Genomic DNA, 108649 nt, shown 5'->3' on the forward strand with positions numbered 1-108649 from the left:
AATAATTATGGCAAAATGAAAACATATTTTGACTTTCACCCATTTACTCACTATATAGCCTTGGATGGGTATAAAGTCACTTTAAGGAAAAGTCTTTAGAATGTTTCGAATTCTTATAACGCCAAAAGGGTTTATACTAAGAATGTTATGTAAAAGAAATTGCAAAAGGAGTGCGTAATTATTTTTGATTCCTGTAACATGGGCAATTCCGTTAATGGAAAAATTTCCTCTGGGATACTTATATTTGTAAAACTAGATTTAGGCATTTTAGGATAAAATGAGCGGGAAAATGTTATTAGAAAGTTAAAAGGCCTTACGGTAAAACGGCTTTTATTTCTACTTTTGTGAATTGAAGTTGATACATAACAAAATGAAATAATGAGCTTATAAAATATTTTCATTATATAGTCTAAAAGCCAAATGAAATTTTTGTTAACGTTTAAAACAAAATTACCCTCAGAAAAAAATGTATACAAAGTATTCCACTATAGAAAAGGCAATACTGTCTTTAATAATGTTTAAAAAGGCATTTAGAGCATACCGAATTCTTGAAACGTGTATCAGACGTTGAATGCAAAAATAAGTTACCTGTTGTGGTGAACAAGATGGTTTAATTTTTTTTGCCAAGATAAACTGTTTGATTCAAAAAATGAAGTAAAATAGAGAAAATAAGAACCCCTAAAGAAAGCCCAACACGGCAAAATTGAAAATGTTGCAGACTCGGTTTGATTGAGCCTGTTCATGGACAGTATTGTCAAGTGCAAATTACTGGCAAATACCCATAGCACCGGCTTAAGCCAAATTCAGCATTAATATGAACCGGTTCAATTTGGAATTCAGAAACATCCGCACATGTGTTCATATGGTGGTTTGTCATGAACCGTCAATGTGACACGTAAGTGCCAATCCATGAGAAGCGGCGTGTGGTCCCCAAAGTAAAAAAAGGCGTGTGCCCTAAACGAGGGCACACACAGAACTAATAGAAGTTTGTAATGTAAATTATTCCATTATTGTCAGTATGTGCTGCCATGATATCTTTCCCGGAGTTATTTTGATAAATTTATGCATATTAACATATGTTAAAGTTCATTTACAATTTATCGTCATTTATTTGTTACTGAATAATTATTTATCCTTTACGTCTAAATAAGTGTAAGCAAAAAGAAGATCATTTTCACAAAATAAACTACTTGAAATATTGTTAAAATGCAAGCATCTATCCTTGCAGGTGTACGTTATCTTATTTTTTATTGTTTAAAACACTTTGGTGTGTGGTTGTTTCAAATAATTAATTTTTGAATCCTTTAAACTCCTTCTTACGAAAACGTTTTACACCCCATTATCAATATTAACAAAAATATTTTTATGGCAATTAGGGAAAAACTTATTTAAGGGTTGGGTTTACGTTGCACTGACACAGAATATGTCATATGGCGACTTTCCAGCTTTACTGGTGGATGAAAACCTCAGGTGCACCTTTATTTCAGTCACAGACTCTAGGCTATCATCAAATCACGTTGTTAATTATTATTTGATAAAGAGGCCCTGGTTTATCTTGTATTGTTAATAAATTTACCTGAAAGTTTTGCAGTTCATTCAAAGACGATCATTTGATAAAGAGCCTACCATTCTGACTGTTGAAAGTACTCTGTACGGCTCCAAACAGAAACTTGGCAAATTGTGTACAAATGATCTTTATCTTTTCGTCGTGTCATGTAGTTATGTAGAAGGCACATCAGATATTCATAAATAACTTCTTCTAAAAACAGATGCATACAATATTCACATAAAACTATAAAATTATAACTATTTTCTGCCTCTTACAAGTCTATTTGAGAACATTGCTTGGTAATTATTAACCAAACCAACAAGTTTTACAATTTAAGACATTTAATTTTTGCTATTAATCTTTTCCCAATCATACTATGATGGATTCAAAGTTTTTGTTCATTTGTTTCAGTGATATATGCCATTATTTGCTGATTAAACCGTTCTCTGTGTATAAAAAATATGTTATGTATTTTCTTCGTTCAATTAAGAGAAAGATTCGTCAATCACTTTTCATGTTGATGTTACTTGATTTTAATTGGCAGATTGTGTATTTATGCTATTATCATCATTAAAATGAAATAAATTTGTAGGGACTGCGTAGTTGTACAAAGGAAACCATAGGAATAAAAATTAATAATAGTATGAAAATAATAATAATAATAATAATAATAATAATAATAATAATAATAATATAGAAATTTGAAGAAAAAAATAGCTTGCTGAGGATATGAATTTGCAACATCGCGATTGCTATTCTATTATACTTTCCACATTTAAGGGGCGTATTTTTCAGGAAAAGTATCGAGACATTTCTTATCATTTACAATCTATAAGTATATCGTAATAAATTACGGAAACTAACGATAAAGCTTCCGTCTCAGGTCCATATTGCAAAACAATAATATAGGACTACAAAAATAAACCTAGGAGAGCGATCTTCGCGAAATTGTAAATGTTACGTTTTCTGCAAATGAGTGATAAAAGTTTCTGAAGGTGAAGGGGTTTAAACATTTATTCTAACACTTCAAGTCAGTCATTGGAAGAAATACTGCCAGTATATATCGCATGTTACTAACACTGTAATGGTGCAATTAACTGATATCTTTATTATTTGGAACACATATTAAGGTCTGTTTCTTTCTTTATTATTATACATTACCCATTCGAGACATCGAGGTGCTGTTCAGTTATGTAATGAATGTATGCTGCCAAACTAACATTGGCTCTTAAGCATGAAAATAGTTTTATGTTGTGTGACGTTATGCCCATCAGAATGTTAAACAATGAATGTACTTATAAAAGTCAAAAATAACTGTACATTTTCCATTAATCACAAAATGTTTACAATTTAATTTTTCTACTTCGAATTTGAAATTGGAAGCACACCTAATTTTATACTATCGATAACGCGTCTAGCAGGTTTTAGTCATTTTGAATTGATCTGTTACTTCTGATCGTCAATCACCAATGAAATAGACAAACAATTTGAACTATCTAGCCAATTAAGCTCAAATTAATAAAATGAAATGTGTTTCTATTTCTTTTAATAAGGGCAATTGCAAAATTTTCGTCCTTGTTCAGTATTACATCTGACTAATCTTTTTTTTCCATAAATACCTACGCATACCAAAATCTGTCTGTCAGCACATTTTTCTTATCTGTTCATGATCCGCAACTTTCCCTATGTAGTCAGTATTATTATGAAAAGTGTTCTAAAATGATAGATGGACAAGTCTAAGATATGTAGCAGGGAAAGAGTACATTAAACTTTACTTAAGTGTTGTTATATTTTTTGTTTCTTCGGGATCATTGATTCCAACATATTTAAGTACTGAAAAAGAGTACGGTTCAAGCCGGATTCTAGGGGGATTGAGAGATGTTGTAAGTAGGGGGCGTGAGAGATGTTGCAATTCATCATTTTCCCTTTTGTACAGGCTCAATCAAACCAATTCTGTTGTGATTAATGTTTTCGAGGGATCACATTGTATACCTAATTGTTATTAATATCAGCGTTGCAGTTATTTACATAGTCCAAATATAAGTCAGAAATACAAAGAAGTAATAACTTCCATTCATTATTCATCGTCTAAGTCATTACTTTACGAAGATTAACTATGATACTACCACCAACGCACAACGTCACTGCATTCATCTTCAAAAAGAAGGGGAGTATCATTATATGGTACATATTGCCTACATACAATATTGAATTTCAATAACTCAACTCACGAGGGAAAACAATACAACGACTGATGAGGAAAAAAGAGAAAGTTAACATGAAAAAAAAATTCATTACAGATTTAAACTTAAGCCATTTCATCTAAAACAAAATGGGAAACATAGCACAAAACAAATAAAATGAATAAAAATCCTGTAACACATTTTTTTCATGGTTTTATTTCATAAATATGATGCTCAAATTAAGATTTGTCAATATTGTTCCAATAACCATTATATATAAAGATATCACCGAATTTAACATTTCATGTAAATAAAGGGAGGTAATTAGAAATTTATTTTCTATAAATTCTATGTCAAATTTTCTAATTAGAATTAAATGCATATAATTTATTGATTAAATATAATGTGCACAAATATTTGCAGTACACATTTTCTATATTCTTCGATGTTTGAAAATTGTTTTAATTGCATAATTATATACATAATATATATTTTTTGCAAGTGTTGTATACACACAGTTACAATATCAAAAAGAAAATATTACTATTTAAATCACTCTATTTTCACAAGACCTACTTTATACTATTATCTTTTAATTATTAAGTAACAATATACCCTATTAAATATATAATTTTTAAGTACACTTTCAAGTTTGCTAAAACCGTTTAATGGAAAACTTTCCTAAATACATCTTCACCAAACACCAAATACAATTGCCTCAAAAAGGCTAGTTTATAACATAAAAATGATGATACCTTAAACACTTCTTATTCAGGTCAAACCTACATCTCTAGGCATAAAATCATTTGACTATACATTATTATAATAATTGTAAAAAATTTTTGAACTGAAATATGAAAATCATTGTTCATCAGCGAGTCAAATGAAATGTTTTCTCACAAATTGTATCAAAGTGTGTCACAAGTGTCATTAACTGACATTTGTGGGATACAGATTTGTATTTAGGTTAAGTTGTACCTACGTTAAGTTTTATATCAATTTCAATTGGCCTGAGTCGAGCTTTCTTTGTATTTTATTTCAGAAAATCCGAAGATGACAGGTGCGATACATCATCAGACTCACTTATGGAAACATTTTCTTACCATTTCAAATGTTGTATTATTTCAATCTATCTTATGTAACTATTATGGACAAAGAAAATTTACTCAAGATACTGAAATCTCTCTCTGTTTTCCTTTCATTTGTGAGGCATACTTAAATAGAATAATGATGCCCTTGATATGAATTGGAGAAGAAAAATTGTTCATAGTTTTCAGCAAATGATTTAGAATTCGTTCATAATTCCAGATATCTAATGCCGGTAATTTATCAAGTTCATACAGTACTGCATAGTTTTGGATAAAAGTTTTACACCTAGAATATCTTTTTAAAATCTGATATGTAATTTGCAGATATCTGTAAAATTGTACTCCCCAAATCTCTTAGTCATATAAAAGAATTGGCATTACTTTTGTATAAAAATAGTGCTTTACTTTAATTTAAGATATCACTTATATCAAATCAATAATTCCTACTCAAACAGAAGTCAATATATATAATTTTAAAGTTAAGTTTTATGCGTTACATTCTTTTTATGTAGAAAATCTTGTTTTCAACATAATTCTCTACATAATTGTTTGCACTTGTGTCATTAATATCATCTTGCCATGCATTCTTCTCATACGATATAATCATATTGTTACATTATTATGCGTAAACGGAAATGACACGAGAAAAACGTGCAATAATCATTGCACAAAATAGTGCATCAGAAGATAAAGTGTTGTTTTTAGTTTCGTGTAATTTCCATGTATTTCATGTCAATGTAAATTATCAGGGTCGTTAAGGTACCGTTATTTGAGAGTTTCCTATTAATACAGGTTTTATTATTCATTGCAGTAGAGCATGACTTTAATCACTTCTTTATCTTCAATTACAAAATGCGCAATACATTTTCTTTGTAAGTAATTGAAAAAACGGATAATGTATTGTTATTATATATGAATGTGTAACTTTTCTTAAAAGATCACCTAACAATTTTATATGTAATTACAAGTATTTTTATGAGACATACTCGTATTTTAACTGCAATGTTTATTACGGAATTCATTACATTCAGGTACCCTGCTCAAGGCTGCAGAATATAACGCTTTTAATAGTGCATAGGTAATTAATAAAATGAATGATAGAATAAGAATAACATAATGTCTTTTTGCTGATTTAAGGGTAGTTTAAATTATGTTATTCAAATAAGGCGATTTGTTACGTATCATTTATGGTTTAGCGATTAAAACATATAATTTGAATTTCTTACAAGTACAATTTAATCTTATAGAACATTATACAATGTATTGAAATTTTGATTAGGATTTTGATGTTATAAGAGATTCGAACGTATGTTAAAACTGTCCGACTACAGTTCAAAAGCCTAAAAACATTTTTAGAAAAAAGAATTAGATATAACGTAGAGCAAATGCAGCGCTTAGCGTAAATGATAAGTCACTTGCGGCCTTAAAGACCGTTTATCAACTTGTATGTCTACACAATTTTTGACTATTAACTTAGAACTAATAATCCCCCCCCCCCTCGCCCCGTTTTATCACAGTTTCAAAATTCTATAATTCTATGAGAAAATTTTTTTAAAATATTTATTTTCTTTTAATCCGCAATTTTAAACTTAAAATATATCATTGGTACGTAACATAGCCTAAGAGGAATCCATTTCTTGAACCTTATTTATAAAACTTTTTAAAACATTTTTAGAAAACCTGTCAATAAATACATTTGCACAAACACATTAATTGAATATTTTGCTGAAAGTCATCTCCAAACCAAAACTAATGACAGTGCTCAGAAGAAAGGAATGGTAAATTACGTATTGCCTTAAACTACATTGTATAATCTAAAACTGTAAATGATATCCAGTGTCAATTAGTGAAAATGCTGTTATAAGACAATTAAACTTATATCTGTAATCTGTTGTGACGCAAACAAACATGACGCCTTATTATCAGTGCATTTTATAGTCCTTGTTTTATGCTAAATTAGCACATCTCAAATTCCATAGCCTGTTTTTATGATATTATATTTAATCATTTTATATCCCCATTTATGTTTAGTTTAGTTTAAACATATTTATTTAAGCTCGATTACGAAACAAGTTCTTACATCTTATAATAATCTTTATCGAGTCCGCTTCCTAGAACCAAACAGTACTGGTGTCATATTATGAAGAAACATGGTCATGACCGAAGTAGGGATCGAACCCATGCTGGGTTCAGAGGCAAACATATTAACTATTAGGCTACCAGTCATTTCATGAGCGTGGGTAGGTGCATATAGATTTGCTGTTGTAGTCCGGCATCCTTCTTTTATGGATAGATTTTTCGTTGTTTTATGAATATATTGTTAACTGTGTTATTTGACCTCTTTTCAAATTCAAATATAACATTTAACTCGTCAATGAGTATTTAAAAAGAGAAATAATAATTGCTTATTTCTAGTTAATAAGTTTTTATTTTCTTCTTTACAGTGTATTATAGATGCATACAAAAGAAAGAAATTCTGTTTAAGATTATTTATACTTGCTCCCAGTTGTCTTTTCAAATCAACATAAACCTATTGCCATATTTTATATTTAACATTATGGCGAAGTTCCATCTGTATTTCAGGAGAAGTTTCATTTGTAACAAAAATATTCAACCGTCGGGACATTTTGTTTGTCTTAATATAAATATTTGAATTGTTCTTTAGGCAATTTTCTAGAAAATTTGATGTCAGCAACAGGGAAGTGAAATATGATACTGCCTAAAGAAGACAAGATGAAACTATTGCATGTTGGTACAGTTGCTTTGATTGTATGATTTTCTTTTTTCAATTTAATGGACTTGTTAATGAATAAAAGCGTTTTAAAACGTGCTGCAATATCAAAATAATATTCTTACAGGTATAAATGATTTTTGTTATGTGAAGAAAGGGATATTTTCATTTTATTTATGTCTTTTTAAAGCATTCATAAGGTCAAAATAACTTCCTTGCTAAAACAAATACAATATGACAACACAAAATGTATCACGCAAAAAGAAATTCAATACGAAATAAAATCGTAAAAGACATCTGCCTAAAATGTAAAATAACATATCCTTTAAAAATAAAGAAATGGCATAGATGAAATATGCAACGCCAATTTGATCTTTTACGTCAATGGCAATGGTTCCAAAACTCGGTGTAAATACAAAACTTTAAATAAACAAAAGGTTCTAATAAACTCATGTGTTAAAACTCTTTATATCAGTAATCAAATATATTATTACTTTGCCTAATGCGATTGATAAGCATTTCTTACATTAATAAGTGTAATCCCTACATCATGTTAAAACCATAACATATCATTTAGGACATATCATACGTGACAATAAAGCAAAATTGATCATTAAACGTTCATACGTAATCACTAAGAACTCTACATACAATATTTTGAAAGAAACATTTTTTCTATAATCATATGATCTGAATATAGCTGCAATCTCATTGGTCTAAACAATAGTCAACAGCAATATATATAAAATCATATTCACTGGGTGAAGAATCATATTCACTGGCTGAATTGGATTTTCCCAATCTAAAAATAGAATGAGACTCAGGTTCATTGACCATACATCGTAGACTGTTAATTACGCGTGCGAATAAAAATCATAAGTGTTGCGTTTTGTTCTTTATGTCATATTTCTCTATTAAAATAGCATTACTTTACTATTATAGTTAAAGGCTGCAACGCAATGATGTGTATAAACTTGAAATACTTTTGTTTGCGCAACGTTCGCGTAGTCGTTGAACGCCTGACGTCATCTTGTTACGATTTTGCACTTATCTGAATGCACAGGTTGCAATCACACCGAATATGCAATGGTTACAAATATTTATTCATGTTTCCTTACTCTCGTGGGATATACTTTCTGTTCTTGAATATTTAACGTTATATTTTTCTTATATTCAGCAATATTTACACTTTACGTCTGCTGTCTCTTAAAACAAACAATTTGGTGGAACAAACTTCACATATCTCTAATAGTATTTTATACTTTCATCTGCAAACAGCCAGGATTAGATTCAATTATTCATCACCCCTTGATATTTCTGGGGCAATATTCATGAAACTTTTGGGACATAAAAAACATTTCAATGTGCTATTTGATAACACTTATGTCGTTAAAAAATAATTTGAATTCAACGTCAAATTGTATGGTAAAAATTATGCCGTTAAACAAACGATGCCAAGGTATAATAATATATATAATCTAGAACATTTCAAAAACTAAATCGCAAAGACATTGTAATACGTAATTTATTACTCATATTATGGTAAAGCATCATCCAATGGATAAGAGATTCAAAATTGAATATAAAATCAAGATAATAGTGAATAAAAGGTGGTTGAGTGAAAGCAAGTAAAATATCGTTCCTTCTTAGCTCACATTATGTGTACTATTTCCGATGGTTGTATTTGTTATGACTAATCCTTTTTTGGATGCGCCAGAATAACAATTGTTACCTTTTTAACAAGTTCATATGCACTTGTTGGTTATAACAATGAAACAGCATTAAAGTAGAAAAAAATATATTAAGGAATACTATTTTTAACTTATTTTTTTATTAAGAATTTGCCTGTAAATCTTATTTTTATAGAGATAGCTACTTGGGTAGACTTCAGATCCACTTATTTTCTTGAATTATGTAGACATTTTGTATGTACATACTTTTTAGTAGAATTACCACTAATTGGATCAATCCAAAGTCATTGTTAACAAGATAATTTTGTGAAAATGCCATCTGCGCCTACAGACATCAAATACATTTAAAACTAATTTGAAAAGCCACACTAAACAATAAAATTTTTTATGATCAAATTTTTTATTTAATTTTCTCACATCCCTTTTTCGTATTTAAAGTTCTGTACCGAAGCAAAATTAAAGTAAAAAACAATTAGTTTACAAAAGCATTTTCCCCTATGTTAAAAGCAAATAACCCTAAAACCAACGTGCATTTTTTGAAATGATTTATTGGCATTTTCCGCGTGAATGCAACGTTGTAATTTTCTTATTTGTTGCAAGCTTTACATACAATGCTTTCGAAAATACACTAAAATTAGAACGATATTTAGGAGGAATATTAATCTGGTTTCCTTTGTTTGTTTTTTTCAAACTTAAATAACATGATAACAAACATGTTTCTGACTTGTAAGCAGTATATTGTTTATTGCAACGGTATGTAAATAGCAACGGGATGAAAGAACTTAACAGAATATTAATGGTCCGTTAGGAAAGAGACATGATAAAATTTATTATATTGTTTCTTTTTTCTTTTTATTTTATTTTATTTTTTTTAGGCCTAAAGGCAATTACCTTTTAAGAACACTTGTATGTTCTGTTCAGATTATAGTTGTTGTCTACGATAAGACACAGATATTGCTGAAAAGCCTTTCCTTTGAAAACCAGTAACTAATTGGACCCCTGTTGTACGACACAAACATGTAGTATATAGAAAAGGAAAGGAACTTTTATTTTGGTCATTATTTATTATTGTGGTACTTTTATACAGAGAATAGTTCTTCGTGTCCATTGCGTAAAAAATATTCTCATTCAAGTAATAACATTTCAATTATAGTTTTAATGCTTGAATGAAACTAGAAACTCTTCTATTGATGTTGATGATGTTCATCAATTACAAAAAGGCTTTTATTTATTATGAAAAAATATTAACATGCCCTCCTTTGGAATTTTCCTTATCATTCAATAGAATTGTTTATGAGCAAAAAAGTGTTATCATTATCAATAAAAGTAGCACTCATTTTATAGTGATAATAAGACATAAAACTTAATAGTTTTCTTATATTATTTTAAAAGCATGTGGGATGTCTATCGTGTGAAATAATTCGCGATCAAGCAAACTGTTATCAAATTTGTCTTTCATTTTGATTCCGATAAAAAATACCGAACCACTATCAGAGAACTTATTGACAAAACGCTTTAGAATCCAAAGACGGTTCAGTAATTTGGCCTGAATGAGTAATGTTTGGAAACTAAAATAGCAAAACAACAATATAAGACCCTTGATAGATGTTTGGTCTTCAGACCCTCTAGTCGCCTGCTTATGTGGATGTAGGAACGTCGCCTTACCTTATTCTCAATGTTTGCATAATGTAAATAAGGTAATTCACTAGGCAAAATCTTTAGTACAAAAAAATGGCATCAATTACTTTTGTTTTTATACATGTATAAATATTCAACACATTTCATTTGTTTGAATTTAGACAATGACGTAGAAACACAGTCAAACGTTTTCAATGTATTTTTCGCTGTACTCAATACAAGGTCGCTTCATTTTTTCTTTCTTTTTCTTTACACTGTTTGCTAAATGCGTTCTCAGTTGATCGTCTTGGAAACTTTAACAAAATTTAAATTCTAACCGCATTTTAAAAAACATGAATAATATCTATAAATTAAAAAAATAACGACACTGACTTATAAGTATTGTATGGCTTGATTTATTGTGATCATCATTTAGGTTGAGATGTTTGGAACGTCCTTGGCCGAGTGGTATAGGCCGTTGACTTCCAACCAATTGCCCTACACCACTGTTAGTTCGAATCTCGACAGAGACTTTGGACTCTTTCATGTGAGGATGCTTTCCATCTAGCTTACGGAACGTCGGTGGTCCTACTCAGGTGCCCGTTCGTGCCTGGAATAATTCATGGAAGGGCACCTGAGGTCTTCCTCCACCAGTAAAGCTGGAACGTCGCCGTATGACCTATACTGTGTCGGTATGAAGTAAAACTTAATCAAAAAAAATATAGAGGTGTATGCAATTGGAATAACAAAGAGTGTCTAGCTACCTGCCATCTATGTTGCTTTCAAAGTAAAAAAATCAGAAAATAAAATAGATAATGCAAAATTTTATTAGCATATAGATTTTTTATTTTATGAACAAATTTTAAAATGACTATCTTAAACAGTTTTGTTTTTGTCAATTATTGGGTTTCAAAAAATGGTGTTTTTTGCCAAAATAGTGCAAAGGGCCCCAAAACCAAAAAAATCTTTCCCGGGTATTTCCCGGGGTGGGTGGTCATTGCTACGATTTTGTCTCTGTGGTTGTGACCGGAAAGAAAGTGTTTCCTTGTGCCTTTAACGTCAGAAACCCAATATTTGCATACTTTAACAATGATAGTTTTTTATGTAAAATGTATGTTATTAATATAAGTGCTCCTCCATTACTGTTGATTTATTTCTATAAATTAGAAAACGAACGGTTCAAATAACGTAAAACAAATAAAAGCCAAACGATTATTTACATCAGCGCTAGGGAATTCTTCATTTCTTTTATAACTGTATATGGTATATTAATTAAATAATATTTGAAAATGAAAATTGCCATTAATTGTATCTAATTCTAGAAAATTCTTGCTTCATTATTATTAAGGGTGATCCCTCGGAAGCATTAATCGCAACAAATAACATGAAAATTCGGTTTGATTGAGGGTGTATATTAGGGACGCTTATAAAGTACAACATCCCTCACACCCACTAGCACCGGCTTAAGCGGTACACAATTTTCAATTTTATTGTGAGTTTCACCATGACCTCAAACTATGACAGGTAAATCTTTTTTATGACGTACTGTGGATAGAAAAGGAGAAATGTTTGGACCCGAAGCTGACAACGCTGCTTTTCATCATATCGTAGAACCTAAAACATGTACCACTTGAAAAGAAAACGACGTATAGTTGCATACTCATTTAAACATCAGTTTACTAAAATCAGAAAAGATATGCAAATAATATATGATCGGTCCTTTTTTGATCGGTCCAAAGTAAAAGCTTCTTTGTATACTAAACACTTCGTCTGTTCTCAATATATTTGACTCATTACAATATGTAGAGAAAATACTGCACCGATAGAAGTTTACTAACTAGTTATTCTTGAAATATATTAAACAGCCCTACCTTACCGAAGAAAATAATTTGAGTAATAGTTCTAAAACAAAGTCTAAATTTCAGCAACAAAAGGCCTTAATTCTAACATGACACGGTGACAAAAGGTTTTGTAAACGACTATGAGCTGAAAAAAGTTTTCTTTGGGATATTTAAAGTGGGATGATATTTCACGAAAGAAATATTTCAGCGTTATTTAACAAATAAAACAATACCTTGAGGGCAATATGCAAGTTTACGGACTGGTTTGTCAGTTGTATACTATTATTTGCTTTCAAATAATAATTTTACTTGTTCTTCTTATAATTTTCAATTTTTTAAATCAAATTAAATATTTAATTTTACAAGGCTTTAAGAATTTCTAAAACTATATAGATAAAATTTATAATTAAATTAAAGACAAATCCTTACTTTTTATCAACATGTAATCAATTTATGTCTCTGATAAAGAGGCGAATCGCCTATCCATTTTGGCTTATCGTCTGTTTGTGTCGTCATGAAATTCGCACGTCATGAAAGTTACTTTTAAACGGTCTTCATAAGAATTATGGACCGCCCCCGGTCTGTATGCGGTTAATGGACCGGATGACGTCATATTAAATATAGAAGAGCGTATGCAAATGAGGTATAATATGAGGACATTAATTGCGATAATCAGTTTTAAGCGACATTTGTTCAAATTTGATTCTTCATTTCAAATAAAATTAAATTCTATTTCTTCTGTCCAATTTTAGCACATTCGCTTTCAAGGTGTAATTTTGTGATAAATGTCAACAAAATTTTTAATTTATTTTGATATTACACGAAAGTGTGCTAAAATGGTTTACTCGAAGGGTGCAATTAAAGTCGGCAGTAAAAGTGAATAATACGCACCAAAAGCACAGTCGTATCAGTGTTTGGACACTTAACCACACCCTGCCCCATGCTACCACCCTTACATTTTAAAGGGAATCCACTGAGTTTTTGTTGTTGTTTTTTTTGGGGGGTGCCATGACATAGAATAAATTTTCGACATAACTTTTCAATTTGATCTATGACAATAACTTTCAAAAAAAAATTTGAAAATCTGAAATCACTCCCTTTTTCCAGAATAATTATTCTTTTGTGAAAAATGATTCAAAATTGAAAAGCGTTTCAGCGCTTTTCTCTCAAATTGAGCTAAGAATAACACAAAACTATTATTTTCAATCTATTTCTCAGTATATTTCTTAATTATCTTTTGCATATTTCTATATTAAGAACACCGGGTGATCTATGTATGAAATTTAAATTTTGTGTTTTATGCATTCCTCAGCAGAGTGCCTTTAACTGTTGTTATACTCTAAAATTTTATAAGCTATTTCAAAATCTATTTCCTGCTTAAGAAGCATTTTGAAACAACCAAGCAAAAACATGTTCCGTAGGTGGTTACTGGTAATACTAGTATTTATAATATTACTCACGATTGTATCTTTATTATGGTATTGTAAACAATGGAGTGTTTGTGCCAAGAACAAAACACTTGTGTATATAATTACTAAAATAGTCGGGAGTTCCTAAAGACGCCAAGACAAAACTGTAAGATGATTACTTGCACAAGATCAAATAATGTCTGGTTAAATTTAAACTAGTTTCATTTTATTAATTCTTTGCGAAGATTTAATTTCAATGCAAACTTAGAAGAAAACATATTACTACCTTAGTTTGCTTGTGGTCGTGTGTCTGGTAAGAGTCAATTACTATATATAATACATAACACACACAGTAAGATCAGTGTCTCAGAATCTGAGACAGAAACTGTTGTTCATGTTTACAATATCACAGACAACTTTGATTGTTTTGTGCACTTAATGACTTACAGTGTCTGATAAACTCCTGCCTGTTCGTGTTTCAATTCAAAAATGCCTTATCAGAAAATTATAGTATCTACTTTACGCCTTTTTACCTTTGTATAGTAAGATTATTTGATATATCAAAATGAATTGAATTGAAAGTACATAAAATTTGAATTTCTTCCATTGATAAACTTTAGAACTTAAACGGCAAGATATGCAACAAAGGTAAAAAAATGTACTCCGAAATATATTGAAAATCGTATTTTGTGATATTTAAGCCCAATTTGAGTGAAAAGGCATTGCAATGCTTTTCAATGTTATCACATTCACATTTGGATTAATTATTCTAGAAAAAACGGATCGAGCTAATTGTCACACAAAACCAAAAAAAAAAATGGCAATTTAATTTTGAACAATTATTTCCAGTCCCTTCATGTCAAACATGCTCAATTGAGCCCATGTAAGGCTTTAATCCAAATTCACGATTTATTTTTAAATTAGAAAATTAATTTGTCAGCAGACCTTTCTGATACTACCTTGCTTTTGCAAAACATACACAATACATTATATATTGTCTAATTTCTAGTTATCTAATAATTTATAGCAAACAATATTGAAAATAATTCTAAATATTTATTTTTTATTTTTTTTTTTTTCATCTGCTACATAAAAGTTAATTCTTACTATATATGGTTCACCTAATTTGTAGATGAAATACGTCGCAGTTATTACATACAGACGCTCCCTTAAGGTTTTTCACTAGAAAGCCAAAGACCAATTGGGCCCTCTGGTTCTTTGGACCCTCTAGGTGTAACAATAAAACCTCTTTCAATTCTATTATAGCTGAATGATAATTTGGGCGTTGTTAAAGTCCTTGTAATATGGTAGTTACGTATAGAAACTGTCTCCTCGTGATGCTTTTTAAAGTCAATTAAAAATGTTTTACATCGCAATAAATAAGATTACAGTTATAGATTTCATTCTGAAAGCAACAACGGTTATGATTTAGTGTCTATTAATGTTTATTTATGTCGATCAATTAGAATACAGAATTTTCCCTTAATTATGCAAATATATTTACATGTACGCCTTCGGATTGTCCTTTTTAGTTTAATTATAGGAATCTGCCGTAAACAAATTGGCATTATTTGAAATGGTATTTTTCATTTGATTTCATATAACATTTTCATAAAGGGACACTTTCAGATGAAAATAATTGTCACCAATATGAAAGTTAGCTTATTCATGTATATTCTGAAACAAATATCCAATGGATATGCATCAGGCATTTATAACATTGCCGATTGAGATATAATAATATTGTAATGGTTTAATTCTTTAAAAAGTCTTGCAATATTTTACTAAGTGTTCTTAGTCTTTTTAATATGTTCTTCTTTCTTTACTTTCCTTCTACCTATGTTTAAAAAATCGTTAATTGCAATGTTTTAAATAGCCTACATTTTATTGTAGATCTGCTAACAATTTTTACTTCAGTGTAGGAAAAACATGCATACACTAAGCCTTTGTTTAAAGTTATCGAGTGCCAGATACAAACGTGTCTCATTTGTAGAGAATAATTATAGGGAACAGCTTTGAATTTAGAGCTATCCATTTTAATATCCTGTATGTAGTAATTGTGTTTGTATACAACACTTAAATTAAATTATATATATGTATATAATTATGGTTATTAATTTTCGAAGAATATGTAAAACATGTACTACCAATATTTGAACATATAATATGTAATCAATGAAATATATGCATTCATTTTTTATTGAAAAATTTGACTTAGTCTTTATAGAAACTTTTTTTTCCTTTATCTGCATGAAATATTAAATTCGGTAATCTCTCTATAAATAATGCTTTTTGAAACTTACAAAATTGATCAATCTTAAGTTAAGCAACATATTTATGATATAAAACAATTATAGTTACAGGATTTTTAAAATTTCACAAAAGTTTTAAAAAACCTCCATAATTATATTTACTATTTTTTCGAAATCTTTGTATAATTTTTTAAATCCTAAGTGTACTCATAAGCTTTATATTTCAGAATTATTCTACTTTTTGACAGTAAGTTAAGATTTTGTGATTTAAAATTGTGTACGCAATAGCACATATGACTTTGTTTACGCAAGATAACTTAGTTCACATTCAACATGTTCAACGCATTTAAACAAAATATTCATAAAACATATATTTGCCTTTTCAGTAAAGAAAAAGCCATGTTAGTTTAAGTAAAGTTTTCAACGACTATAACAAAAACAATGACAAAAAAACAGACTAGATACAAGCAGTGAAAGATAAACGTTTTGTTTTGGACGAAGGTGTTTTCACATTTTTTCTTTTTTATTTTTAAAACGATATTTCCAAAATGAACAACTTAATTTAATGTGGAGACTGAATAAGATAATCAATTTAAAGCAACATCTATTTCAGCGGTTCCTGTTTTATTGCTCGTTACCAAACAAAGTGTGTACAACGTTTACAAATTTCGGTCTCTTTATATAATTATTTGAATGGTGTCAATTTAATTTGATATCAAATGACAGACAATGACTTTTGTTAAGAAGCAGAGTGTAAATCTAAAAACCGAAAACAGCATTTCTGTCAGGTAAAACTGATTACAGTCTTAGCTTATGGTGGCTGTTTTGTGCCATTTCGTGTTTTCACCTAACAACCCCGCCAAGTGAAAAGTCGAGAATTAACATCTAAAAAAATGGCGGGGGCGCGGATTGAAAACACGGATGGCACAAATCAGCCACCATAAAGTCTCCCAAGAGAGGTCAAGACGGCCTAAATGTAAAAAAATGCATCAAGTAACTAATTCAATCTATTTCATTTGTCAAAAATGTCTTTTATAAAAAATCATTTTAAACTTCTCTCCGTGAGCTATTTTTACTGTAATTCCTTTTCAACCACGTTAACTGTCCATGTTAAAAAGAAGAAAAAAACATTAGGATTAGTACTACATGTATTATCATTTTTATCATCCGCATCCTGGAACCAACCAGTGTTGGTGTCACAGCAGTTCAAATTTGATTCTTCATTTCAAATGAAATTAAATTCTATTTCTTCTGTCCATTTTTAGCACATTTGCTTTGTGTGTAATTATTGGATTAATGTTGAACAAATTTTCAATTTATTTTGATATTACACGAAAATGTGCGTTAATTGACGAAAAGGGTGCAATTAAAGTCGGCAGTAGAAGTGAATGATACGCGCCAAAAAAGTCCACAAGAAAAGAACTACGCAAAACATGTTAAAAAAGTAAATTCTGATAAATGCCTTGCATATCGAAGCTTATGATATACATAATTATGCACTGTTTTAAGCCATATACCTCGGTTATATTCTTTTTTATGACGTACTGTGAATATAAAATAAGAAATGTTTGGACCTGAAGCAGACATCCTTGCTTTTCATCATATCGTAGAACCTAAAGAATGTAGCACGTGAAATGAAAACGACGTACAAGTGCATACTCATTTAAACATCAGTTCACTAAAATCAGAAAGGATATGCAAAATCATATGATATCATCCTTTTTGATCGGTCCAAAGTAAACGCTTATTTGTATACTAAACACTTCGTCTTTACTTAATATATTTGACTCATTACAATATGTAGGGAAAACACTGCATCGATTGAAGTTTACTAACTAGTTATTCTTGAAATATATTAAAACAGCCCTACCTTACTTAAGAAAATAATTTGAGTAATAGTTCTAACAAAAAGTCTAAATTATTAGAAACAAAAGGCCATAATTCTACCACGACTGTGTGACAATAAATGTTTGCTTTGGGATATTTTAAGTGGAATGATATTTCACGAAAGAAATTATTCAGCGTTTTGAGGACATTAATTGCGATAAGCAGATTAAAGCTACATTTGTTCAAGTAGTTCAAATTTGATTCTTCATTTCAAATGAAATTAACTTCTATTGCTTCTGTCCAATTTTACCACATTCTCTTTCTGGAAGTAATTGTTTGATAAATGTCAGCCAAAATTTCAATTTATTTTGATATAACATGAAAGTTTGCACTGATTAATTACGAAAAGGGTGAAATTAAAGTCGGTAGTAGAAGTGAATTAGACGCGCCAAAAGAACAGGTGGCAGTATCAGTGTTTGGACACCCCAACACACCGTGTCCATGGACCCCTGCTACCACTCTTAAAAAAATAATTCACTACTAAGGCATACTGTAAGATACTAAATACGAAACCACCGATAAATTATATAAAAAAATGTTTCCACTATCAAAATTATAGTAAAAGAAAGGTGGAAAGCCTTATATATGTTTATATGCGGCATTTTGCTGCATCATTCATCATGCATTGTATACCCGATCTGATTGGACGTCCAGTTTGGCTCGTCCAATCAGACCGCATATTAAAACGCAGGTATCTGAATCCAAAATAGCTATGACAAGTAAAAAATCCCTTGAAACAGAAAACTAATCGATAGAAAAATGGTGTAAGTCGGCCTTGAATTAGGCAAGCTGTGGAAATTTAGTTCTTTTTATTGGTGTTAATGAATGATGCAGCTAAATGCCGCTGAAATGCGCCTCAGTCGACGAAACGACTATTGCCCGTGTTCCACATTGTTTGGCAAATAGAAATATGTCGGCATCAACATTTCTACAACTATGATTTTGTTAGTAAAATAAAAATTAGAGAGTCAGTGCAAAAACACCATTTTAACATCAGGTTTCAAAATTTCTCATGTCTACCGGAGGACACCCCTCACACACCCAACCCGTTGATTTACATCTATTCTTCACTTCAATTTCACCAATGTGCATACACCTACAAACATATGCAAATAGTAGTGCATGTATAAACAATATATAAGAAATACATTCTCAAGACTTTAACCTCTTTCTTAAACAGAAAATAAACTATCTGACATTGCATCGCTACATGAGTAGAAAAAGACTATTTCAGTTATGGAAAGGTATAGCAAAGACGGACACGGAAGCATTTTAAAAATTACATTTAACTACTGAGAGTGAGATTATGTTAAAAGGGTTGAAATAGAAAATTGTAAAGTATTTGCTTTTTTTTATTAAATTTATAGACTAAATTGCATTACAAATTGACCCAACCTCGTATAATGCTTTCCTTATTAAAAAAAAATTTTTGATATAGATTACCTATTTAATCAATTGTGTTAAACGTGTCCGAAAAGTGAGCAAATTTGAAAATCGTTTTATTTTGATGTACATCGTATTCATTTATGAATATACGCAGAGTAGAATTTATATTGCGACTTTTCAGCCTTACTGTTGGAGAAAGACCTAAAATGTTTCGTTACCTGTCTGGACCAAAAACTAAGTTCACATTTTTAAGTGACTACACTGAGGATTTTGATGATAGTATCTACTTTACACCTTTTACCTTTCTATAGCAAAATTCAGATTCTTTGATATATCAAAATGAATTGAATTGAAAAGAACTCCACTAATGTCAAAAAACTTAAAAACGTATAATTTGAATTTCTTACATAGATAAACGTTAGAATTTTAAATGGAAAGATATGCCATAGACAGTAAATAAATTAGCCCGATATGAGTGAAATGCGTTGCAATGCTATTTAGTGTCGGGTCACATTTCACAGTTGGATTAATTATTCTTGACAAAAAGAGTGAGCTCATTGTCTGAATTTTTGCACATGAGGCATTGGTCTAGACCCACATCAAATTGCAATTTAATCTTGAACAATTATTTCAAGTCCCGTCATTTCAAATATTCTCAATTACTCCATGTAAGGTTTCAATTCAAATTCAAGATTTATTTTTAAATTAAAAATAAGAAAGAAAAAATAAGAAATTGGTAGAGGAAGACATAAGGTGCCTGTCCGCGTGCATTATTTCAGACAGTTTGGATGAATCTTAAAATATTTATATTCGATTGGATAAAAACAGGAAATAATATGTTAAAAGGTTAACACTTGAAGAACCTTGGCATAACTTGGATGTTAATTATTGGTAGATTGATGAGTCATTTAGATATAAGATTTGTCCAAAACTAACCTCTTTTCAATAAGCATTAAAATGATACAGAATGTTTTACAATTTGTCAGCTGACCTTTCTGATACTAACTGGCTTTTGCAAAACATGTACAATCATCGTCTAACAATTTATATCAAAAACATTTTGAAAATAAATCTAAATATGTCTTTTCTATTTTTATTTTATCTGCTTTATCAAACTTATTCCTTACTCCATATGATTCACCTTATTTGTAGATGAAATACGTCGCAATTATTACATACATACGCTACTTAGAGGTTTTTCGTTAGAAAGCCAAAGACTAATTGGGCCCTGTAGATGTAACAATAAAATTTTTATCAATAATAAAAACAAACTAGATAACTTGGGCGTTGTCTTTTGAGTTGAAATCCGTAGCAACTAACACATACAGACGCTTCTTAGAAACTTTTCACTGGAGAGCCAAAGACTAATTGGACCCTGTGGGTGTCTTTCAATTCTATTATAGCTGAATGATAATTTGGGCGTTGTTAAAATCCCTGTAATATGGTAGTTACGTATAGAAACTGTCTCCTCGTGATGTATTTTAATGTCAATTAAGGAATGTTTACATCGCAATAAATAAGATTACAGTTATAGATTTCATTCTGAAAGCAACGATGGTTATGATTTATAGTCTATTAATGTTTATTTATGTCGATCAATTAGAATACAGAACGTTTCCTTAATCATACAAATATATTTACATGTACGTCTTCGGATTTTCTTTAATAATAATAGTGATCTGACGTAGACATTTTGTCATTATTTGATATTGCATTTTTCATTTGACAGCATACAAAAAATTTCATAAAGGGACACATTCAGAAAAATAAAAAAGGAAAATAAGATAATGGTCGCAAATATGAAAGTTAAGCTTATTATATCCTGAAAACAAATATTCATATTAATATGCATCAGGCATTTATGGTGGAAATAAAATAATATTTTAACGGATTAATTCTTTCATAGATCTTGCCATATTTTACTTAGTTTTTTCATATCTCCGTTCTTAGACTTTTTATATGTTCTTCTGCTTTCTTTACTTTTCTTCTACCTATGTTTCAAAAATCGTTAATGACAATGTTTTTACCCTATATTTGATTGTAGATCTGCTAACAATTCTTACTTACGCTTTTGTCGCTAATATTCAACTGCTCAGTGTAGAAAAAGCATGAATACAGTGAGTCTGTGAGTCTGTGTTGAAAGTTATCATGTGTGGAATACAAACGTGTCACATTTGTAGAGAATATAGAGATCAGCTTTGAATTTTGAGCAGTCAATTTAAAGTTTAAAAAATCACAAAGTTTTGTTGGTCTGTTGAACTGGACTTTAGGCTCAATAAAACCCCATAATTATATTGACTCTTTTAATTTTCGAAAGCTTTTTATAATTTTTAAGTCCTAACTGTACTCATAACCTTTATATTTCAGAATTATTCTACGTTTTGACCATAAGTAAAGGTTTAGTGATTTACAATTGTATATAAAATATCACACATGACTTTGTTTACGTTAGATAACTTAGTTCACATTCAACACTGATTTCTTCACGTGTCATACATTTAAACATTATATTTATAAAACATATATTTGCCTTTTCGTTATAGAAAACATCGTGTTCTTTTAAATAACTCCTTAACGACTATAACAAAAACAATGATATAAACAAACGAGATACAATCATTTTCTAGAGCAGTGAAAGATGAACTTTTTTGTTTTGGACGGATGTGTTTTCAAAAATTTTCTTTGTATTGTTAAAACGATATTTCCAAAATGAACAACTCAATGTAATGTGGAGACTGAATGAGATAATCAGTTTAAAGAAACATTTATTTCAGCGGTTCCTTTTTTATTGTTCGTTTCCAATCAAATTCTGTACAAATTTTACACATTCGGACTCTTAACATAATTGTTTGAATGGTGTCAATTTCAATTAAATTTGATATCAAATGACAGTCAAATACTTTTGTTATGAAGCAGAGAGTGTACATATAAATAAAATCCTACGACAGCATTTTTTGTCAGGCTAAACTGATTTACATCCATTGAGCACAATCTTATGGTGGCTGATTTGTGACATTTCGTGTTTTCGCCCTACGACTCCGCCTAGCGAAACGTCGAGAACTGTTTAAAGTGCCCCAGCTCATTTATGTGTTATGTTTTTAGGCTTTTAAACCTCAGTGGAGTCCCTTTAATTTGAATATGCGTTAAATATTATGTCAAACACAATATTACAGGTTTTAAAATAGACCTTTCTCATTCTCATAATATATAAGTGTACAGTATATAGTAGCGGTTATAGTTTTAAGCGTTTTTCTCTATGTGCTTACTTCTTTTCTATTTGATATAAACATGGAAAAAGGGGTTATATGTCCATATCAGCATTTCATCATTATTTATAATGTACTCCAAATTGACTTAAAAGCATTTAGTTCTTTATTGCTATCTAAAATAGTAATATATTGGATCTTGGAAGACAGCGTTGAATTAAAAAGGTGACAAAACATTAAAAGTGCGTTAAAAAATAAGTGCTGATAAGACCGAAGACAGTTATGCTATACATGATACCAGATATCTGACAATTTATTAAGGAGCGTTTATCTATATCTTTTTAAATCGCAGTCTAAAAATATGGACACAATTAGATCCCTATGAAGCATTAATCACCACAAAATTACATGAAAATTTCAGTTTTGGTAGGATTGAGTCTACTAAAAAGTGCAACATCCCTGACGCCCCCAGCACCGCCTTGAACTGTACTCAATATTATCTTTACCTCTGTATAGCACAAAGGGGTAAGAGCTAGTTTTAAAGAGCTGTTGTGTTTTGTTAACATTTAAATATTTTTTTCCGAAATTTTAAACTATTGATTTATGTACTAAAAGGGAGATTAAATTTTTAAGTAAAGAAAATCATTCTTTCAATTGACAACAGTGAATGTTTATTTTGATAGCAAAGCAATTGACTGCTTTAAAATCTTTCTTTAAACTATTAATGCGTCCGTGGTCAGTGAATCATTACATCTGATTAATAATGTAATATAATTGTACGAGTATACGAAAAAAAAACTTGTCCTTCTACTTCCTCTTCGATAAAGTGTTATACCAAAGAATTTATTCCTTAAATATACAAATAATTAAAACACATAAAAACTGATCTAATAATGACGTTCATCTGTAGACACTAAGCTACATAGGTTTGACAACCTCTTAGTTCGAACTCATAAACACACCTCCTCTTGTCTAAGTTCAGAAAAGGATAGGCGTTATATTTTATTTCAATACAATTAAAGTTAAAATATTTTATATTAGTTTGATATAACATTTAATTTATATATTTGAAACACATTTATATGAGTGTTTAATGAGAGATGTTTGGGTAACAATTTGATTATATTTCTTTTTTTTTTTTTTTTTTTTTTTTTTTTTTTTTTCGTTTTTAAAGGATTTAGACAGACTTCTCTCAACATGAGCACATTAAAAGAACAACGCTCGCATATCGCATATTTCGAAAATATATCACTATATGAGCATGTTATGTAAACAGCGTTACATAATGCAAACAGTTTACAGCTCTTCAATCCCAAGCCAGACTATTGCTCTGTTTGAATTATTTTTATTATTTATATAATAGTATATTCATCTTTACAGTACAATTACTTCTAAAACAAAAAAACATTCGTTAAAGCAGCATGCCTCCAGTACCATGATATTTTCTTGAAAATTTTGAAATTTATTTAAAAGCATAATATTCCAAAGTAACCAAAAGGAAGCGATAAACACATTATCAATAGCACTTGCAACCCACGTAAATTACCAAAAAGAGGTTACAATATGCAAAAATAACTCTTCCTGCGTTAGAAACGCAGTATAACTGAGAAAAAAACCTGACAAAATTAGTCAATAAACGGACAAAAAATGTAAATTATTACTTGAATCTTGAATCTTTATACTTTCTTTTCTAAAATATTGGTACATTTTTCTAAAGTTTGATTTTATTGACATACTTTGGCTCATCTGTAGGCATGCTGCTTTCAGTTGACGAATCAATTTTTTACTCTTAGAGTATATTGTTCATAAACACTTTGTGTGTTGATGAATGAGTTATGGATAAAAGAAATTTTCCTTGTCGTCCCTATACGTCCCGCTGTCGTTTCTTCCAACGAATTAAAGTAGCAAAGCTTTGTGTAACAGGTGTGAGAGGTTTAACCATTCCCTTTCAAGTGTCTTGAATTGAAAATAATTTGCCTTAACAATTTCTTATTAACAATATAAGAGTATATTATACCTGTTAATTTTCAGACGTTAGCAAAATTCAGTCAAAATTAGTTATTGCTTATTGTACTGTCAAAATAAAATATTGACCAAGCTTTAATTTGCATGTCATAGTTCGCATTCTAAGAAATTGTTGTAGCTCTGACCGTTAACATTATTAAAGAGATTCCACTGAGGTTTAAAAGCCTAAAAAACATAACATGACAATTTATTACATAAATGAGCTGGGACACTTTAATCAGAAATATATACAAAAAAATTAAGGAACGCTTTTCAATTTGGGTCAATTTTTTACAATTTGAATAAATATTCTGGTAAATCGAAGTGCACATATGATCTGAAATTTTGAACAACGATCAGTGGTCTAAACCTACATCAAATGGAACATTTATCAGGAAAAAATATTTTCAGTCCCAGCATGTCAAAAAACCTGAGTGGAGTCCCTTTAAAACATTAGCAGTGACCTCTAAACTCTCTACGACGAGTAAGCCAAAATTCTCACAACAACTTTATATCCAGCTATCTTACCAAAGCAGGGGAACAGTTATTCTATTTTGGACGAATGGTTTTAACAAATTTGCTTTTCAATGTGTAATTGAATGATATTTCCAGAAAGGACTAAAGTAGGAAGGTTAATTGAGCAACGACTGTTTCTGCAGCGAATTTTTTAGTCTTCATTTCGAATCAAATTTTATTAAATTTCTCCGCTTAAATCATAACACATTCGCTCTATTTCAGTAATTTCAATAAAATTTACGATTCATTCTTGATATCGAAGATAAAATAAATCAAATGAACACAGTCTTCTGGAAAGGTCAAAAGAGTGCTGAAATGTTGAATCGTATGAAATTACAAATTAGATATACATGTATATATTACATTATAAAAATGTGTATTTTTCTACACTCAATAAAAAACAAAACATTTATTCTCTTTTCTATCACCAGCTCAAGAGTAGCGATGATACAAAGGGATCACTTCTCCGTAGTCCGTCCGTCTGTCCCCACGTCACAAAATTTGTCCAGACTACCCAGCAAAATGTATTCCTGCAATTTCATCTAAACTTTACAAGAGTGATCAGTATCATGTACAGTCGGCATTTTCTAATTCAATATTTTTTGTCAGAGTTATGGCCCTTCAATGATTTTTATTTTAAAGGTTTTCAGGACTACATCTCTTGTACCACTAATGTAATTTGAACGAAACTTCACAGGACTGATGGATGCCTCAGTACTTGTGCATTTTACACAAGTTTTCCAGTTGAAAACTTTTTGGCAGAGTTATGGCCCTTGAATGAAAAAAACAACGTTTTTGCCTGTTCATGATTTTATATCGCCCGCTACACAGTAGCTGATACATGTTACAAAGTAGCAATGACTTATAATGAAGGATCACTTCTCCGTCGGCTGTCTGTCTGTCTGTCTGTCTGTCTGTCTGTCTGTCACAAAACTTGTCCGAACTATACACTCCTCAAAATCTGCTGGTGCAATTTTATCCAAACTTTACAGAAATAAACAGTACGAAAGTTTAGTTGTCCCAGTTAAATGATTTTTGTCATAGTTATGGCTCTTTATTATTATTATTTTAAGTTTTGAGTTATCTGCTCTTATACTTTTAATAACTATTGGTCCAACTCTTTTGTATGTACATTGTATTTATGCTTAAGATGGTGCTGTTAAATTGCGTTATACGACTATACCCCAGCAGAGTTATTCAAAAAATGTCTTCTTACGTCTGTAAGACACTTTTAAATAACCGTTACTTTCCTAGTGGGTTTATTACAGTTGAAATGTATGGTGTCCTGTTTGGGCCAGTTAAAGGACTCTTTCTTTCTTTCCTATAGTCTTGCCCCGCCTTTCTGTACCTATAGATAAAGTAGCAAGATTTTACATTCTCGCAAGAAACTTTTCGCGCCATTCGTTGAATTTGTCTCATGCTTATACTTACTCATACTTTAATCCTCGTGCTAATCAAAATGTAAAAACTTGGCGATGATTAACCTTAATTTTTTTTTTTGCCTGAACCTATTTACAGTACCAGTTTCTATAGTGAAAGTTCTTCGAAAGAGAATGTTAAATCTCGCTACTAATCTATTAACAAGAGCCAGTGCGCTGGACTGTTCTCAGTGCTTGATAGTAAAACAAGAGCCTGAATAATATATATTTTTTTAAGTTCAAAGGGGCATAGTTCTGTCAAAATTCATATTTACAATAACTCTTCTACTTTTCGAATAGTTGAGCGTAAACAAGAGATTTAGTCAATCTTAAATCGTAACAGTGATATTTTAACTGCCTCAAACAGGACACCATAGAAACTGATTGAAAGTTGTAGCAATGAATGAAATCAATTGGATGGCCATTTCCAGGAACAAAGTTACTGTTGATTTTAGCAACGACGAAACTAACAATAGTTCGTTGGATGATGATAAAACTCTATCATTTTTGGGGCATATCGTCTGACATTATAAAAAACAACAACATTAACATGACATTTACTGTCCCATCCCAACTCATAAAAAATGATCGGCCATATCCAGCTGAACATTGTGTTAAGCTACGCTTGTAAATAAGAAAACTTACCAAATTTGGGTTCCAAAACGTTATCCATTTATCCATTTAACATTGACACAAAACATGTTCAGAGATCGGTTTCAATTTCGAATGACTTAATTAATCTCACTTATGAAGGCAGGCGGTTTAACATTGTTTATCATGAATAAAAGTGAATTATGTCCGATTGAAATAAGTGCACGAAAATTCCGTGCGAATACAATTTTACCAACACCTTTCACTGCCCTAAACTTTAAGGCAATGCAAATATCTTCTATAGTTTTATATTTTCAACGTGAACATACATTAGTTTCAGTTAGATTTATATATAATTAAATGCGTTTATTAATGATACAGTTACTCTTATTTTCTTAGAAAGTGTCTTTTTACAGACTTCAAGAAGACAGTTCGCTAGGACAAACAACAATTTATTCTCGGCTTTGCCTCGGACAATTTGTTGTTTATACTAGCAAACTGTCTTCTGTAAGAAGACACTTTCGAAGAAAAACTCGTACTATTTTATATATTCATTACTTAATTTATTATGTATAGGATATCGACCGAGTACGAGGTCTTTCTGTTTAGGAAAGACCTGGTCACGAATTTCATGTGACACCGAGAGCGCGTAGCGCTCGAGGTGTTTCATGAAATTTGTGACCAGGTCTTTTCTAAACAGAAAGATCGATGTACGAGGCCGATATCCAACTTACACACCGTCAAGCAATGGCTGATTCGAAGCGCACAAAGATTATTTTTAACACAGCACATATACAAGTAAGCTTTTTTAAATATAATATATATTTTGCATTTAACTCCTTTAAATTCCATTAAAATAATAATCAAAAACTAAATGTGCAATTTGTCAATAATAAAGTCAATGGATCTGTAAGGGAAGATATATAAAATAATGAATTATTATGTTGATAGTATTTCGTATCAGTTATTGCAGATTCTAGGGACATGTGCCCCAAGACAGTTGCCCCCTCGGATATTTGCTCCTTTTTTGTGTGGTGACTTGTCCTTTGTCAGAGGTCATCTTGTATAAATTTTACGTATGCTATTTAACTATGGAAACTTTATATTTCATTTATTTATGGATGCTATTTTGTTTTCACAAATTTGCGTGAGAGTTTTGTGTATTGAAGCACAATGAAATTTCGACAAAAGGCGATGAAGAAAGTGGGGGATGTCCGCCCTTTTCAAATTTATGAGGGGGCATATGTCCGCCACTGCAAACATCCGACGGGCAAAATGTCTGGATACCCAGCAGACCACTTAAGACTTACATATGACTATTTTGGCAAGGTTGCCATACATGATCCGAAATTATATTTTATATAGCAGATTATAAAGTTTCCTAGAATAAAATTTGATCGTTCATCGTATAGATTTTTATACTAAATCACTTATCAACATTTCTTTTTCAAGATTTTTTTTCAATAATACATTTCTATCATTTCTATCGATATTTGAAATACTAATGTGAGATGTGTCCATTGTAGACCAATCCACTTTAAGTACTGTTATATGCATGTCACAATAAGCAAGTTTTTGGAGTATATCAGTACAAAATTCTTTTAACGTTCTTGTGTAGCATTCTTTTAAACTAAGCCGTGGCTTCGACAGTTTTCAGGGGATATCAGTTTGATTTTTCGCCAGTTGAATAGAAAGGAAGGATAAAGCTCAACTCGAAGAATTGGGGGTGGGGGGTAGGCGGTGGTAGCGGGGACAAAGCGTATTCGAATGGACGTTATTTGAATCATAAATGCGTTTGAAACGGACATATTTTTGTTATATTTTTTTCGATATGACTTTTTGGGAACACATTTTATGTACTATGAATTTCCAAGAACGTTTAAGATGTTATGGATTAGGTGATTTAAAATCGTATGATAACTGCTATAGTTTCATAGAAATGAGCTTGAAGCGTCCATTTGTGTTATATTGTGAAAACCGCTTATTACTTTGAAAAGTAAATGCTATATGTGTCCTAACTTTGATATTTTTATTCAAAGATTTAATATAGGGATGTTGGAATAATTGCTAAGTTTGTAAGACAGGAATATTATGACAGTCATTTACATTTTATTTTCATTTTTATTTTATTGCATTTCATGTTTATAAGCAGGTCTATTTTTTGCACGTGTTTTTCATGACCGGGTCTGTCTGACTAGAACAGACCTGTGCACGTGCAAAAGATAGACCTCATAACGGACTTTCTTTTGTTTAAACAGGTCTATCCGAAAAATATAGACCCGTCACAAACAATAGAGGAGGTGTGTAAGTACAAATATACAATAGAATACTACAAAACTAAACTTTTTTTTATCAAATTTTAGTGAACTTTGCAGGATTGATTTGTACTTTATTTTTTTTCATATTTCATGGGTTTTCCTTTTAAATGATTTTAACACAGTTATGGCCCTTGAATAAACTAACCTTACTTGTCCAATAAAAGGGAACGCAGCTTCCCATACATAGTTTATTTATTTTTTATTCAAATTAGACATAGTCTGTAAAATATTCATAGATTTTAGCTTAGTGACTTTGACAATAAAACAAACCACCTACATTGTCCCAGTAGTTCAAGAACAACTTTGCGAATTCACCTCGCCGTTCCCCCAATGGGTTGGGCGGGCCGTTGTTGCAATTGACATGTGCCTAGGCGCATGCGCATTTAAAAGAAATGGTTTTTATTTGTTTGGGTCGTCAGACCAAACAAATAATGGTAGCGAAATTTCAGACTCTAATGCTGTTAATTGCAAATGCCGAAAGTAGTCCACTTTTTTGAAGCGGTTACTTCCCTTTATATGTACACTAACGCCGAAAAATTCAGGGGAGATCACTGCGTAAAGATGGTCAAATGACAGGCGCATTAATTTTCAAGCAAAATAATTTCCGAATGGTCGAAGATTTCTAATATTGTTTTATTCTTTATAGATATACAAGCTTATAGTAAGCTCTATGATTATTTGCATCTGTGTTAAACAACAGTTAGCGTCGTTACAAACCCTAATTTAGAATAATATGGTTTTCTTCAGGCCGTAAAAATAGAAATTCACCGTGGCCGAGGGGTTTGCGCGCTCGCTTAAGAAGCGAGAGGTCTGGAGTTCAAATCCCAGTTTAGGGCGACTCATTTTTTTTCAAATTGTTTACGTCAAATAAACATTGGATTGAATATCAGTGTTGCAATTAGTGTAATAGCCAATTTACTACAATAAAACGCTGGAAAGCATTGGTGGCACTATACAAAAACAAATTGGTTTATAATCTCACAACCTGCACCTTTCTTACATTCTGAGACCAAAACAAATTCAGCGCCTTCTGTGCTTCGATTTTAATAGTGTGCTAGATACAATGTGAAAATGTCACCAACTTTTATTTTCAGAATACATTAGGTCAAGATATTTATATACATGTTCATTATAAAGAAAGGAAAGCAAAACAAATATTAAATGAGAAAAGGTTTATTCACGTGTAATATACATTTATATTAGTAATAGATCATAAAAATGTTGTCATTTATTACTAAACATTGGAAAATAAATCAAAATAATTGTCTTTAAAATTCTATAATTAACATAGAAGTTTGACAAACGTTCTGTAAATGACATTCATATGTCTATAGTTGAAGATTATTTATCAAATTAATAGCCATTCTTGTGAACATAAGTATTAAAAGTACATCCCACCAAAATTTTACTTTCACACAATACATTATCAATTCCATCGTACTTTTCTTAAAGTAATTTCTATCGTCAAACAATTTATATGCACATGTTTTTAAAACAATGCTTTTAATAAAGTGTCTACAGTAAAATAAAAATAAACTCCCCTTATGCCATTCTCGGAACGAGAATCACTTTACACACCCTATTTACACATTACCGTGAAATCACAACACGTTTTATAAATAGAATCACAGTCTCACTTTCAAACATCGCCTCGTTTTCATTTGCAACTGCTTTCCGGAAATCAATGTCAAGGTCAGAATCGTTCTTATACTGATTCAGAAATGTGATCATAACCCATTACAAAATAAGGGTATTCGTGAAAAAAAGAAATTACGCAATCACAAAGCTTTTAGAAAGCAGTGCTTTAGTTTTTGGTCTTTAAAAATTGGAAACATTTTAAAATTGATTTTAAAAGCAATCGGACAAAAATTGATCACTGAATGTTAAGTGCTAAAGAATCTCATTACTTTTTTGGTAAGAAATTTAATAAAAGCCGGCGGCATTATAGTGTCTGTAACATTGGCATATTGAAAGTAAATCTGAGGCTTTGCAATTACTTCCATCAAGGCCAAAAGCAACTTCCGGTCCTGAAATAGATATAAAAATAGCATGGTTTGTTTGTACATGTATGTGACAGTAAAACATAATTCCATTGACACAAATTTTTTAAAACTATACTTTTCGATATACGCATGCATTAAGTTGAAGGGCAAGTTTTGTTTGTGTATGTATGTGACAGTATAACGTAATTCCATTGACACAATTTTTTTAAAACTATACTTTTCGATATACGCATGCATTAAGTTGAAGGGCAAGTTTTGTTTGTGTATGTATGTAAAAGAATAACATATCCCCAATCCCATCAATTGATGCATCTGTTTAAAAATATCCTCATGCATTAAATTGTATCAAGAGTAATGGTTGTTATTTTTAAGAAAGAATATACATTATTACATGGGGTGATCAATCTTTATATAAAACATACAAATATAGTTTCTTATTCAAAGGTATTGGCCTTTATCAAAACAGATGATTTTAAATACCTTTAGAACTGATTGATGTCTATCATACAATCTGCCATCTTCTACAATGCTCTCTATTAATCTCTCATAGTCGGCTAAAAAAACAGATAAAACAGTAAATATTTAATATAAAATGTTATATGACATAAGGTAATGATATATGACATAAAGTGATATAATGTGGTAAACGGTTGATTCAAAAATGACAAAATGTGAAGACGCATAATATACGGTGGTGTAATTTGACAAACTGTGATGTTATATGACATAATGTGATGTTATATGATATAATGTGATGTTATATGACATAAAGTGGTGTTGTATGGCATAAAATGATGTTATATGACATAATGTTATGTTACATGGCATAAAGTTATGTTATGATATCAGGTGATGTTAGATGGCATAAGGTGGTGTAAAATGACTTCGATGACGTAATATGACAATGATTTTATATGACATATGGTAATACTTTAGTTTAAACAATATTTTATTTATAAACATTACATTTACATGATAATTGACAAATAATAAATAGTACGGATTGAGTATGAAGCTTGAAAATCTTTTTTAGAGACTCTTTCCGTAAATATGGTAATACTTTATTACATTCAGTAATATTAAAAGGTGATTCTGTATAACATAAAGTTATGTTATATGACATGAGGTGGTGTAATATAAGATAAGATGATGCAACCTGACCAAGATGATGTTATATGATTATGGCGTTATATGACACAAGATGAAACTATATGACATAAGTTGGTTTTTTATGACATATGGATATGTAATTTGATATAAGTCGATATTATATGACATAACTGTTTTTTTGATTTGAAATTCGTAATCACATGTGCACATGTATAAGTTCTATATGACATTAATACATTAATTAAAATATTGTTTCGATGTCATATCATATAAAATTTAAGGTCATGTGGCATGAATATTGTTGTGATTATTTACGTTTTTCATTTTTTTGGTGATTTTCAGTCATTTAAATGATTATTCTGGAAAGAAATAGATAAGAGGAGGATTGAAATTGTGTAAAAGGGTTATTGGGTTTTTAGACCTTTATAAAAGGTACTATTTTTTTCAAAAAAAATTTTTCTAGACCGTTATGTCAAAACCTAAAGTTGAGCCCCTTTAAAATTTTTTTAAAACCCGTTTGGGAAAACAAAAGCTTACATTTTAAATTTTCATACCCAAAAAATCATTTTTTTTATTTTAGGGACTATATGTTACAAAGGGTATAGAAAAGCCTTTTCCTGTGTTCAGTCCATCAGACTGGAATTGAATCCACATCTTTTTAGATCTTGCCGTAAAAGCAATAGGTCTGTTTTCCTGTTCGCACGTTTCATATGTAACAGTAGAAAATTCATTTTCTGCAAAACAAAATGATGAAAATTAACATGCCATTGTATCCATACAGTTTACACATTTGGTTAGCTAAAGAGACTGAATTAAGCGAACAGGTTTTATAGTACTGCTAGACTTGACCTCAAGGTTATAAAATAGAGAAAATAAAGCTCCCTTAAGAAAGTCCAAAACGGCAAAATTAAAAATGTTGCAGGCTCGGTTTTATTGAGCCTGTTCATGGATGGTACTGTCAAGTGCAAACTACCGTCCATACCACACCCCCCCCCCCCCCCCCCGCCCCACCTACTGCACCGGCTTAAGCAGAATTCAACATTTAAACATTAAATGGTAAAGTTTTGAATTTAGAAACATCCACAGCAGAGGTATGATAAAAAAGATGTTTATAAAACTTATTTGAGTTCTGTCTCAAATCTCAGGATTTTCATTGGTCCCTGAACATTCTGTGGCAGTTTCTTACCAAACAAATACCTGAGGTCTGTGTTTGAGCTTGGAGAAAGTTTTTTATAACCTCAAACCAAGGTTGTTCGCACAACGTCGAAATAAAAGCGACATTTAAAAGTTATAGAAGCCAGAACTATCATTTGGTCCGTTATCGGGTGGTTAGAGTCGCTGACATTGAGGCACCTACCCCTTAGCTAAATCCAAATCCCGTCTGAAACTTTTAAATACTTCATGTGGGGAAACTATCTAGCTATTTTTAGAAAAAAGGTCGGTCGGTTCTATATAGATTCTCGCTCGTAACTAAACTAGCACAGAGAAGAACATGAGTTCTCTTTCTCAACCTTAAGCTTAAAATCGACGACATATGCTTAAGAGCGTCTGTGTACTTTGAAACCTTACCGGCCACAACTAAATTACATATTTTCATATTTTCGGAGGTATTTCCCTCAATAACATTTTTTTTTAAAAATCAACATTTTTTCTAACAATTTACATATCTAATGGCAATATATTTGTTGTTAAATTGCGAGGCAAAAAACAACACCAAAGTAACGATCACTTCGCAACTAAAAAGAGACACCATTTCATGGTCAAACAATCTAATAAAACCATAATATCATACATCGGTGATATATGAATGGCCAATAACTATGCTTTCCTTGACGCCATATATCGAAATAACCTTGCTTAATTTGGTGCCATGGGGCGCACACAGTTTTGATATTAAAATTTCCTCTCGTTATTAGGTTATAACAAACGAAATGATTATTATTGTTAATATTTGTTGTTTATTATGTACCTTTTATTATATACTGTTTGTCATGTACTTTTGTTATAATTACAATCAGTAACAAGTGCTGTTTTTTGTTTTTGTTTTTTTTTTTCAACAAAAATATCAAAACCGTTTTTATTCTTCTTCATTACTATCCTGGTTACTTCGTATTGGTCCTTACCGTCTAATATTGGCCTTGTGTTAAAATATTATAGTTTCAAAGCTGTTTAACATGCAAAGAAAGAAGATACTTAATATTATAGTATTAACTATTTCATAGTTAATTACATATTATCATATTGATATTTACTTGATTTGCGCATCACAAGCTTATCTCCACATTTGTCCGATTTCTGTAAATTGACTTCCGGTATGATAACGAGAATACGGCGTCCATTTGCTGGTCGTATCTTCCATACACACGTGACATTGACAGGATAATCCCCCGGGTAGTTGGGGGATTGAATTATCCCCTTTACGGCCTTTTTACTAAATTTTTCACCACAAACATGGCCTGAAATATGAATTATCATAGATAAAATACGAACATATTTCGGTCTTAATTCTTTATATTATTAATTGTAATTAATTATTTAATTCTTTACAATTATTCTTTGCATTATATGTTTAACTTACTCGGTCTCAAAAGATTTTCATGAAAGCTTATCATCACAATTTAATGATCAAACTATATACACTAAACAGTTTATAACCCTTTTGGGAGATTTTATTGTTTTTAAAAAAGCTAAACCCCTTCAAAAAAATTATTTTTTGACATTTGGGAATTTAAATTTTGTTTTTATACATTTTACGATTTTTTTATAAAAAAGTGACCCTTTTAGGTCCAAGGGGGCCCCGGGGGGGATTTTTTTTGTTCTTTTTAAATTGTTTTTATTTGTTTTTGTTTTTTGTTAAATTTTTATACAAAATGCAAGTCACTATAATATTTTTTTTACTTCTTCTTCTTTACATTCATCAATACATTTCGTATACCTTACATTATAAATTATTCATAATCAAGTTCGATAGATCTTCAATGCCAAGGACTCGAAGCCTCGGCTCCATGGTCCGCAAACCTATCGCTTTACTGACTTAATCTATAATCAAACTCATTGGGCGAGCGTAATAAGAATACTGCAGTACTTGTATTTTACAGAACTTGTTCTGCAGATTCTATATATAGAAACTTTTTTACTAATTTGAAAACTGCACAATTTGCTGATATTGCTTAACAAGTTTGTCCACTTTCATTTAAATCAACTTATACAATTTTTATTATATCATGATGGAAATTTGGATGATGGTTAGCCAACAGCGTAGATTTTGATCAGACTACACTGGCAAGCAGCCAAACATGGCAATATACTGATGGCAAAGGCCTTACAGTTGCACTTTCAATTATTATTCTACATAGCATCTGTTTTAATTAGCCTGTACACTGTTTTTTACTTAAAAACATGTAAAAATGTAGAAAATAAGGAATACTTTTGCACATAGAAAGATCCGTAGATGCCACAGTATCCGTTGTTGTATCTTTTGGACATTTAAGGCAGAAATCTTGTCCCGATTTGGCTTGGTAGAATCCTCTTGCGCATGCTTCACATTTAGATTTAGTGACGTCATAAAAGTAACCAGCGTCACATGTTTCTGTTGAAAAGGTCAAAAGGTCAAAGTTACTGATTACACATAATTATGTTCGCATGTTTATAAAATATAATGCATACAGATAGTCTAAGGGAGATCACTATGTACTGATGTAAAAAAATGGACACACAAACAAAACTAAACAAAAAAAAAATTAAAATAGCGTTGAATGTCAACAAAAACTTATTTTTTACATATTATTTTTCAAAGTCTTAAATTAAAAAAATATATATTATTTATCTTTAATATCATATAAATTATTAATGAAGTAGCAATTAATGAAAATTCAACTGTAAAAAAATTACGGAATTTTGACTATTAATGACTATTTCTTCATAATAAGTAACACATCTGTAAAAAAAAAGAGAATTTATATTAAATACATTATAACAGAATACTTTAAGAAAGACGATAGGATAACTCAGGATGTTTGTACCTCTTGCTTCGCACTGCTTAAAACTTGTGGAGGCGGTTGATTTAGTATCCAAACCTCCGGCGCATTTTTGGCAAGACAGGCGTCCGTACTCGGGTTGATACGAACCTTTAGGGCACGGCTTACAGGGCTTCAAACCATTTTGTGAATAATAACCAGGGTCGCAAAGTACTGTAAAACAAAAATAAGTATCTCAGGGAACAATTGGTGGTGTTTTCTTTTTGTTGTCTGAATTCAATTCCATACGTATATGCGCTGTTTTATTATGCTAAAAACTTTAATAAATTTATAACCATGTGACAATACTGTGTTACATTAAGATTGTTTTCCTACAAGGAAGCATTTTGTGAGAGTGTATAAATGTAATTAGGGGGAGGGGGGTCTTGTTGGCGTGTGTCTGCTAGTGTTTGTTTAAATTGCGTGTGTTCTGTTGTTGTTGTTTTTGTGTTTGACGTTGTTTTTAGTGGTGGTGCCGTTGCTGTTGTTGTTTTCTTTGCTAATATTTTACATGTTGCTGGTAGTGGTGGTATTACTGGTGCTGTTGTTGCCATTGTTGTTTTTTGTTGTTGTTTTATTGGTTGTTTATTGTTGTTGCTTTTGTTGTTGTTTTCATGTACCATATTTATTCCTAATATTTTACATGTTGATGCTGCCGCTGTTGCTTATCAGACCTATAACTTTTGAATTCTTTAATGTTTAAGACAAAGAAATGACAAAAACAATCTGATGTAGAACAGCATACACATTCAGCATAACAGAATGATTTAACATTATCTAAACAAAACATAAAAACATTCAGTACTTTGTACGTAAGCAAATGATTTACCCATGCAGTCAGCTTCACTAATCGCCCCGTGTATACCGACATCTGGAGGGTTCTTCGGGCATTTTTTGCACGTGTTTTGTGCCTCTTCATCTTGATAGTAGCCTGGCAGACATAAACTGCATACTTTCGCTTTCTTGTCATAATACGTGCCTTTGGAACAACCGACTGTTAAAAAAGGAAATAAATTATTTACATCATGCAATGTGTGATTTTTATATATCAGGAAATAAGTTTGTTTATATTGGATATGTAATTTTATTAATACACATGTACATGTATCTCAATGCAGTATTGTATTATTTAACAATATTTGTTTATAATTGCGTACATTTGCTCGGTAGGTATTTCCCTTTTACTCTTGGCTAAAATGAAATAGATTATATATTCTTATTGCCATTTTAGCATACATGAAAATTCGTATTGACATGTTATCATAAACGAAAATTCATATTGATTTTTAGCGTTAAACGAAAATGGTTTTTGACATTTTAGCATAAACGAAAATTCGTATTGACATTTTAGCATAAATGAAAATTCTAATTGACATTTTAGAGTGAAATGGAAATAATATACTAACTACGACGGACAAAACGTCACCGAAACATTACACACACCATGTCGGTCGAAAGAAGTGGGTTGATTTTAAAAAGAATATTTATTTACACATATAAATACAGTCAAACCTTTATTTAAAGATCAACTACATACCACATGTATCTTTCAGTAGCATCCAGTTTTTATTACATGATTTATCGTAGCCTCTCGGAGACTTGAATTTTGTCTTGTCAGCCCTGCACGTGCGTTCAGCATAGCTAAAACATAGACATAAAAATTGTGAGAAAAAAAAAACAAATGCCTGAAACAAAACTTGAAAGAAATAAATAAACGACAACATTTTCAGAATTTGTGATAATATAAAACGAAAAGTTGGAGTTTCCAGACTAATCCTTTTCGTATTGATTGTCAATGTAATGTATGTATAAAAATGTTCTCATGTGACGAAACAAAATATGTTTAAACCAAAATGCGAATAAAATTGTTTCATCTAATTTCTTTGAAATAATGTATCTTTTGAATTAAGTAAACACAAAACTTACCCGAACACAAAATCGTTTTTCTTAATCGTCTTGCCAAGCTTCTTCACTATTTTCTTCAGTCTTTTCTCTATTTTACTCATTTCACAACGCACGTCGCATTTTCTGTTTTTTATAAAAGAAAATGTTTTATTTAAAAGAAATGAAATATATACCCCAACTTTATTGGACCAAAAGGTTAACAAACAACGCAAAATATTTAAAACCGGGAAAGAATTTTTCATATAACTTTAAAAAAAAAGGCATATTTCCCGCAGGGAAAGGTTTTCTTTAAAAAAAAACCAGTCCCCAAAAAAAAGCAAGGAAAGGGTCCTGATAGCCCCAGAAACCCCTCACCCAAAAAAGAAATAAAGAAAAGATCACCAGGTTTTTCTGGGGAAAAAGCTACAAACCCCAAAAAATCTAAAGCTATTGATTGTATACATGTGGAGTCCTAAAAAGGAATTTCCCTATATAACTTTCGATAAACTTAGTGACACACAAATGTGATATTTTTAACATCATTTGTATGATTTAATATATAACCTTGATTTATATAACCCTGATTTATATTACCTTGATTTATGTCACCTTGATTTATGTAACCTTGATTTTTGTAACCTTGATTTATGTAACCTTGATTTATAAAGTCTTGAACAATTTCTGCTCAGGTGAGCTCAGTGGTGAGTAAGAAAGAATGGTTTAACATAAAAAAAGAACGGTTTCTGGTAAAAAGTGCCAATAAAAACAAAAAGGAAGGATTATTTGCATGTACATGTATATAAATATAAAATGAAATTCTCATAAATTAAAAAATAATGGTTACATATTAAAAGAGAATTTTCATATACATACATTTTTTGTATTAACAGCATAACAAATGATATTCATTGTGATAAACATTATTTGGAAAAGTTTCTTATTTCTCGTATTTATAAGATATTAATTTTTTATACTATAAAAGAGTCCCTTATTCATTAAAGGCACATTATGAACCAGAAAGGAATAAAAAATTTACTTCCTTAGAAAAAGGCAACTTGATACATTAGTTGTATAACATTTAAATAATAATATAAGAGCATGTTACATGCTTGTGACCTAAAAAGTAGCACTAAATGTGAAATAATTTGTCACAAAAGTAGCACAATGTATACAAAGTAGTATTTTGACTTCCATACAAAACACTTAATCACTATTTTTGTACTAATTGCCCAAATAAAATGCAACAGAAGAAAAAGATGGTTCGCGTAATTGGTCAATGGGTATCTTTTTGAAAATTATAAAAGTACTCTGAAAATAAAAAGCCGTTTAGAAATATAAAATAAAAGCATTCCTTGGGCATATCGGGCCTTTAACAAGAGCTTATATAATTAATAGGTGGACTTTTGTTCACATATTACAGGAATGAAGGAAATTTGATAATTACATGAAGGACTTTCTTTCGGAATTATTTTATGGCCCTAAAAAGTTTAAGGTTTCACTGAATCTATTGTACTTACTCCTAAGCTGGTCCTTCGCTTTGTAGGTAAGCTCAAAATCTACAGTAATTATGAAGCTTATAAGTGGCATCCGACCACGCCGGGTTCGAAGCCTTTTACAGTCGAGTGTCAGGTCGTCCACCACACAGTTATCTTGACATTTGAACCTCTTTTGACCTGTAATTTAAATAATTGTTTAAAATACCATAACACCGTCTTCCTCACTACTGCAATTTAGACAGCAATCAGAATTGATTGGGGGAAAAAAACAGAAAAAAATGGGAAATTTAAAAACAATATGCGTATAGGAGAACAGAAGAAACGACTACTGTCTATAAAACAGCGTCTTCGACTATTCTAAACGCTTGATGTTATAACAAGGCCTAGATGATGTAGACTTTTGTTAAGTTATAAAGTGCCACAACTCTGTCAAAATCCAAGTTAGAGTTATGAAACTTAGATGGTGGCCACCTATTATGCTTTCTAATAAGGGTGTGAAGTTTCAATCCATTCCCTTTCGTATTTTCGAAAATACCAACTTGCACGCAAAATCTTAACCATCCTCGGTGCCTAAGTGAGTACAATTTCCCCACCTATGCTTTGAATATTCAAGCTAAAAATGGCAGTGGCTTGTTGACTTTTTGTAGAGCTAAGATCATCATCAGACACATTAAAACTTAAGACATCTTTTAAGCCTCTGTTCCAAACAAAATTCTGGACAGCCCAATAAATTCTACTTTAGTTACAACTTTTATGTTGTTTTCATCATATTTACTACGTATATTTTCTTTTAAGATGTTTATGATGCACCCTGAATTAAACTTCTTTCAAAAAATATGTTCTGTTAGGAAAATATTGGATATATTTACTATATCTGTATAAATTCTACTATTACCGAGGGTGTGGGGGTACAAACCTCAAGTACAATGTATAAGTATGCAAAAGAGAACTTACCATTTAATATTCCGGTTATATTCTGTGCCATCTGTGTACGTATGGATTTCTTTTTCTTGCAAATTTTCTCAGAAAAGCTAAATTTCACTTTTTTAGACAAGTTAGGAGCTGCTATGTGTGCTGCAAAGAAACAAGTTTTATAGTTCAAAATATAAAGTTGCATGCCTCCATATCAGCCAAAAATATTTCAAGACAATCAATCCTGAGAAAACTGTCAACAATTCAAGAAAAAAAAAATACATGTTAAATGTAATGAATGATGGATTTTGCAGTATTTATATCACCATATTTGTACTGCATGACTAACGCAGTAAAGGCTATATTTTTTATTATTACAAAATTAATGTATTATTTTTTGCAAATTTCCGTTGATTTTAAGTGCCGTTTGCGTTGTGTAAATTACTTTCTTTGTTCTTTTTATAACATATCTATATCTTTATTGTTTTACTTTTTAATACATTTTAAGAATTTTCATGAAAATTAGAATGAATATGGAGGCATGCTGCTTTAAAACAAAATGACAGAGAAAGTTTTGATAAGTCGTTGGTGGCTAAATATCAAGGCTGTGAACAAAAGGAATGTCGAAAATAAGATATAAGAAGACCATTTGAAAATTTTTTATATAGATAAAGAAACACGTACAGGAACAAGATGGCAGCTCAACTTTCTTAATATCGTGATCCCATCTGTACTGCGTGCCCGGTCCACAATGTGTTCTCATTTCGGATAGATCAGATTCGGATAAAAATCGTTCGCCTTCGCTGCACTTGTGTATACAAAGAGTATCTTCCCTTTGTACTTTACATGAGAAGTTGCTAGCAGGAGGAGCACTCAATTCATTGCAGGTCTTTTCCGCTAGATGAAAAGAAATTGCATATGTCAATATATCAAAATTGAATAATTCTACAGTTGTTGACTTTTGTTTTGTTTGTGTTTGGTTTCTTTCTCACCAAAAGTTTAAAAAAGCTCAAGTTTTCGGTTTTTATTGGACATTAATAGCAAATCAGTCCGTATTTTATTAAGGACCGACAATTAGGCATTAAAACTTTTATTACATGTTACAGACAGCACATTTAAACATACAGGTTTTAACTCATTTTGTGTCGCCATTTTGTTTTCTTCTGTGAATGTGTGCCCCTGAGTATTAACTCGTTCTTCATCAGTAAATAACTGGTGCTAAAAAAGTCTGACATTCGACGTGATTAGTCTTTCAGCAGACAATTATGCAAAAATATAAGTCCGCCATTCGACGTCATTCGTTCTTTTCATTGCGATTCAGTAACTCACGGGAGTTAACTACTCAATTAAAATTACAACAACAATTGTTCAAGATTTTAATATTGCAACAAGTACTTACCTATGCAATCTTTTCCATTTTTATGTAATTTGAAGCCAGAGTTACATAAACATTGGAATCCACCAACAGTATTACTACAGTCTTGCTGGCAACCTCCGTTATTGTCAGAACATTCGTCCCTATCTGCAAGGTTAACAAAAATATGGAAGACTATTTACGTAAAAGTTACACTATGCTTTCGTGTATAATAATTGTGCTTGTGGTTAGCGCAAACGCGTTCTTGTGTGATGACGTCTCCTAGGCCATCTTGATAATGTAAGGTAAGTAAGTTTTTTGTGCAGTGTAATCAGTACTAAAGAGTAATCTCCCTTTTTGATCATGATTTCCACGTTAAGTTTCGTCATATTTTAGGAAAAATATTTATTTTTTCCCAATTATTTAGAAAAACTATCTATAATTTGCTCAATTATTTAGTAATAATAAAAATTATTTAAGAAAATTATCTATTTTGCCCAATTACTTTGTGAAATAGTTATTTTTCATTTAATTATTTCATAACTGCAGTTATGAAATGTAAAAAACATACTGATACAATAGGTACAGTTACCGCAGATAAAAAGATGATAAGGTATACTAAATTACTACGAATAGATTATAACCGTAAAAATACTTAAGAGATGAAAAAGAAACACAGTTTGTAGCAGCGTTTCTTCTTTGCAATAAACTATCTCAAGTCACGTGCTTCAGGTCACGTGCGACACTAAGAAAGCCTATAAAGCCGCGTTATTATTTACAAAAGATGTCTTCCCAGCAGGAGTGATAACGAAGTGTATAAAATTATAAATAGATATATACCAGCACAATGAGATATCCCGTATCTGTCATATCCTGGCATGCACGTGCAGAGGTAACTTCCGGGAGTATTTATACAGATGTGATCACATGTTGTCTTCACGTCACATTCGTCAACATCTATAGAATATATATAAATAATACTTGTTTAAGTAAGTTTGTTTGTTTGTTTCTATAGTTGTTGTTGTTGTTGTTGCTTAACATGCATACTTCTGCACGGAATAACAGAGTTATAAATATTTATAGCTTCCGATCAAAGGGACACAAACAACAAAAGAAGAAACGGTAACAAAATTAATGTATCAAACTTTAAAGTGAGACAACCATCAACGTATCCTGGTATGTTACCTCGGACACAATTTTGAAATATTCAAGTTATTTAGAGTAACCACAAAAATCCATACAGACGTCTTGAAGACATTTAGTTACTTTATGTTTTAGAGAATACTGCAACGTATACATGAGTTTTATTAAATTGTCTCTCAATTGTCTTTAGCTGTTTGCTAAAATGTATTTTTACTGCTCCAGAACGATATATCTCGTTGTGAAACCCCCATTTTTAAAGAGCTTTGTTTAAAAACGCCATTAGATCAACTACAAGGGACTTTGTTGCTTTGTAAATTGTCATTTAAGTTGGGAAAAGCCCTGTCAAAAGAAAACGATTCTGCCGCACTTGGTGAACGTTGAGAAGCTGTAAATCGAACACGGCAGTGTTACAGACGGACGTTACAGAGTAAAAATCAAAGCACTGAATGTACTGATGGGGAGGCTATGAGAGAATGTTTCAGACTTATAGTTTCTTTTCTTTTTGCTTAAAATATGCTACCAAAATAAAAAGATATGCACATTGCGCTATTTATCCTTACTGTTGTGTTCAACCATTCATATATATGGTTAATGAGGTTGACTATTCATTTTGTTAATATTCCAGAACATTTAATTAAGGTCTACATTCGGACTGTTAATCATGCAAATTTTGAAAAACCTAAACTGTCAATAATAAATGACATACCAGCAAGTATGACGACTGTTCATTATCAGATAACAATAACATTTTACAACTGACGGTTCCTTATCAAAATATTCTAGGACTGTTCATCATAAATATTTTATGTCATTTTAATATTATTGAATGATAATAACAACTGCAGTGATGCAACATTTTTATTGAACATAAAAATTATACACGTTTAGATGTACCATAATTGAGATCAATAAGATACTGTCTTGTGATGAGTATTAACATTCATGCTCTACGGACAGAAGGTTGTCTTCTTCAGAAGCAAATCTCGAATAAAATCACGTTTCAGAAAATTAATCCCATTTCATTACTGACGGCGTCGGATAATATTAAAGCTAAATATTTCTTGAAAAAATACATCTCTGCAAAGCTTATTCAAAACTGAATCAACCTAAGTGAAAATTGATCAGGAAGTTATATCTTCTTTTTTTTACCGCCAACACTCAACACTCAACCAACTTATGGTAGTTAATCGATAGATTCTACGTGTATTTTTAAACCTCACTAGCTTGAAATATATACTGCGGAAAATCTGTTGTTAACAGGGTGTGCGGTTATTACGTAGGGTTTTCCCTGTCGACCATTTCCCGCAAATAGATGAGAACATCGAAGCCGTCAGTGCTATGAATGGTGTTATAAATGGCGTGTTTTGGAAGTTTTTGTTGAAACTTCTCCAAATACCTCCAGAAGCGTGCACGTCGCGGAGAAGGCACACGGAAGGTCATAGTCAAGTCATCATAAGTACCAGAGGTGATTGGTTGACCTGTCGTGACTTACTCTGGAGGTTTGGCGCTAATAGATGCCGTTTTTGTTGTCGTCAGTCAGAAAGTTGATGCCTTGACGGTATTGTCGTCTCCTTTACCACCAAAGAACGAAGAATGGGCTTCCAGGAAGAATCTGCTTGAAAAAGACGTCCCAGATGCTATAATCTCGGACATATGGTTATTCCGGCGCCGAGTATAAATAAACTTAAAACACACACACTTTTGTTGAAAACAAAACATTCTAACACGACCCGCATTTTTCCCTATTGAACATAGAAGAGCCGAAAGTGTGTGTTATTATGCTATAAAATCACTGTTTGACGTTCTATATTTAGATATGTGACGTAATCATTATACACGTTACGTAACAACTAAAATGTGACGCGCTGACAATAAGTACGGAAACAAATCAGCCGCAATTAAGCTTATTATAATGCACGGCAGCATTTATTTGTTGATGTCGTGTTAGTCTGTTAGAATCGAAATAATATATCCAAATCGGTGATTTTCTTACTTGATAACATCACTGTTTGTCGTTCGGGTGCGCATCATTATATCACTCGGGCTACGCCCTCGTGATATAATTCCCCGCATCCGAACTCCAAACAGTGATGTTATTGAGCAATAAAATCACAGTTTGGGATATATTATTTCTTAAACATCACATTTTCTGTAGTAATTTTTAGCTCACCTGTCACAAAGTGACAGGGTGAGCTTTTGTGATCGCTTTTCGTCCGGCATCCGTAAACTTTTACTTTAAATGACATCTCCTCATAAACCACTAAGCCAATTTCATCCAAACTTCACAGGAATGTTCCTTTGGTGGTCACCTTTGAAAATTGTTCAAAAATTTAATTCCATCCAGAACTCTGGTTGCCATGGCAACCAAAAGAAAAAACTTTAAATATCTTCTTCTAAAAAACCCAAAGAGCTAAGGCTAAGATATTTGGCATGAAACATCTTCTAGTGAGTGTCTACTAATTTTTTTCAAATAAAAGCCTTGGGGTCAAAATTGGCCCGCCCCAGGGGGTCATTGATTTTCACTATATGCATATAGTAAAAACTTAAAAAAATCTTCTTTTAAAGAACCCAAAGAGCTAGAGCTAAGATATTTAGCATGAAACATGTTCTAAAGGATGTCTACCAAGTTTGTTCAAATAAGAGTCCTGGGGTCAAAATTGGCCCCGCCCGGGGGGTCATTGATTTTCCTTATATGTGTATAATAGCAAAAACTTAAAAAATCTTTTTTGAAAAAAAAAAACCAAATAGCTAGAGTTTAGATACTAAGCATGAAACATCTTCTAGTGAGTGTCTACCAAATTTGTTAAAATAAAAGCCCTGGGGTTTAATTTGGTCCCGCTCCTGGGGCCTATATACAGGTGAGCGACTTCAGGGCCATCTTGGCCCTCTTGTTCAAGTGTTGTAAAATGAATAAGAAATTCCTCTTATGCCGCCCATTATTTTTAGAACACAACCATAAAAGTTCTTTTTTTTTATTTTTCAAATAAACATTTATCACTTCAGCGCGAGCAAATATCGGTTTCAAATTAAAGTTTCGTAAGATATGTTAATGACTTCCCGATGCTCGACTGTAAGTAATTTGTATATGTATGCGGTTTTTTTTGTTTTTGTTTTTTTTGTTTTTGTTTTTTAATTAAAGCTTCTTATTCTTTAATATTTTTTATGTATCTCATAATCTGTATTGAAAATTTGAATTTTATTACAAATGGACTATCAAATTATGATGTATGCCCTAGAATTGAATAAACTTTCTAATTACACAATACGGGGTCATACTGATCTTTGCGTCTTTCTCTGAAATACTTATTTCCTTGTTAAAACATATTTGACCACATATTTCTGTCAATTAACTGTTCACTTTACTTCCGATTTTGTTGTACGGAAACACATGTTTCTATTTGTGTTTTCTAATCAATTCGAATCTATAATCAGTTTAATGGGATCACCACCGGGTAAACGACTACTAGGTACTTTGGTCATGTTTTTTACCACAAATATTTGAATGTTTCTATTGGGATTAAAATGAGCATATTTAACTAAACAACTGTTTGTATAAATTCCTGACCTGTCTAATTCTAATTATGAGATTAGTGAATATATAAGACTTTCACTACAAAATATTCCTAAACAAAAGAGCACATGTTTAAATTTATTCCTATACAAATAAAAGATCAGAGTAGGGATCTGTCAATTACCAAAGATACTTTTATGTTAAAAGTTTGATTAATGAATTATGTAAGATGAAAATATAAGTATTGCTTTTTTTATTTTGCTAATGTAAAATGTAATATTGTGCTGGGATTTTGTCGGAGGTCCTTAGGGGTTTTGTAGTTAAATAGTTTTTTTTCGGCGATAATGGTTAAAGAATAAAATGTTTTTAAACTATATGTTCATCACCATCAGTGAATTTTTAGTTAAATGTATGCAAAATATTTACTAAACAGCTATATGATTTAGCGGTTTATGAGCGTTTTCCGCGTACAGCCTCCTGGGGTGTACAAATAAGTTAGTTTTCCTTAGTTATCACGCAAGCATGATCCATGTCTCTGATGTAAGCGACAGTTAACAATTATTTGTCTTTAAAAAATATTAAGGACTATTAATAGTTTATAACAACAAAAGCACATGCATGATATTGAGAATACGTAGTTGCAACGTTCTAGTTAATGACCCGTCATAAACAGTTGGTCGCTGCGTAGTAATTGGAAAGTTGTTATCAAAAATAATAAAGAATATTTGCCACTGAATTAAAGCATTTACTTATAAATTTTCATTTATGCTTTTTGTTAAAAAAATATGGATACAGTTATTATTTTGAAGGGTTTTCATACCAGAACTATTTAATACAGACGTACGTAATATGCCTAAACCTGATTACCGCGGCAGTATGACGTCACGGAGTAGTGATTTAAACAAAAATCAAGAATTTTTCAGAGAATTATTATCTTTACAAATTGCAGATATGAAATTAAAGAATGAAAATATTTTCATATTGTAAATGTCTGTGATGAGTGATGAGTCAGCTTAGAAAAAATCAAAGTACTATTTTTTGACCTGATTACCGTGGCAGTATGACGTCACGGAGTAGTGATTTAAACAAAAATCAAGAATTTTTCAGAGAATTATTATCTTTACAAATTGCAGATATGAAATTAAAGAATGAAAATATTTTCATATTGTAAATGTCTGTGATGAGTGATGAGTCAGCTTAGAAAAAATCAAGGTACTATTTTTTGACCTGATTACCGCGGCAGTAAGATTTGACAGACAGTTATTAACATTGGGTCGGCATAGCCTCCCCAAAAATGAATATACAAACTATAAGGGAAGGCAATCCCCTAAGGCATATTGGCTTAAACACCTTGTCGAAAAAAATGCAAAAAAAGCAAACTATAATATAAAGGGAAACAACCTACCTTGGCATGTTTTCTGATCTTTCTGTACTTTGTAACCAAGTGGGCAAAGACATTCATAGCCGCCGTCAAAGTTAACACATTCATTACTACATCCACCATTATTTACTGCACACTCATCTATATCTAGTAGGAAAAATAGACATATATATATAGAGTAAAATGCAATAATAATATTAAATAAATAACAAACTCTATATTATCAATATAGCGCTTTTAATGTTTTCTTATCATATCTTTAGCCGATTTTTTAATAAACAATAATCAACTAATTGCGTTTTGTCGCGGAGAACGTTACCGTTTAGCGTTCCCGCATTTTTTTTTCATGACGTTGCGTCATTTGTTTATCATAGTCTGTCCCATTAAAAGATTGAAATGAACTTTTACCTGGTACGAATTAACAAAACCAGGTTAAATAAAAAACAAACTTTTTTGTAAACTAAAAAAAGTCACTCTCGAGATTTTTCGGGATTTTTCTCTTAAATATCTACTTTTCTTATAAAAGCAAAGTTTCATTTCTCTATGGCAAATCTCTGTTGTTTATTTTCCGCAATCTGTTTCGCTGTCTACGTTTACTACAAAAAGTAGCTATAACGTAGTATAAGTGGAAGGAACTCAAGACCATATTTTCCTTAGCCATTGCCGAAGTTCTCATTTACTATTTATTTGAAGATGAACGGGAGAAAGCACGTGTCATGTTTCTAAAATGTACATGAATGATGAAGTTCTCGGGGTCGTTTCATGATTCAATATATGAGCCGCGTCACGACAAAACCAACATAATGGGTTTGCGACCAGCATGGATTCAGACCAGCCTGGATCCATGCTGGTTGCAAACGCATTATTTTGGTTTTGTCGTGACGCGGCTTATATAAAGCAGGACAATATAAGACTGTCAGGGGAGATAAACACAGTCACATTTTGAAATTATATGAAGGACATAAAGACTACCTAAGCAACTTTTCTGATCTTGATGTAATTCAAATCCTTCTGGACAGGAACATACGGGACCGCTACTCTCGTCTTTGCACTTTTTTGCACATCCACCATTATTTACCATACACGTTGCTGCAATTAGAAATGTGCATATTTCATGATGTATTAATTAGCTTCTGCATATTTCGTGAGTGTGTATGAGTAGTGTCATGTGTCAGTAGTGTTCTGTATGTCAGGTTTGTGTTTAATTAGTTCCCTGTGCTTCGAGTGTATGTAGTGTCCTGTATGTCAGGGGAGTGTTTGAGAAGTATCCTGTGTTTCAGTAGTTTCCTGTATGTTAGCCCAGTGATTGAGAAGTACCATGTGCGACCGTAGTGTACTGTGCGTGAATATGAGTAGTGTCAATGTGCCAGTAATGTTCTGTATATCAGTTTGTCATGTGTGTCAGTAAGGGTCTGTGTGTCAGTGTGCCCTGTGTGTCAGTGTGCCAGTAATGTCCTGTATGTCAGTGTGTCAGTAGTGGTCTGTGTGTCAGTAGTGTACTGTATGTCAGTGTGTCAGTAGTATCCTGTATGTCAGTGGTGTACGGTGTGTCAGTAATGGCCTGTGTGTCAGTGTTATGTCTTGTATGTCAGTGTGTGAGTAATGTCCTGTGTGTCAGTGTTAGTGTAGTGTCCTGTGTGTCAGTGTGATAGTAGTGTTAGTGTAGTGTCCTGTGCTGTTTGTCAATGTCAGTTTAGTGTCCTGTATGTTAGTGTGATAGTAGTGTCCTGTATGTCAGTGTGTAAGTAGTGTCCTGTGTACCATTGTATTAGTAGTGTCCTGTGTGTCAGTAGTGCCCTGTATGTCATGTGTGTCAGTAGTGTCCTTTATGTCAGAAGTGCCTGTATGTCAGTAGTGTCCTGTGTGTCAGTAGTGTCCTGTGTGTCAGTGTTAGTGTAGTGTCCTGTATGTCAGTGTTAGTGTAGTGTCCTGTGTGAGTAGTTTTTATTAATTTTTCATTGTTAGTATTTTTATAGGAGTAGCGGGGGATCGAACTCGCGACCCCTAGATTTGTAGTCAGACAGTGTTACCACTGCACCACAGCGCCCGCTCTGATTTATAACTATTTTAAAAGTCCCTATATACATTATCACATTACTATACATGAGATTAGTTATGCAATTGAACTTTCACACCTAGAAAGTAAATAAAGCTGTTAGGTCTTAAGTGTTTTACAATGGCTGACATTCCTGTCCTTGCTCGAGGGGTTACGATAAAATGCTTTTATTTGTTTTCTACGAATATATATCTTCATGTCTTACCTTCTTTAAATAAAGATAGTATTAAGTAAGTAAGCTGAAACCAATAATTATTGTTAAAAAATGGTAAATTTAGACTTGAGGCAAGTCTGTTTAATCTAGTTTCCTTAGTTAAAAATATTTCTGTTGGCGGAAATTAATCATTAATCATGAGCTATGAAAAAAAAGAATGTTAAAGCTGCAAACTTCCAGACTCATAAAATTTTGAAAATGTAATGTAAATTAGAGGTAAAATATCTTCAAGTGAACAAAGAAAGTAATTTACATATTGCAAACAAGACTTTCAATTAATGTAAATCACCAAATAGATGTCAAAACATGCAACAAAAAAAGCCCTGTATTAGTCACGCAAAATACATTTATTTTTATTAAAATCTTAGTAAATTTAATCTTAAGTTTTGTTTTGTTTTGTTTTTTCAGAATAACAGTAACAGATATATGACAAGATAGATGATTTCTACCAAATGGTATCAACCCGCACTCTACGTCCACCAGGGGACTCGGTTGGTTATTCGCGTGAATCCCCAAGTACCAATCAGAAGGAAGTTGGTAATTCGAACTGTGCATTTTTACCCACTAAAAAGTACTTTTCCGGAAATAAATAAAAATAATGAAAAAATAATAAAAATGAATGTCACGGAAATATGAAAAGAAAGATGTGTTCTCCAACATAAAAACACACTGTCTTCTTATATCCACCGGAAGACTGAGTTAGTTATTCGCGCGAATCCCAAACTACCAACCAGAAGGTAGCTGGTAATTCGAACATTGCATGATTTCCACTTGAAACAGAAAGAACTTTTTCGGAATTATGGATAAAGCGGATATAATAATTATAACGAGAAAGATGTGTTTTTTTTTCAACATTGAAACGCCCTGTCTTCTTATGTCCTCCAGGGGACTAAGTTGTTGTGTTGTTGTTTTCTCGCCTATAAATCAAATAATGTTCTGAATTCAGAAATACTTTAGAGAAATACTACATCTCTTAACTGCTGTTTTTATTGTTTTTTTCTTATTTGTTTTTTTTTTTCATTTGTTTGTATATGTTTTGGAGGTGTTGTTGTTGTTGTTTTTTCGGGGTTGGGGGGTGTATAATTTTATAAAAAAAGATAATATGCACTATGATTGGTCAGATATTGTTTGAAAAAGGTAGAAGTATAATGATATGGTTTTATGAGATAAATTGCAAAACATGGCTAAGGGGAAACAACTCCAGACAAACGGGAAAAAAACGGAGGCCCAGGAGTTACTACGATTTTACAAATTTTACAGGTTATTTTTAGCATTTAACATGCTAAATTAATTTCTCAAGGTTTGAATTTGAAACAAGCCATTCGAAATTAGAGGAATTTTATATCGGATAGGGCAAATAGATCAAAATGAACACAATTTTAAATATCAATACATATTTCGCTTTATTAGCTTCATAAAGGAAATGACGTAAACGTATAAAACAGACGTCTACTTTAATAGACGCCACATTTATATCAAAATACTTAATCAGACTACAAGGATGGTTGAAAGAGCTGCTCACTTTCGGACCCCGCAGGTCAATGGTTAAATCAATTGCATTATAAGTTCAATTTACAAAGCTTTTTAAGTCGACAGAACTGATGTCTTTCGATAGTTGGGAAGATTTTATGTTTATCTAATTTACAATTATTACTTCAATCTTTAAAATAAAACATTTTACACCATTTAAACCAACGTTAAAGGAACTCCACTGAAAACATTTAATTTGAAAATCTTAAAGATATTAAGTTAAGCACTTAAAATGAAAACATTTGCCTAGGTTAACAAAATTTTTTTTCAAAAATTATTTGAAAATTGATTTTTTGTCGATTCTTATCGGGGAGTGAGTGATTTTTGGCTCATGTTTGAAAATATATAAGATTTATCTTGAAAAACGGGGTAAAGGAATGAGCTGAAAATTTGCACAAACGTTATTGGTACAGGACTACATCAAATGGTACACAAATCTCGGAAAATATTTCTAGACAAACCTTAGTGGAGTCCCTTTAAGAAATTACTGCGGTATATTTATTTCCATGGGATAAAATGAGTGAAATCTATGTAGTCGTACTGTACACATGTTCTTTATTTCGAAAGAACGAGAAAGAAAATATAGATAAATTGAAACAAAGCTGATATGATCTTTCATAGTAATCATTTCTTTCAACAAACAAAATTTGTCACATATACTTGTATGCATTAATATTCTGTTCTTGATACATTTATGTTTCAACGTTTTACCTGACATATACAATGTATATAAGTAAAAAAGGCATGGACTCAAATATTTGAAGCATTATGTCTTGTTAAATTTACGAAAGAAAAACTAAGCCTTTTGCCAGGAAATGTGTGGCGTTCCTTCCTTGTTAACGTTTTTATACGCAAAAACAAACGTGGTGTTGACGCGGTTATGTTTAACGTTTATAGTCGTATAAACAATTGGGTTATTAAAATGGCTTTAAAACAAATGTGTTAATTTTGCTGACAAATCATGAGCTATCATTTAGCGCTTTAAATGTATTGTTTTTATTTTAATAGTCACAAAAACAGTCTATTTAAAGTGTAAACACATACCTTTTATAACGATTTATAGGTCCATTATGAGGAAAAATAATACAGTAAATGTCCACATCCATTCTAGAGCCTGGCGTTATTTTACCATTTTACGACTTTCTGACAAGCATGTCACGTAAATTACAAATACGTTACATAATTGGGGGCTTTAAACGACAACGGATTCGTAACGTAGATATTTAAAATCACTCAAACAACACTAACTGCTATTAAAGTCAAGGAAGATATTTACAAGTGTGTCACGTTACGGGATATGTTCTAAATTGGTTTAGATTTAAGATGGAATATTATATTTATGAGTTCACACTTTAAATATGTAAATGTACATCCCGTAGGTAAAGTATGTGGCAATGAAAATTATGGTTAAGTTTATCACCGAGGACTTTCATTAAAAAAAAAACTGAATACATAATGTCTTTAAATATACCACGTATCAATATTTATGTTTATTTGATGATGATGATGATGATGGTGATGATGATGATGATGATGATGATGATGATAATGATGGTGATGATGATGATGATGATGATGATGATGATGATGATGATGATGATGATGATGATGATGATGATGTTGATGACGATGATGAAGGTAATGATGATGATGAAGATGAAGATGATGGTGATGATGATGATATTTGTTGTTGTTTGTTGTTGTCGTCGTCACTTTAAAGAAAATACGTTTCATTTACAATAATTTGACAACAAAATGTAAACATTAAAGGTGCTCAAACCTATGCACGAAGATTTGTCCGCTGCTAGAAGGTAGTCGACGGCACAGCCACACTGGACCCCATTAGGTGTGTCCGTACAATTATGTTGACATCCCCCATTTCCAGCCCTACACGTTCCTGAAAGTTACCCATAATGCATTAGTAATATAAAATATAATACAGCTTAACTTTTGCATCGTATTTCAAGCTTGATGTAGAAAAAAAAACTAAAAAAAAAACACACAAAAAAAATGATAAAATTATATTAATTCCAATGCTTTATTTTTTTGTCTCACGTGACTTTCTGCTTATATAAAGCTTTGAACTAGCGTAATACTTGTACCCTTATTATTAAATATGTAATTTAATCATAATTATAACGGCGTTTGTTGTGTGTGCGATAACGTAAAAGATATACTAAAACTTCGGTATCAACCTTACTGTACGTGACGCCAGTGGTTAACGTCTCTCTAAAAATGATGATGACGTCAATTAAATGATAAAATGCTCGCTGTAGCCCGCTTGATATTTCTTAATCAACTGATTCGCAATTTTATGATAAAACGCTGCATACTTGCTTTAAAGAGAATCCCTTAGTTTTGTATTGCTTTATAATCTCATATTCAAAAATATTTAATATGACGTCACTATTCAGCCAATGATACGTACGCAAACAATTTTTGCCATTGGAATGTAGTTTATACCCATCTCTACATGTACACACTATTGTGTTTTGCTGTGTTGTCCGACAGGAATGTTCACAACCTTGGCGCTTTTGGCACCAGCTATCTCCCACTGAAATACACAAATCATAAAGAACTACTTTTTGTCGCGCAATCATTTTTTCTACTTGTTATGAGTCCATGTATATGTCAAAGTAAATGATTAGTCAAATGGCTCCTCACAATCATGAATATATAGAGGATATTTGTTTGTTTCAGTTTAAGATCGAAAAATATTTCACCGAGTGAACACCAGATGCAATATTTTCCACGAGTGGCGTAGCCACGAGTGAAAATATAATAGCTGGGGTTCACGAGTGAAATATTATTTGATCTTACATGTAAAACAAACAAATTTTCTGTTTATTTCATGATTTTTTAACGATTTTTACACCATTTTACTGATTTTTGTCGCGTAACGTCATGCTCTTATCTTCATGACGTCATCAAATAATGACGTCACAATGTTGAAGCAAAATATAATTCCATGATTATTTTTAGATTTTAGATGTTTTTCAGCACAACGTTCGTAAATATTTACGAACTACAGTTATAACGTACATTTTTTATTATGATTGACATCATTTCCGCTGAAAAAAACATTCATTAATGATAAATATTTTATTTTTACGCCAAATATAGTTCGGCTACTGTGAAATTATATTTGGTAATCATTACTGTGAAATTATCGGAATTTAATTAACCGTTATAATTCAGTAATCTACTGCAAAACATGTAATAAACATGTATAATATTGCAAGAGATTGTTCCATATCCTAAAGAGTATTCATACTACATGCCTTTTAAAACTTGGTGAAAACTGCACACAATATACTTAATATTCTCAACATCCGAGCTCGAAAATGATAAAAAGAAGACTTTTTCTGATTTCAATATAATTTAACCGAGAAAAATGTACTTAGACTTTAGGAAAAGTAAAAAGATTCAAGATATAAGTCACAACTTACATGTTATGTGCGATTAATGATTGTTTTTTCGGTATCTATAACCATATTTCTACTGCGTTACTAACGCAGTAAACGCTAGGTTCGAGTTTTTTTACCTGATTTGGTAATTGCGAGTGATGTTTGTATATGTAATGTGTAAATTGATTCCTTTTTGTTATTTCCACCATATTTTACTTTTAAATACATTTTCAACTTTTTCATGAAAATTAGCATGAGCCTGAAGGCTCAGAAACGAAACCAATATTACATTCTTGATACATTTTTAACGATTATACATGTAAAGTCGTATCAGAGAATGCTGGGTGTTTTTCACCTGAAGAAAGTAGCAATGAATTTTAAATTATTTGCCATAAAAGTAGTGAAAGGTAAACACAGAAGTATTTTGATTTATAAACAAAACACTTAATCACTATAACAGTATTAATTTCAAAAAGGCAACAGAAGAAAAAGGCGTTCGAGGTAATTGACCAATTAGTAACATTTTTGAAACTACCGGTATAACATTGGACCAACAATAAAAACCTTTTGGAAAATAAAGCGTTTCAGGGGCATAATGGGCCTTTAAAAATGTAGCAAATATATGACGAATATCGTACTTACATTTACATTTTGTACCGTCCTCTTCCAGGGAATAACCTTGATTGCACCGGCATTCATACCCACCCACTGTATTTACACACTGGTGTTGGCACCCACCTTTATCTTTAAAACATTCATTATTATCTGAAATATGAAAAAAATAATGAAAAAACACATATTCTAACACTATCGGAATTTTTTCTATATAAACAAAGAAGGCCCGAAGCGTGCATTATTCTGCAACAATGCACTCGCCGTTCTTATTATCTCCCTGTGTATTTTCACATTGCGGGTGCCATTTTGTTTGAAAAATGTGATAAATAAAAACAATGTTTTGTCGAATTTTGTTGTGAAAACTATCTAGAATGAAAGAAAATGGTCTAACTAAGAAAATGAATCCGAACACCAATATCTTTAATTCAGTCGTTAACGCTGTACAGACGTTTAAAGTGTTGTTTACGTGACGTCACAATGTAGCGCCAAAGTGCACGTGCAAAACAATTAAAATCAAGTACGCTATTTTAATGTCGCAAGCGAGTTAAGTTTTACATCTATTACCTTTTTAATAATTTGTATTTGCTTGGAAATTTATAGACGGAAATAAAATAAACAAACAAAGTTTTATCAACGTTTTCAAAATTTGTTATTCTCAAAATGTTTCTACACACGGTAGATTTAACGACAGTTTTTTTCAACCACTGGAACAGCCTTTAAAGAACGTTTCTATTGGAAACTCTGAGGCGAAAACAAATTTAACCACCAAACATAAAGTCCAACTGTATAATAATAATTATATTTTTCTTGACGTGTTAGAATGGAAATAGATATTAATTCTTCGTGCATTATTGTATAATAATGCACGTTTTTCGTTCAAATGCTTTGTAATTAATCACTCAGGCCCATCGGCCTTCGTGATTATATTACTACGCATTTGAACTCAAACCGTGCATTATTCTACAACAATGCACTCAGAATTGATATCTATTTCCTAAGCAGAGAAATGTGTGCATCATATTCATGTGAAGAATAACAGTTTTGTTTAAAGCTGCATGTTTCCAGATGAGTCAAACTATTTAGTTTAAACAATATTTTATTTATAAGTATTACATTTACATGATAATTGACAAATAATAAATAGTACGGATTGAGTAGTAAGCTTGAAAGCTTTTTTAAAAACTCTTTCCGTCAAACTATTTCAATAACAAAAATGTACTAAGATGTAATGATAATGTTTAAATTGCTTCCTTTTGGTTACTTCACAATACAAATGTATTACACATTCAAATACATTTTCAAAATTTTCATGAAAATAAGCATGAATATGAAGGCGTACAAGTTTAATGTTTCATCATGAAATATCAAATTATAATCATAGTTAATGTGTAATTATTCTGTAACACTAACCCTACGATACCTTCATTGAACCTTATTTTATCTTATATAATCTTATTATATATGATTAAATATGAAATATGATGGTGCCATAACAAAGTCGAGCAGACCTGCTTTGTTTATAATATAACTGATAAATATAGAATTTTAGGTATGGTATGGTATCGTACGGTACGGTACGGTACGGTATGGTATGGTAATGTATGGTATGCAATTGGTATGGTATGCAATTGGTATGGTATGTTGTGTTGTGATGTGATGTGGTGTGTGGTGTGACAAAGCGTGGCGTGGTTTAGTGTGGTCCTGTGATAAAGAATATAAGATATTTTTAAATCATGTTTTATGTTGAAATATCACATAAGTTTATCAACCAGTATAGCACATTTTGTTGTAATTTAGTAAAGTATGTAATCATATTGAAGACATACCGATTAGATATCATATCGTCTTGTTTCATATCACACATTATCGTTTACCCGGTGAGAAATATACATCTTTATCATTTCATGTTTTATCTTAATATACCACTTAATGTTTCGGTCGTAAATTAATATTTATATAATATATATTATCATATCATATCACATCTAAAAGAAAGATAGGTCGCATTATTTTCTGATATGTATCTAACATTGCAATGATACGGAACGTTTTCAATTTGTCGTGCCAATAAAGTTCGTGTTAAAAGGTCATCACGTGATGAAATATCATATCACGTTACAAGATTTCGTCATTTTCATTGTAAGCCAGATTGGTTATGTTATAAGGCGGAGTAATCCGTAAAAGATACTAAACATTTGATGGTACAAAGGTTGTCTCCCTTGTATATCTTACATTATGGTCTGCATGACTGTTTAGTCCAAGTTGGCATAGGGACAAATTCGTTGAAAGATATACTATGCTCATCTTTGGGTAAAATATTTTTATCTTAGAAATGTATTGAAATCCATGAAATTCTTACTCAATATGTTTAATGTATATATGGGAAGCCGCATTTCCTATTACAAGTCGAGTAAAGCTGTCCTTTTCTTAAAAGAACTGCCAGTTTTTTTTTTTAATGACACTATATATTCATATTGTGATCACCTATAGTGTGTAGAGTTCAAAACATAATATATTTACTTTAAATGAAGTCGAAACATGTTTATTTTATACATAGAAAAATACTGTGTAGCAATTATTAATATTTTGAAAAATTAAATTTGAGCATAGTATATCTTTGAGACATTTGTCGTGGTAAGGGTTAAAATTATCAACCTCTGCAACAGCTTATCTTAAGTTATTGTATATCGAACTGCCATCCCTTGCGAAATCAAAACGGTGGTATACCACCTATTTACCTCACAGTGGCACACCTGCCATTCATCCCTTAGTACAATGTTGGAAGCTATAAACTTATTGAAACGCTCTCGAATCCGTTCCAGGAACCAACCAGTACTAAGCAAAGAATGTAAAGATCCATGCTCTAGGAAACGGCTTGCCCCTGTCGGGGTTTGAACCCACGCGGTCAGCAATCGTTAGATTACTAGTACAATGCGTTTATCACTCGGCCACGCCACCACTCTAAAAGAGTATGTAGAGTTAGTTACAGCCCTGGGCGGACTGATTCAAAATGAGAAAAACCTATCCTCATACGTACCTATACAATCTTTTTGATCCACATCTAACCGGAAACCATTTTTGCACGCGCACGTATAATTACCCTTAAGATTATGGCAAAAATGTACACAGCCACCGTTTTTATACTGACATTCATTCTTATCTGAAAATACAACAAAAATATAGAATAAAAATCAATTAAAACACGAAAAATTGAGCCAAATATCAGCACTGCCAAAACGTCACGCAAGCAAATTATAATTTGCAAATAAAAACAACAAATAGATGGAATAGAAGATTTGAGCCAAAAATTAGAATGCCAAATTATAGAAGGCAAAAATCAAACCCCAGACACAGTAATAATTTAATGTAATATCATTGGAAAATATTTTTTCAAAAAAAAAAATTATGTCTGTTTCAAAATGCCACCCTTGCGTTTAATTGCAAGTATCTTATTTGATTCTATACAGGTTATCTGTAAACCTGCAGGCAGAAGATCTCCCAATATTTCACCTACTTATAAGCCCAGACGCTTCTTCATATTTTCAAATACGATATTTTCTTTTATTGCCAGAGACACTCTGGACTTCTACGATCACTTGAAATCAACTTAGATGAAAATTTTATCCGTATCTTTCAAAACAGAAACAAAATCTATGATAGTTTTACTCAGACATTATTTTAGTAATAGTACGGAAGCCCAGCAGGGCCATTTCAACAATAAAAGAACGGCATTGCAACATATTTGTTTTTGCCGTCTTTTAAAACATGAAATAAATATTATTTTTTGAATGACAATAGTGATGTTAAAGGCACATTATGCCTCAGCAATCCATAAGTTTTTTAAGAAAATGTTTTTCTTTAGAAATGTCAAACATGTGTTTAATTATGTTTTAATTATGGATTTAGATCATGTTAGATGCTTAACAACTGAAGGTAGTGACACTGAACATGCAGTAATTAGTCGAAAAGTTAGCAAAATGTAAACAAAGTAGTATTATGACTTCCATACAAAATACTATATAAACGCTATGTTATACCAATTGTCAACAGAACAACAAAAGCAGAAGATAGTTCATCTATATGGAGAATGAATATTTTTTTGAAACTGTAACAGTGTACCAAAAATAAAACGTTTTTGAGAAATAAAAATCATGACATTTCTAAGGCGTAATGGGCCTTTAACGTTTAAAATCTTGTGTTGTTTAGACAGAAAAATTCTTTATTGAGTCGGGTATCTGTAATGTGCAATTATAACAAGAATTTAAAGATATAATTCAAGAAAAAAATAACCGAACAGTATTGGTTTAAAATTGTGTTTTAGAAGACTTGTGTATATTACGAAAACAAAAAAGGTTCAAACATTTAAAAAAAGCAATAAAATCAATATATTTGCATAAGTTAATGCAGCCCGAATGAAAATATAAAATATATCTCACTCCAAAGTGAGATATATTCAATATCTGTATTATAACGACGTTCTAATAACGAAATTAACCAGACATTACCAAAAAAAAATTAAATGACGCTTATTTGTATCCTATTTTCAAACAGAAAGGGGCAAAATTAGAAAGTCAAAAAAACGCGTAAAATTCATTTTGTGGAGTTCCTTTAAGATTAAGAAAAAGATCAATTAACTGTACTACAACTAAAAGGCACCTACCTACACATTTATGTCCATCCCCATAGAACCCCTTTTTACATTTACACCGAGACGCTCGCACTGAGTCTATACAATCTGCGTCGTGATGGCACTGTAATGTTCCTTTTGCACATTCGTTCCCTGAAATAGACGTTCATAAGTATAAATAATGTGAATAAATAAAAATGTTTCGCATATATATAAATACTATGCATAAATATAAAAAAAATATGCATAAATATAAATATTGTGCATACATGTAATTACTGCGCATAAATATAAATAATGAGCATAATTTTAAATTATGTGCATAATTACAAATAATGTGCATAATTATAAATAATGTGCATAAATGTAAACATTGTACATTATTATAAATACTGCGCATTAATAAAAATAATGTGCATATTATACATAATGTGTATAAATATAAATACTGTGCATAAATATAAACACTGTGCATTAATATAAATAATGTCATAAAATAAATAGTGTGCATAATAAAAATAGTGTGCATAATATGAATACTGTGCATAAATATAAATAATGTAAATAATTATAAATACTTTGCATATTATTAATTCTGTGCATAAATATAAATACTGTGAATAAATATAAATACTGAGCATAAATACAAATACTGTGCATACATATAAATAATGTGCATAAATATAAATAATGTGCATACATAAAAATAATGTGCATAATTATAAAAAATATGCATAAATATAGATACTGTGCATAATCATAAATACTGTGAGTACAATATGAGTTATATTTCACTGAGCCAAGAACATTCTAATACACACATTCTAGATGTCTTTAATAAACATTGTATATGATTAATATTTCACTGAGAAGTGAAATTGTTTTGTTTTTTTTGTTGTTTTTTTCAGTTTTTTTTTTCGTTGACTAAAATTGATATCATTTAATATAGTGTTTTCATTGTTCTTGTCTAGTAAGATTTGCAAATAAACAACTATTTTTCAACACATCGAGTTATGACGTTTTTCAATTATGACGTTTTTAATTAGATATGAATAATATCTGTGAGTTTTAAGAACCTTAAATAGATTCATTCAAACAAACAGAGAAATGTTTTTTGTGGAAACATGTGAGATATCTCGTAGAAAAATGAAATCTTGAGCATTCGTTAACTGAAATAAACATGTTCAAATATAGCAACTTAATTTTTAATGAAATTACATTAATTTTGTTCTTATCGTAAAATGCATTATATCTTATTAATAAATGAAAAGAAAATGTTTATATTACGCATTGAAATAAATAAATATAGATCTACAGGCTACAGCTGTTAGACCTGTTAAAGTTCATTCCGTTGGGTAAAAAGGGAAGATTTTAGCATTTTATCATTCAAGCTCCTTGTCCGGTATATACGGGAATACGGTATTTAGTGTGGTGCTCCAATCCTTTTCTTAGTCTCATTCCTTCAAATGACGCTAATTTATATGACGTTCCCGTGTAGTCATGGACGTCTTATTTGCTATGTCTTTCAATGTATAAACGGGAACCAAAATTATACATTTCATTCAGTTTAAAACAGTATGATAGGATTAATATCTTACTATGGTATTTAACTATCTCACCAAAACATTATATACTGTGAATTCACTTAATTTCGTTGGCTTTTGTCACAATGAACATTTTCGTGGGTTCTTAAATTCGTGGACTGTTTCTTTTTTTTCCAAAAGATAAAAGTAAATAATGGGATGCTAAATAATCTTGCAGCAGACGGAAAAAAAATTCGTTGGATCTTAAATTCGTGGATTGACCTATCCACGAAAACCACGAATACATGTATGAGTTCCCCACGAATGATATATAATGACTCTGCAGTATATAAACATATATAAAAGATAAATACATCAATGAAATTACATGTCTGGGGATATTGTACTTATCAAGTACTTTCGAAAAGTCACATGAGGTCAGGCAGTAAGACAGCCTTTAAAAGTCACAGGTTTTATAACATAACAATTTCCCCTGACCTACCAACGACCTTAAGCAGACGACATAGGCGTTTAATTGTACAAAAATATTACAAATAATAAACCACTTAGCTAACCAACAAATGACCGCGCGAATTATCACCCCTTACTTTGGTTTTGAATTTATGTGTGTATTTTTGTTGCTATTATTGTTGTTGTGGTGGTGGTGGTGGTGGTCATGGTTTTTTTTTTTTCTCGTAACGCGACGGCAATAAGATACCTTATGATCATAGTATGATGTGACGTAATTTCCGTGTGTTTGTCGCGCTGCTTTAGGTTTCACCTGTGTACGGCGCCCGCATAGCTCATTTATATTTAAAAAAAAGTCGTGGATCACCGATTTGGTGACAATTGAACTCCGACGTTGCGTCTAAAATTTGGAAAAAAAATATTTTTCAAATTATCTCTTTTTTTCAAATTTTCTTTTTTTAATCGAAGTATATCTAATCGAGAAGTTTTGAGCAGAGTTTTATTCGAGAAGAAGGTACCTTAATTCAAACTGATAGCGATAAAATATCGTATCCATTAGGTGTTGTGTATACATGTATATTGGTCAGAGGATAACAAAATAAATAAAAGCTCTAAAATGTATTGAAAATGTCGTGGAATTCTCTTTTACATTTGAGTTCGTATGATAGATCTATATAATGTAAATTTAAATAAAGAAATCAACTCCCATTTCAATTTAAAAAGTGAAATGTAACACAAATGTGTAATGTTTTATTTGAAAAAATATACAATTTTCCACTCAAAAGTCTTCATCACAGGAAATGACGTCATATATAATCGCATTTTATTCGTTTGGCTAAGATTTGTGAATTACACAGTTTTATTCGTTTTGATTACTTTTTATATTTCTAATAATTGGTGTTTGAAATAAAACGGTATTTCAAACTGAATAAGTCAGACGTGTTTATGATTTTAATCTAGACGTAAAGACAGGATAAGATAACAGAAACATCTAACTTCAGACTCCACACATCGTCTCAGTAGTTTGTTTGTTTTGTGTGCCAATATTGCATTTTGTTTGTTCATTTATTTTGTTAGGGGTTTACATACAAACAGACACGGTAAAAGACGTCCCTGCTGTACTTGTGAAGTCCCCGAAGTCCCCTCTGTGCATCTCAGATACATCCGGGTACCTGATCAGAACCAATCAACTCTTTGTACGCTAGTTTGATAACTTCCTTTAATAGATGAATCTAAAGTCACTGGCAGGATTCAATAGTAAGGGGTTAGATATTCGAAGCCAGAGACTTTAACCACATGAACACGAAGGCGACAACTTTCATGATTATGATTTTTGGAAAACGTATAATTTTCAAGGCCCTCAAAAAAAGAGACCTGAAGGTCCAAGGTGACTTAAAATGTTCATGATGGTCAGCCTTTAAGTATTTGTGTTCACTTTACTTTACACGTGTACAACTAAAATTGAAATTCACCAAAGAGAAATGAATTTCTGCTCAAATTTGCGACAAACGAAAATAATTCTAAAAATGGCGATATTAGTATTAATTCATTATCACTTTCGTTTAAAGACATATTTGTCTTTTATTTATATTCCATCATAAATAGAGAGATCAATAACTGGTCGTTGATAACAAGTGGTCTCTCGAAATGAGAATTTAAAAGAATCAGTAAGTAAATTAAGAGTTAAATAATACATGTATTATTTTTTCAATATCTAGTCTTCAATCGGGGATGATCCATATATTTAACTTGCATCATTTCTTGAATGTTCAGGATTCAGTCCACATTATAATTATATACATTGTATATACAGATGTGCAGACTGACCTGGATTTATACTTGTGATACAAGTTGGTCATTTCCGGTTCCAGCAGGTTCAAGTGTTAACATGGGTTTAGCACTATTTTATTTTCTCCTCCAACTGAGCACAGTGGTAAAACTGTCCGACTGATCGCGAGTTCAAATCCGCCCTAATCCATGTAAAAGTCTTTTTAGTTTTATTTACGTGAAACTTTCTAACCGATGTCCCTATGTATAATGGTACTTAACCCTTAAATGTTAAAGAACCACTGGACTCTTATATGCAGCCATTTCTGTATCAGTCCCACTTTATCAAAAAACAAAACAAAACAAAACAACAACAACAGCAACAACAACAAAACCAACAAGAACAAAAAAAGACCACACAGTCTTTCTGGAGGATAGGGTAGGGGAAGAGGTCACCCTTGTGGATTTTCCTTAATGCATACCATACATATGTACTCTATTGTACGTTCAATAATACATTTGAATTTAAACAGAAAATATTTCGTTTATTTTAAAAACATTCATTTGTTTGAAGTAACTAGCATTTAATATGTTTCCATTTTTACAAAACACTTGTAACACTATTCTTACACTCTTTAATAAATCTGGCAGATTTTCAAAGTAAGCTGTTATAAATAATAGTGTTTTAAAGTGAATAAAAACATAGAAAATCAAAGGCTTCACACGTGAGACGATATCGTGAAAAACGTGAAAAATAAACGCGTCATGGCTTTAAACATGAATAAAGCAATTTAAAGCGATTAAAGCGGCCTTCAGTTTGTTGTTGTTGTTGTTGTTGTTGTTGTTGTAGTTGCTGCTGCTGTTGTTTTTGTGGAAAAAAATCCAGTGTTGTTTCAAAAAAAGTATTTCAATAATTTTATCTTGAAAAAAGTGCATCATATCACTGTTTAGTCTGAGCGAGAGCTATTTATAGCTGTTCAGTGACGTTCATTTCTAAAATTAGAAAATCGGGAAACAAATCGTCCGCTTTACTAATTTACATATAGAGAGGGGACCAGTAGACTAGAGTTATCGAAAGGTTTCCTTACTGTTTATGTAATTTATGGGCGGCAAATTTCATTTATGAAGCAATAGATCTCAAACTAACACAATTAACCTTTTAGAAAAGCTGAAGGCAGCTTTAAACAGATCTTTAAGGCTAATCATTTTATTTATATATAAGAAAAAATCATGATGTAACAAATATACTACGTAAAGATGGAAGAATTTTGAGAATCTTAAGCTTAAAAAACACAGGGGGCCCACACAGTGTTTGGATGGTATAATATTATACTGCTTGATGGTGACCTTAAAATGAGATTTTAGTCATAACCTTATAATATGTATATGAATATTTATATACATATTATAAGGTTATGACTAAAATAATATTTATATACATATTATAAGGTTATGACTAAAATCTCATTTTAAGGTAACCATCAAGCAGTATATACCATCCAAACACTGTGTGGGCACCCTGTGTTAAAACATATAAGAAATAACACTACAATGGTGGCAAGGGGAAGTTATTCATGTTATCTGGGAAAAAACAACTTTATTCTATTCTATACTGGTGGCTTAGAAAACTTATAACTGCCGACTGCGGTTAAAGACATAGACCCTTACCACGCTAAATATCTTAAATGGACTTGTCCATATTTAAATCTAGACAAAACCATTCATCATCAATAGAGGAAATTTCAAAACTGACTGAATATAGAACAAAACAGACTATGGTCCACACTTCTCGCATTGGCAGAATCAGTTGCCTTATTTAAGTAAACAAGAATATATATAAAAATAACAATCATATTTTTTTCTTTATTTGAAGATTTGCATTCTATCCAATCGTGCATGTAAGCATTATTTTACTTTCTCTTTCTCATTTTTCCCTTTTTTTGCTTTACTTTAAGTTCAAATATTAACTTGAATAAAATTCCTTAAGCTCGATAACTTCACACTCACATTTCATTCTCAATCAATCATAATATTTATTTTTTCCTTTAATTCGTTTAGAGTATATAAAAACGAACACTAATATTATGTTCACATTAAGGTGAGAAGTCGAGTATAAAATGTATAAAAAAATGTAAACAAACGGATCATTGTCAAAAGAAGCAATTCATAATTTGTTTATAAACTGCAGCGAGACATGTTTGCATTTTCGGTGCAGTCAAATGGGTTTTGAATGTGTTTGTAACGTAAGAGGACTTTTCCACCCGTTCATACATCTATCAAAACGAACTTTATCTGGTTTATTTTTCTCTCTTTCTTTATGTAAAAAAATATGACAAATCTAAACAGATAATAGTGGGTATGTGTGATTTTTTTAAAAACTTTTCTTTTGTCGGGACGAGAAAATATAAGGCGTTACAATAATAATTTCCGTTTAAAGGCCCAACACGCCCCCAGAACATTGCTTTCATTTTTATTTCACAAAAGTTTTGTTATTTTGTTATTGTAAGTGTATATGGTTTTCAAAAAGTAACACATTGGCCATATACATGAACAATGTTTTGCTTCTGTTGCGTTTTGGCAATCAGAGTAGTAATAGTGATGGAGTATTTTGTATGGAAGTCAAAATACTACATCATTTACATTTTGCTACTTTTGTAACAAATAATTTCATATTCATCGCTATATGTACTTTCTCCGGCTGATAATCAACTATCGGGCCCTTAAACTATTATTTAAACGTATTATTTGCCCTTTCTAGAGAAGGAAAAATTTATATGTTTATGAGACATAATGTGCCTTTAAACAAAACTTTAAATCATGAAATTTGGAATGTGGTAATTCTTACCCTCTCTAATTGGTGTGCTGACCTACCCTGCCTTGAATTTGGAATAGTTCATTTGCATATTAAGTGATTTCACTATTAAATTATCAAACCAGAGTCTGAAATGTGTTGTGACTGTAAAACGTTAACGTTTAAAGCTTGTAATATCAAAATAGGGTACTTGTTTTATCAAAATATAGTACTTGTTATATCAAAATACATTACATGTATATACTTGTAATATCAAACAAAAAGTACGTGTTTTATCAAAATAGAGTACTTAGTATATCAAAATAGAGTACTTGTACTATCAACATAGAGTACATGTAATATTAAAATAAGGTACTTGTACTTGTGATATCAAAATAGAGTACTCTATATTGCAATGGTGTGGCAGCATGAAATACAACTATATAGGTAACTTAATCAGTCTCACGGTAAATGGAATATAAAACAAGAGGGTCATGGTTGCCTTGAGTAATTCTTTCAAGTACAAGGTGTTAAAGTATTGAAAGATCTATTTATAGCCGCGCTGACCTTGACAAGTGCAGTGAACTCAAAGCAAGTATGGGGAAACTATCTATATTAGGTAACAAATATCAAAATAAATTGGTCAATGAATCAATGATATGTGATAAAAAGTAAAATTATATATTTACAGGTATGATGACCTTACGGTGGAGGTAAAATTTTAATATTATGACGCATGCGTGATATCTAAAATCTTGTTCTTCCTGCCACTTTTGATGTTTCTTTCCGTTTAGGTAGAACTCAAAGTTTACGTTCCCCGTCTTTTAAATTCATTTTATAATAATAATAATAAAAGGTAGGAAATCTCATCAACCAGTGAAAGAGGTTCTGAACTTTTGATAAAAATGTAAATGGACGGACAGACGGATAGCTAGTGAGCATTTTTAAAAGTTCATTCAATCCAACACTTTGTGTAACAAGATTGAAAAGGGGGAATGGTCAGGTCTGAAATAAATTTAGTTGGAAAATGGCTTAGAATTATTCCGTCCTCCAACCAACTGAAAACTTAACTTCCCCCAAGGTATTATAAATACAACATGCGAAAAAAAAACCACAAAAAACTAATGTTCTTCGATATAAATTAGTCTAAGCCTGTCAGAAAGATTAATAAACATGTTGTTTATAGGAATTAGTTAATATATCTTCATAGATAAGATACACATATTTATCTATGGAATAGTGAAAGTTGAAGGCTATTAAAACAAAATTACTCGATATTTGTTAAACAGAATAACAGTTAGAATAGACTAGCGAAACATGATAACAATCAAATAGTAATAAATGGAATACATAAACAAAATCTTGTTACAAAAGTTTATTTTCAAATAGAATGATTAAAGAGAAAAGTTCAACGAAATAACTTTGTTTGTTTTTTTTGTGTTGTTGTTGTTGTTGCTATCGTTGTTTCAGATATTAAGCCCACAAATTAAACTCAATTATAAACATGATATTTTATCAGATTAGTTAAACAGAATAGTTTTTTTTCAGAATAGTTAAAACAAATTAGTTTACAGCATGTTTTTTTTTTTTTTTTTTTTTTTTTTTTTTGTTGATACAATTTTCTATTTTTAAGAATAAATACTACTGAATGAATACAGAAATCTGATGTCATCGAAGCGTTATTGAATGGACAATTCTGTTTAACGATTGCTCGTACGTTACGGACTGTCATGACGATTGTTTTTCACCACGACGTCGAGTATAATAAATTACTTCCGTAATTCCGTCATTCAGCTTTTAACACTGCAGGTAATCATCCCAAGCACCTAGTGACATTGCGCGCCAGAAAGTATATTATTTTTCCGTCAGGTAATTAAAATAACATTTAAAACAGGTAATTTGGAGATGGTAATGAGCTGGGCCACCGTGAAGATATTTGCATAGTTAAGGTGTTACATCCATTATAAATCCGTGAAAATTCGGTATTTTTCGCAATATTCCGTGACTTTAAATACGATTAAATAAGCGTCCATAGCACCAAGACCAACTAAGCGTCCATAAGATAAGGATCAGGAATATAAATTTGAACTTCTATGAACGGCATTTTGAATATCAATATTTAAGCATCTCTCTGAAGATTCAGCAATGATTTTGTTCTGTTTTGATTAACGACCTATCCATTTTTTATTTCTGCGGTTTATATAAAAGACAAGCAGTCGATGGATCCTGTGCCCTTTAATAGCAATGTTTATTTGTTTGTTCAGCATAATGATAAATAGTATGCCCAAGGTTAACCCTTGCACACATGAACAAGTTTTTAACTCACAGACGCCTGAATACATTTCTAAAGAAATAAAATACAAATTTGTTCGGAATTACAGATGTCCAAAAACCCTTACTTAATAGGGGAAGGCAAAGATCGGGGCACGGGATTTGGCTTGCTCGGCTATTACAAGGAAGACGTAAAGATGACTATACTTATTAGTAAAATTTTCAGAGTCATTTGTCGTTAGGTTCCACCATTTTTAATTTAACGCACTGTTAATCGGCGAGGTATTCCGATAATCGCAACGTTTTGACTTAAGAATACTCATCGTTTGCATGACACCTATAAATCGAAAAAATAAAATAAATGATGAACCCACTTTCCCCGTTCACATTCTTTGCCTACTTCCATATCATTTTAACTTTCAAATTATAATGCTATTCAGAAATTCCTTGAATTATGAAATTTGGTCGTTATTGCCAAATCATTGAAGGGCCAATACCACCGGACTCTATTTAAAGCAATTTTCATTCCAAGACTTTTTCGTGTCAGATGAAATCTTTATTACAGCTGACGTTAAAGTCGTCTGCAGAAAGACAAATAAAGACAAGCATACGATCGATGAGAGGTAAAAAATACATGCTGGTGTACCCGAGTGACTCTTGAACAAAATGAATGGCGGAAAATTCTGAAAAAGGGCCAGATTCAGGTATGTTTCCTTAAAATGTTGAATGTATGTTTTAGCAAATAAAGTGCAGAAAGCTCGGTACCCGGATGTTACCGAATTTGAGTGAAGTATTTGGTTTTCCGAAATTGTTTTCTATGTATGGGTTACTAGTATTCAATATATTTTAAGAAAATTTATTCAGTAATAACAAAAGATGTACACGTAAACTTTGGTTTGAATTTTTCGCCGTGTAGTTTGTTCAAAAGTCACGTGGTTTCGCCACCCTAAATTCAAGTACGTCTGTAGCCCACAAATTACATTAACATATGAAAATATGGTTTATAAAAAAGTTGTCTATGAAACATTTTTTACGTATATAAATGCATTTCACCTCTTTAAAATGAAATTAGCATTCTCATGATGCTATAGATTCCCAATACCTCCAAGAACTCGTGCATATGATCATTAAAACACTGTTCAAAACGATGTGTGCAGTCTAAGGTATGATGCACCTTTTAACCAAAATATATCTTGACGGCATAGATTAAAAACAATAAATGTAACTGGTTTATTCCGGTATCAAGCGTTTGTTTTATTCTTGATACTGGCACTAGGGAATAAAAGAGATATTCGTAAGAAATGTTATAGACGTCTACAGATAAAAAAAACACCTATGAATCATATAAAGAATTTAGTACAGCAGTTCAAAACTGGTTAAAGAAAAAAAATAAAAGTGCATATGAAAGAAAGTACAGTTGAAGAGCTTTAGTCCGGACTCAAACCGGTAAAAGGTCCGGACCTTATCCGGTTAAAAATAGAAATATAAAAGATATATTGTGCTCAATTTGATATATGAAAATGCTGATAATTCCTACACATTCTTTGTTTAAAAATATGAAAAGAATATTTGATTGTTTTTTAATTTAAGCTTACAATATCTCAGTTACTAATTTCGCTATTTTGTTATTTATTAGTGGTCCTAAACTCACAGATATACATGTACATTCCTAGGACAATGGCATTATTACCTGAGTAGGAAAACTGATTTAACGTTAGCCATGCGATAGTGATTTTCTATATAAGAACATTCGGAACACTTCGCCAATTACGAATTATCAGATTTTAACCGAGGTTTGACGGACGGCATCGAAAAGTTACGATTGCATAAAACAGCTGTGGAGGGAAAATGGAATGCTATTACGTCATCTTTAAATTGTAACGTAGGAGCTCCACTGAGGTCAAAACATTAAATTTGAATTTCTTACAAAGATCAAGTGAAGCATTTATAAAATGGAACAATCTGCAAAGGATAATCACGAAATATGCTCAGAATTGAATTGAAATCAACTTGTCCCATCATGTCAAACAACATCAGTGAAGACCCTTTAAGACATTTTGTGGGTATTTGAGTGTATCTATACTCGCCTTCGGTTGCCCACCAGAAGAGCATTAGTCATTTTAGATCTTTGAGGATAGTGTAAGATACAGAAAGATGCCCAAATTCCAGAAGCTTCCTCTGGTTCTCTAGCGTGACAAGTGTTTAAGCATCCATACACGGGACCTCAATTTAAATTATTATGAAAGACTGATTAGTAATTTCAGTTGGCCAGACTGGGAATCGAACACACTATGTCGAGATTACGAGTCCTCCCCATCTTACCAATTGAGCTATCCGGGTTGGCTGATCTTTAAGACACCTCAATATTTTGGTATGTAAAGCAATCGTTGCTGGTATCTAGAATCTTATTTTTTCAACAATAGCATCTCATTCAAGTAAAAGCATCCACTTAATTAAGAAGCAAGGTCAGTCTGACATACGGGCAATCTGAGACCAGGCACTTTACTATTGCTTGGCAAACTTAAATGTTTCACACTAATATCCCTAAAATTGATAATGGAAGGTTCCTAAAAAGTGTCTTTAAGAAAATCCGCAGTTTTATGATTAAAGGCACTTGCACACATTTATCTTAAATTTAGCATATTAAGGGTTAAAGGCACTTGCACACATTAAGCTTAAATTTAGCATATTAAGGGTGAAAGGCACTTGCACAAATTTAGATTAAATTGAGCATATTAGGGGTTAAAGGTACTTGCAAACATTTAGATGAAATTGAGCATATTAATGGTTAAAGGCACTTGCACACATTTAGATTAAATTGAGCATATTAAGGGTTAAAGGCACTTGCACACATTTAGATTAAATTGAGCATATTATGGGTTAAAGGCAATTGCACACATTTAGATAAAGGGTTAAATGCACTTGCACACATTTAGATTAAATTAAGCATATTAAGGTTTAAAGACACTTGCACACAACCAGCTTTCCTCATCGGAAATAAACTATTTTAAGAACAAACAATACAGGTAACGCAGTTGTTTCCCTACCTGTTTCTATTTCTAGTATTATTCATTTTTCCTATAAAACCTGTTTATACTTTTAAGTTATTTCATCTTCACACAATAAAATGAAAAATAAGAGCTAAGGTAATAGGTAAGCAAAACATTTATTACCGAAACAATTGAGCGAAAATACAACTCGAAAAAGTAATATAACTTAACGAAAGATGTATTAATTGTCACTTCAAACTGACGTTCATTGCTAAAGGTTGTTACAAGGGGGAGAAGTTATTGATCAGTTGCGAAGTAAAGGTAATGGTTTATTGGCTAATTCTCTTGGCGTTAATGCGGCGATTGATTCTGAAGTTAGCTTTACGAGCAAATATTCGAAACTACGAACTGTAGTTTTACAGTTATGTGAAAACAAATTAATCATTTTAATAACAAAAAGCGCGCTGTATTATATTATAGATTTGTTGGAATTTTAATTGCTACTATAAAAATTAAAGAGAAAGAAAAAAACACAATGTAAATGAACTTTTGGAAGAGTATGACGCGAACTACTTTCAATACCGGAAATGACGTCTTTATTTGAGCCGCGTCATGACAAAACCAACATAATGGGTTTGCGACCAGCATGGATCTAGATCAGCCTGCGCATCCGCGCAGTCTGATCAGGATCCATACTGTTCGCTTACAAACCCTTTTACAAGTAGAGAAACTGATAGCGAACAGCATGGATCCTGATCAGACTGCGCGGATGCGCAGCCTGGTCTTGATCCATGCTGGTCGCAAACCCATTATGTTGGTTTTGTCATGACGCGGCTCATTTATATCACGCAACTTACAAAAGCATTTGCTTTGACATGGCATATTCAATATATGTTTTGGAAATTTTGTACGCGGCAATGTTCTCCTACTCACTAAAACTTGCATGTAATATGCAATTTATTCAAAAATTTATGTTCAAAAAAGAGCAAACACATCCATAAATTGAAATTACTTCATACATGTATAATATACAAAATTGTATTATAAAGTCTACTTTGAAATGTCTATGTTATTCCTAAAGGGTAATTCAAATGATAAGTTACTTCATTCTGAAAGGACAACAAATCTAGTTTACGTTTTAGCAGTGAGTGATATACAGTAAGGAGTGAAATATAAAATATATCTCATTGAAATTATATCCAATATTTATATACCCAGTATCATCGTGTAAATGTAGCGCGACGTTCGACCAAATGTGATAGAATTCTGCTGAACTCAAGATGATATTATTAACTTTTTTTTAAATTGGTTAAGTGTATGACACAAGCTCACGGAATTAGGAAGACGTGAGGCGCAAATTCGACTTCACCCACTCATTTATTGGGGGAACAATATCGCATAATCTCGCACTAAAATAATATTTTTATTGGCATCTTATTGAATAGATATATTAAACTTCGGAGTAACTTTACCTGTCTTTATGTATGTTATAAAAGTTATAAAAGTTATGCACACTGTCCCGGTTATCTCTCCCGCACTCTCGTAGAAATATGTAAACATTTTTGTTTAATTGAGTGATAACATGCAGATTTCAAAAACAGTTTAACGTCCTATATTATATTTATTAATACATTTTAATAAATGACAAGACTTCGCATGGTTTATAACAAACTTATCAGAATTTTACATGGGTATAAAACATCAAAGAGAAATGTATTTTGACACCTAACTGTTGAAATCAAATGTATGTGTTATTTAAGTTCGTAGGTTTAATGCTTAAGTTTATGATGAGACAGCGTTATTAAACCCCCTTTCTCACCCTTGATCATCATTTTTCACTTAAATGATAAAATAACTGACCTTTGGTGGCTTCAAACTAAGCCTTAAACTGAAGTATTATTATTTTTTCCTATATGTTAAAGGGACAAATGTATCACATGTAAAACAGATAATAACATTTTTTTCAAAAAAGAAAAATTAGAAATCATGTTTCTTTTAATTTCGATCATGAAAAACACTGCTATATTGAATACGTGTAAAGCGAAGTATCGGCTATTACGTACACGTTTTTTTTCATAATCCGATTAAAAAGATACACTATTAATAGCAACATAGAATATATACTGGATAACTCTAAAACGTTTAACATGTCAAACTGTGGTTCCAATCACTGACGTTTAATAATTACGCGTCTCTATTTTGTTCGAGTTATAAGTTATAATTATATGTTCCAATAAAATAAGTAGATTTTTACCTGAACGCCTTCTCGTGTTTCTTCCGTCGACTGTCATAACTAAGCAATCCAAAATTATCATCCATAGTATATAAAACTGGCCAATAGTCATTAACCGACGCACTAACATGGTTCACGACACTACACAATATATTTTTTAGTTGCTTGTTTCCCTTTAACTAAAATTCTGAAATCATTTTTATCTCTTAATGTCCCTGCTTTGACAATTACATCTGAAACATTCTATCGATCTCCGTTTGGAGTCATTTTGAACGATTTTCACTTCCGACAATTACACTATATATTTCCTCTTTGCGAACGATTTTAGCATTCATTCTTTTTGCCAATTAGTTTTTGAAGTATCCTAAATTTCACAACATTTAACTTGGCAAAATAGCTTGTTTTCTGCCGGTATAAGATAACATTTCAAAATTCCCGTGATGTATCAATGAGAGAACGTTGATATCTTGTGCGATCTAAAATAGACGCGCGTTGGCACCTTGTGTATTTTTTTATATTAATTTTCAAAAAAAAAGAAGAAGAAAAAAAAAAGAAGTATAAAGAAGATAATGAATCCAAAGCGGTTTAAACACCACAAAGTAACTTTAAACTTAAATGCAATGTCTTTTTATAAAATACGCTGCAACTTTCGTATCAAATATTAGAATACGACTAATGGACGTTTTATGTTTTCAGAATCGGGTAACATAAGCCGTCAAGTAAAGTTACATTATTCATTTGTTTCATAATTACTTTTTTCATAAAAGTTGTATTTAAACATATGTATTTTTGGATGGAACACAGACGGTGTTGTTTTTGCTTCACTCCCTGATGTTGTTTCCATGTAAAAACATCTTGTTAATAGGTTATTCAAATCTACAGAGACAAATGTAAAATGACGGAAGTTTTAAATAGTTTATTCATATTTTTGGATCGGTATATAAAGAACAGTCGCTGTCGGTGTGCTTAAATTTTAACATATTAACATATTAATAATTGAGTGTCATAAAAAAGAATTTAAATAGAACATAAAAGCATGTTAAATAAACATCTATAGTAGCTTTCGCGACACCCCGCGTAAGAATTTGTTTCATTCATAAAGAACGTGTTTTTTATACCACCTTTTTATATTTATAAAGAAAACGATCAAAGAGAAATAAATTTCTCAATCAAAATAATGCGCGCAAGATGTAAATAATAAGAAAAAAACAAACACATAAAGCAAATAGAAAAGCAATTTTTCTATATCATAGGATATACTGTGGTATTTTATTGAGTAATAACCAACAGTTTATCCCACTCACGAGTACTCACGAAAACTCACGAAAACGCACGTGCTTCAAAACACGACATGACGTGCGTTTTTTCTTTTCAGTTGCCCTTATTTAACCTTAGAACCGCAAAATGATTTATTAACGTCACTCAACTGTCCTTGCTGAGAGTTGATTTTTATAGCGCATAAATATAACATTCACAAAAAAGAACGCGTTCTTCGTAAACATAGTTTTCGGCCGTCATTTTTATTTTACGGCCCTACAAAACTCATTCGAATGTCACACTTTAAGTCACTCACTTTCCTGCACTATTTAATTCCATACTGACAATAATATGTTTAAAAATGAAGCCACTCTTTTTCATAGGAGATATGACCAAAATAGATATATAGGCAATATGTAAAACAGTAAGTTGAACGCATCGATGCATACATATATATTTGTATCTGGATATTTATAAATCATGTTTACTTATATATTTATCATGAAGTAGCCCAGAAAACGACGATGTGAGTTAGTTGACAATCTAAAAAGAATGTATTTTTCTGATGACATGTTTAAATATTAAAAAGGCTGTTAAATAACCAAGTTTGTGAGGAGTGGTTTCCTAAATATTAATATGTCAAATTAAGGCAAGGACTTTGAATTCTCACATTCGAGGGGGGGATTTTCAGATATAGTAACTTAAAGACACATTATGTATCAAAATGCTTTTATTATTATTTTTCTTTTTTTTTTTTCATTTTTCATGTCGGGTTATAGTTTCCAAAAGGATATTCATTGGGCAATTACCTGAGCCATCTTTTTCTTCTGTTGCTTTTTTTGGCAATAAGTACAGTAACTGTGATTTAGTATTTTGTATGAAAGTCAAAATACCACCTTGTTTACATTTTGCTACTTTTGTTACCAATAATTTAATATTCAGTACTACTTTCGTCAGGTGATATGCATTAAAACCATTACCTACACGTTATAAAAAAAAAACTCTTAAATAAAAAATATTTATTCGTTTCTGATGCATAATGTGTCTGGGTCCCGTTTAAGTACGGGGGATCACAGGGGATCTAAATCCAAAATGAAAGCTGGAAAGTCGCAAGTATAAGGGTGGCATTAAACCAATCCAAAATTGGATTGATTGGTTTGTGTGTCAAGAGGTCAGTAATTGGGCAATAATGAACCTACTTTGCACGTTATTCAACACCTTAACAAAGGTAGAATTGAGTTATGACGTCATGTTGCATTATGACGTGTCGACAATATTGAGGTCTGTTTTACCATATCCTGAACACGTTTTTATTCTGAAGCTAAAAGTAACAATATTTGCCACGTACCACCACATATAGTGTGTGGGGGGGAGGGGGGGGGGGGCGTTTCGTCTGTCCTGGTCTGTCCCGTCCCGACTTTTTCTCTCTTACATCTTTAATATCTTTTAAACCAGTTCATATATTAGTTTAAAACTTGAAATGTACATTAAGGCCTACAAGGACCAAGTGTTATCACTTTTCATTGGACTGTGACAAGGTCATACTCATTTTCCCCGTGTTATAAAATTTATATCTTTTTGAATATTTGTGACATTAGCCAATATATTAATTTGCAAGGTGAACTATCCAAGTTGACGGTCAAGTTTAATACATCTGCATTACAATTTAAAGAGTTATTCCCCTTTTTAATTATGTGTTTTTAGATTTACGTATTCATTGTACTATAATAAATTTTATCAGACACCAGAGATTAATTTGAAACTTGAAATATACTTGTATATGATGAAAGTTTACATAAAAATTCAGAAGCAAAGTTCTATGACTCTTTAATGAATGTTGACAAAAGTTACCTCCCCTTATGAGTCGCATTCATCAATACTTACGGTTTCAAAATTGAATATACGAAAATATTTAAAATACGGCTTGTTTAAACTATTTCTAGGCTGCGTTCCGCTTCAACAGTTTTGAAGGAGTCACCGCCCCATGATTTTGATCAAGTATGATAACATAGCAATTTTTCTGATATTCAAAATAAAAGAATTCAAATCACTTTAAAAAAAATTAAAACTATCTTGTTTTTTTGTTTGCCAGTTATGTGAAAACCTTAAGAATTCGGATGTATCAAGTTTGCATTGAAATAAAAAATAAACGTTCAACAAAATACTGTCGGACGCTTAATTGCTTCCCAGATAAATAAGTTGTCATGACTTATCAGTTATAGGTTTTAAGGTACTACATCCATCATAAAGTTTGGAATATTCGTCAATGTCCGTCACTTTCCGCGTATTACCGCGTATTACTGATTTACAAAAGCGTCGTGATGCCCAAGATCGACAAAATCCTCGTTTTAAAGTCCCCGCAACAGTAACAGTGTTCTTGATCCATACAATAACGTGTCGTCTCCGGTGCACGGAGTTCAGATATTCAATGCGGTATATTACGGGTATGATTTGAATTTATACGAGCCGCGAATGGATTTACACCTTAATTCAAGTTTGATTAAACGGGTGACTATATGAATTTATTGCTGAGACGTACGCAAAAATGACATTCATCTTTCATCTATAATGATAACGCGCGCGTGAATGGTAAAACATTTCATCTTGAAAAGATAACATATTATCGTTTCAAAAGAAAGAAAAGGGAAGAAAAAACGTATGACAGCACGTGCTTAAATGGTGTTTTTTGGGGTTTTTTTTTTTGCACAGCCATTTTTATTATGCGGTCAAGCAATATTTTTATTTCAGAAAAATCAGTATTTAGTAACTTATTGGCAAATCGTCGAAATCGCCTTGGTGTGAAAATGGCATTTGTCGAAAAACAAAATGAGTAAAGCGATTGTTCGCCTGTAGCCTTATACCAATAAGAAAACAAAATATCATGCAAAATATTTTAAACTAAAACAACAGAAAATGAATGAATGAATGAATGAATGAATGAATGAATGAATGAATGAATGAATGAATGAATGAATGAATAAATTTATAAATAAATAAATAAATCCATTTAATAATTAAAAAGAAAAAAACACAAAAAAGTCATCTACCAATAGCCAATTTTATAATAAGGTATTATATTGATGATGTGCAACAAGGTTCTTAAACAATGTTGATCTATACACCACAAGAGTATGAAAAAGAAGAGGGCCAGTACAACTAAGCACAAAACATTCTACATTTTGAATGTATTTTGTATTGTTTGGTGTGAGTACGAACCCGTGACCTCCTGTACACCAAAGCAGACGGTATTACCTAACCATTACTTTACTTCGGTTTCATTTCTATCCTCAAACGCAAATTTATAATTAACATAACAAGGTTTGCATGTGCCTTAACGTTTAACATAAACAGTTACAAACAACGGGCGGAATATCTATTTTCTTAGTTCATAATGAGACAAAAAATGAATTCTTATCAAGAAAAAAAAATTATATAAAAAAAATATCCGCAAAAAATTGAAAGCGTCTGGCTGTACATAAATAAATGATTTAGTATAAATTTTCTGTGTAGACCACACATAAAGTAGATATCTTCCCCCATCCAAAATATCTAACTATAAAGTAATTTCACATTAATCGTTAACCACCTTTGAATATTTGTATAAAGGGAATTCACGGAGATAAAATAAAGATATTATATAGCGAGCTATGAATTCATTTATATTTTTTTCGTGCGAATAGAACGCTATTTATGATATCATAAAATGTATAAAAAAAACACATCCAGACAAAACAGTGTATTAAAATACTGGCTGTTGTAAATAGTACATCGCATATGATTAATATCAGTGATGTTATGTGATGTTTTTAATACACCCGGCCGGGTTATTCGGTATATAAAGTAAGCCACTCTTTGTAACAAAAAAAAAGGAAAATTGACTAAAGAAGTGTGAATTGCGTGAGGATGACTTTTGCAAAAGACGACTGTAACTAAATTGATTTGGGAGCTGTATTATATAAGAAAACATGCATTTTTTGTACATTTTTTTTACTTGTATGTTAAAGGCACATTAAGCCACAGAAACGAAATTAATAATGTCTTTAAAAAAAAAGGAAACCAAGAGTGCTGTTACGTTTAAATAATGGCTCTAGATCTTGTTACATGTAGCTGCGTATCACGTGATATAGGTGGCGCTGTATATGAAATGAGCCGCGTCACGACAAAACCAACATAATGGGTTTGCGACCAGCATGGATCCAGACCAGCCCGCGCATCCGCGCAGTCTGATCAGGATCCATTCTGTTTGCTTATAAAACCTATAACAAGTAGAGAAAATGATAGCGAACAGCATGGATCTTGATCAGACTGCGCGGATGCGCAGGCTGGTCTGGATCCATGCTGGTCCCAAACCCATTATGTTGCTTTTGTCATGACACGGCTCAAATTATTTGCCATAAAAGAAGAAAAATGTAAACATGGCAGTATTTTTTTCTTAAATAATACTTAATCACTATAACTGTAGAAATTGCAATCTCCTACGCAGTGGTCTCCCCTTATCAGTACAGAGATCTCAGCCAACACTCATATATTATTTTAGTTCACATTGTTTAGCCTTTAAATTTATTTTTCATTATTTTGTATACTTTTGATAATTTTTTGATAAACTAACGTAGGTAAGTCAAAAATAAAACAGAAAGAGAAAAATGACGTTAGATTTTTTATGTAACGGTCGATACATTGTATTTACATTTGAATTTCGACGTTACGTCACGTGACTTTCATCATAATGTGACGTCTGCGAAAGCAGTGATTTCAATTTGCCAAGGGAGGTAATCATTGTGAGGAGTTTGTAGAAATTGCCGGAAGGCACCAGTAGCAAAAAGATACTTCAGTGATTGACCAATCAGTAGTATTTTGTAGACTATAGCAGGACAGCAGAACACCAAAAATTAAAAAAAGGTTTTTGAGAAATAAAAAGTGGGATATTGTGGGCCTTTAAAGCTTTTAAACGACGTACTTATTGATATGTCAAGGAGCGTTTGGTGTTCATTTAACACTACCGCATATTTTCATTATCACAAACGTGTAAATTTGAAATTTACATTTAAAAAAACGAAAACCATGTTTTTTATCTGATGTCATCAAATTTTTGTACTTAATTGAAAACAAATTATAACATCATAATGTGAGCCGCGTCACGACAAAACCAACATAATAGGTTTGCGACCAGCATGGATCCAGACCAGCCTGCGCATCTGCGCAGTCTGATCAGGATCCATGCTGTTCGCTATCAGTTTCTCTACTTGTAATAGGGTTGGTAAGCGAACAGCATGGATCCTGATCAGACTGCGCTGATGCGCAGGCTGGTCTGGATCCATGCTGGTCGCAAACCCATTATGTTGGTTTTGTTATGACGCGGCTCATGTAATGTAACAGCCTGATTGAATGAGACAACGTTCAGATAATTTACAATTTTTGCAAGGATTTTTGTTTCCCAATTTCATAATATATTCGTCTTTTCGTTTATTTCTTTCACATTGATTTTCGTAACCTTTTCGTACGTAAATGTCATTTCGATCTTTGATGACGTCAATATGGAAATACATGTATTATGTATTGATACGTAATCAGAAGTATTTACATTTTAGACCTATATCATTTTATTTATTTATTTATTTATTTATTTATTTATTTTATCTATTTATTTATTATTTATCAATTTATTAATTAATTAATTAATTTATTTATTTATTTATTTATTTATTTATTTATTTATTTATTTATTTATTTTCATTAATAACATTTACACATTCGTTTTTTTAAACTTAATGAACCCTTTAATCTCTTAACATTCCTATGAGAATTTTGATATGAGTTTTTAAATCCAAAATATGTGAGCCCTGCATATGTTCTATCAATAGCACAAAAGCTCTCGAAAATTTTATTTTCATAACGTTTCAAGTGCAAATGTGATTGCTAATTGAACTCGTTAAAGTAGTCTATCAATCGACAAGCTCGTTAAAGTTCGGACAACTTCGTCAATTTCCGATTGTATTTAGTTATTGACATGTATTTCATGAAGCGTTTTATTTACTTTGCTTCTTCTTCCTGTAATTGCGACGATTTTATTACCATTACATTTTGTAACGGAAAGGAGCGATTCGTCGGTTATATTAACAAGCACAAAACGGAAATATCCGAAATTTACCGAATTTTCACGAGCTTATGACGTATGTACTCACATGACCTTTAGTGAGATATGAAATATTCATAACTTACCTGGAAATGTGATCAATTTAATAGCGACGGAGCATAGTCCAGATCCATTTCGAAAATTCCCAGCAACTACACGGTTAAATCCAAAGAATACATCGTAATCGATTGCACCATAAAGTGTCTCTTGTCCATTCAATGTGAACAAAAATTTGGACTCTAATTTATCTTTTATTTTGCCCCTATTCCACTCAACTCTTTCGTCACTAACACTTAATATTGCTTTTGACCCCTTTGTCGCAAATCCGTCGATGGTTTTTATGAGTAGCCCTCCATCACTGCTCGCGTCCATGTAACCGGGCAGTGTATTCCCATATATGCGCATTTGCCGGTTTAGAATCTGAACCTCTGCCATGTTGCTGGTCGACCCATCGTCGCCACCGTAACCATCTCCAGTTGCCGAATCTGAAATATCTAGCGTCCAAGCTCGCGGTGATTTTCCATAGTGTAGTGAGAGTTCTGCCCCCTTGAACGGTCCGGAGAAATCTATTTTTACCACTGCTTGACTGTCACAAGCCCCTGTGTTAGTCCATGTGGGCTTTTGAATGAAATCAACATATTTGCTGTACCCACGAACCCGTGACCTCTGAAGGTCAATTTGGACCAGATTATTTTCTAGGCGGCAGAGTGTTAACTGGAGAAAACCTGAAAGACAACGTGACACTGATTACAGCACTATTATGAAGAATTGTTGGAACACCACCTAACGGCACGGCGCTTTTCACGAGGAAGCATGCACGTGAAAGGTTTTGATAAAAAGGGTATTTCTAGAATCTAAGTCACCAAGTTACATTAAGTTACATTTTCTGTGTATGTTTTAAGATATGCAAGGCCGTCGTCGATGGTCCGGCCGGTCCGGCCTTGGCCGGACCAATATTTTGGCCAAAAATGAGTAAAAAACAAAACAAAAAAAAAAACATAAAAAACACGCATCGCTGATAAGCAATTTCTAAGTTACTTAAGAATTCTCCTAAACGTAAGAAACTTATAAGCAAGATCTAGCACCTGAGACGCCGGGTTTTAGAACTGTGTGCCCTACTCGCTGGACAGTCCGTGCAGCTAGTAAGGGTAAGAGGGTTTTTATATCTATCTTAAAATCATTGTATGATTGTGGCCAATTAAATAAGAAAGTTTTTTTAAACTGTTTGATACTAAAATATGTCCTCAGTTACTATTTGGGGCTGAAATTTGGGGTATTGGTAAATTTGAAAAGCCAGAACGAGTACAATATTATGCATGCAAACGCTTTATGTGTTGTAAACAAACTAGAGAACTTGGTTTTGTTTGTGATTTCTATGGTAACGATATTAACCGAGACATCTTAGAGGTGCAGCTTCAGCTGCTCCGTTCACATTTTGATAAATCAGAAAATAGTAAAGTAAAAACTATTTTAAGTGACCTTCGATGGGAGAAAAGAAAAAATGTCATTATAGACAGTCTCTAAAGAATTTGGATATACGAACATACATGTATGTTGCCAATATTTTGTTTAAAAGCAGGATAGTACCATACTTAGGGTTTAATTATATTTTTCATTTATATTATATATATATATTAAACACACAACATATCATCTTTTTATTTCACTTTCTTTTTTCCTTCAAGCCCCGTTATGCCGGAGATATGCTTTTTTAAAAAATAATCTTAATTTCGTAAAAACTTATTTTTTTTTGTAATCCATTCGAGCTTCTCCCCTTGCAAAAGTCGCTTTACACGGCTTATATAACGTAACGGGAGACGCTAAATCATGGTCGTTGTACGCACTAGACAGGGAGTCGCTACATACAGACCATTTATATAGTAAATACTGCTCGGTGCGCCAAACTATGGTCTTTACTGTACTGTTACTCTACCGGACGTTTTGAAATTTGTATCAGAACAGTTGGTGCTAGAACGAGCACTGTTCTCTGAGGTTATTGTGTTGTTAAAGATTTTGTTAGTTATACCTACTACTAATGCTACCAGTGAACTCAGAAGAATAAAGACATACCTGAGATCGACAATGTCTCAAGTACGCTTGAACAATCTAATGGTGTTACATGTTCATAAGTACAGGACAGATTCACTCAACTTATTTGTAATTGCCGATGAGCTCATTACCACCAGAGAACGACGGCGATGTGATTTTGGAAAATTTACATAAAATGAGACTCTGTTGTGTAAGATTATTGTGAACAAAATACAAGTTACTGCTAAACAAAAAGTGGTTATTGTTGACTCGTAATGTACTATTTTTCCATCATGTCATTGATTGTTTATTGTGTGAGTTTTGTTAAACAATAATCCACGTACTGTAATATTTCTTGTAGTTGTTTATTTGTAATTATCAGATAAAAATGCATCTAAAGAATTATACAACATTAATTATTGTTTATTTTTTATTTGCCAAATATCAATTACATGTATTCATCTTTTATGTACACCTATCCGTCCGTTATGCGAACCTTAAATTTCACCCTTAAAACTTACGACGCACTTAAATCTGAAAAAAATCGTTGACATATTACTATAACATGTACTAACGGCAGGCTGTAAACTGTGCCAAATATACGGTAAAACGGCCCTGAGAGCATCCTAGAATACAAAATTTTCCGGGGGAGCATGCCCCCGTACCCCCCTAGATTCTGGCTAAAACCAACCAAATTGGCCGCACCAATCACAAAATCGTGACGACGGGCCTGATATGGATATCTCATTTCCAGTATAATATCATATTGTTAAATTTAAAATAAGCACGTGCAAGGTTTAAATAATTTGCTTCACATTTCTAATGATTTTAGTACCTTATGTCACATTTAAAAGTCATTTCATAAAAAAAATAGAATGGCCATGATTACATTAGACGTTCGAGTCATTTTGACAAAATATAGATGAATATCTTTACGGACAACATGCTTGTTTTATTTATAGACCTCTGGGACATCTTTCCTATCTAAAATATTTCTCAACTGTCGGTTCATATTGACATTTTCCATGTTTAAAATTTCTCAACGACGAGTAGCGAGTATTTTAGCTCGTTGCTAGGCTCTCAGACAATTTGTCTGAAATTTGGCGATCGATTTTTGTAGATGATTTACAGTTTTTAACACGCCGTAAGTGTCTTAATGGATCTGTCTGGATTTTAAAACACTTGTGAGAGTTCTATCAGGCGATTATGTTAAATCAAAACACTTCAAAGGCTAAAACTAGCTGGAAACCATTTGTCATAACTGTCAAGCTGGGATGTATACGCCGAAAAAGTAGTCCGCGGCAGAATTTTTGAAGCAGTTCACTTTGAATTATTTGACCTTCGCCACTGCTGGTATGAACTCTGCGCAAACAGCTATGCACTTTTTGTGTGTTTGTGCACAAACTTTGAAATTCTTTGACTCGGATCATAGAGGAAGGTCGATGTTTTAATTTAGACTCAGCATTCATTTATAAACATTTTACTTGTGAATGCCGCTGTTATTAGAGAAGGGTATAAACATATATGTTATCTAAACTCTTAAACGAAACAAGTTAATTTGTTTAAACCTAAAAAGATAACAAGCCATGGAAAAAGAAAAAGGCAACGTACACAAATTTGTTTAGAGGTTTTCGGGATGCGAGTTCGTTTAAAATACATGTGAATTGCATTTTTTTCATATTCATGTAAGATACTTATAATGCTTAAAAGGGAACAAAACAACAACTTCCTGGTCGTATTAAAACTCTGGTTTATGAAACTAAATGAAACGCATTACTTCTACATCTGACATATTTGATACAACAATAAATGTCATGTGAACAGAATTTCAAAATCAGAAAGTTCCTGTGCGGCATTTATATCGCCAATTCAAAGAGAATTAGTCTGTCAAATTATTTCATTTCATCTGCTCAAGAGTTACCGTTCCTGTACGAAAGAATTCCTCAGATATTGTAATATGATGTAGGAAATATATATGTACCGCGTTGTTAAACTTTTAGGCCTAGTATTTCGTTTCTTCTGTTTTCTTTTTTTGCATACTTTATCCAGAAGAGAGTGCGGTTTACATTCGTGTATTCTTGTAAATGGGTATCTATTTACTTTTGTTTATATACTCGTATTTTCTGAAAGGAATGACAAAGTTGAAAGGCCTTTCAGGTTTCTGACCTTTCTTTGTATCATGCCGGCGGTGCGAGTGTGGGGGGCTGGGGGTGGGGGAGTGGTAAAAAAGCTAAAAACCATAAACTTTTACACGAGAGTAGCATCGCGAAAACATGTCGTAATTTCATGTATTCACTGCGGGACAGCGTCCAGAGGCAGAAAATCACGTGACTTGTGGCAAAATGGCGGCCAAAACACGTTTATTGGTGACAATTTTCAGATAATTTGGCACTATATTATTTAACCTTACTTACTAAAGGGTTAAAAGCCTACGTAGATTTACCTTTTTCGAACTAACTACAACGAGTTTGTGAAGTTCATTTTTTTGTTGTTTAAAGTTATTTATAGTAACACGTAATTCTAGGTGTCACTCTATATGCTATCAAAGGCGCATTTATAAATATTATTACGAAAGAGAAATGCCTTACCAAATAACCTTTTTTTACTATTTTATATAGTACACGGTCACATTTTTTTATTTAAAAAATGTATTTTAATTAACCATTTGTTTTGTTTTTTAGGAGAAACGCATATTGTTTTATATGGGCGTGAGAAGATTTTTAAAAAGTAACTGTATTTTAAAATATCTTAACAAATAATAAAGATTTTACAGATAAAAGTATTAATTGTTTTTTCAGTTCAAATATCAAAGGGGATAGTATTTGTTGCGTCAATAATTTTCAATGCAATACACCTGCCGAATGACGGGAGTGTTCTTGATCTAGTACGTTATCATTCGCGTACAAAATACAAATACTTTTCGGCACTTTTATTATTTTTATCTACAAGTATCTATATCCATTATATAAACAGGTCCATCAAATCTGAAATTGTAACTTTTTGCAATACAGCGTAAGTGGTCATTGCGTGCGTTTCGCAGGTTCGTTATATGTAATGAAAAGATAATAACATTTTGTTCTGTAAAAAAATGCAATACAAGATATTAGCTTTTTCATTTCTAGTGGCAAAAAAAACCATTAAAGATTTTTAAGTAAGTTTTATCATGACAATCTGGAAACAAAGTGATCCCTCAGAAGCATTAATCACAACAAAATTACAAGAGAATTGCAGACTCGGTTTGATTGAGTTTGTACATGAGGGATAATGAATACGTGCACCATCCCTCACGCCCTCTATCACTGGCTTGAGCGTCATGACTTGCCTGCCCTCAGTCCTGCCGGTGACAACTGATTCTATCCGTGCGACCAGTGTAGACCAAGATAACCCGACATGTCCGTACCGTCAGATCATGATCTGCACTGGTCGCTTTTTAGTCAGTACCTATTTTAAAATTTTCACTAAAAATGAAGAATGGTTTGCCTAGATTGAAAGATGGACAAGTCAATTTAAGATATCTTTAACGTGGAATGGGTAAAACAAAGCCGCCCGGTTAAGAAGAGCGTTGGGCTGTGAATCGGGCGACAAAGATTCGACTCCCGGACGTTGCAGGTCACTTCCGTTGTGAATGATCCTGAAATTTTGTCTACGGTCTTTAGCTCTGTACCTCTGCTCTGGTATGTACAGAAGCTACAGTTTCTTGCAAAACTAAAGGCAACTGGTACTGGTAAACTGCCTGACAGCTTGCCCATGAACGACACGGTGGTTAAACTGACCTCTAGTAAATTCATTGTGATTAACTGTCGTGATCCGTAGTGAAAATATCATTATCACCATCATCATTGGATAAACAACATTAATCTAAATAATGTGTGGCAGAGAATAAACCACGACCTATGAGAGTTAATTTTATTCTTCCGATTTATTGTTATAATTGAATGCAAATCATCACAATCACTACCGTGATCTTTACTCTCAACATTATTACCATAATAGTGATAACTGGCATTATCAGTACATGTAACACTATTATCCTCATCAATACAATTATGACTTCAATTATCACCATTGTTATCATGCAGTTATCACATTATAAATCATATGAATAAAATAAAGATGAATAAATTACTTATTATTTCATTCAGGGTAAGCAAGCAGAATAAGTTATAGTGAAAGCCACTTTGGCTTATCAGACATTTACTTTCTCCACCCCCTTCCGACCTTACATTGCCTATATATAAAGTAAAATATTGTTCAATAATCACTAATTCATAACGTACACTATGTAAATGTACAAGAACGGAACCTTGAAGTATTCGATTTTAATTCGACCTCCGATGTTCGATTTTATCGTACCTTAATTAAAAAAATAAAAAAATGTAAAAAAAACAACAATTTTAACCAAAATTAGGTGTAAGGCACGTGTTGACACAGAAAAACTAGATTTTGGGTAATTCCAAGGTTTTTCATCATCTTTTGTTAAGTAACCATTGGCCTGTGCGCTTAATTAAGAATATAACTCGCGATCGAAAATAACACAATCAAAATGATAAAAAAAGAAAACAAAAAATATATATTTAAAAATAAAATAAAAAATAAAAAACACTGGCCAAACCTAACCAATTATTATTATTAATCTCTTTTTTTTCCCCTTTTTTTTCTTTTTTGTAGTTTTAATAACTTTAACTTTAAGTTATTATAGTAAAAACTTGAAGGTTTAATCGACTCTTTTTTTACGACACAAACCAGTTTTTATCTGCTTTTCTAAAAGCTGTATTATATTCGTTGTTTTTTTCTATATTCCATTCCGATGGTTAACCAAGTATTCGATTTTAATTCGACCTCCGATGTTCGATTTTATCGTACCTTAATTAAAAAAATAAAAAAATGTAAAAAAAAAACAACAATTTTAACCAAAATTAGGTGTAAGGCACGTGTTGACACAGAAAAACTAGATTTTGGGTAATTCCAAGGTTTTTCATCATCTTTTGTTAAGTAACCATTGGCCTGTGCGCTTAATTAAGAATATAACTCGCGATCGAAAATAACACAATCAAAATGATAAAAAAAGAAAACAAAAAATATATATTTAAAAATAAAATAAAAAATAAAAAACACTGGCCAAACCTAACCAATTACCTAACCATTCCAAGGTTTTTCATCATCTTTTGTTAAGTAACCATTGGCCTGTGCGCTTAATTAAGAATATAACTCGCGATCGAACATAACACAATCAAAATGATAAAAAAAGAAAACAAAAAATATATATTTAAAAATAAAATAAAAAATAAAAAACACTGGCAAAACCTAACCAATTATTATTTTTAATCTCTTTTTTTCCCCTTTTTTTCTTTTTGTAGTTTTAATAACTTTAACTTTAAGTTATTATAGTAAAAACTTGAAGGTTTAATCGACTCTTTTTTTACGACACAAACTAGTTTTTATCTGCTTTTCTAAAAGCTGTATTATATTCGGGTTTTTTTCTATATTCCATTCCGATGGTTAACCACAGTTTAGTTTTACAAAAGATTGATTTTGATGAAAAGTCAAGATTATGTCGAAATAAATCAAGAATTGACAAACACTTTAAATTGATTAATGTCTAATTGATAAATTAATAACGGCGTATAGTACGCAACGATTTTTTTTTTGAAACACGATAAGATCTTGAGAGTTTTGATTGTATAATAAATACAACCACTTACACTTTTATTACAGCTTGAGTTTATTTTAATTACAAGAGTGTCTTGTTTCGGGTTAAATGAAAAAGCGATTTTTTCATGATCGAAGTCTACAGATGAAAAGTGGCTACCTCAAAGTACGAATCTTTTCTCAATCATTAATTCATGTATTCTCAAATCATTAATACATATATTCTTAAATCATTAATTCATATATTCTCAAGCCATTAATTCATATATTCTCAAGTCATTAATGCATATATTCTCAAGTCATTAATACATATATTCTCAAGACATTAATACATATATTCTCAAGTCATTACTTCATATCTTGCTTATAAGTAAAATGAAGCAGTATTTAGCTCGATTTGTTTAGATTTCAAGCCAAAACAATAAAAAATAAAAAAAAAATGCTTTACGAGGATTATTCAACCAGCTATGGTTATGAGTAAGAGATTAAAAGTCAGCGACCCTTACTACTCGAAAACGGATGCCCCATTTAAATTTTATAGCATAAAAAATTGTTATAATTACAACCATATGCTTTAATCATGCGCTATTCAATTCTTTGATGATTCTTTTTTCTTGACTGTTGATGAATATCTCAAACACAAATTTTGACATTTGTAGTTTCCAAAACCTCACAAACTATGATTAAATTGTTATTGTTTTTATCAATCTAAACAAGCCGAGGGATATGTTGTGAAAAGTACACTTTTATGTATAAAACATAAAAATCGTTTATCTTTAAAATGCACGATGTTAAACGGCTATTACTTTTTACATTATACGTTTTTTATATTATCAGTCGTATATAACGGCTGGGTTCGGGCGCTTACTATATTTCTTGGCTGTGTCGATGCAGTGCGCATGTCCAGTATCGCTAATTGACAAAAACTTTTGAAACCAGGGAGATCGTGGCATAAAGTAAGAGTCCGACTGGAAACAGTGACTTCACGATAGTCTAACCATTGTCAGTTTTTGCGTTGTCTAGAAGAACTACTGTAACTACTGTAGTTAGCGCCTCCCTAACCAAGTGGTCCAGATCTTTCACTTTAAATCAGTTCTCCTCTACCACTTAAGTGGAAAGTCGTCACGTGACCTTCACAATGTCAGCGTTGCTTACAAGTTAAACAGAACGACAGAAATACAAATGGTGAAATGTATTAGAATTTGTGCTTGAACCCCAGACTTGTAGAATAGAATCATAAAGAGTATTATTTACGGATTTATCTAACAATTAACAGAGTTGGACCAGTACCTCTAGATGCTTGAAGAAAGCTTAATTATGATCAGAAAGTAGACATATATCACTTGTTTTAGCTGATTCTTGCATTTTTTGTTCATGACCGTATATAAATTGTTTTGAATAGACGAATATAAGTCATCTTAAAGTGCATTTGGGTAGGTGAAAATGCGAGATTTGAGCAGCGCCATGTCCGGTATATACCGGAATACGGTATTTAGGGTGGTGCTCAAAAACATGGAATTATCTCAATACAGGATTGGAGCAGTACGTCTAGACGCTTGCAGAAATCATGATTACAAAATAGACAAATATCGTTTTTTTCGCCGATTTTCGCATTTTTCATTCATTATCATGCATAAATCGGTATGAAAAGATGAATTAGACCTTTAAAAGTTCATTCCGTTGGTTTAAAAGGCAAAATTTTAGCATTTTATCATTCAAGCGCCTTGTCCGGTATATATACCGGAATACGGTATTTAGTGTGGTGCTCCAATCCTTTATTTAGTCTCACTCCCAACACATTTATAAGCCTCACTCATTCTATATAGAAAGAATACGTTCTGTCTTTTAACGGTACTCATAGTTGGCCATTTTAGACAAAAATGTTCAAGAAAATCTCAAACAATGTGGCTGATCGCAAATTATATCAAGCATATGACTGTGCGCAAATATTTCATATAAATTTCGAATCTGACAAAAGACTTCTTGGCAAAATTAAGGAATGTGTAAAGAATGGAAATAAACGTCGATCCATTATCATGTCCACGTCAGGCGATCACATTAAATCAACATTCCATAACGATTAAATTCGCCGATTTTAACTCCATATGAAAACAAGGAATTGCAAGACCGAAAAGCTAATTTCAACAATATTAGCTCGAATCACGCCGTAATAAGTGTTTGATGAACAGAGCCGACGGTAAATATTAGCTTAGTTGACGAGCAGTTTAAACACAGACTTTGACATTTGTTGGTGGAAAATAACATTCACGGAGGAGGAGATGTTTTTATGGGATTCTTTTTTTCCAGATAGATGGATATGTGTTATATTTAAACGTTATCGTGTAATGAATCATGGGGTAATTTGGTTTATTGTTTTGCTCGATGATTCAAAAACAGCTGACACTATGGAATGTTATAAACAAAATTTTCTTAAGATGTTGATGTTATCCTGTTTCTACGTAAAAGCTGTGACAGTTATATCAAAACTGCAGGTGATTTATAAATTGTGTGTAGGAAATATTAATTAAGGTCATAATGGCTCTACTAAGTCATATGGTGAGTCTCTAGTTTGACTGGTGTAGGAAGACTTCCAGTGCCTCTTCGTGCATAATTTCAGGCTTTGTAGAACCGATGAACATTCAACGGGAATCCAAAGTTCATACAACGTTGGTCCTACAACGTTTCGAGCTGCTCTGCAAAATTTTCGAATTAATTAAGAAACAACGAGTAAATCTCACAGTTTTAGAATTTCATGCCACCGCCATCCGATTGACATAGCAAGTAGACACCGTTCGATTGTCGGAACAACAAAGGTGACATCTAATGACAAACACGGAATCAGTTCCTAGAGCTGACAATATGATTAAGAATTTCAATATGTCTGAAAAGGCGAATCGACCTTCATTGGACTAGAATAACCGGTAATCATTTAGCCCAAGCTTGGCCTTTCAAACTATTTTTCAACAACGTTCTACAACGACGAAAGCATGACACCATGGCAAAACGCAAAAAAATAAGCATTAAAAGCGAGCATTAAAAACGTTACACTATTTGTAGGTTGAAATGAAACACAAAAAACTCTCTGAAGGTCTTAACCCTACTAAGTTAGAATAACACATCGGGAAAAGGCTCCCCTTTCATGAAATATGAGCAAACCAGAAATAGATGTACATGTTGTACCTTTGAAAGAAGAGCAATAAATGGTTTTATCCCAAACTGCTCTCTTCCCTCCCTTGTATGTCACAGAGAATGTATACAGGGTATCAGCAGAAGATTTGCGATTCGGCTGATAGACAACCCTCAACTACCCAGTACTTCGGTACACCATCTACTTCGTGCACGACTTGAGACCAGCATTCGATGTTCTGACTAAAGCCGAGGGACGACGAGGAAAGTATGCTAGGGTGCGTGAGCCTCTTGCACGGAGAGTGACGGCTTGAAAGGCAGGCCCTTTGCCGGCAAACAGCTATTTTCAGGGCAACCTCCTTTTCAGATTGTCTCAGGTTGCTGTCGTTTAGGTTCTCATTGGTTGCCGAACAGTGACCTACATTTGGCTCAAAATTCTTATCTTTGGCTAATTCTCCGTAGAAATTGCATTGGGGTAAATAATCACCCCCTTGTGCTTCAAGTTTAACCCTTTAAGGGCAAAAAAATATGAATAGGTAACAAATAGCAAATTTCAAATGCTTTTTATTTATTTCAAGAGCCAATTTTTGAATTTGTTTAAGAATTCAATACATCAATGAAGAAAAAAGTAAGATACGCTAAAGGTTGTGAACATATCATCACATTGCAGTAACGGGTCAACTCCTATTGAATGTTAATGGGAGTTAACCCATTACTGCACAAAGGTAAAGAAATGCTTAAAAAAAGGTTCGCAATGTTTTTTTAGTAAGTTTTAATTTGTAAAAAAAGGAAAGAAAAGAGAACAGATTACAGACTCGTCAAACAAAAACATTGATTTCAATATTGTTTACGCAATAAAACTTTGAAGGGATATTCGACAGTCCTGGTCGCTTACGCATCGTAAAATACTCGTCAAAATCTCGTAAAATCTCGCGGTAAATTATAAATCATTTCACAGAACACCGACTTTCAAGCGTTTAATGACCATGTACTCTCTGCACATTTAGCGTTGTTTATGCGTTTGCAATAAACAAATACAGAGTTTTTACTTTCTGGATTGTAATTTCATAATGAACCTGCGCATACTTAGATTCTAAAATAAAAAAAAATATACATTAAGATCTGTTTTTCTCATGTGCATTTTATGTTCATTATATTTTCATTTCTTTTGTTTTCTGCTCGTGAACAGAGTTCTATTATTTGTTTACTTTGAACAATGAAAGGACATAAAGAAAACAAATTTGTGAGTTTCTAGATTTACAAAGAAAGGGCAGTATGATGTTTTTCTTACATAACGATTTCTAAAAAATATAAAAATGACTGCATAATTCGTTCATTAAATTATTTAAAAAATACTGAACTATTTACACGCATGTTGAACAATCGGTCGATTTACCTGCGCAAATATAACCACATAAAAAATATATAACCTTCCGACAGCAAAATAGTTCCTATGGATTAACTACGTGTACTTCGAAGGAACACTTTGTAAATTCAAAATGAACATTAATGATTTTTAAGATATCAGGAAACGCGAGGCAACTAAATAATATATAAAATGCAACATATGCATACAGTTTCACCTGTTTTATAGTCCACCTCCGAATACAGATCACCCTGTTGGAGTTGTAATTGAATAAGATAATATATGAAAAACAAGATCAAGAAGGAAGGGCGACGCTCAATGAACGCAACCAAAACACGACCCGACAAAATAGGACCACCTCCAAGGAGTCCAGCAGGTCCCCAAATAAAAACAGGACATGGCACAAGACAAAGAACGGACGGGGTGATTAATGATAATACGTAATAGGAAATAATAAAAACCGACAAAGAAATTAAAATCGTTTTCAAATTTAGGGAAAGTATATAACCTACCGTAAATTCGTATTATCAGTAACTTAAAGAGGTAGTAATAACCATCTTATAACCTTCTTCTTCTAGGTCTAGCACTGTGATATATTTGAGCCGCGTCATGACAAAACCAACATAGTGCGTTTGCTACCAGCATGGATCCAGACCAGCCTGCGCATCCGCGCAGTCTGATCAGGATCCATGCTGTTCGCTATCAGTTTCTCTATTTGTAATAGGGTTAGTAAGCCAACAACATGGATCCTGATCAGACTGCGCGTTATGTTGGTTTTGTCATGACACGGCTCATTCATGAAAAGATACAAATCAAAACACCTGTTCTTTTTGGGTAATATAGTCAACACAGTGTGTCGTATTTCATTGGACGTTTTTGTGTAATAAAATCTGTATACATTTGATATATATCTTATGTAATGTAAAATAATATTATAATGTATATTTGACACATAAAACGTACACTCTTCTTTCTTTTTTTTGTCAACTCATTTTTGTGATACAAATACTCTACTTTATATAAGAAAAGATTACATTTTAAAAGTAAGGATTTTGTTAAAAAAAAGTGCTGGGCTCCTTGCCGGTGGTCCGGTGTTGCTGGGCTCTGTTGGGGGATGCGTTCATTGCATACCGTCCTTCTTTGTTTTCATATTTTGCCTAAAATTTCTAAAAAAAGGAGATGACCTCGCGAGATCAATTAAAACAAAAGAAGTCAGTGCTTAGCTAGAACTCGGCTTGATCGAGTGTATCTATTTCTGATTATGAAAAAGAAAAATGCCCCACCCCAGCACCGTTTTGGTTTAAACATATTTAAGCTCGATTGCGAAACATGTTCTTGCAACTTGTATTAATCACTTTCGATTCCGCTTCCTGGAACCAACCAGTATTGGTCTGGTGTCATATGAAGAACCATTGGTTGAGAGGCAGACATCTTTACCACTAGGCCCACGCTCCCCAGCACCGGTTAAATAATTATTAATAATCGGTACATTAATGATGACTAACGCCGATAGTTGTAATGTTATACACAAAAAGTTCAATGTCAGGGTTGGATAAAGTAAAACGATTTCACTCGATAAAACATATATCTTTAACGTTTTCACTCATTCTAACCATTTACATACAATAAAAAGTGATCACAGTCAAATGTTGACATTTATCCACTAAATGGAAACAAAAAATGAGTAAATTTTAAATGCACATTTTGTCCCAGAAACAAATATTTTTTTTACTTCTTTAGAGAAGGAAAACATGAATTTGATAACGCTTAGGAAATTAGATGCTTATTACCTGAAGAAAGTAGCAATAAATCTGAAATAATTTATCATAAAAGTAGCAAAAAGTAAACAAAGTAGTATTATGACTTCTATACAAAATGCATATTCACTAATATTGTACTTATTGCCAAAAAATCAACGAAGAAAAAGTTGGTTAAAGTAATTGGCCAATGAGTAACTTTTTGGATACTATAAAAGCACACCAACATTGAAAAGCGTTTGTGAATTAAAAATGAAAGCAATTCTGAGACATTATGGGCCTTTAATTATGGAACAATACATCCGGACTTGTATTTATTTGTACTACATTGTACTAAAATGTAGCTTGTCGTTGAAATACAGTAAAAAGAATAAGGCATAGATTTCATTGATCATTCCATTACTTTTGGGATTTAGAATTTTTAGAATAAAAAAAATCATCTGTAGCAATAAAAAAACGTAATTGACACGTGTAACTAAAAACTGAATTTTTGGAAACTGAAAAATGCACCACCCCCAGCACCGGCCGAAGCGCTTTTCAACATTGCCATCATTGGATTCAAAGCCGCACCGACCTAATCCGTGTTACCTATTATGTTCTAAAGTGCTGCTAAAAACCAAGATGGTAAATATTTCCATTTTTGCATTGCTTTGCATCAATTTCAAATGAATTAACAAACTACGTAAAATGTAGTAAAATGTACAGCATTCCTATACAGTCTCATACAAAAACCTTATTTTAACATGACATTTTTGTCACTTTACCGATAAACAACAATGATTATAAATGCAATGGTTAACCATCATAATTTACATATTCAAATAAGCTTAACTGACCGCTTTCTTTAAGTGTGTGTGTAGGTGGTAAACCGGAAGTGGTTCACGGTATGAATAGTTAATGTTGTTGACTAATGAAACTCGGGTGTTTTTTTGCTGTTATTTTTTGTTATTTGATTCATGTTCTCCTTTTTTATAAACAACGTAACATGGCGATACTTGGTTAAAATTTACACGTTTTTCATATCTAACATTTATCTTAATATTGTTCTCAAGTATTTGTAAAAATCCTAAGAAATATCACTTTGCCTTAAACACTTTACTAAATAATGTTATGATATTGTTTAAACCTGCTTGCTTAAACACCATTTGTCCTATGGAAAAGAGAAACACGGAATAACTTAAAAACCGAACATGACGAAATTGAAAATGTTGCAGGCTCTGTGTGACTATGTGTTTTTGGTGCAAGTAACCGTCAAGCCCCCTAGCACCGACTTAAGTAGAATAAAAATGGCGACATCTTTAACTAAGAAACATCCGCAGGTGATTGTTCTCAAAAAAGTAATGATGAAAAAAAATTCTATTTGAATTATATCATATATTCTTACTCATTTAAGTAAAACAGAGAGAAAACGAAATCCCCAAAGAACGCCACAACGACAAAATTGAAAATTTGCTGGCTTGGTTTGGTTGAGCATGTTCATGGACGGTACTGGTTACAACTACAAATACACAGACCAACAAAGAAACGCGACGTTCATGAATTGCAGTTCCCGGCCATGAACACTCACTGCCAGAAGGGCACAGAACAAAATCAGGGCAATAAACAAACAACAATATAAAACACAGAGTCACAAATTGTAGAGTGGGTAGAGATGACAAATATTAAACTTGCAACCTTATTCTATCATGCAAGAGAAATAACTGTTTAATCACTTGAATGCTAGAATCGATTATAAAATACAACCGTGTAGATCAAGGCCCCCCTGACCACACGTTACATCTGACAAGACTCTATACTATTTACTCATTTATTCTGTTATTGTTTGAGCCCATAATACGAGTGCAAAATCTATTTCTGTTTCATAATAGTCTTATTCTCACATTCGGTCATACCATTGCTATGTGGTCTAAGAAGCAGGCCGAGTATGTTGGTATACATAATAATGCTGGTATGGAAATTCTGCCTAAACTTGGAATAAGACATATTTTATAGTTTCATATCATCATGTACAGAATTTAAAAACCTTAACAAATAATATGTTATGTTTCATATTTTAACATGCTGATTATGTTAAGGTCAATACTTTACCATTGCGTATAATCGAGTCTATGAAATACATAATTATTGAGAAAAAAACATTTTTCATTGTGAGACTGTATTTCTTTTCTACAAAAAAAATGTAGCCTTTATTAAAAAGATATCTTAAAAGATAACTTAAAACACATTAATGTAAATTCATTAATGGTGGCATATCAATTTTAAAAAAATCCGATATATCATTATTTGCTATGCACTGTTTACTGATATACAAATGAATGATCTCTGATCATTTAAATGATTTAAACTATGTAGTACATTATCAGAGAGTTTTGTCAATCAATGCATTAAATCTAGTAATTTTATGGTTAAATAGGCATGTCCAGATTATACATTCGCATTCTCTACATTAAGGAAACCCAATTAAAAAGAAGAAAGAAAAGTGGAAAATCTAAAGTAAACCAGAACGGCAAAAATTGAAAATATTGCAGGCTCAGTTTCAAATTTGGTCAAGTCTATAGTAAGTGAAAGCTACCGTGCACGCCCTCTAGCAACGACTTCAGCAGTTACTATTCAACATATACGCATGACAATAGTGAAATTTAGAATTTAGAGACGTTAGAATATGTTTCATACAACGGTAATCGTGAAACCTTCAATGTGGTGACACCTTGGTGTTGCCACTACATGAAAAGTGGTCTATGGCTATGGTACCAAAGCAACAGAATATGTCTGCCCTAAACGAGAAAGAACATGGTAGAACAAAATCTAATGGATTTTGAAAGGGGATTAGAAACTCTGTAGACAACAAATCACAAACAAACTTAAAATATATTATGAAAAAAAGTAGGAACGACATGATTTTGAAATTGAATTTACGCTCTTTCTCAATCATTGATGGCCTTGACATATGCTTAGAAAGAAGTGATACAAAACAATTGACATGATTGATTCTGACAATTGATTCTGTAAGAATATATCATGACAAATTTAGCACTGCAAGAACTGACAAAGAACATATTCCGCAAAATGAAATTTGCCATTTTACTTTATTACCAGCATAATATAATTAATTTTATCTTTAAAATAGTGGAACGGGAGCTTTATTTGTCGCCCAACATGGTTTTAATGAAGAAGGTGAAGGTTTGGTTTGACTCGGCCTCTTAATGAACGACAGTGTTCAATGCATACTACCGTTCTTCACCCGACCCCACCCCCAATCACCATTTAAAGTAGGAATCAACTCTCCAAATTTGTTGATTTTGAAATAAATTGAACACCTTAGAAACATCTGCAGACAGGTTTACGGTGCTAAGGAGCGTGGAGGAAGTTACACTTTTTCATTATCCCTCATGTACATGTACAGACTCAATCAAACCATGTCTGCAATTTTCGTGTAATTTTTTTGTAAATAATGCTTCCGAGGGATCACACTTTAACATTAACAGATAAATGACATGTTAGATAGGACTGAACATTTCATAATTTTTCTCAGACTGTTCAAATAGCACGATTTAAATACTAGTAATACAAGAATTAATTCTTTGCATATAAAACATTACATATGATAAATTAGAAATGATTTCTATTGTTCACTTTATTTCAATTATTGCAAAAATATAATTTTTTATCAATTAGAATACTAGTACCAAATACGTGTGATTGATATGATTATAAAATGACTTTGACTAAATTTCCAGCTATGCATTATGACTTTCATCATATTTTCTATTTTAATCATTACAAATATATCCATCAGCGTATTGCAGATGTAAATTTAACTTTTTATATATTTTTCTTGAGAAATATTATTTCACATATTAACGAATAATATGAATTCAGGGACCTAATAGTGTATTAAATATGATTACTGTCTTCATTATTTCTTGCCGTCGTAGACTATTTAATTAAAGTCGCATGCATTCTTTAGTTTCTTAAATACAATTTGGTGCAATTTCATAATACAAATGCATTATTAAACACGTAGTGGGCGTCAGACATAAGGTTAAAACTTAAAAGTTAAATATTTATAAAAAGAAAAAAGAGAAAAGATAGGGACATCGTCTCTGCGCTTATGCAACAAACTTACCGTTCGGAATAAATATTCTTTAAAGTGTAATTTTAATTTAATACATCTCATTTAGAAGAGCATGTCGTTGCATTAACAAAATATCAAACATCCACCGATTCGACGTATGGCGCACGTATATGTGTTCTTGATGTATATAAAATAATGGGCTGACGGCTAGATTCGGCTAATAACATAGCAAAAATGACCTTTGGATAAGGTATTTAAGATAACAGAACTTGTAAATGTTTTTGAAATAAGATTTAGTCGTATTACGAAATGTATTATTTTCGAAATATTTGTCAATGTTTTGTGAATCAATCAGGAGTTTGAATTACACGGATTAATTTGTTGAATCAAATACATTTATATCATTCTTTTTTAACATAAAACTTTGTTGTTTGTCATTAATAAATACGTTTTATAAACCATGACATTTGCTATACCTTTGAGTTAAACCCCTTTTGTGTACCTGACCAAAACGGTCAGATTTTTGTTTTCAAATGGACAATAGTCATATTACAAAATGATATATATTGTGTTCTTCACAAACTATTAGTTGTAATATTCAATTTTAAACTCAATAAATGTACAATCATAAGGTACAAGTTTCAGAAACACGATGTCATATATTAAACGCAAATTTTGATTTTGAATCATTATTTTATAAACAAATTGTATTTTAAATAAAACATGATTTGAGAATTTTATTTCTTGAGTTATAGCGAATTAAAGGTTAACGATTATCATGAAATTTAAATATCACGCGCATTAATCCGAATGTTTACATCATTCGGTAAATATCAGACAAAATTTTATTCACTATTTACATAGATTTGTACAGAAAAAAATGAATACAATTAATTAAAAGTCAAACATCTAAACTTCATTTCATATAATTAACTGGAGTAAATTTTGTTTCAGTTCATAAGTTTATCACTTTTTTAAAACAATGTTATTTTTATGATTTTATTCACTATTTACAAATATTTGAACAGAAAAAATTATATACAATTTTCTTTCCTTGAAATTAAACCCTTAAATTAGTCGATATACTAGAATCAACTTTAATTCAATTAATACACTATATCTTCAATTGAAACAATTATGATTAAAACTATACAAAATTCTTATTTTTACCGATATATTTAAAATTCACAAATTAAAGCAAATATGTTAAAATATAAGTATATAATGTATCAGCTTTGTAATAAATATTGAATAAAACAACAAAATAAACTCTTTTCAAATTGTTGTTATTACTTACTACATTAAAAAAAAAACATGTTAAAGAGAGAGAAAAATATAATACTAATTTAACGATTTTATAAAAGTATAAACATAACTTATTAATCCAACTTCTTTCTCTTTTCGGAGATTTTTCTTAAAGATAAAATGTAAGGTCATAAATAAACCCTGATAAAAGTGATAATGGCATACCTGCAAACGTGAAAAGTACTATCGTAAGGTCCATTATAATACAGGCTACCGACAGCTATGATGAAAGGGTCCCCTATTCAACCAAATCATGTTAAAACCAGTCGGCAATAATTTTCATAGAATGTGAATACTTCCATTTAAATAACATAAATTCCGTGTTTAGGATATCTCACGCACTATCCAGAAGAGAATGGTTGTGTTGAGCGCTTTAACATTGCACTGCGCGATTTTTAATTACTCCAAAAATTTTATTTCAATTTGTGCAAAAATTATTGGTCGAGGAAAATTTAAATAGTCATTTTCCGCATAGAAAAAGTATTGATATTTTACGCAAACTTTCTGATTGACATGCGCGAGCTCTTTGTTCTGTCATATCAAATAATGAATCACATTTTTTCAAAGCTCTAGTAATACTGTACTTGTAATTTTTGGATCATAAATACTTATGCTATCGTCACTTTTGAATAGGCCAAAAAAGACTGCGGAACTTCGGCAGAGCCTTGCATTTCACATTAATGTCCCCTTAAATGCTATAAATGTCCACTTTTCTTAACTCATAGGTGACAAAGATGCGCGCTAAAGCGTTGCGACAGACTACATATTTTCCAACTTAGCTACCAGCCTAGTTTCGAAGTATTTTTACCAGCGATATTTCTTTCCTACTCATGATTATAAGTCACTATTAAAGTTTCGATTTTTAAAGACTTGGATCGTCAAATCTGTTCCGTAAATCAAAAGGCAGTTTCTCGTTTTATTTATTGCGTATCGCATGCCATTTTAAAGCAGCTGTCTTATATATGTCAACGTGACGTTACTTTCCAAAGTTTTTAAAAGTATCTATCTATCGATCTGTTTAGTTATTTTTGAATATTGTAAGATCTCTCTTTTGAGACTGTAAGGATAATTTTTGAAAACTCTACTGTATATTTATCTACATACAATATACATTTGTATCGAGTTGTATTACTTTCTATCATTTATTATGAAATAGACATGTTATTAAAAATGTGCCCTGCTCTGTTTTATGTCATGTTGGACTCTTTGTCGGTTATCCTATGTTGGGGTTGGGTGTGGTTAGGGTGTGTTCATAAAATGCCAGTGCCCTTCCTAGTTGATATTGTTTTTGTATTTTAAACTGTGACAAATGTCCTAAATTTGCCCTACAATTTAATACTAAATACTTTATACTTACGAGTATTTAAAATACAAAATTCTATAAAGATAATTAAAACTAGAATTATAACAATTGATGTAATCATCCCACACGAAACTTCAGTTATTCTGAAATTTCATAAACCAAAAAAAAAAATAATACCCTAACACTTACATACTTTATATACAAATACAGCCTATTGTAGGCAAGTTCGCTTTCAATTAAGTTCAACTTCTAATTACCGAATACAAAATCGAGTGCAGCCCCAAATTTTGTCGCTCTAAACTTTAGTGAAAAGAATTTAATCAAGCAGAAGTTATCGGGGCATCAGTCGTTTGCTTTTTATGAAAAAGGGGGGCAAATAAACACAATAAAGAGAGGTTATTGTTTATTGGATGTAAAGAAATCAATTAAGCGTACTAAATTAAGTTATTTCAAACATTTGAAATTATTATGTCAGATTTTGTTAGCATTGAAAGTGAAATAGGATATTTTGTAAAATGTTTATCGTGCCGTTAATACAATAAGTATAATGCCATGTTGTAATGGCTATACTATACCATCACTGATTTTTTCCTCTTCGTTTCGACCTAGGTCAAGTTCAATAAACGAAGTGATGTATTCAATCTAAAATTTGTTTACATATTTTGAATAAATATTTTAAATAGCTGATATTATCTATAAAGTGATCCGATCATATCAAAGAAATTAATGCGCTGAAAACAATGAAAGTAGTTCGTTTATTAACCCTGCATGGTTAAATGAAGAGATTTTTGTTTGAATTAGAAATAATCATGATTTCAGATGGGTATTGATTTTTTTAAGTACTGCTGTTTTTGTTTTTTGTTTTTAATAAGAAAAAAGAAGTTTCGTTTCAATGAAAGTCAGACACTAATATAATAACTGTACATTATTTTCTAGCGCGTATATTCTTAAAAGAACAGAACAGAACAACCAAGAGGTTTTCACACATGCAATAATTTTCTAAAATCAAACAAAAAAATCGAGACAAATAGTTAAAACAAAGTGTGTTAAAAAAGCCTCAGGGTATCTCGGATTCTTAGTGATTATTGATTCTAAACACAATGGCAAAAAGTTGATATATTCTTCATACATACAGTACTCTAGTTATTGTTGCTTTTGTGTTTTTGTTGGTTTTTTTTTATAGTTCTTATTTTTCTTATTTTTTTTTGTTCGTTGTGTTTTACAAATGAGCCGCGTCACGACAAAACCAACATAGTGGGTTTGCGACCAGCATGGATCCAGACCAGCCTGCGCCTACGCGCAGTCTGGTCAGGATCCATGCTGTTCCCTATCAGTTTCTCTACTTGTAATTGGGTTTGCAAGCGAACAGCGGAGATCCTGATCAGACTGCGCGGATGCGCAGGCTGGTCTGGATCCATGCTGGTCGTAAACGCATTACGTTGGTTTTGTCGTGACGCGGCTCAAATACATATCGAGGGGAGTCCGTGGTCAAGAGGTTAAGGTCGTTAACTTTAAACCACTTTCGAATCCCGCCAGGGAATTTAGATTATTTTATGCGAGGGAGCTATCCAGCAAGCTTATGGAACGTCGGTGGTTCTATTTTGGTACCCGCTCGTGCCTGAAATAAAGCATGAAGGGCCTCCTAAGGTCTTCCTCCGCCAGTAAAGCTGGAAAGTCACTATGAACAGTACTGTGCCTGTGAGACGTAATCCCTTCTACTCCCCCAACCCTCAAAAAAGGAAAATCAACACATAACGTCTTGGAACCGGAAGTGATTGGCCTTTGTTTGCCACATACACTCATGCCAGCTTGCTCATTTGTGCAGTCTGACAAGGCTCTTTACTACCGGTAGCTCAGTCTTTGTATTTTGATATTAAAAACCCTTAAACTTTAAATGGACTGTTCCAAATTCAAAGCTGGACGAGTCCATGTCAGAAATTCAGCAGGATAAGGGTTAAGGTCAAGCTTCAAGTAGCTAAAACTCAGCATCACATTTATTTTACTAGATCATCAACAAAGATCGATCAAAAGCGTGCACTTTAAATCAACATACGTTATTCAGCCCACCAGACACACATCACTGTTATTAGGATGGTTGCTCCGATTTCCTGAATAAACGTTGGCAAATAAACTCGCCGTACTCACAATATCTAATCAGTGTTCTTTTTTACAGTTACGTTTGTGGAATTGGCTACTTGTTGTCAATGTGTTGTCTAGGAAAAGATTAACAAAAATCAGTGCCGTCGATGCTACATACTCACGGCTGACAAGCAGACAGTAAAAGCCCTGCTCAACGGGGACAGTTGAAACAGTTGGACAGGGTGAAACTATCATTCGCTCTTTGGTTACCAAAACAACGCTGATTGGCTCTTTTCATCCGACAGCCCTTACACTGCCCAATGTGTAGGATAAGTATAGGAACACATTTTTTTCGTTCACTTATATAAGTCACTTTAATTAATACTTCCTTAGAAAGGGCAAACAATAGTTTTATAACATTTAAATAATGGTATTAGGGCATGTTAGATGCTTGTTACCTAAAAGAAGTAGCACTAAACGTGAAATAATTTGTCACAAAAATGAAAAAAAATGTAAACAAAGTAGTAATTTGACTTCAATACAAAATACTTAATCACTAAAATAGTATAAATGTCAAAAGGCAACAGGAGAAAAAGACGGCTCAGGTAATTGATCAATGAGTATCATTATGAAAACTATATAAGTAAACCGAAAAAAAAGCATTTCTTGAGCATAATGGGCCTTATTATACAGTTTTTACTTGTAGGCTACGGGCATATCTTTTTTAATTACCATATGCCCCCCTATTTTAATTATTGAAAGAAATGGTTTGCTTTTGAGTTGTTGCCGATGTCTTGCCGACTTTCGACATGTCATTTACATTTGAGCCGCGTCATGACAAAACCAACATAATGGGTTTGCGACCAGCATGGATCCAGACCAGCCTGCGCATCCTTACAGACCCTATAACATGTAAAGAAACTGATAACGAACAGCATGGATCCTGATCAGACTGCGCGGATGCGCAGGCCAATCTGGATCCCTGCTGGTCGCAAACGCATTACGTTGGTTTTGTCATGACACGGCTTATTTATTCTCTTGAATGACATGGGTCCGGAAATTAGTAATTTGAAGTGACTCAAAGTTCGAGACCTAGAATTATGAGCCGATCCTCTTCTTTTTAATATAATATTTATTTCAACCACTTCTACAACCACAACTGTTGATGAATCAGTATAAAATGACAGATAAAATAAACGTAAACGATAATATGAATATGTCTCAATTTGACTGTCCGAAAACCATTCAAGTTTTTACCCAAAAATACATTTATTTCAATTATAAAGATATGAACCCCACACCAACAGTTATTCAGCCCTTTATGTTACTTCACATTGGTTTCGTCAAGATTGGCGATCCCCAGAGTGCATCTAGCGATAAAAACAAAAGGTATAAACCCGATCTTTTTAACTACAGGGTGCATTGCCTGATTAAAATATGACATATTTTACAGGTATAAATACATGATTAATATGTTATGCCAATCAAAATTTCAACGCTGCGCTTAAGACGTGCTGTTTTTATTTTCGGGTAGATTAAATTTCACAAGTGAAGACAAATTAGCGGAACGTCATTTTGAAAATAATATAGAAATCTGACCAAAATTACTTCCATTCAGCCAACAGTTCGTGTAGTGCTATATCAATGCAATAAGCTTACACGAGTAAGTTTTCAAAATCTCCAAGGGGTAGATTTTTTAATGAATTGATGTACCAAATATGCTTATCAGATTCAATTATGCAAATTAAATAATAGTGATCAAAAGCGAAGATCATAAAATGTACGTTTATACAAGTTTCGCATGTAGGCTCGAAAGTATTTGATTATCTGTCTGTAAATTTTTTCTCCATACATTCGTTGGTTGATTAAAACTTAGATCATTGAATGAGAAATGAACGAGTTGAATCAACTTTGGGCTTGTTAAAATGCAATAGGTTAAAAATGTAGCTGTTTTTTTTTATTTCATAAAAAAAATCGTATGTGGGTGATTTTCAATGAACAACAAAATTATTTCAATTTTCAAATTTTAAAGATGTGAAGAAATCGACGTGAACATTTTAAAGGAAACTAGAACACTAGAGAAAAATGAAATTTGTTGTTGTTATTGTTTCTTTTTTATTCTCAAAATGTTGAACATTTCGCACCGAAATAGTTAATTGGCATAATGAAATGTAAATGAAAACAGTGCTAAATCTTTAAGTGCGGCAGAAACTTTGTTTTCCATACTATTAATATAGAGCCTGTATATCACTGCCGAGTCCAACTTTTGTCGGCTGCATAATTCGGGTATTCGATTACTAAAACAAGTCCCTTAAATTACAAATGGAATGTTCAGTTTTAATAGCCAGAATTAATTTGTGGCACAAGTGTTAAGCATTTATAGGCTGGCCTGGCTCTATACTGGTTGCAAAAGGCTAATCACTTTTTGCCCTAGCAGACTAAGTGGTACAATTGTGCAATGGTTAACAAAACATTGCGATGCAATGTTATATTTTTCTTTACGCGACACGACTTCCCGCTGGGGTACATAATCAGAACACGGGACCGAGCCCATATTTCCGATTCTGTCCGGATTTACTTACGTCATTTTTATCATACTGCCAGATATGGCCATTTTTAAAATTTAGTCTAGCAGATGGTGTTAAATTGATATTATATTCTTAGAGGCCGTACACTCGGATAATATCGGATACTTCGATGTAGGAGCAACATTTTTAAAAGCTATTGCAGGATTGGAATTACAAGGCCAGTATGCGGTCCAGTTTAAGAGCTGCTATGGGGTACATTAGTATCATCTACGCCCATAGATGTAACTTGATATGAATTGTGCATGGTTTTCACGTATTCAGTACTTGAGACATACACTAACTAATATAAGACAATATGCACTCATATGCGACTGTTTATATCTTATATATATCAACACGACACCTCTAGAAAAGTATAAGTGACGTCATGATATTTGTTTATTGCGGATATTTCAAGACATTGTCTTCTAAAATAGTTGTTTTACGAGCAAGAGATAAACACCCAGACACGGAACCGCGGTTAAAACAGTCTCGTGAATAAAATATAATGTAATTAACAGGGGTCGAACTTCCAACCCCTGAATCAGCTGTTCGACACTGTTGCAACAAACCCAGAAGATTTTTAATAGGAAATAACAATGTTCTATTTTCGTAATTTGCATTTTAAGCAATACGTGATTATATGCGACGTTTTTAAATGTCCATTGTTTTCACAGGTCGTAAAATACAGGAAATGTATTCATCCGCTCATCTCCAAAAATAGATATACCCAGCTTGTCTTGTCGACCAAAGCAGTTAGGTGCATAATTTATGAATCGAAAAAATAGCAAACATTTTAGCAACTACGTGTTACTGATGCTAGATAACCGAGCCAGACATTAAAGTTTGAGTTTAAATGGCGAGCAATTTTCACATTGGTGTTAAAACATATAAAAATACCAGGCTTGGGAAGATTTTTAGCGTATTTACAGAATATGCATAAAAGAAAATGTTTCGCGAAATAGGGAGCGGGAGATGCGATGTGATTTTGGTGTGAAAATTTTTGTCGTCTGCT

General features: G+C 32.0%; 1 protein-coding gene across 1 annotated transcript; it reads right to left on the minus strand.

The window, feature by feature from the left end:
* Nucleotides 1-30844: 30844 nt before the first annotated feature.
* Nucleotides 30845-102561, minus strand: LOC132713084 (signal peptide, CUB and EGF-like domain-containing protein 1). The gene is made up of 23 exons (XM_060695546.1): nucleotides 101851-102561; nucleotides 82466-83104; nucleotides 60980-61099; nucleotides 59357-59479; nucleotides 56347-56469; nucleotides 54726-54851; nucleotides 54078-54194; nucleotides 49470-49586; nucleotides 48522-48644; nucleotides 43303-43419; nucleotides 42508-42630; nucleotides 41793-42005; nucleotides 41151-41270; nucleotides 40178-40373; nucleotides 38743-38850; nucleotides 38354-38457; nucleotides 37646-37810; nucleotides 36823-36990; nucleotides 36228-36389; nucleotides 35053-35256; nucleotides 33385-33534; nucleotides 32171-32244; nucleotides 30845-31714 (listed from the first exon to the last, which is right to left on the minus strand). The coding sequence occupies exons 1-23, from the start codon at nucleotides 101882-101884 to the stop codon at nucleotides 31571-31573; spliced, it is 3570 nt and encodes a 1189-aa protein (XP_060551529.1). The 5' UTR covers nucleotides 101885-102561; the 3' UTR covers nucleotides 30845-31570.
* Between the last annotated feature and the right edge of the window lie 6088 nt (nucleotides 102562-108649).

This window comes from Ruditapes philippinarum, unplaced genomic scaffold (assembly GCF_026571515.1).
Source record: "Ruditapes philippinarum isolate M1 unplaced genomic scaffold, ASM2657151v2 ctg2747_1_1_1_1, whole genome shotgun sequence".
Lineage (NCBI taxonomy): Eukaryota > Metazoa > Mollusca > Bivalvia > Venerida > Veneridae > Ruditapes > Ruditapes philippinarum.

Excerpts from the sequence above, each read along its gene's own strand:
- LOC132713084 (XM_060695546.1), bottom strand. The coding sequence starts at position 101,884 with ATGGACCTTACGATAGTACTTTTCACGTTTGCAG. Across the intron at positions 61,100-82,465 it reads TAAATTGATCACATTTCCAG|GGAACGAATGTGCAAAAGGA; the intron begins GTAAGTTATGAA and ends CGTCTATTTCAG. Across the intron at positions 49,587-54,077 it reads GGACAAATCTTCGTGCATAG|CAACGTGTATGGTAAATAAT; the intron begins GTTTGAGCACCT and ends TTCTAATTGCAG.